At 48.1% G+C, this 143,613-nt stretch overlaps 1 protein-coding gene across 3 annotated transcripts; it reads left to right on the top strand.

Moving 5' to 3' along the window:
• Positions 1-97,636: 97,636 nt before the first annotated feature.
• On the top strand, positions 97,637-142,936 carry ALX4 (ALX homeobox 4). 3 transcript variants are annotated; one of them, XM_065685727.1, is made up of 4 exons: positions 97,637-98,045; positions 126,572-126,882; positions 135,211-135,339; positions 137,836-142,936. In XM_065685727.1, the coding sequence occupies exons 1-4, from the start codon at positions 97,637-97,639 to the stop codon at positions 138,148-138,150; spliced, it is 1,164 nt and encodes a 387-aa protein (XP_065541799.1). In that variant the 3' UTR covers positions 138,151-142,936. The 3 variants fall into 3 exon arrangements, with proteins under 3 accessions (XP_065541799.1, XP_065541801.1, XP_065541800.1); XM_065685729.1 differs by lacking the exon at positions 97,637-98,045 and adding an exon at positions 101,552-101,702; XM_065685728.1 differs by lacking the exon at positions 97,637-98,045 and adding an exon at positions 102,171-102,242.
• Positions 142,937-143,613: the final 677 nt, after the last annotated feature.

The following is a 143,613-nucleotide window of genomic DNA, read 5'->3' as shown; positions in this document are numbered from 1 at the left end:
GCTCTCACTTCCAGAGGGAAATCCGAAGACCAAGACTCAGCGATTGCCATGTCACATTCCCACATGTGGTGTCCCTGCCCATGGCAAGGGGGTTGGAACTTGATGATCTTAAGATCCTTTCCAACCCTAACTGTTCTACGATTCTACGTCTCCTTTGCAGATTCCTTCCAGACATTTAATGGGGCTGGAATCACAGCAGATCCTTGGGGCCAGTCTTTGAGGGACTGAGTAACAGCTCAAGACCTTCTCTAAGGGGTTGCCCACATAGCAAAGAGCCTGCTTGCACCAAAATCAACGCTGCCTGAGTCCCCCCAAAAGGGACAATTCCTTCCTGACGCACAGAGGGAACAGGACTCAAGGCATCTTTCTCATTCTTCATGTTACTGCTAAGCATTGCAGATGGGTGACCGCAGCATGCCAGGTTTTCTCCCAGACTTTGTTCCTGCTGTGTGATTCAGTCAGGCATATTGCCTGTTTAATGTAAATTATGCTTGGAGTTTATTTGTGTTCAGGAGCTTGGAGGCCTTTGGGCAAGAGACTCCAGTAGATGAAAGTCTATTATTAACATTTGTAATATTGAATAACACCTGTAAGCATTATGTAGTGTCAGCACATTTGTCCCTGCAGGGAAAGGAGACTTGGTTGTTGCATCCCCGAGCCAGTGCCATCTGGTTTGGTACTTACTCAGCGCAGAAAACACAAAGACAGCAAGTTTTCCATTAGAGGGCTTACTGACACTAGACTCCATTTAGGAGTCAGTCTTGGTAAATTGAATTTATTCGGAAACATACACGGCCTCTGAATCAGCTCAAACTGCCTTTCAACTGTGTGTGCCTGCGCTGTGAATGTTGATGGGAACATTTAACCCATTTAGCTTGGAGTGTTTTCTCCAAAGCTTGCTGAAATTGCAGACCCAAACGTCTGTTCATCAGGGAGGATACACCATGCCCGGGGCTGGGAGCCAGCCTTTCCCTGAGGAAGCTGCTTCTGAAATCAAACTTGGGCTGAGAAAAACAATGTTTGCTGAGATCAAGAAACATATCGGACTAGATAAGTTCTCCAGTTGTCAAAGAACATTGAAACCTTTGCAACATATCATTGCAAAAGAGCACAAGCTTTGCATATCCTGAATAGAAGTACTTGCCAGGGAATCCCAACCAGTTCTTACAGCATTAAAGTTTCTACCTTTTTATTTTATCGAGGGTGGTTTATCATGACTTGAAGACGTGCTTTTTAAGCCCAACTTGCGAAGAATTTACACACAACTACTCAATACCACTGTTCTGAAGTTCAGTATCCAGCATTCCTGCCCGTGGCAGGGGGTTGGAACTGGATGATCTTAAGGTCCTTTCCAACCCAAACTATTCTGTGATTCTATGAGCATCATCACCTCTATCTTACCACTACTTCATCAGATCATCCAAGGCCTGATGGTTAGTATATGACAGAGCCCAGAATAAATCAGTAATGTCCTCATTTTCAGACCTGTTTATGACTTAGAAATGGCTTTATAGTTAATGCACCCACCGCACTCTTAGTACAACCAAGAGATTGCTGCAGAGTTATGTGGTTGGGTGGATTTCTATTTGGCTCTTGGCAATACAAACAGTTATTTAAGACTGTGCTGCAGTGGGAAATGTTTCTGGTTTCAGTTACCTGTCAAGCTCTAACTCGAGCTTTGGAGTTTCTAATTTTTCTCCTGGATCCACTGGTGGAATCGTAAGCTGCTCCAGTAGACTTAAATAATGCCTTCTAATGCCATCCTTATGCAAGGCGTTTGCAGGAGAAATGGAGGCTGTCAGTCTTGGCAGGTCTAAAACCAAACCAGGATTTGATTCACATGGAAAATGTTGTCGTCAATAACTTTCCTTCATCCCTACGGCAACCCTTGCCTTTAAGGCATAAACCAAGCTCAGCCACAGTGTATGACTGCTGAAATCAATTCATGTCAAGGAATTCACACCTATTTGCAAAATCACTGACATGGTTTTGTCTACTTAGTGGTTCCCACTGTGAAAAAGGCAAATCATCTGACAGCCCATCAGTCCTAAGGGATTGGGCAACATGATCCATCTTGTAGCTATTTGCTGAGACAGAGCAAGGACTTCCCTTGCTTCACAATACAGTCTCCTTCAATGGGTTGCTGAGACACAGTACTGGTCAAGTTGAGGAAGTTAATGTGTCTTCTTGTGGGCATGTAGTTGGCTAGAAAGTGCAGAGTTAGTAGTCCTAAATGAACTAATGAACCTGCTTAACTACGATCTAACACATCACATTGTATGTCCGGCTAAATCTGTTTCAAAACATGGTATTTCTCAATCAAGCTGTTATTGTGGTACATGTTATTGAAGCAGCTCACTGTTCAAACACCAGTGTTGCTATGCAGTTGTCTCTGTTGCGATTTTTATATTCTTTCTGGTGAAGATTTGACTTGTACTGGAAGCAGAAATGAATGACATGAACCGGTTTGCGTGCCATGACTTGAATGGGATACTGTGACCTCTTGGCTGTAACTCCAACCCTGCAAAAATCATAGAATCACAGAATGGTTTGGGTTGGAAGGGACCTCAAAGCTCATCCAGTTCCAACCCCCTGCCATGTGCAAAGACACCTTCCACTAGAGCAGGTTGCTCCAAGCACCATCCGACCTGGCCTTAAATGCATCCTTGTTGATCTGTATGTGCTTGGTAGCACTGGTAGCCTCACTTCCAGCCATGTTACAGAGACCAAAGTTTTGGTCTAAAACACTTGTATGTCTTCTTGTAATCTGATTTACCCACCAGGTTGGCTTGAAGGTTGGAATAAATCACATTTTTAAAACTAGTCTTAAGACAAACAGCTGCCTTGTTTTGCTGCCTTGAAAATGAGCATTCCCATCTGTTTTGGTGAGGCATTGGAATGGGTTGCCCAGGGAAGCTGTGAATGCTCCATCCCTGGCAGTGTTCAAGGCCAGGTTGGACAGAGCCTTGGGTGGCACGGTTTAGTGTGAGGTGTCCCTGCCCATGGCAGGGGGGTTGGAACTGGATGATCTTAAGGTCCCTTCCAACCCAAACCATTCTATAATTCTATGATTTGAGTGGACTAACACATGGCCTTCATTTTCATTAATGGTGTTTCTTATTTACGTCCATTTTCTGTCTTTTGCCTTATAGAGATAAACTCCCAAGGAAAGAAAGAGCTGTTCTTTTATGGGCCTTTCTTAGCAGACAGTTGCAGGAGAGAAGGAATGAATGCAGTGCCAGATCAGACCACTGGTGCTCATTACCAGACTCCATGAGAACCACTACCTTTTCCTTCCTAAGGAATCACAGAAAGGTTTGGGTTGGAAGGGACCTTAAAACTCAACCAGTTCCAACCCCCTGGCACACGGCAGGGACGCCTTCCACTAGACCAGGTTGCTCCAAGCCTAAACATCACATAAAGCACCTGTGTAATTGTGCAGTAAGTACTGAAATGGTGGCAATTTCTTCCTGACCCTCACTTGGTTGGCTTTATGCCACAGAAGCATCAGATTTGCTTATCCTAAATATAACCAAATGCTAGTTATGTATTTATTTCTTACTTTTTTTTTTAAAAGAAGCATTTACCACATTTGCCTTGTAACTTTCTGTGGTTGGGATTTCCACAGTCTGACTGTAAATGGTGGGTTTTGGAAACCTCAGTTTGGATATAGAATTTATCAACTGAAGATGCTTTGGGATGAGGAATCATGTTTGGCGGTGGAAAGCGAAGAAAAATGCTGAGTGTAAGAGAAACTTGCATCAAGATACTCCGTTTGAATACTTGTCTGAACATTTCTTAAGTGAGTTGGTTCAAAGAACCAAGTCACATTTTGGATAAAAAAACCACAGTTTTCTCTAAAAAACCCACCCAAACTACAAAATGTATTGTAATATCATCAGAGAATCATTAGTCTGGGGGATGTTTGCTGAAGAAGTGTGTGCACCACTGCACATGATGGACCAAAGAAGCTTGTGATCTGTTCAGATGCAAGCCATACACAGCACCATGTGGTATCAGGAGCCATGTGCCTGTAGCTGACCACCTCTGCCTAGCAGATAGCTTTTAGACCTACACAGAAACCATGATGCTGCTGTGATAGGAATGCTGAATATAGCATTCTGGAAGGGGGAATGGGAGGTGGATCAGGGTAGATGTGAGCTTCTGGTGGTCTTCCCCATCTTAGAATCATAGAATAGTTAGGGTTGGAAAGGACCTTAAGATCATCCAGTTCCAACCCCCCTGCCATGGGCAGGGACACCTCACACTAAACCATCCAACACAAGGCTTCATCCAACCTGGCCTTGAACACTGCCAGGGATGGAGCACTCACAACCTCCCTGGGCAACCCATTCCAGTGCCTCACCACCCTAACAGGAAAGAATTTCCTCCTTATATCCAATCTGAACTTCCCCTGTTTAAGTTTTAACCCGTTACCCCTTGTCCTGTCACTACAGTCCCTGATGAAGAGTCCCTCCCCAGCATCCCTACAGGCCCCCTTCAGGTACTGGAAGGCTGCTCTGAGGTCTCCACGCAGCCTTCTCTTCTCCAGGCTGAACAGCCCCAACTTCCTCAGCCTGTCTTCATACGGGAGGTGCTCCAGTCCCCTGATCATCCTCGTGGCCTCCTCTGGACTTGTTCCAACAGTTCCATGTCCTTTTTATGTTGAGGACACCAGAACTGCACACAATGCTCCAGGTGAGGTCTCACAAGAGCAGAGTAGAGGGGCAGGATCACCTCCTTCGCCCTGCTGGTCACGCTCCTTTTGATGCAGCCCCAAAATTTGCCCCTACCCAAGCAAGAAGCAGTTGAAAAACACCAACAGTGTATTTTTGCCTTGGACAACTTGTTCATCTCTATCTTAGATGTGCCATAGCTCCATCCCATTCTCTTCGCAGCACCATGGAAGGCCATATTTTCTAGGGGAAGAATCAGGACATGCCAGTAATTGGCACAGGGCAAGTGCCAGACGAGTGAGATGAGCATCAAGGTCATTCCATGTTCATGGAAGGCAAGCTGGTTTTCCTTCTGACTCCAGTTCATCAGAGAGGAAGGCGCTGTTGTGGAAAAAAAGACAAGATGTGTAATGCATTTACAAAGTATGATAGGAATGGCAGGGTTTCAGACCCTGGTCTACGATTTCAAGTTGACTTCAAACAACCTCGACATTTATGTATGCCTAAGTTGTCAGACAGAATTAATATGAGACATTTAGAAGCCAAATAGGTTGTAGAGCCTGCGCACATGTGTGTGTGGATTTACTTCTAATGGATAGAGGGGAATGTTGCATATTTCAACTCTGGAGAAAGCATGGGGCTAACCTTGGGCTCCCCTCTACGCCAGTGTGCTCCAAACAGCGGTGATCATGATGGGAGAGACATCCGAAAGCACCATCCCCATGGGTTCTTCTCCACCAGTCTCAGGAGCCACAGGCCAAGAACAGGGATATCCCCAAAGATGTCCTCCTGGGAACAATGCAGTCTTACACTTACTTGCAACAAGCTAAATTCAGCAAAATTAAGGCATTAGATAATTATATAATATTAGGCAATATATAGTTATATAAAAATATAATGGATGTGGTATGAGATGACAGTCTTGTTCGGAAACATCCTGAATGACCAAGCAGCCTTTTTTCCGACCGGATTTGCCTATCCTGCATTGCCCTTTCAGTCATCATCGTGCTTGTAGTAACCGTGGGTAAAGCCCTTCCCAAATCTTCGTTCGCGAAGCCAAGCCATCAATGGAGGTGGTATTATATATATATAATATAATGGAGGTGGATATGGTGGGAGGTATTATGTATATAATATACTATATGACTATTATATATACTATTTTATATATATATATAATGTATTCACTTGGTGGGAGAAGCTATCCCATTCCCTAAAGGGTACCCAAAACTACAGGTAGATGTGAACCAATGGAAGAATCTATGGCTTTGCGTGTAACTGCAGGGTGATACCAACATCACCCAGATGCTCCTCAGCAGTTGGTTTCCTTCTCTTCTTATCTCACTTACGGCAGGGCTATAGACAGCATCACCGCTGTATTTGTGAAGCCAGCCCTCTCCCTGCACTCAGCAAATGCTTTAAATAAGACTGAAAAACAGCTCTGTGGGAAGAGGGAAAGGGAACACTGTGTATCCTACTCCATTCCAGTACAGCCAGGAGAAAGCAGAGGGAAAGCCTGTAAGAAGTCATCTAGTCTGTCCTGCCCGAAGGCAGTGGGTACCATCTCTTAATTCAATACATGATGAACAGAAGCAAAATGGGCTGAAGGATTTTCTGTTTCCCACCAGGACGTACCCCCAGAAAATGTTAGTTTTCACTTCATGTGGTTTAAAACTGACTTAGGCTTCTTCATTGCAAATGGTTACTGTGTTTTGTTGATCCAAATCACCAGGCATTTTCGTTTTAATAGAATGGCATAACAAAAAAGCAATTTTTCATCCTCAAAAGACAAATTCAAAAGATCTTCATTCACTTTTATTGTTTTTAACTAATAAAGCACTGTTTTAACTAATAAAAGCTTTTAACTAATAAAGCGAAAAATAGTTACTCTGCCTTTTCCTGTATATTAGATCTAAGCTCAATCCTTTCCTGTTTCTGTTTACAATTGCCCTTAGCTGGGTTTTGGGAAAGATTTTCCTTTTTCTTGTATAAACTCACATCTTGTTATTTTACCCTTGTACATTGGTACTTTTCTATATAGTTCATTTGTACCTTTTATGTATCTCAGTTTCATTGCGTTTTCATGTCTCTCTTTTCTGTCTGTATTTAAACCAGTTTAAAGTTTCTGCCCTCTTTAATTCCGTAACTTGTGCCATTTTATTGCCATGATTAAGTAGCTGTCCCTAGGCAGCAGCAATGAAAACGCGAGCTTTCCCATCACATTCACTTATCTGCTCCTTGCCGGAATTAAGATTAATTATAGTTGTCAGCGCATAACTAAAATCACAAATGTCAATTTCCCCTTTTCACGTGTTTCGCTGTCAGAATAAATTGCATAATCATCACTTAATACCAAGCTCTTGTTTCCCTAATAATACACTCAAGCCAAAGGTTTACCAAAGGGAGCCCAAGGAAAACACAGGAAACCTGAGAGGGTAAACACGACATGGGAAAGCACGGCTGTGATAAGGCTGGTCCCACAGCTGGAGCGAAACCTTCACTGGGACCCCAGAGCTCAGCCTGCACCAGCAGTGCCTCAATAGGCCACAGCAATGGGCTTTGGAGGATGAACGTGCTGGGACTTGGCCTGTGGGATTCCTTTCCCTGGAAGGATGTCCAGCATTCAGGGCCAGAACGTTATCCAGGGGTTGATCAAGTCTGTGCTGGGGAAGGATCCTGCAGGTCCAAGAAGAGAGCCACACTAGACATGACTGACAGCAGCCCACCATGTATGCGATGAGTAGTTTGTGGGACACCCCCTTTGGATGCTTGCTGTCCATCGTCTTCCCAGTATCTTGGTGTCCCTGACACCAGATTTGGTCTCCTGCAGGATTGTGTCGCTTTGGATTTGACCAAGCCAAAACATATCTGTAACAGACTCCCCTATCAACCTATCCTGTTCATATGGCTTATTTCCTTGCTATATAAATTCACCTCCTTAAGCACGCAGCAAGCTCATGCCCCAAGGATATAAGGGGAGAAGTTAGGATCTGAGAAATGACATCAACATACAATCCACTTTGTTGCCTTAAACCCCTTCACGATCTCCTCTTACGTATGGATGTCAGCCCTGGAAATCACATACTAGCTGTCCCCACAAACAGTATTTGTGCTGGTTTTTAGAAGATGCTGCTTCTCTGCGTTTTCTGTCTTAGCAACATTGGACAAAATCTCTGTGTACATATGGCCCTTAATAGAGGGCGGCCGGTGAGGCAACTACACCTTCTGCCTTTGCTGCACAGCCTTCTCAGATACCAACTCCCTGTCTGAGGAGTTTCTATCTGATTTTCCAGTAGGGGCACTCAGTACTCTCCTTTTATGTCCCTTCTTCTTTAAAACTTAAAAAAAATCTACCATTAATATATTTTTTTTAACTATTTCAAAGACAAAACACTGAATTTCTTTCAGGCACAGTCAGTATTTCAGCTTCCAGCTCTGAAGCTGCAGTGTATGCTCAAAACTCGGCTCATATTTGTCAGTCCTTTCATTCTCCTAAAGGTATCTAAGCAAATCTACCATTTGCCCACAGATAAATTAAAACCAATCTCAATTCTAATACCAAATTCAGAGTTGAGCTCTACAAAATGATAGAAATGCATGACTTCTGACCTAGTGTATCAATTGCAGGCTTGTGTGCAAACCACAATGAAAATGTGAAGGCACTTTGTTAAAGTTACAGTTTCCTTTCCTTTTCACTCATTTGAAGGTCTTTTTTTTAATCAATTGCTATTTCCCTGTCACTTTTTTTAGTTTTCTTTAGTTTTTGTTTCTATTGTTGCACACCGGCTCGAGGAGCTGTTTGCTCCGGGTGCCTCGTTTCAGGAACTATGTGCAGGGACATATACATGTGCTTACGGGTGCCTGCTGTTTGAGAAACTGGCCCTATAAAGCGACATTGCCCAGCTTCTGAAATTTGGGAAGCTCTTTTTGATCCGGAGAACGGAAACTCTCCAAAACTCGCTGTTGGAAGAAGAGCATCCGAAGCAGATATGCGGAGTGGAGGAACCGGAGTGGGACAGGAGATAGGGAACTAGGAGTTCTGGAGGTCATGCAGCAATGGGAACATGATACTTCAGACTCTTGAATGCAGTCCAGTATCGTGTTGGCTCCTACACGTATGACAGCTCTTCTTTAGAAACAAAAGACAACAGAGACCTTAGCAGAGGAAGCGGGTGCCAGATGCCCTGCTTTCTTTCTGAACTGGCTGCTCTGGCTTGTTCCCAGCCCCTTGTGAAGTGTTTGGGAAGCTGGTATGTGGAAGGAGGGAGGGAGAAGAGCTAGGATGACATTTTGCAGTGCACGTGCTAGCTCTGAGTGCCAGCTCTCTGCTCTCCCACAGGCAGCGCTCTCCCAAAGCCTTTCTCCCCATTCCTAATCCTCCAGCCCAGTCTGAGGGCTGTGGCGTAGCAGCGGCACCAGCAGCGGTAAGGCTGGGGAGCCAAGTGTTTCCATCCCTCTCTCCAGCAAGCTAAACTGCTTCCCTCCCAGCCCCCCGTCTGCCCCACAGCTCCATTAATGGGAATGGTCAGAGATAAATGACTGACTCCAGCGTCAGAGGAGCAGATCATGGAATCATTTGAATAGAGGCAGCAAATCAAACAGCGTAACTCTATTTGGCTTGACGTCTTTCCTATGGCTTCACTTCATAGGAGGCTCTACACATGCTTTTGGGCACATGCCTACTGGCTGCAGTGCCAAAACAGAGAAGGAACCCAGAAAGGACACGCTTTCTCTTTTGCATTGTGTCACAAGTACTGAGCCACTGAGATGAAAAAGGGCTATGTGAGGGTTACCTTGTGCTGCTCCTCTCTGAGGTTTGGCTGGGGCTCAGGGGCAACAAAAGCCCAATGTTACTTCTCCCCTTTAAAAAGGCAAAGTGGTTTTGGGATGGGAGAGGGACGGTGAAGGGAGTAAGCAGCAAAAGTTGGGTTATTTATACTCTCGTAGTGAGCCACTTCCACAGGCAGGCTTGTCTATGGGAATGATGGGTTACTAAAGACAAACCTCCCTCCCACCATTCCCTTACTTGGGTCACATACTTGAATAATGTAATACTTGGTTGGATTTCTTTTCTTTTAGTTCTTTTAAAAAGCTTTTCTTTCTTAATGCTGTCGATTTACAGCCTTGCCCAAGCCTTCCATAACGATGAATCCATCAATAGCCTCCCGATCTTCTCACACTTCCCACTTTAAACATTTGTGATATGTGGAATTGGGATAATTAGTGTTTTGCCCCTTCTTGGATGATGTCATGTTCACTGACTGATGCAGTAAGAGCTGCTCTGCAGGATAGCTCTCCCAATAGTGAGGAATAGTTTTCTATCTATAGGAAGCACAATCTGTATTATCATCCTCCGCACTGAGAGACAGATCAAGGCCAGGGGCAGAGCTGCTGTTCTCTGGCTGGAGACCTTCCCTTTGTAGCAAGAGGGTAACCACTAGCCAAGAAATGAAGCGACTTCTGGTACTAATTTATCAGTGTTCCATGTATGCTGTTACAATCCGTGAAGTGCTGGAGACTTGCGTGTTTCCTTGTGTATCTCAACCCAATCTGAACTTTCTCAACAAGTGAGCAAATACAACATGAATCACAACAGAGAAAATCAGCACTTTAATTCCCAAAATTACTTGCAAACCAGTTCTAACGTTTGTGACGAGCTCCAATAATTAAAGAGACAACCCAGCATGAATCCTCTTTCTATGCAATACAGAAGTGGTTTGATTTCTTTCATGCAGCCCATCGATGGCCCTATGGAGGAGCTCTGATTCCTGAGTCTCAGCTTTAACCACTGGATAGATGGCCTTTGTAAGGCTGAGGGTAAGCAGTGAACAGCAAGGGTTACAGACACACAGCATGGTAGCAGCAAGAGCCAAGCTAGCAGGATGTGAGGCCTCCAGCACTGCCAGCTTGTGTGGACAGTTTTATATGCTGTTCCTCTGCCTCCTGCTTCATAGACAGGATAAACGACGTGTGAGAGGAGCCAAGAGCACATTTTATATGAACAGCATGTACTGTAGGAAATGTGTCTCTGCCATCTTCCAGCCCTGGTTTCTTTTATAGGAAATTAGCCACTCGAGAAAATTCCAGCTTCTCTCTTGTCTGTGTTTCCTAATTGTGTCAAGATCCGTATGAAGAGCTCATTAATGGACTACAGGAGCGCAGCGTCTGCAGCACATGCTCAGGAGGGAGGCCCATGGCTTCAGAGGGACATGGAGGGCTGTCAAGCACTGGAACAGACAGCCCAAGGAAATGGTTGTGTCACCATCCCTGGAAGTATTTAAAGGATGTGTAGAGGTGGCATGAGGGACATGGTTTAGTGGTGGCGGCAGTGTTAAAGGTTGGACTCAAAGATCTTAAGGGTCTTTTCCAACCTAAATGATTCTATGATGAGCTGATGCCACACCAGAAGAGCTTCCAGCCAATGGAGCATTAGGCTGGCATGCCATCCCATGGCCCTTCTTTTCTCCTTTCTAGGCATGTTCCTTCTTCCTCTGAAGCTGAGAGTTACTGTGTCTGGCTCTGTCCTTCCTAGGGCATTGAGACTACCCCAACCAGTTTGGGCTATACATTTTAGTGGCCAAAGATGCACGCTCATGCACTCCTCATCCTTTGCTTCCCCAGAACCAAACTTCCCCTTGCTCCTGGGCCTTCTCCTTATAATCATAAACCCCTTATACATGGAAAAGGACCTCCTAAGCTGACCACGTTTTTCTGAAATCAACAGACTTTTCTTGCATGCATGGGTTAAAAACGAGGGAAAAAATATATTCTTGTCATTTCAGAGTCACAGTTTCTGTTTAGGAGCGAGGGCTTTTACCTATATGGTTTGATATATACGGCTTCATTCAATGCAGGCACTAAAAAGAGACCTGTCCTGTTTTGTCTGAGGAGATACCAGCGAGATATTAAAGCTTGAATTAGCTTTTCTTTTGCCTGGAGTTAAATCAGTTCCAGACCTTATTAATTTGAGCAAGTGCCCTTGGTCCCATTGCCTGGCCATGCAGAGCTATTGTATAACAACTAATTGGTCTATACGTCCCCTTCAATAAGGGAAGGCAGCCGCAGATACAGAGCTTGTGGAGGCTGGGAGAGACGCCTGGCTCGGGGGAGCTGTGACACGAGGGGGGATCAAGAGCCGTGTTGTGTTAACCTCCGCGGGCAGGGGCCCAAGGGGAGACCTTCCAGGGATGCACATAGCTCCTCGGGAATGGGACCGGGGATGGAGGGAAACGGGAGGGTGAGCAGGGCAGGGATATTATGAGCCAAGAGATAAATAAACACCACCCCCCCACCCCGAGCTTGGAGACAGTGAAGGTTTAGCTGTGAGCATTGGGATGGCGGGTCCTGAGCAAGGGCGGGTGGGATAGAAGTGGCCTCATAGCCACAGCCCTGCTGCAGAGCATTTGCTGTCATACCCACAGAGGGAAGGAACCACTGTGGCTCTGATGGTGAGCCATCAGGACCTCTGCTCACACAGTGGTAGCACAGAAAACGTCTGTGCTGCCCCAGTGAGGGGAAGCATCCCCTCGAGAGGTGGTGGTGGGGAGGCAGCAGAAAGGGGTCTGTCCGGAATCACAGCATCATAGAACGGTTTGGGTTGGAGGGACCTTAAAGCTCATCCAGTTCCAATCCCCTGCTGCGGACAGGGACACCTTCCACTAGAGCATCTTGCTCCAAACCCTGTCCAGCCTGGCCTTGAACACTGCCAGGGATGAAGCATTCACGGCTTCTTTGGACAGTCTGTTCCAGTGCCTCACCACCCTCACAGTAAAGCACTGCTTCCTTGTATCTAACCTAAATCTCCCCTGTTTAAGTTTAAACCCATCACCCCTTATCCTGTTACTACAGCCCCTGATGAAGAGTCTCTCTCCAGCATCCTTGTAGCCCCCTTCAGACACTGGAAGCTGCTCTGAGGTCTCCACACAGCTTCCCTTCTCTAGGCTGAACAGCCCCAGGTTTGTGGTGATCCCTGTGCCTGGGCTGGGGCAAATGCATAGCAATGTTAGGCCTGGGTGGCAGCACAGCTTTATTATTACAGGAATCTGTTTATTATGAAGAGGATTATTTCTCATTTTGAGGATGAGATATATATGTAGTCTAACAGTTGTATTCATCTTGCTATTCATTATGTCCTGGTGACAGCTGTAGGTGCAGCCAAGAAATGTAAAGACTGGATTATTGAAACGTACCAAATAAAGGGTTTATTACCTAATAACAAATACATAATAATGTGGCTGCACCTTCCCTGGTAGTGTTCAAGACCAGGTTGGATGAGGATTGGAGCATCCTGCTCTAGTGGAAGATGTCCCTGCCCGTGGCAGGGGTTTGGAACTGAATGAACTTCCAACCCAAGCATTCTGTGATTCTATGAATAAACCGTCCTGTTCAGCTCATAACTCAAACAGGACTCAGTGTCAGAAGAGATTCTTGTGGAAGACCCTGTGACTATCTTGGCTACAGATAGAATCATAGAATAGTTTGGGTTGGAAAAGACCTTAAGATCATCCAGTTCCAACCCCCCTGCCATGGGCAGGGACACCTCACACTAAACCATCTCACACAAGGCTCTGTCCAGCCTGGCCTTGAACATCACCGGGGATGGAACATTCACCACTTCCCTGGGCAACCCATTCCAGTGCCTCACCACCCTTACAGTAAAGAACTTCTTTATATCTAACCTGAACTTCCCCTGTTTAAACCCATTTGCCCTTGTCCTATCTCCACAGTCCCTGATGAAGAGTCCCTCCCCAGCATCCCTATAGGCCCCCTTCAGATACTGAAAGGCTGCTCTGAGGTCTCCACACAGCCTTCTCTTCTCCAGGCTGAACAGCCCCAACTTCCTCAGCCTGTCTTCATACGGGAGGTGCTCCAGTCCCCTGATCATCCTCGTGGCCTCCTCTGGACTTGTTCCAGCAGTTCCATGTCCTTTTTATGTTGAGGACACCAGAACTGCACACAGTGCTCCAGGTGAGGTCTCACAAGAGCAGAGTAGAGGGGCAGGATCACCTCCTTCGACCTGCTGGTCACGCTCCTTTTGATGCAGCCCAGGATACGGTTGGCTTTCTGGGCTGCGAGCGCACACTGAAGCCGGCTCATGTTCATTTTCTCATTGACCAGCACCCCCAAGTCCTTCTCTGCAGGGCCGCTCTGAATCTCTTCTCTGCCCAACCTGTAGCTGTGCCTGGGGATGGGAGAGTCCTTCCTCTCCAGCAGGACTGTGCCCCATGAGATGTTCAGCCTTCCTCTCAAGGCATGCCCATGAGAGAGACGTGCCATGTGCTTCAGCTGCAGGAGGGTTCCTAGTGAGGAGCTGGTCCAGGAGCTGCCAGGCTTCAGCTCCAGGAGCATCACAGCACAGGAAGTGAGCATTAAATCAGCACAGAGGGATAATTTTGGCTTCCTCAAGGCTTCATTCCCCTGTAAACCTCCCTCCTCACCCTCCAGCACCTTGTGGACTTGGAACAAAGCTGGGAGCCCAGTGCTGGAGGTGTCCTCAGGAGCACGAAACCCTGGATGGGGCTTGCCGGTGAGCTTCTTGATGTGATATCCCTATGTCCTCGTGCCACAGCATGATAAGAAGATGATGGTGGGCTCACGCTTCACCCATCACGATGAAAGGAGGCACTACATTTGAGCCTAGCCTGCCCTGGATGCCCTCTATCATAAATCTGCAATTAATAAACATCATGCTGAGGAATGAAGATCTTATTTCTTGGCAAACAATAAACTCCCCCCCCCCCCCCATTATTAGCAAGGGGGAGAAGGAAGACAGAAGGGTGAGAGGGGAGGAAGAGAGAGGGCAGGAAGAAGAAGGAAGGAGGAGGGAGAGAGGGGACAGGCAGTGGGAACGGGAGAAGGAAAAGGCACGAAGGGGTGGTTATCAAGGATGACAAAGAGCGGGGTGGGGTAGACAGAGGGAACCGCATGAATGTGTTTGTCTGCAGAAGACTACACACTATTTCTTGGAATATGCCAGTCCCTTAAATCACTGCAGCGGAGCCCCATGTTCTCCGGGTGACAGGCCCATAGTGTTTCCTCAGCAAGAGACTGAGCAGAGGCGAGCGCTAGCATTTCTCTCTCCCTTCTTTCTTCCCTTTCTAGTCTTAAACTTGAGAAAAATCAAAAAGGAAAGCAAGTAAAACAAAAGCCCCTTTGCCTTAATTAAATTACTCAGCCGCCCTCTGGGGTTGACACTGGGGATACATGAGGCTTTTGTGTAATATCTGGAGGAATTCTCCCGCCTCCCCCTGCCCCGTCCCGGGGACAGGCAGGAGGATTTCAAAGGGGAAGGGAAAGGAAAGGGGGGGGTAAGCTAATAGGGATGGGAATTATTCTGCGATGGCTGGAGGGATAAGAGAAAAAAGGGAAGGAAAGTGGCTGCTGAAATTGAAAGCCGATTCCCCGCGCTGGCTCGAGGCAGTGCTCTGACCTGGGGTAGCTGCCCTTTTGCCAGAGACACAGGCAAAGTTCAGGGCACGGGGAAAGCTGCGTAAATATGAAGCCTTTACAAGGGGGGTCTGATCCTGCTGCTGCAGGACGTGCCTGCCTGCTCTGGGCGCAGCGTGACCGTGATAAAGCAAAGCGAGCTCCCCATGGCCACTAGCAGCAGTCCGGGCTCAGGGTAGTCTGTCCCTGTTGTGTTGCTATGGAGGGGAAGCTGCAGGGACATTGCCAAGCCAGGGCATCCTGCAGGCTCCTAACAGCCTGCCTGGGCAGCACTGTTCCATATCATAGAATCATAGAATCATCATAGAATCATAGAAGAGTTAGGGTTGGAAAGGACCTTAAGATCATCCAGTTCCAACCCCCTGCCATATGCCCTACAGAGAGCTCCCCAGGTCCAGCCGGAGGGTCACCAGTAGGATAAGCAGCTTCCACAAGCAGGGGCTTCACTCAGAGAAGTATTCCCCCCAACCCTGTGCAGAGCTCATCCAGGAGATGCTGTAGCAAACACATGGATGGTTATTGCTGTCCTGACAACAAGCTTGCTGCTGTCAGTGGGCTCATTTGAGAGACGAGGTTTTCCTCCCCAAACCTCCCACTGGGAAGATCCTGCATCTTACCCTCTGAAAACTGGGTGAAGTGAGGTTTGTTTTATACCCTCTGTTTGGCCTTGGGTCAAGAGAAACCCGTATCTGCTGCTTGAAAGGGGAAGGTAATCCACATTAGGCATAGTCTGCAAAGGGAGCCAAGCCCATGCAGGACTTGCTGGATCTTTTCCACTATCTCCCCCAGACAGCCCAGCATTGCACTGCCCATGGCCCAGAATCAGGCTTGATCGATGGCTTTTGGAGAGGTGCCTGTGCTCTCTGGGGCTGGGGTGTGTAACCCATAAACAAGCAATGCAAACAGGAGTGGAGACTGCATACCAGCACCAGCTCCCTTTTACTTACTGTTGGGAAGGAATATTTCTGGGAACAAAGAACATCTGGGCTGTAGGCTGAACTGGGCTTTATATGATGAAGCTTGTAATACTGTCCCATCTGGAGAGCAGCTCCAGTGAGCTCTGTGGGGAGATAAGAGACAGAGTCAACCATAAATCCACTCCTTTAAGCATGACAAGTGTGCGCCTCATATTCCAAAGAGAGGAGGGGGAAAAGTAAGTGGAAACATTTTTCTCTGCGCTGAACACACGCAGAGCTCAAAAAGAGCCCTGCTCACCATAGTGTGATGGGAGGCTGGTAAGCATGGAGCACCTCCAGGGTGCCAACAAGAACAGTCAAAGGCTTTTCCTGCAGTGACAGCTTCATTCCCCAGTGACAACCGGGCCTGATGGGGAAGCTTGGGAGCTGGGGAATGCTGCCACACACATAAAGCCCCTATGCAGTGGAGCTGGAGGGAGCAGCCACTGGAGCAGGAGAAAGACCCCAAACTTTGAGGCTTCCACCTCAGTGAAGAAATTGGCCTCCTGCTTGTCTGCTGTTTATTACTAACCTGTGATTTATGGCCTTAATAACAACAGATGTGGAATGCCAGGTGAGGAACTGGGCTGTGGGCATGGGGAAATAGCATCACTGTTAGGAGGGGGGGAAGAAAGAAGTGAGTTATTTCCCCAAGTGAGCTATCGAGGTTCAAATGAGCTCTTGCAGCTCGCACCCGATGGGCTGGCAGTGGGTTCCAAACATGCACCTTGCAGATGGTCCTGGCGATGCTCCCCAGGCTCAGGCCACCCAGGTAACTCGTGTCTGGTGAGCACCTGTGTATAAATACACCCTCATGTTGAGATAGGATTTCCCACTTACAGCCCTTGGTTTTCAGATAGGACACGCTCCAGCAAGCCAAACAGGCAGTGTCCTTGCTTATGTCCTCCTAACTTCTCCAATCCCTTTTTCCCTCTTGTTTCCCATGAGTTTCCAGCCTGTGTTGTCTGATTACAGTATTTGGAGGGCCTCTCTAGAAGCTCTTTTTTACTGCATTTGAAGAACTAGATGGTTTTAATTCACATCCAGATCTCTTGCAGACAGACTGCCACTGTTCATAAAGACGGATTCCATGATCCAATGATTCTATAATAATTCGCAGGGCTGAGAAACAGCACACGGCACAACACAGTGCCTAGCACAGAGCTGAAATGCCCTGCTCTAAGGAGCTTCCCGTCGGAAAACACTGACTGGGGTGCTGGAGGCCAAAACAAGGGGGAGAAGTGAAGGAGGAAGAGGAACGGCTGGGGCTGGGGTAGGCACCCGTGTGCTGCTCCTTTTACAGCCTGTGTCAGGAAGGGACCATCCCCTCTTATGTAGGGGGTGATTGGGGCACACAGGGAGTAAAATGGGTTGGCAGCATTTGAGAAGAAAACAGTGTAAGAAAATGGTTTCAAGGAAGGATTATCCTTGAGTTGGAGGCGGGAGCTGAAGCAGAGATAAGAAAGATGTTGTAAGGGATTGTATCGTGATGATGCTTTTTGTGCCGCTATCCACATTGTCTTTGTGCCATTTATTAAAGGGAAGTCGTCTCGGAATGCCTGACCCTGACAGGGAATGAAAACCTCTCAGCTTGCATGTCTGCCTGAAGTGAAATCCCTTATTTATTCATGTCCCAGGGTGTGCTGTCTGAATCTTGCACCCCAAGTTGACAGTAACTCACGCACCACTTATCTTGGCTTTTAGTTGCTAAACTGTAAGCAGGGATTAGTATAAAATGAGATTCATGCTGGCCCCTGGCAGGGCTGTGATTTTCATTCAATATTCCCTCAACTGTGTTTTCATATAGATAAAAAAAGTAAAGGGCAAAATGAGCAAACATACTTCTTCCCTCTAGAACATTGTCCTCATCTGATCCGTACCCCACCTCAACCCTTCTCTCTGCCATCTCTCCCCCAGCCTGTGGCAAAAACATCAAAGGTATTTGTTGGAGCTGGTGTGTGTGTGTGTGTGCGTAAAAGGCAGAGAGGGAGACTGGTTTAGACACAGGTTATTTATTAGAGGTTTAATATTGCTCCATATAGAAATTAAATGGAACAGCATTCAGACGTGCCATTAAAATTTACTGCTTCTTGCTATTTTAAAACCCACATAATCATTTCAAGTAACACTGATTAAGGTCTTGCGAGAAATGAAAAAAACCAACAACCACGTCAACTCAAGCATCACCACAGTGTCTCCACCTAATAGCTGCTTTATTAACACGAGTCTGGAAGCAGGAATGCCTCATGTTAAATTTGCTTCTTTTCCATTTACACATCGCTTTTCTGTTGGGTTTCTTTGTGAAACACTTGCTTGATGGCCAGTCCCTTCTCGACGGACTGGTTTGCTGTATGGAATTCAATGTTTCACTCCTATAAACACATTCATTTCCCCAAAGCTGTGATTTTTTTTTTCTTCCTTTATAAACTTGACTTCTGTATTTTCTTTTTAACTTTCTCTCTCTGGAGTGAATAGGCAAGAATGCATATATGTTCAAATGCATGCACATGAAGCACACACTCAGTCTCCCTCTTCCCTTCTGCTTGTATTTACATGTATGTACCTCATTCCAACACACCTTTATTTTACATGCACACTTATATATATGTTCATATATACATGGCGCATATGAAGAACTTGTAGTTTCTAAACTGAGCTGGACTCTTCCTATTGTTCACGCCTTTAAACCCAGAAAACCAGGATAATGTTTATAAACTTCTTCAGGTTACAGTATTGGGCTGTTTTGTCTTGCAGATGAATGGATAAGAAGGCAGTAAATCCATACTGGGCTACATGATAAACGTATATTTGTGTATACATGATAAACATGTATTTGCTACAATTATTGATCCTGGTGCTCAAAATATAATAGATTCCTTGGGATCAATGTTCAGCCTCCTGAGAACATATTCAGAATGTGCTGGGTTGGAGTCCTTTGGTAGGGTCAAGTGAGAAGACCTCGTTTATCTTGTAGGAAGCTATTGGAAGAATACAGACTTACTGCGGTCATTATAGTGTCCTAGTTGAGAAAGAAAACCATAGGAAGTGGTTTAGACTGCTGATTTTCAACACTGGAGAAGCCAGGTGAGCCCAATGCCTATGAAATGGAAGAAGAATTGTATTATTCTCCCTTTCTTGATTGCAAATTGCTATAAACCCTGTAGGAGACCTATGAAATTGTAAGGAGGTTGGAACTAGATGATCTTTAAGGTCCCTTCCAATCCAAACCATTCTATGCGATGGGATTAGCCGTGAAACTCAGGAAGAGGCAGAGATGGTGGTGGCTTTGAAAAACACTCTGAAGGCCAACTTTGTTATCCACATGACTAATAAGCCATGTGTGGGTCTTTATGAAGAGCTAATGGCAACCTGGCTATTGGAGGTTGGAAAGGTGGATGCATAGTGGCTGCATCTTACAATACATGGTTTATTGCCACTGCACCAGTCAGGAAAATGCTGTAATGTGGTCCTGCCAGACAAACAATGGGGTTTTTCCCATGCATTCTGTAAGTCTTAGGGCAAAACATTCCTGGATTCACTTCCATCACATGAGACGGGAACAAGAAAAAAGAGACTGCCCAGAATTGTAAACCATACAAAAGCAGCCTGGAAGAGGCTTTGGAGGATTATCCAATCTAACCACCTGTGCCAGAGGAAGGCAGGCTTCTCTGTGGCATTCCTGACGGACAGTTCATCTTCATCCATGAAAACTGCAGCAGTAGAAGTTCTGCAGCCTCCCCAGGCAGTCCATAGCTGCACTTTGCTCCCCTGCCTACTGGAAAGGTTTAATCCCAGCATCTGACTAAAAATCATCCCTGCAGTCTTTCTCTGTGGTAGTTTTGATCCTGTTGGATGGAAGAATGTTTGGAGACAGAAGGGGTTTGAGAGGGGAGAGAGCTTCGTCTTGGCTGAAGAATGAGTGTGAGATGTCCCTGCCCATGTCAGGGGGTTGGAACTGGATGATCTTAAGGTCCTTTCCAACCCTATTCTATGATTCTATGAGGGAGAAGATAGCCCTGAGGAGGTCTGCCCAGGGCAGGCTTTTCCTGCAGTCGGGATAGATGGGACATTGAACAACTCCCCTAAAATTAGCTGCGTCTTAACAACATGATGATTCAGTAACACAACTGAAACACCAGGTGATCGGGTGACTATCCCAATAAATGGCATTACCATGCAATGATGCTGCATTATGGCCCTGCCCAGTTTTAGCATTCAGCCTCCTCTACACACTCAGCTTCTTGGATATATGTCAGATGAAGCTCCATGGATGCTGGGATGATGACAGCATTGATGTAGAATTATCTGTTGGGCCAACAGTTTGCCAGCATCAAGAGTCTTTCCTTATGGAGAAGATCACCGCATCACTATAGTAGCAGATCTCCAGATACTTTGGCAACTGCCTTTCCTCTCACACACTTTTCCTAGATACCATTTTGTTTGATGAAGTAGCATTTTCGAACACGTATATTTTAAAATGCATATTCAGTAAATTTCACTCACACCTCTTCTTTTCCTCTGAAGTTTGACACGTGGGAACAGTGCATTGATCCATGGATTACACTTAGTTACCTTGGCAAGCAATAGTGCCTTGACTGCCAAGATAACCAGGTTAAAGAGGGAAAAGCATGAATATTAAGAAAAACAATGTTTGACTGACAAAAGCAATTTTGAAGAGATGTGCAGGGTAAGGGGAAGTGAAGAGGAGAGCCCTGGTTTATACTTAAAGGTCTGTTATACAACTTAAACATCGTAAATGTTGGTTTTGCTTCGCCACCCACTGTTTTGCCCAGATGGAATAGCCTGGAGAGAGTATTTAATACATAGAGTCATTGGAGAGATCTGGGACTAATGCTGGTGGGAGCAGATGTCTGGTCTGCTGCTGAGAGTCCCCATTGCCACCCTGCATGCAAGCCACAGGAGCTGGTGCCATGAGAGGACTGTTTTGCTCCCTAGGCAAAAAGAAAGACAGGAACAGCTCTTTCTTCCTCCTCTATCATCCTCAGCCTTCCTGCCTCCTCCTGACCTGCTTGCCTCCAGGGCCATGACAGCAGCAATGGAGCCAAAGGCAAATAGTGTTTGAGACGTGTTGGGCTCCGAGTGACAGGAGGTTCAGCTCAGGGGAGACAGGATGCCCTTGTTAAGGCGAATAGGGACCATTCTGGGGCACAGACCCTTTGGGCAGCTTTAGCTAACAGCTGCCCTCCCTGGGGGAGAGATCAGGGATCCTTTTCTGAACAAACTCATCCCCCTTGGAAAGCTCCAGTTTTGGCAGAACAATTTCAGTCACAAGAAAGGGCTAATTTCAAAGGTTCTTCTGGTCTGAAGACCAGAACTTCGAGGAGAAATAAAGTTCATCCTATCCTCTTTCAGCTGCTTCTCCCACAGTTAAGTGATATAAAACCAAAGTGAAGATCCAAGTGAAATGTTTGTATTGACCAAATCTGTGTTTGATTTTCCTGTGGATCATACAGAGATGTTAGAGAGCTTTCTCACCTGAGGACAGAAGGCCAGAGCCTGCCCATGGCCATTGTTTCCCTGACACCAGCATGCAAAGCCAAAGCTACTGCCAGACTAGAGTGGCTTATATTATTTGACCTCCAAGAATGCTTTAGCTTTTGCTGTGAGCCCTTCATTGATTTCCCTTTGAATTCTAGCACATATATACAAGGACCCACTGCAGAATCACAAGTCAAGGAAAGAAGGGTGATACTACCTTCAAGCAGTAAAAGGCCAGCCCATTGCTCTGTTCTGGATTGAAATAGGACTTAAATGATGCTTTGATTTTCCCTAAATTTAACCTTACAGACAGGGTGGACAAGACTGGAATATGGCATGGCTACCTGGCTGTACGTGTGGATATGTGTGCGTCTGTATCTATGTATATTTTGGGATTCCTAATTCTCTCTTGCAAGGGAGGAAAGAATTCTCCTCCTAGCTACTTGTTTGGTGTAGCACAAAGGTGTAACAACATTGAGGCAAAATATAAGACTAGAGAAGAAGATGCATGAGGATGAGTAATTATGGTGGCACATTTTAAGGAGCTAAGGTTTGCTTAATAGAGGTGTTGCTAGACTTGGTGTAGTGTGTTCAAGAAAAACACTGATTTGGCTTACTGGTTTTCCACATTCTACACATTTCTCAACACACCTTTGCATGTATTAAAATTATGGGGGGATTTTTCCTCTCTCTATACAGTAGTGGGACTTCTCAAGTAATGCTGGAACGGCATCAAGCCGTTTGCAGCTCCACCAATATCAGATCGTGACATCTGTCTTTTGCAAGACCATCAGCCAGCAACAAGGAACTTTTAAAGTCGTCATGCCGCAACACAAACAAGTCTTCAGATTAGTCACTCTATGGGCTCTGATCACTCCTTGGTGGTGCAGAAAGACCTCCAGACATTTCAGGACTGCAGTCTTTTGTACACTAAAATGAGGATTACCATAGAGCTTGACAATAAACTTGGCTGGATAACCCAGACCTCATTTCAACCCACAGATCTTGGATCTCCAAATGACAGCTTGCCAGATTTACATCTGTTTCCTCTATGGGGAATGTGGAGTCCTTTTCTAACCCTTTGAGCTGAGTTTTCCTTCTCCTCTTGGCTTAGCTGCCAGATGATAAAGGCTTAATTTGTTTATTACCATTACAATCCATCTGGTTCTGAGCACAGAAGCAAGCTGAGTTTTCAGAGTAGCTTCTGTTCCTAAGAGGAAATTAGTGTCTTCACCTACCCTACTCCTCTCTTGGGCACAAAATCACACTAGACAGTGGGGGTTATCCTTGCCCTGCCCATACCCTCCGTTCAGCCTGTACAGTAACACAGACTTGGAAATGCAAAAGAATAGCTCTTCCTCCCTCCATTCTTCAGTCCAGGGGACTCTGACATGGAAAGTTGTGTTTTACCTTCAGTCCTGACTGAGTTTATGCTTGGTGTGTTTTAAAGCAGTACAGGGGTGGAGTCAGCCTTGAGTATCACAGTTCAATTGATGCAAAGCAAGCACAGTGCTGCTATTCCCTTTGACAGCCCCAATTTCTTGCTAACCTCCTCTACAAACAACCTAGTGACATATTAACTCAAAGGCAAAACCTGTGCTCATGACAGATGTGATTGATTTTATTCATGGGAATGAGTGTATGAGTACTGTTAAATGCATCCACCAGATTGCATCCAGGATGATGCATATTCTTCAGTGCAAGCAAATCATAGGCTATTATTTACTCCCATTGTGTGCTGTTAGAAAAAAAACATTATACCCCAGAACAGGCTGCTTTCCACTGATGTCTGAAATACCCAAAGCATTCCCCTTGCCCTCCATTTCTAAGAGCTCTGTAATCTCTGGATGAAAGCTCCTAGATAAATGGCAGTTAATTATTCTTATCAAACCACATTCTTCAGTCATCCAAAAAGCTCTCAGTCAACGGTTGTGGCACCTCTCTGTGGAACATCAAACTTTCTCCACTTTCCAGTGCAGCTCCATGGGCAGTATTTCTCTAGAACAAGAGCATGCAGTGTTTTAAGGATTAACTGTGGGTTTTCTCTGGTATTTGTAACGTCTAATATTAGAGGTCTCTGTAACCAAAGCCAGACCTATCAGAGACTACAGTGAGATTATTCCATATTAATAGGCATAACTGAGATTTTGTTCCAGAAATTCTGATATTAGTATTGAGCCAAGGGTATGGAAAAAGCTATAGTCAGAGGTTCCTGGTGAGATACCAGCACTTCACAAACACAGCCAAGCAGTGTGTGTTTTTACCTTTCAATGTGCCCATTTCAACCATAGCTATTGAACAGAGTTGATACTGGGGGTTAAAGTTCACAACCAACAACCCAGGCACTTCTCTGACCAGGCTGCAAAAGCAATAAATAAGAGTCAAAACCTTTTCAGCTCATAGCTTACCTGCTCCACGGGTTTGCTAGAGTTGGATTGAGGGGATAAAAGAGAGTGGGAGAGACCCAGGACTGGGGCTCGGGGCTGGAAAAAGAAACAACAGTGAAAAGGTCAACGTTCAGATGATGGTATCACATCCTCCTTTCATCCCTGCAGTTCACACGAAGGCCGGGATCCTTGCTTTGCTTTACTTTGGGGAAAACTCTTGCTTTATTTGTTCATGTTGAACTGCTATCGGAGCTCAATGTCTCAGTGTTGTGTTTTAATAACATCAGTTTCCCTGGACCAGATACATATGAAGTCAGTTAGAAGATTCTATAAACAATGGATCCAAGTCACGCAACGCAACATTGCTGATTGCAAGATAACCTTTCCGAGGGCGAAGTTAGCGAGGTGAGGGGTTGGATTCCTCAACCAGGCACGGAGGGAAACCTTCAGCATTCAGAGCTGCTCCACTGGGACGAGGTTCGTCTCCTCTTGTTTTGGGGGAATGGCTCCCTGGTTTGTTTTTCTACTCTCCAGTCAGCACACTGGGTGACTTGACTGAATTCTGGCTGCCCGGAGCACACTTTGTTGACAGTTCATTTAAGAAGATCTGTGTGGAATATTTTCCTTTGAAATCAGTTGAGAAGAGGAGTTTTAGTGAGTCCTCCAGCTCTTCTTTTGTGTTTTGGAGTTTAAAAAGAGCCACACATCTGGGAAGATGGTTCCAAACCAAGAGATGGGAAGGTTCACTTAGCATAGTATGAAAAAGGTCAGGAAGGAAGGGAGAAGGATGGAATCAGCCAGATGGAGTTTTTGGGAAACACTTCTATTAATTTCTTGCATTTATAGTTATTTGTTAATGAAGATATTAGTCTCTAATATCCATCTTAAGGTAAATGGGATGGTTTAGTGTGAGGTGTCCCTGCCCATGGCAGGGGGTTGGAACTGGATGATCTTAAGGTCCTTTCCAACCCAAACCATTCTATGATTCTAAATATTCCAGTTCCAGTATGATTTTTTTATGAAGTTTGATTTTTCTTCATTACCTAATACAAGGGGAAACCTCAAATCATCAGTGTGCAGCTTTACCTTCACACAGCTGATGAATATGGTTACTGCCACATATGAAGAGGTCTTGCCCTCACATTTATAACCACCTACAAGTACTCTAATTTTAGGTTCCAACAGGAAGACCATTCCTACACGTTGCTTAGGAAGATTATGCTCTGGAGATTTTGAGTACTTGTTAGTGTATGGCCACGCATGAGCTGAGTACGGAGACATGCAGGCTTTTCATAGCTGTAGCGAAGTTTATGTGCAAAGCTACAGAGATCATAGGAAGCTGATGTGGTTTTGCTCATAGTTCAAGTTGTAGAGTGATGGTGTTAACTTCAGTTGCATTTATTGAGTGTAAATCACAGTGAAAACAAGCCTTCACTGAACAGCTAGCAATTCCCAAAGTGAACGTGGACATTCTTCTTTAGGTGCCAGGAGAAGTCTTGCCATCATGGCATAAGGCTTCATGATTCCAGGGGGCTGATTAACTCTCTCTGAATCACTTTGAGGAAACCAGATAGGGGGATTTGCTTCAGCTCATAAAATCTATAAGGATTTAGGTCTTCAGCTCAATCCTAAAGCAGAGTGTAGATGCTCAGACCAGAGATTATAGTTCTCAGCCATTTTTTTTAATTAGATATAACCCATAAATAATTTTAGTAGACCTTTAACACAACCAGCATCTCCATAACTCTCATCATTGGTATCCAAGTTTTGTTCAGAGAGAGCAGCTAAAAGAGTGGGACATCAAGTGGAGGCCAGACAGCAAATTCAAGTTCTTAGTCTTTCCCACCATCCTCTACAATAGTTACTCACTTCCGCGAGAAGACCTTGAAACAGACCCTTGCAATGGCTTGCCCATTCAAGGGATGGCCTGGAGCTGGTTTACAGCTGTGGAGGTTTCCAGACCCTGAACTGACCACCAGCTCCATGCTTGTCTGCAGATCTGGCCCCAGAGCAACCAGCTGATTCTGCTAGGCATGGTGACAACTGCAGGATTCCTCTGCAGACAACACATAAAGCCTACATTGACTGCAAGTGGCACATGGCTGCAAGCGGTTGCCTGCTGCATTTTATCAGCTTCTACTTCATGCGGTAAAGAAACAAGTTCATATTGCTCATGACAATCAGGATCTCAAAGAGCTACCCTGGCTGCATTAGATTATCCAGCTGTTCCGTTCATAGAGGGTCAAAACTGAGCACAGTTCTAGCTGTGCAGACTGCCCTTGCAAACTGGGCTGCTGTATTTTGGGTTAATGAATGTGCTACTAAAGTTAATTACCAGCCCATCCCTCTATGCTTATAGCTGTCTTCTACGCAGAAAGGGAGCTAACATCTCACATATGTTTGCAAAAGATTTGTTTAATTAAGCAAAAATTAATTGACATAATGAGAGTTCACTTAGAGTTTCCAGTGGCTTACACATACACATATAAAGCTGGGGTTTGGAAAAGGCTCTGGCTGAGCATCCCAAGGATCTGGATTCAATTCTCAGCTTTGCCATAGGTTTCCTGTTTAACCCTAGGCAAATCATGCAAGGCCAGATCTGTAAGGTATTGAGGTATTTGATTCCTAAATGCTTATTGATTTCTTCTTTAATTGGGCCCAAGGTGGCTTTCTGCCTCACTTTATCCACCTGGAAAAGGGAGATAACTGAGTGTCTCCTCATACCCTCTGTCTGGAGCAGTATTTCAAGCAAAGGCTACTCTGGCTGTGTACAGCAGTGAGAGAAACCGGGTTTTGGTCTCGTATGATCTTCTGGGCACTACTGTGCTATGAATAAAAGCACCCCGTAGTGCAGAGACAGTGACGTGCACAGTAAGTCTTAGCACACACTCTATTTATTTGTTTGTTACTTAACTCTGTGAGTGGATTATTTTTCTCTTGGAATACTCGCTGTATATTCCCTCTAGCTACGATGCTGTGCTCCAACTGCAGTGTTTAACAACGGGAAGATCCCTGACCTTTTGTCCTGACCTGATATTAACTGAATGGATGACTTTATTTTAACAAGAGGAAAAGTGATTTTTTCCCACTTCCCCCTCAGTCTCAGCCTTGTGCAAGAGTCACTGTCTCTCTGCTGAACTCTTCTTTTGGCCTCTCCCTTTTTGCTCCTCCCTGCTTTCGGCTGAGCCAAATAGTCTTTTCCATGTGACATTATGCTCCACTGGTTTACGGCTTTGTGTTTAAAACCAGTATCCAGCATTCCCAGTAAGCATTAATTATTGCCTCAATTATGACACACAATGTTTTTGGGGGCGAAATGAAAGCCACCATCGTCAAGATTCATGGCCAGCCCTCTCAGCAAGGAACAGTAATCTATGGGGTAAACATTTTGGAAAGATGCTTCACTCCATAAGTCCTTGTATTGATTAAAAGCAAGAGGGGGTTGGATGTGTTAAAGACAAAACATTCTGTAGCCTTTCCAAGTTAATTATTCAACCACAGAGACATTTTACACCCAGGAATTGAACTCACTTTCTTCTTGAATTCTAAAGGAAATGGCTTTTCAGTCCCTTTGCATTGGCTGTCTCCTGGGCCAGGGTGGCTAAAGTGAACTACAAAAGCTCAACACAAAAGGCATAGCCCAGATGCAGCCTAGGAGGACCTTCATTACCACTTGTTTCCCCCCTTCTTTGCAAGGGCATTTGGGGTGATCCACTGTTCCCAGTACTCAGCACATCCATCATGATGTGGGGTTTCCCGGGTTGCTTCCCCGTGTTGGGAAATGCCTCTGTATCCTATTTTGCATCGATGTGCTGCATACGGCAGTGACCAGGCTGACACGATCGCCTCTGTTTCATCCCTGACTGCCTCCAGCCTCTAGGCAGAATTAAAAGGCAGGTGCCACAGCAGGTTACAGCTTTCCTTCCTACGTCTTTTATCCCCAAAGGGTTTCAAAGGACTGGCTGAGCTGTTCACCAGCAGGGACCTGGCCTGCTGTTCAGTCCCACTGAAGCTCTTCTTGCCAGGCTGCCCTGGTGCTGATTCAAACACATGTCATCACATGCAATATGGACACAATACCCTCATTCCGACGGGCTCCGGGACCCAGCAGAAGAAAGCGCAGGCAGAAGATCAAACATGGAAGGAACAGAAGACAGAGGAGCTGCTGTTGCTGTCTGTGTCTGGAACAGAAAAATGAACACAAGGGAAGAGACAGGGCAGAAGGATAATTACTTTCATCCCAATTTTATTCCCACAATTCCCAACCACTTTTGAAGCCAATTTTCCTTTAATAAAATACACTATTAATGACTCAAGTAGAAGCCTTTTGTGCAAGACAATACCCAACTCTCCAGCTGGAATTATTTTGTGTTCTGCACAATATACATGTATGTATATTTATATACATAAACTGAGCTGTGAGCATGGCCTCTATTACCCTATTTTGCAAATCGAGGAAGTTATTTCAAAATATGTTTAACATACTTTATTTCTTTGAAACTAATTCTTTCATAGCTCTCCCCCCTTCCAGCTCTCCTTACCCCCTAAAGAGAAACACAAGCCAAACACCAACAAGAACTATTTCCCATCGTTTCTGGAAGCCATTCATTTGCTATTTCTGTTCATCAGAGCTTTAGAGTGAAGGAATTTAAAGAGCTACTGATGCCTTTTTGCTACTTGGCATATATATCCAATATTGTCTTTCAAGCCGTTTAGACACATCCTTCTTCTCTTTCTTCTTTAACAGCCTGTCAGAGAAATAGGCCTAATGAGTTTATTGTGGGTTTGTGTGTGAAGAAGTTATTGAGGGAGCGCCAAGTCAAAAAGTCAAACACAAACTGATTAATTTTCACAATGCACCCCTCTGAGGTGGGGAAGTTCTGACAAATCCACTGGGTGTTCACAGTTATCCTGTGCTCTGCGCACAGAGGCTGGGAGCCATATGGAGACCAGAGCACTGGTGCTGTGCTCCCCCATTCCCAAAGCTCATGTTCCCTGCGCTGGGGCTGATGCTGAGCCTCGGGAGCTCGATCCATCAGACCTGTGTCATCCCAATGGTTTTCTCTTCTCCACCTACCAATGGAGAAACATGGTAAGAGCCCCTCGTTGGTGTCAGCTTTTGGGCACAACAGAATAGACACAGTTTTGGAGCATGACACAATAGCTTATTGGGCCACAGGGAAGATAGATGGGGTTTAATAAGCCATTAGGCTAAGCATCTGTGTGCCCACCACCTTATCATAGGCTCATAGAACAGTATGGGTTGGAAGGGACCTTAAAGCTGCTTCTTACAATGAGCAGGGACATCTTCAACTAGATCAGGCTGCGCAGAACCACATCCAGCCTGGCTTTAAATGTCTCCAGGGACGGAGCATCCACCACCTCTCTAGGAAACCTGTACCAGTATTTGACTACCACAAAGGGACCCTGCAATTCCTCACAAGCATCTGTGGGGTTTTGTTGGCTGTTGGTTTTGTTTTCATTGTGTTGCTTTGGGGTTTATGTTTCATGGTGGCTCTTTTCCTATTGAAGCCCTGAGATATGCATGAACCCATCCCAACAGTGCTACCTTTGCCAGTAATTTGACTTTCCTTATCTCCATACAGACTTTCTCACAGCTCTTCCTCAGCAATCTGAGTCAAGGTTATGCAGCTGTGTCATATCAGAGCAGGGCTTTGCTCCTTGGTGCACAGGCAGCTCAACCGAGAGGAGCTCTACAAAGGGCAGCTACAGCAGTTACTTGGGAAGGTCAATGGAAATGACTGGTCGAGCTGGGGTTACAGTCTGGCAGAGATCCGGGCTTGATTGGTGCCTTTTAGCTCCATGAAACTTCCAGAAGAGAGCTCATGAGCCACAGTGGTTCCCATTTCCAACCAAATAGAAATTAGGCTGACCTTTAAGAGTTTGCTTAGCATTTTGTAATGCTGCCCATTGCATTTGCTTGCTTTCTCAGATGCCAAAGAATATCAGGAGGGAGGAAGGTTTATTTCCCCCAATGGTTTTGTGAAACGCTTTGTAATGCCTTTCAGATTAGTTGTTTCCCTGACCCTAAGCTGAGAAACACTGTCCCAAATGTTCTCCAAAGGCCCTTTCCAGCACTGTTTTCTTCAGTTCTAGAAGCTCAGAATGTATTGAGTTTCTGTCACTCTTCCACCAGCTACATGTCTTCAGGCTCCCGGGACTATCTTTTGTCCCCTATTGTGCTAGCTGTATAGTTGCAGTAAAGCTGAGTATTCATCCAGAAGGGAATTCTTCCTCCTGCCACAAGAGGTTATTTGAAGCCACAGTGGCACAGGGATGAGTGCGACGGCACTGCAGCCTTCAAAGGCACTTGGGTTTTTCTCACTCAAGGCTGTTTCCAGGTTACAAGTTCCAGGAACTTGTGACTAGTGGAGTTCCTCAGGGGTCGGTACTGGGACCGGTGCTGTTTAATATTTTCATCAATGACCTGGATGAGGGAACTGAGTGCACCCTCAGCAAGTTTGCTGATGACACAAAACTGGGAGGAGTGGCTGACACACCAGAGGACTGTGCTGCCATTCAGCGAGACCTGGACAGGCTGGAGAGTTGGGCGGGGAGAACCTTGATGAAATTTAACAAGGGCAAGTGTAGAGTCTTGCATCTGGGGAAGAACAACCCCATGTACCAGTACAGGTTGGGGGTTGACCTGCTGGAAAGTAGTGAAGGGGAAAGGGACCTGGGGGTCCTGGTGGATAGGAGGATGACCATGAGCCAGCAATGTGCTCTTGTGGCCAAGAAGGCAAATGGCATCTTAGGGTGCATTAGAAAGGGAGTGGTTAGTAGGTCAAGAGAGGTTCTCCTCCCCCTCTACTCAGCCTTGGTGAGGCCGCATCTGGAATATTGCGTCCAGTTCTGGGCCCCTCTGTTCAAGAAGGACAGGGAATTGCTTGAAGGAGTCCAGCGCAGAGCCACAAAGATGATTAAGGGAGTGGAACATCTCCCTTATGAGGAGAGGCTGAGGGAGCTGGGTCTCTTTAGCTTGCAAAAGAGGAGACTGAGGGGTGACCTCATCAATGTTTACAAATATGTGAAGGGTAGGTGTCAGGATGATGGAGCTAGGCTTTTTTCAGTGATATCCAGTGATAGGACAAGGGGCAATGGGTGTAAACTGGAGCATAGGAAGTTCCACGTTAACATCAGGAAGAACTTCTTTACTGTAAGAGTGACAGAGCACTGGAACAGGTTGCCCAGGGGGGTTGTGGAGTCTCCTACACTGGAGATATTCAAGGCCCGCCTGGACAAGTTCCTGTGTGATGTACTGTAGGTTACCCTGCTCTTGCAGGGGGGTTGGACTAGATGATCTTTTTAGGTCCCTTCCAACCCTTGGGATTCTGTGATTCTGTGAAGGATGCAAGACCGGATCTGTTGACACCAGCGACAAGCGATGTTCCTCTGGGGTCAATATTGAGATGGGCGCTGTTTAACATCTTCATCACTGACACAGACAGTGGGATTGAGTGCGCCCTCAGCAAGTTTGCCGATGACACCAAGCTGTGTGGTCCGGTTGATACGCTGGAGGGAAGGGATGCCATCCAGAGGGACCTTGACACGCTTATGAGGTGGGCTGATGCCAACCTTATGAAGTTCAACCACGACAAGTGCAAGGTCCTACAGCTGGGTTGGAGCAATCCCAGGCACAGCTACAGGTTGGGCAAAGAAGAGATTCAGAGCGGCCCTGCAGAGAAGGACTTGGGGGTGCTGGTCGATGAGAAAATGAACATGAGCCGGCTTCAGTGTGCGCTCGCAGCCCAGAAAGCCAACCGTATCCTGGGCTGCATCAAAAGGAGCGTGACCAGCAGGTCATGGGAGGGGATTCTCCCCCTCCACTGTTGACCCCCTGCAGTCCTGCACCCAGATCTGAGGCAGCAGCACAAGAGGGACATGGAGCTGTTGGAGCAAGGCCAAAGGAGACCATGGAGATGCTGCAAGTGCTGAAGCAGCTCTGCTCTGGAGACAGGCTTTTGTTGAGGCGCTGGCACAGGGTGCCCAGAGAAGCTGTGGCTGCCCCATCCCTGGCAGTGCTCAAGGCCAGGTTGGACAGGGCTTGGAGCAAGCTGCTCTAGTGGAAGGTGTCCCTGACAGGGGGTTGAAACTGGATGAGCTTTAAACCTTTCAACCCAAACCATTCTATGACTCTATGATCTCCCCCCAAGCAAAAAAACCCCCAACAAAACAACCAGAAAACACCACAAACCCTGTTCATATGCACTTCAGATCATGTTTCGATAGCTATCCACCTCTCTGTCTCTATCTTTGACATTTTTCTCCAATCCAGCATTTTTTACAATTGTGTGCTTCAAATAGCATCAAAACAGACACTGAAGCAATATTAAAGCCATCACAACACCCCTGCTTCTTCTAACAGCTTCTCTGAGCTGGTCTCGCCTTTCTTCAGTGTATAATATGCACATATATATCAGAACAAGTGAGCAGGAGGCGAGAGGAGGAGTTATTTGTATATAGAATCATAGAATCATAGAATAGTTAGGGTTGGAAAGGACCTCAAGATCATCCAGTTCCAACCCCTCTGCCATGGGCAGGGACACCTCACACTAAACCATCTCACCCAAGGCTTCATCCGACCTGGCCTTGAACACTGCCAGGGATGGAGCACTCACAACCTCCCTGGGCAACCCATTCCAGTGCCTCACCACCCTCACAGGAAAGAATTTCCTCCTTAGATCCAATCTAAACTTCCCCTGTTTAAGTTTGAACCCATTACCCCTTGTCCTGCCACTACAGTCCCTGACGAAGAGTCCAGCTCCAGCATCCCTATAGGCCCCCTTCAGGTACTGGAAGGCTGCTCTGAGGTCTCCCCTGATCCTTCTCTTCTCCAGGCTGAACAGCCCCAACTTCCTCAGCCTGTCTTCATACGGGAGGTGCTCCAGTCCCCTGATCATCCTCGTGGCCTCCTCTGGACTTGTTCCAGCAGTTCCATGTCCTTTTCATCTTGAGGACACCAGAACTGCACACAATGCTCCAGGTGAGGTCTCACAAGAGCAGAGTAGAGGGGCAGGATCACCTCCTTCAGAACTGACAGCCCTAGCCTTCAGGTCACCTACCTGAAGCTCTAGACCCCAGCTCATGTTTCCATAGGGGGCCCATCAACACGCTGGTCTGGCAGTGACCACAGGATCATTCAAGCCTTTGCACCAGTTTAGCTTGAAACCCCTATGAACTGGGTCAGATTTGCAAGAGTTGTTTTTTGTGGTAGGGCACTGTGCCGCGGCCATCAGCCTCATTCGGATCCAAACAACATTATGAGACTCGAGGGGTTGATCTGAAATATGAAAACACCATAAATACTTATTCTGAGAAAATCCTGCTCAGACAGGGAGCACGGAGCAGACTGATTTGTATCCTGCTAATACCATCCGGCTGCGAGTGGGCAGGGGGACCCCAATACTGCCTGTTTGTCAGACCCATATCAGATCCATGTGGCTGGCTTGACGTCCTCCTGCTGTCAGCAATCTCAGCATCCCCTGGGGAGCTGTGGGCTTGCACACACCGAGCAGCTCCATGGTGACTTGCCATTCAGCTTACAGCAAGAAAACCCCGTTCCCATGCGTTTCACGTATGCGGACTGAAATGTGTTGCACATGGGCACGAGGCAGGCAGGATAGAGATATATAACATTGGACTGATTTAGTGGAAATGAAAATAACTAGACATGTGTTAAGCACATTAAAAGTACTGATGCAAATTGTGCCCCTGCTTACTGTAATTATCTCCTTTTTTTTTTGTTTAGGAAGACATCTGTGTCACTAGAAAGACCAATCTGTAGCAGACCTTCCCTCCATGCCCACATGTAACTTCATGGAGGAGAAGGGCAGATTTAAGAAGATAATACAAATCTACTCCATGGTCAAGATAATGACGCGGACATTTAGAAACCATGTCCTAAGTTAGAGGGGAACATTTGCTGGAGCTTCCATTGAGTACAGCACTGGACCCAATCCCCTTTTGTCTGTGCCCCAGCATCAGCGACCCACAGCCCCTCACCAGTTCCAGCCATCTTCAGAGGAAAAGGACAGGCAGCAGCCACCTTAATCCAATTTCATCTAAGTATGTAATTAGGGCTGTACATCTGGGATCACTTTTTCTCCCCTTCAAAAGTTAAAAGCTTTATGAACTAGAGGCAGGAAGGAGGGTTTGATCCAGCTTTGGGTGTTGAAAAATTCCTCTCATCTCAGCTCAGCCGTACAAGGCTCCAGAGGTTTGCACTCGTCATTTGATGGCCCTGGGGGAAGCCAGAAACTTGTGCAGCCGTCCCAGGTCTGTCTCATTCAAACCATAACACTGTTGTCTGTGCACTGCATTTGTGTTTCTCCCCGGTATGCTCTCCCGGCCTTCTTTTGCCACAATGGCACACGGAACTGGTAAGGAGCTGCTCACCTGAGCATCCTACCAGGCTCTGGGGGTTTGCGTTTGGAGACACATGCTTTATGTGAGTCATTCCCTTGCAATGTTTTCCACACAAAGGGACATCTTTTCGATCTACACGTGTCCCTGTTGGCTGTCACAAATGGAAAGTTTTGAAAGAGGGTGGATAATTTCAGAGATAGCAGAATTATTCAAAACTGCTTCTGTTGGAGCAAGTCCAGAGGAGGCCACGAGGATGATCAGGGACTGGAGCACCTCCCGTATGAAGACAGGCTGAGGAAGTTGGGGCTGTTCAGCCTGGAGAAGAGAAGGCTGCGTGGAGACCTCATAGCAGCCTTCCAGTACCTGAAGGGGGCCTATAGGGATGCTGGGGAGGGACTCTTCATCAGGGACTGTAGTGACAGGACAAGGGGTAACGGGTTAAAACTTAAACAGGGGAAGTTCAGGTTGGATAAAAGGAAGAAGTTCTTTACTGTGAGAGTGCTGAGGCACTGGAACGGGTTGCCCAAAGAAATGGTAAATGCTCCATCCCTGGCAATGTTCAAGGCCAGGTTGGACAGAGCCTTGGTAACATGGTTTAGTGTGAGGTGTCCCTGCCCATGGCAGGGGGGTTGGAACTGGATGATCTTAAGGTCCTTTCCAACCCAAACCATTCTATGATTCCATGATTTTCTACCAGTAAGTAGGTGAGCACCAACAGAAGTCAGAGGTTATCCTGTGCCTGATCAAAGGTGTCTCCTCCTCAACAGCACAGAGGCTGCTCAGGGCATACCAAGGCTGTGTGTGAGAGCTGGGATGCTGTGCTGTGGTTGCTCTTGCACTGAGACCTTGGCATTCTCTAGACTCTCATATGGATGTTAGTGTGACCACTGGCCCACCACCTCCACCACCATTGTCTCATCATCAATTCACCATTAGCTCCAAATGGTAATAGGACAAGAGGAAATAGCCTCAAGCTGCACCAGGGCAGGTTTAGATGGAGCTGAGGAACAATTCCTTCCCCAAAGGGTGCTCAGGCATTGGAACAGGCTGCCCAGGGCAGGGCTGGAGTCACCGTCCCTGCAAGTGTTCACACACCGTGGAGACGAGGCCTCAGTGCCATGGGTCAGTGGTGGCCTTGTGGGGTAAAGGTTGGACTGGATGATCTTGAAGGGCTTTTCCAACCTGGCTGATTCAGTGATTCTAAATAAGCTGGAAAGATGAGAACACACTTGATTTTAGAAGAGTACCCCTCTTAGGCCTTGCTTCACCAAACTGTCCAGGCCAATTTCAGCCCTTATGGAGGCAAGAATACACTCCTTTAACTGCAGCTATTGAGCCAAACCCACAACTGGTCTGACACTGTGTTTTCAATGGAGATGTGCTAATTTACAGTAGTCTTAGTTCTGACCTTCTTCTGGGGAGCAATTCAATGAGAAGAGAATAAGGATCATAGGGGAGTAACCTCAGCCTTTCTTATAATATAAATCACAGAACAGAAAAGCTAGCATCTGGCACTGGTCAGAGAAAGCTGATGAAATTGCACCCTGCAATAGTATGTCCTTCCATCAAGATAAAGCTGAAACTGCTGTTATTATATGAAGAAGAAAACAGGGGAAGGGGAGGAATTTCAACAATGCCAATAAAAAAACACAAAATATTTGAACATTTTGGAACAGAAATATCCCACTTTTCCTTTTTTGAAACAATGTTTTGCTGAGCTTTTTGTAATTCATGCTACAGTTTGTATTAGAAATCAGCTAAAAAATGAGAGATCAAAAATCAATGAATCTCAAATATATTTTTCTGCAGCATTTCGTCCATAGGGAGCTTAACCTGGGAACAGTTGCACAGATTTGGAGCAGAACCAAATTCCCAAATTTTGAACTCTTTCATAGAATCATAGAATCATAAAATAGTTAGGGTTGAAAAGGACCTCAAGATCATCCAGTTCCAACCCCCCTGCCATGGGCAGGGACACCTCACACTAAACCATCCCACCCAAGGCTTCATCCGACCTGGCCCTGAACACTGACAGGGATGGAGCACTCACAGCCCCCCTGGGCAACCCATTCCAGTGCCTCACCACCCTAACAGGAAAGAATTTCCTCCTTAGATCCAATCTAAACTTCCCCTGTTTAAGTTTGAACCCGTTACCCCTTGTCCTGCCACTACAGTCCCTGACGAAGAGTCCATCCCCAGCATCCCTATAGGCCCCCTTCAGGTACTGGAAGGCTGCTCTGAGGTCCCCACGCAGCCTTCTCTTCTCCAGGCTGAACAGCCCCAACTTCCTCAGCCTGTCTTCATACGGGAGGTGCTCCAGTCCCCTGATCATCCTCGTGGCCTCCTCTGGACTTGTTCCAGCAGTTCCATGTCCTTTTTATGTTGAGGACACCAGAACTGCACACAATGCTCCAGGTGAGGTCTCACAAGAGCGGAGTAGAGGGGCAGGATCACCTCTTTCATGAATCATTCCATCTCCTCCACTGACCTTTTAGTTAGAAAGCTTGGATTTCTTGTAGGAAAAGGGTGAATGCTGCTTGCTGCTTGCTCATTGCTTCGTGTACTAAAGATGTCTGCTTTAGTTTTCGCTTGAGACCCGACAAACTCAGTCCCAAAGACAAACTTGCCTGAGCAACTTACAGTTACTCACTCAAAAAATAACTAAATTCAAATGCACTAAGCAGAGGATTACAAAATCAGATTTAGAGATAGACCCTGGAGAAACTTACTTGCAGATGGGCTTAAACTGTGGGTAATAAACTTGACTCACCATTATGAACTGCTTTGAGGTCTAGGGATAAAAGGCTTTATGTTCGTACGAGGTATTATTACATTTTAATGTTAATTTCAAAAGCTAGAAAATGAATAACAAGCAGCAAAAGAGAAATATCTTTCAGTAAAATAAAGGACTTACTTAACCTGATAAAAGAGCCCCAATGTCAACACTGTGGCATCGTAACTGCTTCTCCAGCCGTTCTTACCTTGCTGGCCCTTTTTAAACCTCTTCAGTGTGGAATGGGTCCAAACTCTGCAGGCACTTGGACCTGAAAATTCATAGGGATTTTCATAACCTATTTCCTCTGCTGTAGGTGCTGTCATCTATGACTTTGTTGCTTGTCACGTTGTCAGAGGGAGCCCCTACACACACTCTCACACACACGCTTTTCCTCCCGTACATGCTCTTTCCTTAACAGGTAGCACATACAGCACAAAAGGGAGGGAGAAGAAGTACTGGGAAACCAACATCTGGATCAAATAATTCCTCCTATTTAATTTTTTACTTAGAGAACTCCCCTTGGTACCAAATAATTGAACTCAGTTATTCACAGCTAAAAATCCTGGTAGCACCACTCCTCTCTGGTTTCATGCGGTGGATCATCGCACCTAGGCTCCTACAGCCTCACAGAGGATTTACGTTGTGGGTACTCCACAGTGAATGGCAGCTCCCTGCTCCTCTCTGCCCCCTCCTCCTATGGGAGAACACATGGAGGACAATGCTCCTATGGGCAGGCACGTAAAGATGCTGCTTTGCCTTCTCGCCCTCCTCTCCTTCATTAGGAGACACTGGGTTTGTAACAAATACACTTCGCTGTGCAAAAAAGCAGTGTAATTAGCCTTGCTTTTTTTGGCTTGCATGTGTGTGGTAAAATGTCTAGTAAAAGCTGGCAAGACTTCTGCAGGGAATGAGATTCCCATGGTTAGATCTAAAGCCCAAATACTTGGAACAAATTAACACCAGCCAAGAAAGTGAGGTTAATTACTTGGAAGAGGAGGTCTCCTTAGCCTGGAAAAATGCAATACACTATCTGCATGTATGGTATGCGGCCAAGCAGGATCTCTCCATCTCTTTCTCACTTGATCTCTTTCCTTCTTTTGTGTCCCGACTATAGACAAACGTCAGAGCTGCTGAGTGCAAAGACTTTTCCTCCTCTGACCTGTTCTTGCATCAGGCCGGTGCCACCTGGAAACTACTCGAAACTGAGAAACACGGCCATCGGCGGCTGGCTCTCCTTCTGTCTATGTTTTCTCATTAGTGGTTTTACGTTGTTGAAAGGCATCTTCATTGGAGGCCCACTATTCCAGCAACATGCTGCTTTAATCTGGGGTGGGCACTGAGGCTTTCAAAAACACAGCGTACAACCCAACAGGAGAACAGTCATCTTCCCTAATACGCTCTTTGGAGAGCAAATCTGTAAATCCTGTAGGCCCCTAAACATCTGCCTTTGGTAACGTTTTAATGGGGAAAATTTGCCTAGTAACCACATTGCCGTTGACCTTTGATGCGTGAGGAATGTATACATGCACATGTCTGGGGAGGCAGGGCTGCTCATGTGTGAAAACCTGTGAAACGAAGGTTGCCAAAGCACGTAGGTGGAAGCTCCGTCCTCCGCTTCTACCTGTGCACCTTTAGGAGGGCTCCCTCATGTGTTTGCATTATTCATGACACAGCCCTCCGTGGCATGAGGACACGGCTTTGTTTTTAGCATGGGATGGCTGCCTCGCTCTGTGCTCAGGATGGATGCTGTTCTCTACGGGATTTTGTTTTCTCTTCATTGTTCAGTTTGTGACCTCAAGCCTTACAGACTGCGCGCTATTCAAACCCTGCTCTGAAAACAACATCGTTTTGTTTTCTCATGGGCTTTTCTATAGCACTCATGACAATAGTATCAAAGTGCCTCATAAAGATTAATTCATCTATTTTTGCTACAGCCCCAGGAGGCAAGTTGGTATTTTCTTCCTTCTCCAAATGTTAAACTGAAAGCTTAAGCCCTGTCTATGGAATCATAGATGCAGTTTATGGAGCAGCTAAAGCCATCGTGTCCTCTGTGGCCCCATGGCTGCTTCAAGCAATGCCTGCATGGTCTCTCAGGCTACATCTGGCTTCAGCATGTGCACTGCCTGACCCCCTGGCCACGCTTGCAAACGTACAAAATTGAATCTAGTCTTGAAGGCAGCCTCGGGGCCTTTGCCAGTATAGACATAACCATATGGTCAACAGCGTGCCTGCAAGATCCGTGGTAGGCACTGATTTTAAATCCTGTCATTGAGATGCAAAGGTCTTGATTTTTCCTCTTGCTTGTCATTAGCCAGCATTGCAGGTGTTCAGAGCAGAGCTCCTGCCAACCTCAGTCCCAGCTGAGACCCCATGGTTCCACGCTGGGTCCCCAGAAAGTGACAACCTACTATCAGGAGGCCTCTGTGTGAAGGTCACTGTAGGCAGCATGGCTTAGCATCTGCAAGGGCAAAATCCCTGCTCCTCACTCACAGTACCGCTAGCTCAGGCAGGTACAACCCATCCTTCCCATTGCTCATCCGCCTTCCCCCACCTACCTTTTGCCATCACTTGAAATAAATACAGCAGGGCTCCAGGGCCTGATAGCCTCCTCCTTTGGGGGAGAACAGCAGAAAATCTGTGGGAAAGAGGGTTTGAGGATATAACACGTTTTTGCACAAACGGATGGAATTAATACTGAACATGAAGACCTAATCCTGATTTTGGAGTGATCCAGTTGGAAAACCTTGGTAATGTTGACTGCACACAAGGGATGCTTGATTTCCTGTGTTTCAAAGTAAGCAAGGAGGTAGCATAGGCATGCCAATAGACATCTACAGGGTTTGCCGTCAAGACAGTAACTTTCTACTGCATGCTGCTGTGCCAGGAGTTAAGCTTACAAAAGTAATAGATCCCCTCCACTTGGTTTTTCTAAGTCTTAGAACTTGGCCAAATGTGGGTAGTTTTTCAAAGGGACAGACAAGACCCATCCCTAACACAAAAGCCACCTCTTCTGCCAAGTGTCCAATTGCACTTCCAAAGCACAGGGGTTCTAGGGCTTTCCAAAGAAAAGGTTGCAAAAAAGAAAAAGGAAGGAAAAAACCAAGGCAAACAATGTATTTTTCCAGGCTTCTTCTCAAAAACACTGTGTCATTTTGGCTGAAATTTCCGTAAATAATTTGGTTTGAGGCAAACACCCTGTACATAAAATTGAAGCCCGAACAGTTGAAGCTGTTGAAGTTATAAACAAGTGAAAGAAGGACCCATATAACAGAAGATGTAGGTTAATGCTTATTAAGAAGCAGTTTCTTAGCTATGTGTGTTGCTATATGTGTGCGTTTGCACGTACTCAGTAGGGGCTGATACATCAGGCTGACTCTGAAAGCCACCCTGGGAGTCCTGCGCTGGGAAATAGACCCACACTGGCTGCTTACTGTGCCACTTAGAAAAGAATATTGGAAAAGGAACAGGGAGAGGAGGCAAAATACACTGTAGTGACAACAAATCAATCAGTGCGGTCTCTATAGCCTGGAGGAGCTTCCTTCTTCTGCCAACCCAGGCTTCAGGGCTCCCCAGCTAAGGGGTCAAGCAGAACATAGCAATGCAGGGCTGAAAGCAAAGAATTCGTCTAACCCAAGTCTTACATCTAAGCCAGGATTAAACTGACCTATTCCTGACCAATCACTATCTAAGTATTCTCATAACTCTTCAAGAAGGGGATCCCACATCCCTGCAGCCTCTCCCAGTGCTTAACTGGAAGTGCTTAGACAGCTTCACTCAATTTCGAACAGCCTTCTTGCTGCAGACTGAACATGTTGGGGCTTGGAATTAGATGAACTTAAGGTCCTTTCCAACCCTAACTGTTCTATGATTCTATGTTATTTCTACCTCTGCCCAGAGCATCAGGGAGTATAAAAGATCAGTGCCCTTTCAGAAGTTTTACATATCAAAGGTCTTCTGCATTGTCCTCATTTTCCCTCTCTTCTGGAGGACACACATGGAATTCCTTGACTCTTTCCCAGCAGTTGTGTTTTCTAACTCATTATTCTGGGCTCTCCTCACTACATTTTACCTGAAGTGCAATACCAGAAACTGGAGAATCTTCCAAAGGGGTGTAAATCAAAACCCATATCTAAGCAACTCATCTGCCTGCAGCACATCAATGTCTCTCAGCTAATGCTGCGCAAAGAAACTGCTTGACTTCTGTTAAAGAAAGAACCCCAATTCAAACAGAGTAAGGAGCCTAATTTGTAGCTAAGTTTATATAGCCTAGCATTTAGGAAGATGGCAGAATAAGGTGAGACTTTATGTCTATAAGCCTTACACGACTTCCCCAGTAGTCTGGCCACAAAAGCAGAGTAAAACAGGGTAATTACCTTGCATAAAACATTCTTTTTGCTACATTGCAAAATCCGTTTGGTGGGGGATTTTTTGTTGTGCAACTGCATCATGTTGTTGACTCATGATCCTGGGGTTTTTTAACCAGTTTCGTGCTGTGTTCAACCTGGTCATACATTTTTGTTCGCGTAAAAGGGTGTCTGGAAGCTTTCTTGAAGCCAAGGTATATCATAGACAGAGTTGTTATCTGTACCCACCAGACCAGTGGAAAATTAGGATTTAATGTGTGTCTCAAACCAATGTATCATGGAGTATGAGCCTTAGTTGTCAGAAACATGTCCATAGAGGGGTCTGGATACCTGACATTCCTGTTCTGTGAAGGAGATATAAAGCAAACTACTACAGCTCACGAAGTACCTGTGCAAGAAACGGCTGACTAGTAATGACATGTACTACTTCACACTTCAGTTTAGCCAGCCTCCTAGGTGGAGAGGCAGCTACCTCTGCTCAGCAAAACACATATTCAGCATTAAATCCAAGCTTGCTGTGCTAGAACCTTTAATCATTTCCCTGCCAAGATCTGTCTATGTGTCCTCTTTACACTTCTGACTACTTTAAAACCACATTTATCTTGTTAACATTTGCAAACCACATGAGCACAGTCATATATCCAGGGGATGCTCTGTGCCCTCTGTGATATCCAGCATCTCCTATCCCTACTGACATGCATGTAGACATATGTCCCTGCAGTCTTCTGTTAAAGACTAAACCCTGTTGGGTTTAGTGAATCCATGTTGAGGATGTACAGGAGTACATCAGTACAGTACAAAAGGTTTGCAAGATCCCAGATCAGCAAAGCTCAGTCTGTGTCATCTGTGGAAAAGGTGGTGTTAATGTAAATGTGGTCATTCACCAGCTTGTTTTCCATCTTTTTCATACCTCTGTAATGAGGTGGTGGGAAAGGTGCTGTTCTCACAACAGAAACCAGCATCCTCATGTGCCCTTTGCATTATCATCTCCCTTGTGTTAAGGTTGTATACCTCTGGAAAGAGTACAGTGGTACAACCGTGCCCAGACCTGCAGTTGGTACCCATGGAGGCAGCAATGCCAGGGTCTGAGCACACTCAGGGATGCAGCTTTGGGCACATCCCTGCAAGAGGGGAGAAAAATGCTTCCTTCCTAGCCTTTTAACAGTGAATCAGCAGTCATCACACATGACCTGTGTAGTTTTTGTGTGCTCCTGGATTGTCCTGCATTAGGGAAAGATGAGAAGCCCTCTGGCCAAGCCATAAATGCCATCTCCCATTGGCAAAGTGAGGGCAGAAACAGGGCTGCAGGGCTATAGAGGTAAGCTTACCAGGCACACAGAGGTCCTCCAGCGGAAAGCACTGTAAGAGTGCAAAGCACTCTGATACTAGTATTACTCCACACCACTTAGTAGAAGGTAGTGTGTACAATAAATACATATTGCAAAATAGGTTTTATTTCCTTAAAAAATCATTTCAATCCATTCTCCAAGGTGTTGCTCAAAGCAAGTATAGTTTTACTGCTGACAGTTTAGAGGAGCTGAGGCTGTTATTGCAAAGCTGGTGTGAGGCAGCTGTGCTTGGCTCCTTTCATCACTTGCATATGGAGAAAATCTTGTTATTAGACTCTAATCTTTAAGTCCAGCTCTATTTCCCTGAACCCCAGCTTCCAGCTTTGAGAAACAGAGATTTCCGGTGCTTGTAGCATATGAGGACTAGAACACCTATCCTTAGTTCAAGCACATGAATGTCCTGACAGCCATTCTTAGGTTGAATTTGTGTCTTCCTGCATAAAAAGACATAAACTGTCTCTTGGTTGAGCTCCCTTTGTGTAAGATAGGAAATGCCCACTGCATTCCCAGAGACACCACACTGAATTATTTGGCTTGGGCCCTGGCTCTGTTTGGAATCTATTGTCCAGATGTTGCTCCCATCATAAAATCTGGCAAACTGAAGAAAACAAAGCTTAACTTTGCCTTTGGTATGCCTGTGAGTGACCCTTGATTTTCCCTGGGACAACCCTTCTGCGAGCCTGCAAACATCTTTTCTTAATAATTGCATTACATAGGCATTAGTACCAATTTGCTCCTCATCTGAGACGTCAGACATAGCTTTTCAAAGACGCTTTAGTTAAGCCCCATAATCTCTCTGGCAGGCTGGCTGGTGCTGTTATCCTGGGAAGATGAGGGACCCAAGGTGCAGAAAGGTGGAGTAACTTGCCCACAGCCACACAATATATCAGTCACATTGCTGCAGAGTCCACCAGCTCCCAATCTTAAGTGTTAACCACTAGACTATGATCTGTACAATACCAGAAGGAGCAGGAAGGACCAAGAGGCAGCTATATAACATGAGGAACCAATTCCAGTGGATGGATATGGGAAAGGCAGAGGAGCAAAGTCCTAGGTAGCACGGACTCTGCAATGATTGCTGCTCACTGTTCATGGGCAGCACAGTGTGTCTCCCATTCTTACATGGGCGCTGGATCTCACTGATCTTCCCTATTACAGCTTTCCTGTCTCCCCTTGTCTTCCCACAGATGTTTGTCTTTTCACAGCTTTAAAAAGGGAAACTTGCCTTTTTCCCTGTTATTTCTTGTATCTCTGAGTTTTAGGGAAAAGCCCTAAACTGCCTGTGGCTCCCTAGCTGCTTAGGGCAACACAGCTCATCTGAGACATCACCAGAGGTTGGGAAGCCAAGCTCTTAACCACTGTGGATTTAAATGCCAGCATAAACACCCGTTGAATTTATAATGTAGTACAGCATAATTGAACTGCACAGTATCTTGGAGTATTGTGTGCAGTTCTGTTGTCCTCAACATAAAAAGGACATGGAACTGTTGGAACAAGTCCAGAGGAGGCCACGAGGATGATCAGGGGACTGGAGCACCTCCCGTATGAAGACAGGCTGAGGAAGTTGGGGCTGTTCAGCCTGGAGAAGAGAAGGCTGCGTGGAGACCTCATAGCAGCCTTCCAGTATCTGAAGGGGGCCTATAGGGATGCTGGGGAGGGACTCTTCGTCAGGGACTGTAGTGACAGGACAAGGGGTAACGGGTTAAAACTTAAACAGGGGAAGTTTAGATTGGATATAAGGAGGAAGTTCTTTCCTGTTAGGGTGGTGAGGCACTGGAATGGGTTGCCCAGGGAGGCTGTGAGTGCTTCATCCCTGGCAGTGTTCAAGGCCAGGTTGGACAGAGCCTTGTGTGGGATGGTTTAGTGTGAGGTGTCCCTGCCCATGGCAGGGGGTTGGAACTGGATGATCTTGAGGTCCTTTCCAACCCAAACTATTCTATGATTCTATGATTCTACTTTGTACAAAGTATTTGCATCACAAATTAATTTCTCTTTAGTTTCCTAGTCCCACGAAATCAGTTTTTCCACTGTGCAGGAATCTCAGGAGGCTTTTCAGAAGCCACATATCATTGTGTATTTACATGCTTCTGGAAATCCATGGTGAGCCATACGGCAAAGGGGAGAAACCTGTATGATTTGGCACCAGGAGAAGGGCACAAGCTTTTCATGAGAAGCCTCCTCAATGCATTTCCAGGACTCACAGCCAGGCTGTCACTAAGCAAGTGAAATCTGAATGCTAGAAGTGGTCAATAAAAGTGGAAAATGGTTATAAACTGTCAGTGAATGACCAGATCTCCACAGCCTTGCATGAGCTGACCTTCAGAATCAAAATCCTTTCTGAGTGAGGCACTACTGCTTCTTCAGGTAGCAGAAGGCTCAGAATGGTTTTTATTCCATATTTTAAGTGAAAAATACTATGCTGGATTTGCCAACCTTATTTTTAACCAACATCCTGACATAAAGCCTTAAGAAAACTTAACGCAAATAGGACTTTTTAAAGTGATAAGAAGAGTCTCTCTTTGCACAAAACAACCATATATTGCCAGAAAAAAAACCTCAACAAACAACTTAATCTTATTACAAGTAACACTAATTATAGTAAACTATGCTGTAACAGATAGAATCATAGAATGGTTTGGGTTGGAAAGGACCTTAAGATCATCCAGTTCCAACTCCCCTGCCATAGGCAGTGACACCTCGCACTAGACCATATCACCGAAGGCTCTGTCCAACCTGGCCTTGAACGCTGCCAGGGATGGAGCATTTACCACTTCTTTGGGCACCCTGTGCCAGTGCCTCACCACCCTAACAGTAAAGAACTTCTTCCTTATATCCTATCTAAACTTCCGCTGTTTCCATTTGCAGTGCATAGAACTCATAGATGATGTTTCTCCCGTAAAACACGACTATCAACAGCATACAGAATGATGACAGTTTGACAAAAAATATGGACTAATACATTTATTTCCCTTATTGGTCCTACAGTGGTGAGTTTAGCAGCCACCCCTCCAAGCACTGGTGACCCCATGGAGCGTCAGTTCCTGGTTCATTGCTTACAGAGGGAACTCTCACAGCAAAGCAAAATGGGCCAGCAATTAGAGAGTTAACAGACAGTGGTGTCTCCAGTGACTCCAGGATGCTTAGCAGAATGAGTTCCAGGACTGAGTACTTTTGATGGTGCAGTTTCTAATGGAGATATTGCAATGACGCCATTTATCAACGGATTGTATTTCCCAAGGGTGGGGTGTATAAACTGTATATGGCTACAAACGGCCCCTACACTGCCATACAGTGTCAGGTGGTCAGAGATCCTGCTGCCTGCTGAGTTAAATGGAGTCTTCAATAATAGGAAAGTGAAGTTTGGCCACCTGGTATTCATCAGTCCTCTTGCCATTTCACGAGTGTCCATTAGGAACCTGTATGCATGATCCCTGTGTTTCAATTGTTAGAAAAATTAGCTGTTAACCATCAGGAAATGACCTGTTTCCCCAGCACAGTCACTCAGACCCATTACAGGCCCTTTTCGAAGTCCTCTTCTTATTGAACACAGTTTACAAGAGGTTCACCATAATCCCTTTAAAATTAGATTTTTGGTCTTATTTTTAAGCCATTCAGATTGTTGCTCGAACCACATCTTTCTGTCTGTTTGCAGAGAGAATGAGAAGCCAACACCAGGGTTAGTGATGGATACATGGCCGCAGAAGGGTTAGCTGGAAATTCGGGGTGCAAAACAGGTTTTCATCAGAAATGACTGATTTACAAAGAGCATTTCTCACACGCAAGTTGGCATTTTTGGTGTCGGTCACTAAGAGATTAAAGTTCAAAGAGAACAGCCCCATAACCCCAACCGTAGCAATCCTTTAGACCCTTTTTGGCCTCCTTTGGACAGAGAGTGATGTGGCCCCTCTCCGTATTCCTGGGGCACTTGGCTGTTGCCCCTATTTCCAGCATTCCAGCAGTTTCTCCTGCCAAAGGTGTTAGACGTCAAAGAAATACTCATTGAAAGAGATGGAATCACTGCCCCATAGCTAAGCAGGGTTTTAAATCCACAGTACATGGGCGCTTTGCCACCAGGCTTACTGAAAGTCTTTGGCTGGTTTTCTCTGTTTCTGAAGGGGAGAGCAAAAGGGGAAAGGTAGAAAAGGGTATTGGAAATAATATTTTTGTGGCCTATTTTGCTGGCTGCGTAACAGCAAAGCCCATTTTTCAAGCCCTGAAACATTCTGATTTCAGGAAATGCTCGAGATTAAAATGTTTGGTTCCTGCCTGGTTCTCAACAACAGCACCTAAGGGAGATTTGGTCCTTGAGTATCACTGTACAAAACTGCGTGCACCCTTCACCCTGGGGAAACTGGAGACTACATCTGTCCCATTATGGGATATAGTGATAGGACAAAGGGTGATGGGTTTAAACTGAAACAGGGGAAGTTCAGGATAGATATAAGGAAGAAGTTCTCCCCTGTGAGGGTGGTGAGGAGCTGGAATGGGTTGCCCAAAGAAGTGGTTAATGCTCCATGCCTGGCAGTGTTCAAGGCCAGGTTGGACAGAGCCTTAGGTGCCATGGTTTAATGTGAGTTGTCCCTGCCTATGGCAGGGGGCTGGAACTGGATGATCTTAAGGTCCTTCCAACCCAAACCATCCTATGATTCTGTGATACACCCCAAACACAGCTGCTTGCCTTCAGTCTTAACAAACCACTCATTGAGTGGTCTTGAGGCCCTTCTCAAACACTGTGGCAAAAGCAGATTTAGGGGTGTCAAGAGGTTGAGTCTGACCTCTACATAGAGGCTGGGATTACATCTAGGCAGTGTGTATACAGGGGGAGGAATAGGGCAACCAGAAAATAGGCACTTCAGGGGTGTCAGAGAGATACAGTTGTCATCCAAGACACATGTAGACACAGCACTCCAGTCCTCATGCTTGTTCATAACCCAGGACAAAAGCCTGATGCCTGTGAGACTCCACAGCAGAGGCAGTGCTTGCATTTTGAAGGGAACACAGGAAAATCCCAAGCTGAAAAGTGTTTGTTCAGAGCAGGAGCTGGGTCTGCCACCCTCCTCTATCTACTCATTGCCCTTCTGAAACTCATTTGCTTGTGAATGACTCCAGAAAACATCATCGCAGCGGCAGAGCCGCAGAAGCCAGGGTGGAAAAAAATAGCTTAATTTCAAGCTATAATTAGAGGATGCTGAAGGCAACACTTCAACAGTCAGATGTATCAAGCACTAGAAAGTCTCTCAGGAGAAGCAGTGGAAAGAATATTGCTTCAATCATAGCGACAAAGCGCTAAGAAATGCACACTAGGCAGAAACTCTGCCTTAGCTAGTGTTGGTTATCAAAAGGCAGGAAGCTGGCTCTCACGCCAGCCAAAGCAGGCAGATTGTGGCAGGGGAAACCCTTTTCCCACAGCAATCCATGCCTCCATTTACTTCCAGAGGAGATAAGGGCTCACCATGGTATTCAGGGTGATGGTGGCACGATGCTGGGCTGCCCTGATGCTCAGCACCCACCTCTGCTCAGCCCATGCTCTCACACAAGGCTGGCCTCTCGCCTTCAGCTGTGCTTTCTCTTTTTTTCCCCAAGTAAATTCAATCAGGAGTTTGCTCTCATCCCTAACTCACTTCATGTGAACTTAATTTCCAGCTCTGATAGTTATTTTTAAAAAGGGATTTTTTCCCTTTTTTTTTCCCCCTTAAATGCAATAGGGGTTTGAGGATGAAGGAAGGAGGAGGGAAAATTCAATTAACTTCCCTTCCAGTGTTTCCATATTTCTCGGGTGTATGAGCAAAGCCATTTCAGGCATTAGAGAAGTTGTTTAGATTTGGACCGTACCTTGCCTGTCAGATCATGTAGCCAGGCGTTCGGATTTTTGGATGGGATCCAGGAGGAAGGATGGTTTCTGCACTCCACCATTCCTGAGCAATGCCCATGGGACCCCCTGACTGCATTGCCATGGCTCACATGCATGGGAAGGTGTTACAGCCTGAGATTGTTAGTAGGCATTTAAGAAAACACAGGAATGAGGAGGGATGGACTCAAGTTTTGCAGCCTAAGAATAGGAAATAGCTACAGAAAATGAGGGGATCTTATGGAATATGAGCTTTTCTCCCTTAGTCTCCAGGGCAAAGTTGCCCTTCAAGGGTTTGGGGGTGGGTTTTTTCTGTTTATTAATATCAGAAAGCGCAGCTACTCTGAATCTCCCTGTTCAGGGGGAAGGAAGAGGAAGAGTCAGTAGGAACAAAAGGATTCTTTAAAAAAAACAACATATAGCTTAAATTTTTTGGTCTAATTTGGAAGGTTTTTTGGTTTTAAAAAGTCAGAGTTGAATTAAATGAAGTAGTTTAGAAACAAAGCGGCTCTTTTCTGATTTGAATCAAAAGTTCCAGTTGAAATTTGCAGCAACATAAAAATGATTCATTTTGTAGCCTTCCTCTTTTTAAAAAGGAGAAACAAAAAAAAAGGGAAATAAATGTTTTTATAATGTTCCTGGAAAAGAATACTAATTTGCATCTGATTACTTAGCTGACCAAGGGCATGGATTTCTAATGAATGTTTTATGTGATCACCAATTTAACCATCTCTTCCCCGGCAGAGATAAACTTCTCTGGGTATGGTCCAGGAGGGAGAAATAGGAGAATGACCTATTCCATTGCATTTGCTTAACTAATCCTGAGTGGTTTTCTGATGTTTTCCATTCATCAACATGTCTGAATCTTTCCCCTACCATAAAATCAAAACTGAAAATGTGATGAAAGCCAAACTGATAAATCACACTAATGTGATCTGCCTCAGTATTCCTGGTGGCCATCCCCAGAAGATCCATGCAACTCCCCATTACTATGTACTTTATACATTATAGTCCAATGTGCGCTTTTTATACATTTTTTTTCTACCTTTCTCTCAGAAAAGATGCTCAGTACTCCCCGATGATCCAAACTTCATCCCTTGAGAAACAGCATAGTTGTTTCACTGCTAATTTCAAACCCTTGGCTCTTTCCAGCACTAATTGCTAAGGACAAGGAGACCACATGCACCTTCCCAGAACCATGCAGAAGAGACTCATTTTGTGTATTTCTGCTTCTGGACTTTAAATCCATTAATTCTTTTTCCCATTCTTTGCTTTTTATTTCAGGCTGTGAATGCCCTAGGGAAACAGGAGATTACTTTTCTCTCCATGTCTGGAGATCTGCTAGAGATCTGGCTGGAGCTCCCTGAGCTGAGCTGGGTTTAGATGTAATTTGCAAGCTGATCCTAAGCGTTTCTGGCCTCCAGTAGCAGAGGGCTATAAGGAACAACAGGTTTTGGGTGGATGGCTATAGACGGTGCATTCCCCAGTAGTGCTACTTGTCATAGTATGAAACATCCTAATGGCATGATGTGACAGCAATGTGGTCTTCCAGACCCTCTCTACATTAGCAGAGGTCTTCCCAACCCTGTCTATAGTCTCCTTTTCACCCTCTCCCTAGTAGTGCCTTGCTGGTTCTTTCCCTGGTACCTTTTTCACTCACTCCTCAAGGCATGTCATGTCATAATGATTGTGGTTACTGTTATTGAAACTTCTCCCATTAAGTCATCATCATCACCACCATCACATCATCACCATTAATCACCAGTTTTTACCCTCTATCCCTCACTAACTTGCCTCTCTACTTGGCTACTCCAGCAATGCTGTCCTTGGTTTTCACTCCCTATCACTGACCACCAGCACCTTCCTGCTCTGATCTGCAGCTGGGACAGTAACCTGATTCATGGAAGAGGCCCCCTGTACTTTGACATAAGACTTTTCCCTGCAAATCCTGAGTAAGAGACCTTTGCTCCTGCTGATGAATTAACAAACAACTTACCCAGATGAAGTACTTGCCTTGCAAGAATTACCCTAGCCCTCGGTAATTTCCAGTGTCTTCTGCTTAGGAATCTATTTACTGTGGAGTGATGACCACCAAGTTCCCCCAGCTAGAGCTGGATGAACAGTGTTACCCCTTTGCTTGTCTTCCTATGGTAGAAAGCTTTGCCACTACTCTAAGATACTCTTGGCAATGTGCGAAGATGAAGGGAAGAGCAGTGCAAATGCAGAAGCTGGCTCTGCAGAGTGGAAGATGGCTTAGCAGCATCTCACAGCACTGTTATCAGTATCAGGTCTTGCCTTGGACGCTTCCACGGGGCATGGTGATGCAAAGCACTTTACAAATAGTGGTAATTAACCTTCATAGCTTTGGTCCAAGATTTATCCCCATAGTACATGTGGAAAAACTGAGACATCCAGCAGCAAAATAACTTTGTCGAGCAATCCTGTGGTAAATTACAAAGGAAAAAGAAAGAATATGAAAAACTTCACTCTCAACCTCATAATCCAGCCATGAGCTATCATCTTCCATTGCTCAAGGAAAATAGAGGCGTTGTCCTGGATGACATCTCTACTGGCCTCCAAGCTTTGTTTTGCTGTCCTCTTTGTCTCCTAAGCTTCACCAAAGCCAAAGAGTCCCAATGGACATTTTGAGAAAGCATGGGGCGGGAGGGGGACAGAGCAGGGTGGCATTAAGTTTTATCACCCCCTAAACCGTAATACTTTCCTTTGCGTGCTCTGTTTCTTATTCACACGGCTATAAAATTCGCCACATCCGGGCGAGAACATCCCTCCAGTCAACCAGGCGGTGTTTATGGACTGGAAAAGGCGTTCTCTTGCTCCTCACCATAGGGGTGAGACAGGAACGTTAACAAGTCACTCGTGGTTTTCTCTTTCCAGTTTGGGCATCAGACCTCTCTTAACACCGCAGGGGGTGAGGTAGCAATTTCGGGCCGTTTTATACCTCTGAAGATTTGCAATCAGCAAATTGCCTGGAACGTGTTTGATTTTCCCACCCGCCTCCCCTCCGCAGTGTCCCACCATGGAGCCTCTTGCTAGGGACATCTTGATGTTTGTGGTCTCGCAGATTCCTTGCTTAAGCCAAGCGCGTTTCTCGCAGTGCTGGTTCTCAGCCCAGTTTTGCTTTACATCGTCAATGTAAAAATGTTTCTTTTATGAAAATAAAAAGAAAGAAATTAAAACAAAAAAAGAAAGAAGAAGAAGAAGAAACACACCACCAACCTATAAACAGAACATAAAAGCTGTTTAATGGAGTGCATAATGAAGCAGAGAGGAAACAGACTTGCATTGATTTTTCCCTGACATTTCACCTATTAAATTATAAGCTTCTTAAGGAAGAGTCTGAAATTTTCCTTCTTTTTTCCTTTCAGTCAATTTAAGTCCTTTAATGAATAACAAAACTGGCGGTGTCCCCAGCAAGCTGAGGTTGCATGATAGGCAAGTATCAAGAAGAGACAAAGCTTAAGTACGAAGACCCCCAGGAAAACGTCCCTCCCTGTTTCAGACAGGCCAGTCTGGAGGCACTTCAGAAGACATGCTGAAAGAAAACCATATCTTCATGACCCAACGAGGAAGTGAGACCTCAGGCCTGCTAATAGAGCGTTGTGACTTCCTCCACTCCTTTGGACAAGCTACTTGGAGCCTTGACTACTTGCTGTTGCCCTCTGCACAGCAGGAGCAGTGGTGTTAACCCACCTACTGAGGTTACTGGAAAGATTAATTAATCTTGCAGGCGCTTTTGAAGGCAGCAATTCACTCTGAGAACTCATCTGGAAGTCCTCACGCAGTAGTTGAGAAGAACTATAAAGCACACCACGTAGCTGGAAACTGGGGAGTAAAGAGCTGCCCGCGCTGCGGCAGGGAGATGCTTAACGAGGAACTAGATGAAAAAAAATAGCAGCACAGCAGGAAAGTGAAAAAACAATGTGGGATTCATTCCTTCGGGCACAAAAATGACTTCTTTTAACCTAAACTCAGCCTCACAAGGCAGTGTTTGCTGTGGCAAAGCCTCTCGCACGCAGGCGGGAGCAGAGCCAGGGTGCTCCTGGCTGAGCGCAGGGATGCTCAGGGAGGTCGGAGCGAGGGTGGGGGTCCCATGCAGTGATAATGACAGTGCCACTGCCACCCTGGAGGAGGACAAGGGGATGCTGCTGGTTGTAGAACCCCAGTACGGCACAGCCTGGCCAGCCAGCAAATTCCTTATCTGGACAGCGGACTGGAGCACCTCCCCTATGAAGACAGGCTGAGGAACTTGGGGCTGCTCAGCCTGGAGAAGAGAAGGATCAGGGGAGACCTCAGAGCAGCCTTCCAGTACCTGAAGGGGGCCTATAGGGATGCTGGGGAGGGACTCTTCATTAGGGACTGTAGTGACAGGACAAGGGGTAACGGGTTGAAACTTAAACAGGGAAGTTCAGATTGGATATAAGGAGGAAATTCTTTCCTGTGAGGGTGGTGAGGCACTGGAATGGGCTGCCCAGGGAGGTTGTGAATGCTCCATCCCTGGCAGTGTTCAAGGCCAGTTTGGACAGAGCCTTGGGTGGCATGGTTTAGTGTGAGGTATCCCTGCCCATGGCATGGGACTTGGAACTGGATGATCTTAAGGTCCTTTCCAACCCCAACCAGTCTGTGATTCTATGATTCTATGACATGGGCAGACCCACCAGCCGTATTAGGACCCATTTCTTTAAAGGATGCTCAGCACTCCAAAATGAGGGAAGATTCTTGAGAGGCCCTTGGTTTCCATATAAACACCAAACCCAGGGCAGTCCAATGTGCTCATGGTCCGCACCTACTCTGCAGTCACTAGACACTGTCTCCTATGTGACTCCTCAAGGACAGCGGGACTGTGCTAAAATTGAAGCTTTGATTTAATAGCGTGTCATAGCAGTCAGGGCAAGGCCTTGAACATCAGCGCTATTGTGTCAAGGAAAAACAGCTTCTCCAAAAATGTGGGTTTGAAAAAAGTGAGTGTTAAAAAAACCCCAATGAAACAACAAACAAAGACTCTTCAATCATAATCCTGCTAAAAAGAGCACAGTGCCATGTCCTTGATGTGTGAACTTGCATTGGGAGCTGCATTTCTAACCCTGCAGAGATGCTCAAGTTTGAGGCAATGACTGTGCCCCCCATCTCCTTGGGTGTGTTGCTCACGCAGGTGATAGAGCAGAGTGCAATGAGTTCCTCTTGCGAGATCTGTGATCTTTAGGCTCCGGAAGCTCCACACAAAGTCTGCATGAAACTCTTTCCTTCACACTGGTACAAGTTCTCCTCCAAGCCACACACAGAGGAAACCGAGGCATATAATACTGATGGGAACACCAGCTGAAGTAACTCTACCTTAACTGTGTTGTGGTGGCTTACACAATTGTAAGGAAACATCCGCATGCTTCAAAAACCCATCCAGTGGAGTAATACTGCTCTTCTGGTTTGCCATGTACAAGCGTCTCATTTGAGTCCTTCTGTCTAAATAACATCAGAGTGCCGTAAACCAGGCAAACTTCATGGAAAAACAAAGCAAAGAATTGTTCTGGAAAGTTCATTGTGTCACCAGACAACACCATCCTTCCTCAAGGATGTGTTTCAGCACTTTAACCTCAGTGGTGGCCCGTCAGTGCACATGGGCTATGCCGCTGCTCCTCTATACCATGCATGCCACCCTGCGGGTGGGTTTCACTGCCAGACCCCACATGTGCCACCGTATCCATCACATCCCACGGGTTGGCAAAGGCATCACCAGCCCTGGCAGCACAGCACAGTGCAGGAGCCGGAGCTGGAGCACTCAGCTATGTGACCAGGCCACCGCTTTTGTTTGTTTTCACATAGCTTCTTGAACTTATTAGGAGGCCGGGGAAAGGAGCCATTGTTTTGCTTTGGCTGTGAGGTCCTAGATGCTTCTCTTCCAGGCCTCTGTCCCAGTGATCCCAGCGATGAGGACAGATCGAGGGAAGATTAAGTCAATGCCTTAGGAAATTTACAGTTGAGGCCTGGAAGAGAAGACCGTCTTCTCGGGAGAAGAAAAGAAAAGTGATAGTAATGCAAATCAGAACATGCATACATGGGTGTATATACACACACACACATACAAACACTGGTTTTTCTGCGTTGTAGTTATGTCTGTGTCCATTTATTCCTGTATTTCTTTAAGTTTCAGGTAGAGTCAACTGAAGAGATTTCCTCCCACACAAACCCCGCCAGCTATAATGAGGGAATCACACCGCCGTAATTAAAGCCCAAATCCGCTGTTTTCCAGACAGTTTTTCCCTAAGTGCTTCAAAAATCCACGTGCTTACTCAGGCTTTCTTGAAAATTGCTGCCTTGAGGGCTCTTGGGGAAGAGCTGCCGTGCACCCTCCTCTGGCTTTGGGTAAGCAGACAATGCAGCAACAGCATTGTGCCCTCTCACATGGAGGTTTCTGCATCGCTGTGGCTGGTCCTTACCACCATCTCCCTCTTTTAGTGCCTGATCCTTTCCAGTGCCCCTTTTGGTTTAAAAGGCTGTATTTTAAGAGCTCTTTGAGGATTAAATTGAACAACCAGACCTGGCTTGTGAGTGCAGGCAAACAGGGAAGCTGCCTTCCACAGCTGGGTCGGGCTAGTGCAGATGATGGAGAAGGGCTGGCTTATGCATTGTGGCTGCTGCTTCCCAGGAACCTATAGAGATCACCATTGCAGGCTCTCCACAGTACTCTGTCTCCCTTCTTCCCTTTCTTATGGCAGGAGAAACTCAGCCCATTACTCCTTGGGCTGCAAAACCCAGGTTTGCCCATGCCGAGGTGAGTCTGGGGGGTCCCATGCCAAACCAGCTAGCCCAAGCAGGCCCTCAGTGCATCTGCTGGAGCCTGGGGCTCTCCTGCTCTTCAGCACATTGCAGAGCCCCAAGTGGCAGAGCAAGTTCTAAAGTACCATGCTGTGGGGAGCAGATTCAGGTATCTCTCTGCCTAGTGATGTTGAGGCTTTCTTTTTATGCCCTTCACAATTAGGGGAGCTGTCTGCACTACTGTAATCACTCAGGGAACCTTGTAGAGGCTTTGCTTTAAAAGCAACATTTCTTCTTCTATGGCTAAAATTCAGAAGCCTGCTAAAACATACATCCTCACTCAGATTTCACATGCTCAGTATCAGAGGAAAATCATTAAGCAGAGTTTAGAGCAATAGAACAGTGCCTCATGCCCTTTATCTGCTCCTGGACAAGGGGAATGAGTGTCCTATTAAAACAGAAGTAAATGGTCTATCTGCAAGAACTCAGCCAGACAACATGAAGCAAAGGTTCACAGGAGGCAGGTCAACCACAAAATACCATCGTTTGGGGGAACAGGAAAAATGAGGCCAAACCTATCACGTGGCCATTCTTAGAGTGGTTGTAATAAACTTCAAATGATATTTAAGGGCGTACAGGAAAAAAAATGAGTGGAATGCAGACAAGAATAAACACCAGCAGTATGTTTAACCTGCAGCACTGAGGTCTGGCAGGCCCTTCTCGTTTTCACTGGAGAGAAAATCCCCAAATAAACACGGTGGTGGTGCCATCACATAGTTCTCTTTCTACTCCTGTGCCCCATGATCACAATGGGTTTGCCTTTTCTCTTTGTCTCGTGGCTTGCTGGGGTTGGGTTTAAACGAATTTATCCTAACAGTAAGCGTACACTAAACGTCTTGTACCACTACTGTAATCACAGCGATGTATTAAAAACAGGGGCCTTGTTCGGTGGTGTTTTGGGGGCAAAGTAAAATTTGTTATTTAATGGAATTAACATTAAAGTAATGAATTAAAAATAATAAAAAAATCTTAAAAAAAAATTTAAAAAATTAAATTGATAAAGTTGGACTTAATCTATTAAAATATTAAAAATAGAGTGGAAGGAAGGGGAAATCCTCATTTCTTTTTATGCTGCTACATGTTTGTTTCACAAGAAGCCCAGTCCTTGTTCTTTGATTTATATTGGTATCCTTCTTTCCTTCATGCCGTAAACTTCTATGTCCCAAGAGACATAGCTGCATTTTCCATCCATTTCAGAGGCATGTGAGAATCTCATCATGCTGCCAGTGATGCATTAAGTGCATCTGGCAGTTCATAGTTGAACAGGTACCATTTCTAAAGCCCAGCACTAGATTTTGTGCCAAGAGACAGGCTTATTACTTGTATTATTTGCTATCATCAGCTTCCTTGCAATGGTGCATACATATACTGTAGCATTCCCAAATGCCTTTTGGGGAGCTAGATTGTACCCATGGGCTGCTTAGGAGGTGAAGGCTGCTCGGATGGTTAAGGTGAGAGACAGTTCAGGACTGCTGCCTTTCTCCTGAAAGCATCTGAGCTGAATGCTGAGGCACTGCAAGCACAGGGGGAAGGAGGTATCCTGAAATAGCATCAGACAGCAAAACCCAGTTTGAAACAATAGGTGTCTTTGACCTGACACAGAACTGAACCTTTAACCATTAAATTGGGTGAGTTGGTCCAGGGCTAAAGGTGAAGCTGAGGCACTTGAGACCTTCATGGTTTGGGAAATTATCTAATTAGGGCTTCTCCGCAGTGACGTCAAAAGCAGATGCTGATTCCACAGCTGGTTTGTAACTGGCGAGGTTTTGGTGAAGGTCTGAAAGGTCAGCGGGTCCCTGAAAGCTGGTCTGTTCTCGTCCCTATTGCGTCCTGTGCCCCCCGCTTCAGGACCCCTAAGATGCCAGCAGCAACTAAAACAAACCACAAAAATGGTTTATTTATCTTTTTTTTTTTTGCCTGGTGCACTGCTAGGAAGAAACATTTCCAGACTATGGCATTGTCAATTGTGGAAGAGGAAGCTCAAACATAATCAAAACCACTGGTGCATCCCAAACTCCCAGGTCACAGCTGTTGGCTGAATGGGGTAGCTGCTGGCCTCAGAGGCATGAAGCTGGCTGGTGTCACAGCACTGACCACAGTCCCCTTTGTGATGGCCCAGAGATGCTCAGCCAGTGGAGAGGTTATTAGCCCTGAAGTGGTTTGCAGGAATAAGCATGGACAAAAGAATGATAAATGATATGATAAAATCCATATGTCCAACATAAAATTAATGATAAACCCACTTCCCCAGTGTTTTAGCCATGGTTATTAAGTGTTGGATTGGTTTCATTTTGATGCACCAAGGAGCAAGCTGTAAATGTAAATGCAGAACTAGGGACACGGCTTGGTGATGGGCTTGGCAGTGCTGGGTTAACGGTTGGACTCGATCTCAAAGGTCTTCTCCAACCTTGATGATTCTATGATTCTATGCTTCTATTTAAGCTCTGTCACACCAGATAGTAGCTTTCTTAGCACTGTTATCATCCATCCATCCTCCTCTGCCCCCAGTGTTAACTGGCTTTTCACAGCCTCTCTCCGGCATCTGTCTCATGCAGACCCACACAACCATACTGTAGTGTGTAGGTCCCTATATCACAGCATCTCATTGCCAGCATTGCTTTTTCCGATCTCTACTAAAAGAAAGACTCTTCTGTGTCTTGTCCTCTCTCTCATACTCCTAAGTCTCTTTCTTGAAGTGCATATTCTTCACCCAACCTGACAATTTACAAAGTGTTAGGAGGCTGCAAAGAAACAGTATGTGGCAACTCATCACAGGTAACTTGTAATTACAACAAGCTGTAATTGGAAAGGCCATTTGAGTTGCTATTTGGAAGCCTGAAAAGCTGAGGGACAATGGCCATCCAAGCAGAACGCCCCGTCAGAGAGCCCTTAAACCTAAAACCTTTGGACATAGGATGGAAGTTGGTTTTAGGAATCTCATTTCCCCTTGCTTGTCTTCTCATTTGGCCTGTTCCCTGTATTTGATGCTCTCCCTTCACCTCTCTCTTTTTTAGTGCCTTTGCTGCATTGGAGGCAAATCTAGAGTAAATGTTTCTTTGTATGTTCTGCAGAGAAGGACTACTTTGTTCGTTCTCTGCCTTAACAGGCCCTGGGATCTCTGGGTAGCATGCTGCCTGCTCCCCATGACTAACACAGTTTGGAAGGAACAACACGCCATCTCAAGTAACTTTTTCCACAGTGGAAATGACTGGATCTGTAACCCTGGAACATGAAAACAGGCAGCTTGAGTATCCTTGTGAGGCCAGACCCAGTGCTCAGTGAAGCAAGTTTCTATTAAGGGTGCAAATTGCTCTCTGAAATTCAGCCAGTTGAGAGAAGAGGCATCCAAGGCTGTGGCTTTCATGTGCAGCAGAGTGGGACACAGAGACCTCCAACCTGCCCCAGTCCCTGGCATGGTGCACAAATGCACAATGCAGCATGGGACCAGAACAGAGAAGAAGAGCAGTGTCTCTGCAGTGATGCCCCCAGACCAGTGTGGGCATGGTACTACCACATTCAACACTCATTTGTTCAGAGACCTCTCTCTCCATGTGCAAATGCATGCTTCCTGTCCTGTTACCCAAACACCATCCACAAGAGTGGCAAAATCATGTTAATGACCATCAGCTTCGGGAATAAATGCAAACAAACCCCGAATTCCTCTAACCCATCACACCTGCCCAGCTGGAGACCAGTCTGCCTTGGTCACATGTGTGAAAGGTTGGGATCATCAAAGCTTCCCACCGGCTTCAGCGCAGGCAAGAGTTGCCTTTAAGATGTCACCTTTTGGGGAATGCATTCCTGGAGGTCTTTCTTCCTAATTTCTCCTGCTTATATAGGAATACTACCCCTTCTTGCTCCTTGTAATTGGGTTAGATGGCTCTAGGGCTAAGAATAGAAAATTACATCAATATCAAAACTAGGTTCCAAGGTGCAAAAGGAAATAGCAAGGCATTGCCTTCTGGTTGTGAGTCTGAATTAGCACCTGGGCACTAGGTTTCAGTTTCGCATAGACTGTCATCATAGCCATCAATCTCAAGCCATCAGTTCTGAAGGGGACTTGGAGAAAGGGCCCAGAGGTGAAGGCACAGTATGAAGGTGAGTGTGATCTTACTCTGTTGGTTTTTCTTTGTGGATGGGAATTTGGCTTCTGGCGACATCAGAGGGGAACCTTTGGCCAATACTTAATTCAAGAATGAGAAAACCACCTATTTGCTCAAAATCTGCAAAATTAATCTTTCAGATCTCAAGACGCAAAATCATAAAATGAAATAAAATGAAATAGAATGAAATAAAATAAAATAAAATAAAATAAAATAAAATAAAATAAAATAAAATAATAAAATAAAATAAAACAGCTGAAGGGCACTCTTTCTGAAAAGGGTACTTATACTGTAGTAGTGACTGATAGCACTAAGCTTCTTTGTTGGTAAACCTTCCTTGGCTTTTGTACTCCTGTGTTAGCTCTGGCTGCTCTGCCTCGGGCAATGGTGTTGGGGAGACTCATGAGAGTGAATTTATAGCACATGGCCATGGGCAGAAGGTGATACTTACCCAGATGAGGATTTTTCTGATGCGTTGATTTCCAAGATATTCCAAAAATGAGGTGAGTGAGGAGAGGCAGGAATTCTATAATTCTGGACACCATCCATCAGTTGCGATCTTCTCCACCCTTGAGCAAAGAGATTTCCCAGTTGCCACCAGGCCAAAGTTACATGCTTGTGTGTACGGAGGGAGGTGGAAGGACAAGTAGCATCTTCCACCATGGATTGAACTCCGGTCATGCCCAGTTTGGAAGGAACTGAGCATCCTTCATATTCTTTTGACAGCACTGAAAAGCCAGTAATACAGGGCCCATATTGCATCAGATGATGTTACTCATCTGATCCAGTACCGCTGTTTGAGCTGATGGTTGTGCACTGCTTAGCAAGCGTGCAGTACAGATCAGGGATATGGAAAGAGCTGCAAATGAGGTCCTAAGTGCTATTAGGGAGGCTGTTGAATCTCCCACTGGATATTTTGTTGGAAAAGGACATTCCTTGGAAGCAAATTCTCAGCAGCGTTTGCAGCCAAGCCAAGACAAGGGTGGGTTTGTGAGTGGTCTCTGGGTTAGAAACTCAAGCAAGAAAAGAAGTGTTGTTAGAGTATCAGCAGAATGGTACTTCACCCTCACTAGTTTTTGGGAAAGACCTCTGCAGTTTCCTAGGGTGAAAAGGAGAAAGAAAAAAGCTTGAAACCCATCCACCCCCATTTACATGCCTGGTGCATTGTATGCTCTATGTTTCAGGAGGCATTTGCAGGCCCTTGGGTATGGATCCCCATTTTTCCATGTGGCAAGGGAAAGCAGGGAAAATGACATGCCCAAGAGCAACCCCCTTCTTTTCCAAAAGGAACAGCTCTGTGACCGTTCAGACAACAGTCGAAGAGATGTGTATGTGTGCATCTATGCACATTGCTCACATGAACACCGCCACCAGACCAGTTACCCTCATCCCATCAAGTACCTAATTCCCAGCCAAACTGGGGAAGCAAATTGTAGTCAGCTTACATGAACTGTTGAAAGGCTTTGCTCAGGGAAGTCTCGTTCCAGCCAGATTCATACTGTCAGGTTATGTCCTTGCTGCATGCCCTAAGCTGCATAGCCACATCTTTACTCCTGCGTGCTGTACCCTTATTACCTCCAGAGTCCTCATCCAGAATACTCAAAGATCAGCAAAGCGGTGATATACTTGTCACAGCACTAAATATTGATCATACCGGGTCAGAAAGTGAATGAAACCTGGGGAAAACTGGTTTACACCTCCCTTCTATTCCCCTTCCTTTCTCTCTTTTCATCTCTTCTATCCCCAAAATGTCAGCCCCCACTTTCCAACCCAAAAGCAATCTAGCTGGAGCAAGGTAGCAGGGTGCAGAGGGTGATCTTAATCAATCCCCTTTACATCAATTTCAGTTTCTGCTGGGCACTCTTATGACATTTCAAAAGACTGCGATCCTAATGAAAACCACACAAGCTCCTGAAATTAAGTTAACTCCTTTTGTAAAAATGCTGGGGGCAGGGGAAGGAGAAGAAAGAGAAAGGAAAAGAGAAAGAACGAGAGAAAGAAAGGGAAAGTAAGGGGAAAATCCCTTTCAGGTTGTATTGGTGCATATAAGAACCATATTGGCTATCAAGCAACATTCTGCCTTATAAACAAACGTTGTAGTTACTGCAAAGCAGAAAAGCTACAAAGATTTCCTGTTTGATCCTTTTTTTGTCTGAAGAAAATAATTCAGGGAGCTTTTTGGTGCATAAAGTCACTGTTTGGTTTTTTCATATCCCTCTTCATATTCTTTTGTCTGTTCCTGGATCAGCATGTTGAAACATCCCTTTTCCTAATGGTAGGGTTTCCTAACCAGCACAAATCCAGTATCTTTTCTGAATGTTACTCACTTAGACTATGAATTCTTCCAGTGTGTCTATACAGAGCTGAGCACAAAAGAACTCTAAATCTTGCTGTGCTACTGATCATTGGGTAATAACTAACACAAATTGAAGTAATAAAAAATACACACAGTTCTAAAAGGAAGGTCCCAAAATCTAGAGGTGAAAAATAAGTATATAGAGAGACAGTGAAAAGAGTCTGTAGATTCCCTGGCAAGCCCCTGATGGAAAGAGGCACATGCTGTTTAGATCCCAAGGAAAAGGTTGTGTGGCATTATTGATGACTCCTGAGTTGAAAGGAGCACATCCACCAACAAGCTACATAGCTAAGCCATTGCCTGTCAGAGTTCAAGGAGAATCTGGATGGCACTCTTAGTCATATGGTTTAGTGTTAGGTAGTCCTGTGAGGAGCAGGGAGCTGAACTTGGTTTTTATGGGCACTTCCAACTTGAGATATTCAATGATTTCATGACTGTGATATTTCTTGGGTTAGTTTCAAACTAAATGTTCTTCAACGATCTTCTGTAGTCATTGAGTGTGTGTGAAGTGAACATCCAAAGCAGCAAGGTCCATGTGTCACCAGATTCGTCTTATCAGAGAGGTGTTGTGAGATCCCCATGAGCCCAGCAAACGCCTAACAGTTCAGCGCTACCCATTTCAGCAACCCAGCTGGCCAGATGTCAGCCCATCAGTTGAAGTTGGGATTGGCAACTACTTAGTCACTTGAGTAAGCAGCTCCCTTAATGCAAACTAGTGCATTCACCCTAAAAGTATGAAAATTTCACTCCTGAATCTTGTTGCTAGGTCTTTTGATAGTGGGGACACATTCTAGGAACAGGAAGTTTGGTGGTCAACCCTTTCAAGCCTGCTGAGGAACCAAGCTAGAACCAAGTTTGTCTGGTTTTGATCCTGATCAGGGGAGAGAAACCAGAATCAATACTCACCTCAACCCTCAGCTTTCATTGCCTCTCTGTTAGGTAAGCCTTTGTATGACCACTCCAAAGAAACCTTTTGCTTTAAGTCTGGCATTTTGAGCCCTCATCAGATTTTCCATCCTCTGACTCTCCAAGTACTCATCCCTCAGATCCCTGTTGCGTAAAGCTTAAACTTTGTGGAGCACAGGTCAGTCTGGAAGCCCCCACCCTAAAGGAGGTTTGGATACAGAAAATGGTTTCAGACATAGAATGTGCTCAGTAAATCCATTGGTGTCAATGAATTTGCTTAGACTACAGAGCCATGGCCTGGCCCTTTCTGAGTCACCTTATGGTTCAGAGAACCATTGACAAAAGAATTGGAAAAGCCTCATCGTGTTCTTGTTTTCTACCCAACTAGAAGACAGCAGAAGATGCTAACTACTAGAGACCTCTAGCAGGGTTTTGCTTGCATTCCTCACAATTCCTAGTGTATACAACAGGAAATAACCTTTCGTTCCTTGTTGTGATGGGCTCCATAGATTGTGAAATCCTCCAGAGTTTCAACATGAGAATGTGGCAACTGCTAGCAGTACAGAACCCAGACTCCTGGGCCTGAACCATAATGTCAAGAAAGCTGAGACTTGAAGTTGTCCCTAATTGTAGGGGAGTCATTACATCCATTTTCTTCTAGTCAGTGTTATCCACTCCAAAGCCAAGAAAAACAGGGAAAGCAAGGTCATAAAAAAGAATCAAAGGTAAACAAAGTTCCCCAGAAGCAACTTCAGACTATGGATCTCACCCAGAACCCAAGATGAAGAAACCATGGGTGGATGTGCTCTCAAGAGGGTTTTATAGAACAAATAAGTTGAAAGAAAACATGTCACCTTGAGGATGGAAACTTCAAACCAGACATTTTCTCTCTTTCCATCCCTCCTTCCTTCTGTCTTCACCAATATCCTCAGGCAGCTGGAAGAACCACCAGGGTGATCTCAGTGGTAAACAACGTCCAACATGTTTTTCCCCGCTTTTGATAATGAGTTGGGTTTCATCAAAGCTTGGCCTATTTGGAGAGGCTCATGGGGAGTTCAGACCCACGAGGCTTCCTCCTTTGCAATGTGCTTTCAAAAGTTTCCAGGACAATGACATCATGAGAAAAATGCCTGTCTCGTGTTGCCTAGACAAGTTCTGGGAGAGGTGTGCCTCATCCCACTGCTCTGCTTGGCTTCAGGTAGGCAAGCCGGACACAGTAAGCTCCGTTCTTCAGCTGTCCAGAGGTGCAGTCACAGCCCTTCAAGAAGTGGACTGGTTTACAGACGCGCCAGACGGCTCACAGCATTTGCACCTATTTTTACTAACCTGATGATGAAGTGGAAGGTCTTGGGTGCTCAAGCATTTTCATTAACATGACCTGTGGTTATGTGAGCTACACCTTCACTAGGCAGCAACCCAGGATTGCAGGAGGTATTGACACTGCCTGGAGTGGCTCATGGGATCCTGGCCATACAATTTCTACAGGAGCCCCTCCATATGAATTAGCTGTTACCTACTTGTTCCCCATTTGACTGTGCTGTTACCAAGACTGCAGCTCATAGAATCACAAACTGGTTTGGGTTGAAAGGGACCTTAAAGCTCATCCAGTTCCAACCACCTGCCATGGGCAGGGACACCTTCCACTAGACCAGGATGCTTAAGGCCCTGTTTAGTTGCAATAGTGTGGGATGCAGAGGAAGCCTGGGAAGGAGAGTGTGAGTGGGTAGCCCACATTGAGCTCAGCAATGCTGCAGCTTGCCCCCTTTGCAGCAGTGGGCCTCCTGGCTGTAATAGAGGAGCTCAAGAATTTGTGGAGGTATAGTCCAAAGTGCGCGTTCCTGCCCCACAGATCTGGGGCTGAAGCTAAGCATGGCTTTTCTGTTGGTGAAATAGTGGAGCTGGGGTGGATGTGCTTTGGAGAGTAGGGCTTGCTGCTTCTGCTGCCACAGGAAGGGGAGAAGTGAGGGATTAGGCTGGGATCAATATCGCTCCTATAATAAACACATAATACAGCTCCTTCAGTAAGTGAAGGCAAAGGATAAGGCAGCCAAAGTGTGTTGCAGGCAGCTGCCAGATTTGCCTAAGCCCAGAGACCACCCTCTGCACAACAGTCCACAAGTTACTAGCACTACATGTGGATAGGACTCTTGTTTAGATGAAAGATGCCACTTCTGACCTGGCGAAAGCAGATGTCACAGCAATGGAGATCAGTAGGGTTTATACATAAATTAGAATTACCAGTTTCTCCTCTCGTGGCTGCAGTCACACAGCCAGGGCACAGCTCACAGGACTTGTGGACATAGAGCAGAAAACACGGCTCTCCCTCCAGATCTCAGAACTATGCAGGAGTTTCGGGACTGGAAATGTAATGCTCACCCCATAAGGGGGTAGGTAGTCAGCAATAACTGTTTCTACAGCCCTGCTGCATGTGCTCAACTGAATCAGATACAGCAGTAGCTGGAGCACAAAATCCAGTAAATAAGACCTCTGGAAAGGAAAAATGTGCCTGCTTTGTACAGCATCTCCTCCTATTTCATCCCCTCTTCCCAGGCAAGTGGGGACTGTTTCCCCCAAAGCATAGGCTGCAGATCCCCTATACAGTGATCCATGCAGTAGTCCTGGGTTTTCCTGACTGCCACTGTTGTTTTCAGGTAGCTACCACATCTATCTGCGGTGGTCCTAAGCCAGTTGCAGCCTGCCATTGGGTCCATCTGGTCAGGACTGGCTTTGTTTCACATATATTACTTTTGCAACATTGAATTTCCTATTTTATAGCTAGTCATTTGTAGTCGTGTTGCAAGCCTTCTCATTTAGTTTTTGGTTTGACTACCCAGATCGGTTCTGCATCGTCTGTATTTTATCACCTCCCTGTTCATGCCTTTTTCTGAAGGATCATTTCTGAATACTCTGAACCGTGGTCCCAGAAGGATTCTCGCAGGACCCTGCGGGTAACCTCCCTCTATTGTGAAAGACAACGATCTGAGCCTATTCTTTTTCCCTGATTCCTTTAACTTGCTATTAATCTCCGAGAGGAGCTTCCCTCTCCTTGCCCCAAGAGAGTTTTTCTTTTCATTAGCTGGCCTTTAGTAAGTGCTCATTTGGAAATTCAAGTAACTTAGGTCTGCTGGATTATCTTCTTCCACGTGCTTACTGGCTTTTTAAAGAACTCTTAGACCTGTAGGACTTCTTTCCTGCAAAAGCTGCATGGTTCATTATATTCTTAGGCATATTAATTTCCATTGATTTTTATGGAACTTAGTGAAATCTACCTAGAACCTTTCCTAAAAGCTGATGTTTGCAATATTCAGTGTTGGGGCACCCCTCAGATCAGCGCCCCATTTGAGTTCATCTCAGGCTGTGACATCAATGCCAGCTCTTCTGCATCCTCCTCCTCACTTCTGGCTCCTGTTCTGATGCTCCCACTTGAACAAGTCTCTCCACTTCATGCAATGTAAAAGCTGGGTCTGGCATGGGAACTGCCCACAGCTGAACACATGGATCCTGCTGCACCAAGAAACGGCTACCCATGGGGTCTGACAGTGATAACATCCCCAAGACACCCTCTTAAAGCATCTGTCCCACCAACATGGGGATGCACAAAATATCTTATAATAGAACTTTATTCCTTTGCAGCTTCTTTAATTCCCCTTATCATTTCTACGGACACCACCAAAATTTGATGGGCTGATCCATACCACATTATAGCCTCACTAGTATTAGTTGTCCCTAATGAGCCCCCCACCTCTCTGGAGCGCCAGTAAATAGAGGCTCTGTGGTAGGTGTTGATGTGCTTAGCTTGTTTCCCTCATTTGACGTTACGCTTTTTGTAATACAGAGGGCCACCCCCCCACAAGCACTATCAGATTTGTCTTCCCAACCCCTGGGTGGTAAATTAATGTTGTCATTCACATTTACCCATGAGTAAGTACTCTGCAATGCAGACAGATGAGGGGCTCTGAATGTCAGCCTAGACCGTAAGCTCCCTGGGGCAGAGATGGCATCTTTACTGCATATGTAACCAAGCTGTGCAACTCTGAGGCTTCACCGTTTCACTTGGTGAAGGGATTTGGCTGAACCACAATGTTTAAAGATGAAGTTGTGTAAATTCTTTCCAGTTCTCCAGGTTTTACTCAGCCAGCTTCAACAAAAAGGCTCATGAACCCCTGGGAGTCCAGTTTGCGGATGGTCACTAAAACATAACTCCACGTGTATTTAACAGAGCTTATGGGTTTGCAGCTGAAGTTTGAATGTGAGTTCTTTCATCAGAGACCCTCTTAAATCAACCTGGGGTCTCTTAAAACATTGTGTTTTAGTGATGATTCTGATCCACATGTGAATTCTGCCATTCAGGTCAATACTCTGTCAAGAGCAGATACGAACATATGCGGTTCTGCATCCACCTCCCGCAACGCAGGGCTACACTTTGCTAACTTTCTCCAGACCCGGAAAGACCTTCCTTTGCTTGGAGACAGCCACAGCACAGAGTGGCCGGATCGCTTTCAAGTGACTCCTTTATCTTTCACAATTGTTTTTTCCTAACATCTCTTTTCCTCTGGATGAATCTGCTTATACAGAGTCAAAGCTTTCAACATGTTGTATTAGTTAACGGAAAAATTCAACATAGTTAAACTATGCCGTAAGCTGCTTGTCTACCCTGCTCTGCTGTGGAGGGAGAACAAAGCCCCAGGAAAGCAGGAGGTGGAGGAGGAAGAGGGACTGGTGGGGCTGGATGTGAGGCTGCAGTCCTGCTCTTCCTGTGGATGATGGAGGAGAGATGGAAGAAAGGGTAAGGAAAGGAAAGGGAAAAGAAGAAGGAAATAAAAAGGGGAAAAAAAAAAAAGAAAGAAGGAAAGGGAAGGGAAAAAAGAAGGAATGGAAAGGAAAAAAAAAAGAAGGAAAGGAAAAGACAGGTTGGAAACAAGAAGGGGGGGAAATGGAAGGGAAAAAAAGAAGGAATGGGAAGGAAAAAAAAGAAGTAAAGAGAAGGAAGGAAAGGAAGGGCAGAAAGGAAATGAATGGGGAAAAGAAGGGGAAGGAAAGGAAGAGAAAGAAAGGAAAGGAAGGAAGGAAGGGAAGAAGGGAAGGAAATAATATCATGCTAGCTGTTACTGTCGTAACAGGAAGGAATATGCCTGTGAAATTTCTTCATGAAACCCCAGATTTAATGGTACAGAAAGACAAAATGCAAACATCATTTAGATATAAAGCGAGCATTAAACAGACCATTCACCCTGGCGTCAACTGCTATCATTCACAGGCATTCATCTCATTTTCAGAAGGTCCAGGGTGCTTAGAAGAAAAGGCAGAAACTCTCAGTCACACAGAGGCTGTGTGTCTTTCCTATGATATTTGGGAGAAAATGTTACCCCATTTAGATTCTGTGTATGGAGGCTGGTAGAGGGCAGGAAAAAGGAGATAGGTATCTTGTAAGAAGAGAAAATAATCCCCTGTGTTTATTTCTGCTGAACATAGGAGCATTGACCGTTGTCTGGGTTTCTAAGCCATTGGGTTAGGAGGGGCTGAAAGCAGTTTGGTGGTTAAGTGGCAGAACAAACATCCCAATTCACAGTTCATGCCACAGTGTGTTAAACAGCTCTAAGTAGCTTGAGGACTGCCTGAAACACAGCCCACAGCTGCCTGTCTCGTAACAGTTCATCTTTTATGGCAATTGCCTACTATGAAACAGAACTTTTATGGCACGGCCCAAATAAAGAGGCAAGTGATTCATCCACGTTCAAGGTTTTAAAAGACGGGGTTGAGGAACTGGTTAGGTTTTATATTATAAAGAAGTGAAGAATGAAAAGATCAGGTGGTAGGTTTTGATCGATAGTAAAGGCTGAATTCAACAGTAGAAGACATACAATCAATACGCCAGTACTTGTCTCATATTCGACTTCTTTCCTTCCCACTGTGCTTTTCCCCCCGCCATCTCAAGAGTCACAAAACTGCCCTGCTCATCTCTTAAGCAACACAGCCAATGTCACATGAAAAGGTGTAAAAGTCAGCAGGAGACCAGTGTAATACCTAAGTCTTATCTCATCCCTCAGGAAAACACGGGTGCCATTTAAAATGTACAAAACCTTCCACCATCCAGGACAGAAACTGTTGTGAAGTGGAGGTTGTTGAGATTGCAAATGATGTTACTGCCCCCTCCTCCAGACACAGAATCATGGGGAAGACCTTTAAGATCATCAAGTCAAACCACTACCTCAGGATTGCCAAGACCATCACTAAACCATGTCACTGAGAGCCTCATCTGCATGGTTTGTGAATGCTTAGAGAGTGTACGGATAGAGCAATAATGTTTCTTCTAAGAGCAAAATGGTCACAAAGCACCGCTAAACATATAAAAGCTCTCGAAAGACCAACAAAGTTATTTCAGTATGCAGTCTACAAGCTGGAGTTGCACCTCTTCCAGATGTTCCCCTTCATCTGGCTGCTGCCTCCCCATTGTGCACCTGCCTTTCGCCTTACCCTGTAAACAAATTATCTTCCACAAGCCAGGGCATATTTTCCTCCTGCTTTAACCCATGACCTAAAAGCTTGTGATGGAGCTGTAAAAGCTTTTTAATGAAATGATCAGAGGCAGAATAACACGGTAATAATATGCTCATCCTACACGATGTGTCTTATCTGAAAAACAATCACCCACATCTTAAGGAAGCTCAAACTGCCGAAAATCCAGCAGATGATAGAAGGTCTGCCCAAAGATGCTGGGCTAAGGTCTGCAGAGACATCAGCGTGGGAGGGAGGCCCAAAAGTAAGTGAAAAAAGGCATGACTGTCTCATAGATATGAGACATACAAATACCGGCAGCTTCTGCCTTTTCCCCTGGCATCTTCTCCAAAGACCTACAAAGGAGAAGGTCATCCCGTGTCAGTGGTGTGTTGGCTGGATGCAAAGAGCTTCCAGTCGCCAAGTTGGGCAGCTTCAGCACTACTTGTCTCATCCTCAGCTGGTTTTTGCTCTGCTGTTCAAGGCTACCAACCAGTGCACATGTTATATACATGGCATACCTCAGTATGGTAGCGTATCTGTTTATTTCCTAGGCACGTGCAGGGAAGTAGCTCTGTTAGAGATGGACTCGTGACTGCTGGCAGTGCTATAGGTACAGAACCCACAACTGAAACAAGAAGCTTTGCTGCCGGTCAGAGATGTCCATGTTCAGAATGGAAAGGAACAGTCAAGGTTACTCATTTTCAAGTGCTGGCTCCTGCCCATGTGTAGAAATTCATTGCAGCCACAATGCAGGGCAGAAAACACAAGTGTGGAAATCGATGCAGTGTTTTTGAGAGCAAAATGTTCCAGTGTGTTTGGCTTGTGATCCCTTACGCTGCAGTCTGACTTTGTGGCTTTCTTCAGTCAACCGAGGCTGTAAAAAGTACATCTGTGTTCTCCCACTAAAGGGTAAAGAGGCTGCTTCTCCAGCTTAAAAGGAAGGAACTTATGAAATGCCAACATTAAGCAATGTCCCCGTTTGGAACCATACAAGGCTTGAACTTCAAGTACCATGTAGATATATTAATCAGATCTTATTTAAAACTATCATGGCTCCTATTTTGACTTCTTCTTAGGTCTTCTCTGCAGATAAGTGTGATTTGGTGGGTATTTTGGTGGGAACCTTCCCACCCATTCCAATGCAATAGCATTATCTTCCGTCTTCTAAAGGGGAGATTTAATATTCATAATAAGAATATCCAGATGGCACTAAGGTAATTAACAAAAAGGGACAGCATGCTTCAAGACAGGCCAAATTCCAGTTGCCTGAGGTCTAGAGAAAAAAAACCTCTTCAGAAATTTAGCCCAAAAGTTGTCCATAAATTATTTTTTCACAGTTTCTTCTGAAGCAGTAGGCATTGGCCACCACCCAGTCTGCTCATCCAGCTCGTTCATCAGATCTAACACCAGGATTTCTCCAGTCAGAAACCAGGCAAACAAGTAGAAGCACCTCAGGACCCAAGGAAAAACCAAAGGCTGGCACCCTAGTTCACTCTGATGCTTATCTTTGCCTCTGGGAGGCACTGAGTGCCAGCTCCAGGACTTTCACTGCAGGAGGAATTCAAGATCAGATCTTTGGAATGGTGCAGGAAGGAAAATTAATGTCCCCTGAATTTATTAAGAAACATTCAGAAGGATAAAAGGCACAGAAATCAAAACTGCATCTGAGTTGCAGTTAAACCTTTCCACCTTCTGCTCTGTGTCCCATACCCCAGCCTTCCTCCCAATTCACTTTCGTTATTATATCTATCAGCTTTGCTCCCCAGCCAACAGATTCTTTACTTTCCAGCCAACAATTCTTTGCTACAAGGGTGGTGAGGCACTGCACAGGGTGCCCAGAGAAGCTGTGGCTGCCCCATCCCTGGCAGTGATCAAGGCCAGGTTGAACACAGGGGCTTGGAGCAAGCTGCTCCAGTGGAAGGTGTCCCTGCCCATGGCAGGGGGTTGGAACTGGATGAGCTTTAAGGTCTCTTCCAGCACAAACCAGTCAGGGATTACATGATTCCTCTCCAGGGAAGATATGCTGGCCTCTGTTCCCACACCCTAGTCCCATGTTCTTCCTGGATCACCTTCCCCATGTTCTCACACCCTGTGCTGAACACAGACATCTCAGAGCCATCATCAGTGCAGGTGACAGCATTGCCCTGGACCTACACCACGTGCAGGAGATGCCAGCGTGGCTTCTGAAGCCTGGCAGCACATCACAGCCCCGTCTGCTGCCAGCCATGGAGAAGCAGAGGTGGCCGCACACAGTGTTCCTTCAGCTGGCTGCTTCCTGTGATGCTTTTAATTCCTTTTTCCAGTGGAGGGGATATGAACAGAAGGTGCTTGATCCATTGAGCTTTGCAGTAATATGCTGCATCTTTGTCCATTAACTTCCTTGAATAGCTATCAATATAGCTATAATATCTATATAATTTTGAAATTATTATTTCAAAAACATGTGGTTTATTATTCTTTTGCCAGCTTTTATAATTTATAATTCTGGTTGCTTTATGTATGTATATTAATATAAAATATGTCTATTTTATTTGGTTTCAATGAGGAAAGTTGGCTGTCACAAAGAAATATATTTTCACCAAAATACGTCATTATCTTACATTTTGAATGTTTTCGTAGGAATTCAGGAATTGCCATCTTGGAGCATCCTGAACTCTTGGCACCCTCTTGTCCTGGCTCCATAAATGACAGGTACTTCAGAAGAAGATGTAGCAATTGACATTTCAGATGTAATCCTCAAGTCTTCAGATAAAGAAATTGTCCCAGGTTCCAAAGCACAGAACAAAGATCAGTACTGATTATCATGATCATGCGTTTCCTTGGTGTCACTTTAATGTATCACAAGAAAAGGAACCACCACCATGATTTATTTATCTGAAGAACCGAGGGTTATATCTGCTCCTCTCTGAGAGAACTGTACACGGCTTCAAAATGCTCTAGCAAGATCGAGGATTTCATAGCCTCTTTGGATGATGGCTATCAGTTTTGGGGGCCCTTTTAAGGGGAAAAGGCATCAATTTCATGTGGATTCGGGCAAGAAGATTAATTTCACAGCTCTTCTTCCCAAGAGGAGTGAAACCCATTAGTCACAAAAAACAGAGCCCTCCGAAGAGGCAATTTGTTCGGGCTGGAAATGACACATAACTTGTAGGACACAAACTGCAGCCTCTATTGAAGCAGACAGAAATTTAGCCCCTGGTGAGCATCCCTTTCATATTCAAGACTTCACCCTCTTCAGTATTCACACAGATCCTGAGTATTTGCTCAGATATGTCTTTACATCCCTTCCCTTCAGTCACATCAGCAGGGAGTCACCTCACCTGACATAAAGGGTCGAAGGCTTGGGAGCCTCTGGTGCAGAGACTGGAGAGAAGCAGTCACCCCTTCCCTATGTCCCCCTGTACCCATGGGGCACATTCCTCAGGAGTAGGTGGGTTACTGCTAGGGGTACCAGTCTCTGCACCATCTGGTTCTGGTCAGGCTCTTGGCTCAGCAGCAAGTATTGTTATAGGTAGGTGAGATGGAGGTAAGGATGCAGTTAAGCAAAGACTTTACAATTCTCAGACCTGAGGGCTCCAACTAGTAGTAGCCCCCACCAGTTTTTATTCTGCTCTTCATCTCCATAAAACACTCAATTTTGCCCTGGACTACAGATAGAACAGTCATCAAAGCAGTAAAGACCGAAACATTGCACTGAAGTCTCTGGCCTGTCTACTTCCCCTAGGTCTCTAGGAAGGCCACATGCATGAGTAGAAGACCAGAGAAATAATGTGCTTTTCATGGATGATCATTTGTTCTCTCTGTTGAAACATACTAGTGCTTTCTATCATGCTAGGGCACTCCAATTATACCCCCATGTACCATTTCCACCCATGGAACAAGGATCTTCAGCCTTGCCCCACTGTGGCAAATATGCAGAAGTCAAAGCAGAAGCTGGATTAGCAGAGGACTCTTCTTTACCAGCATGAAGAATAAGTAAAATTGGGTAAAACCTTAGGAAGAGGTTTGTTTAGAGAAGTGAATCCTCTCTAAACTGAGAGTACAGTAGGACTCTACTCAATAGGCCTGAGTAGGTCTGAGCAGACCATGTAGCTCAGCACTAGCACTGCACAAGTGAGGGCGTTTTTTAGTTCAAATGCCAAAGTGGAATTTAGGCTCAGTTAAAATTGATGACTTGGCATCAAGCTAAAAATGTTTCAGTTTTGAAGGAACAACAGAATATCTGCCCGTCTTTTGTTTCACTCCAGTTCCAAATGTTTCCTCCAACTCAAAGCAGTTGGGAGCTATTTAATTTTACTCCCACTTTCATTTTTTAACTTGTGCCTTTTTTGTTAAACTTCATTACAGTTTACACTTCTAGATGATTCATACTACTGAAAAAAAAAACAAACCTTTTTTAAAAGTCCTATTTTGATATTTTGGGGCTTTTTCCCATCTGTATTTTTCAGATGAAACAATTTTGGTCCTTATACAAAACTCCTTTTTCTCTGTAGTTTACCATTTGAAGAGACAGTCCAGGTTCACGTCACTCAAAACAATGCATGCCATTTTGTCTGAGATAGTAATCTCATCTGTCAAACGGTTTCTGTCTGGCAGCAGAGACTTCCAGCGGCTGGTTTGGAAGAGCAGGATGCCCTTCTGGTGTAAGGCACGTCTGACCTGATACCTCCATCGAAGCAGCATCAAAGCAACCCCATCAGGAGTAAGCAGGTGATGTAAAGGAGCCAACCTGTTGCATCACTTTAATTCATGGCTGCCTACAAGGATGGGCACAAGGCAGCTAGGAAGAATGGGTGTAAGATAAAGATGATGTGTAAATAGCAACCTAGACCTGTTGGAAATAATCAGGTTTCTTTCTCTGTTGGATTATACCCACTATGTGCCTCTGTTTGCCCCAGCCTTTTCCTGAGCTGAAGCCGAGGGATTTTTCCATGTCCCCAAGGAGTGTGTTAGCAAAGCAGTGTTTATGTTAAGGGACTTCATTAACATTACGAGTCAGGCTGTAGTACCCAGAGACTATCACAGCCTGAGCAAGGACGGCGCAAACGAGCCCTTGTTCCTTTGCGTCATTGGCCCAAGCAGCCACCAGGCTGAAACCTAACCCTGGCTGCTTGCCTTCAGGGGAAGAAATAAGGAGGGTAAAGTAAACAAGGCCCCTGTTCAGCTTTCCTGACCTAGATGGGAATTGCTTGCAATTAGACATCAAAACTCGGAGCTGACTCTGAGCAGGCTCAGCTCTGCTCCTCTGTGGCTGGGACCATGCTAACAAAACCCATGCCCACAGCTTGCAACCACCCTGGCCATCCACCTCCATGAATCCAGGAAACTCTTTAAGTACATGCTTAAATCTGCCGTTCCTCAGGACAGCACTGATTTGACACCAGCGGGGCTTAAAAGCAAGCATGAGGTTATAAGCTTTCCTGACCACGCTTGCTTTACCGAGCCTGGGTCTCAGCCATTCATTACTTTATCCCGATGACAGCTGAGGTTTGGGGTTTTCTGCCTGCAGAACAAAATCCCCCCGCTCCACTCTCCATCACTGCAGGCTCAGCCCTGCCGTCCCCCTCTATGCGCCTGCCCCTGCCAATTCATCCTCATCTCCCGCTCCCACAGCCACGCTGATCCCACTGCAGCTGCCTCCGCTCCGGTGGCAATGCCTGTGGGAGTCAAACGGCCACTTATTGCAGCTAAACCCCCCCCCAGGCATGCAGCTGGGGCTGTGTCCCCTCCTCTGCATGTCCCAGCATCAGTGCGAGGAGCCACAGACAGGAGGAAGGCATCTTCGCTTGTTTGGCCATAGCTTGAGGGATGATGAATGGTTCCACATGGGTCCTGTCTTGGCTTCACTTTGCTTCTCTCCTCTGCCTCTCCTTATCCCTCTCTATCTCCCTTTCCCTCTCCATCTTCTCTCCTTTCCTTTCCTCTCTCTCCTTTCTCCTTTCTTCTCTCTCCTGTATTCTCTCCTCACCCTTTCCTATCCCTTCCCTTTCCCTTCCTTTCCCTTTTCCCTCACTTTCACAGTTCATAATGATGCATTTAATTAATAGTAAATGTGTGTGGAAGTTTTCTGGACGGTCGTGTGATGGCCACATTAACACCAGATGAGCCTCAAATTGCTTATTGTTATTACAGTGAATACCAAAGTGAATGAAGAGTGATTGATCAGGTACTTATTGTGACTTGACCAAATATATACCTATTTAATAATAGGATGTTTCAAAAGGAGAAAGAGAAACAATTCAAATGTATTTGCCTCTTTATTTGTTGTTTATAAAAAGAGTTAATTAGCTGAATTATGTAGCCAGAATTTGAAAGGAACAGAAGTATTTGCTATGTTTAATACCATTGCGCTAACCCAAGGTGACACCTACAGAAATAACTTGGAAGTGTCACTAGACAATCAATCAATTCCTTATGGTCACAAACCTGTTTAAAGGAAAACCCGATGTAACACCAAAGGTATTAATAAAAGTAATAGAGCATTTAAGATCCTGCTGAAAGACAGAACTGTGTCAGGCTTGGAGGGAGGATGGAGCCGAAGTGCCCTTGGTATCCCCCAATGCTGCCGTGCTTTGGCACATCTGAGGAGTGCCCCTGCACCGCACTCACCCAGGGAAACACAAGAAAGCAGGAACCCTTATTGAAAAGATTATCTTCCCCATCAATAATCCCCCTCTAAGAGTTCTTTATTAGTAAACCCCGTGGCAAAACCTGACATATTTACAGCTCGCAGTAAACTTTATGTATCTGCAACAATATTCATAATAAAGAGCCGGTGACCACAGCAAATCATTCTGGCCTTCCAAATGATCAAGTGAAAGCTTAATTGTACTGAAAAGAGAGAGCCCTGACAAGTTGGAAATCCTTCCCACACACCCTTCCCAAAAAAAAAGAGAACTTTTCCAAGATGAGAAAAGTGTGTTGGAGGATTGGAAACATAAGAATACATATTTAAGGGGGGGGGAAGAAAAAGCCCAAGTCTGATATCACAGGCTGAGCTGAGACAGAAACCTGATCTTTTACATGGAATGGGCAACATTTGGGTCTGTTTTATGTGAATTGCTCCAAGCTGTTTTGGTTAGAAATGTATAGATTTTAAGGTAAGGCGTACCGTATAGGCAGTGCAGGTCATTCCCACTTTTGGAAGACGTTCCCCATTACTTTTCAGCTGACAAAGGTAGGGTCTGAACTTTACTTTCTTTTGCTGAGTAACTTCTTTGCTTTAACGCTGAGCTGGATTTGGCAAGAGAGACACTTGCGTTTTGCTGCCTGATTGTGCTTTTCAACACTCTCTCATTCCCTCTCGCCCTCCTTCTTCAGAATTATCTCATTTTAGTCACCAACCTGCAGATATTTTTATTCTCCTTATTTCTTCTGCTCTTACCAAAAAAACCCCAAAATGTTATTTCCCAATAATCCAAACTCTGCTGGGAAAAATGGGGAAAATTATGCTATTTAGAATAAGGATTCTGGAGAGGATAAATCTGAAGAGCTCCAATTGGTTTTATTTGCCTTTTATTTTAAACAGAACAAGAGTCAAGTAGGCTTTGTTTCTTATTAGACAGCGCTCACATCGATGCATTCTTATTATCATTTCTTTGCTTAAAAATAACGGAACAATATCTGCCTGGTTTGGCAGTCAAAAAAAAAAAAGAAGTATTTTAATATATTTCATTGTCTTTATTTTATTTGTCACTATAATTTGTGAATATCTTTATATTGACTGAAAAAGAGAAATATTCATGGTTGGGAGAAAGGCAATTGAAAACGCCAAACAGAGCATAAAATACTTTTATGAGAATCGTAACATCTTCCAGGATGTTTTCTAAAGAGTCTGTTTCTGCTATAAAAAATATCAAACTTAGCTCCACTTTCGTTGTTTTAATTATTTAAAACTATATTTTGACAGCATCGTATTTCTTACAGATGCATGTTAAAGCAAAGGGGGAGAAATACTGCGATTTATTTTTGAATGGCTGAGAGGTCCCATTTGTTGATTCAAAAATTACCGCTGAGAAACACAACAAGCAAGCTATAAAACTCTCTTGGATATGTTACGTATTTATGCTGTGCTTACTTGTCACATTTTGCCTAATAATTATGTAGCCTTTTCAAATGAAAACAAAATGCCTTGGCCATGATGTTGTAATTACGCGCAGCGCGTTCGTTCCCGTTCCAGAATGACTCCCTGCTTTTTTCCTGCTCTGATAATCACACAGCGATGCCTTTGCTACGCGGTAATTTATCTCTTTGCCTTCAGAGGATTTCTCCTTTAATGAGAGTTTGCATTTGCACGGTAGCATATATACAGACAAAGAGCTACAAACAAGCATCGCTCAGTCCCCGTGTACGTATGGACATAGAAAGATCGATGGGCAGCAGGTATAGCTAAGTTTTACAAGGAGAAAATCCTTCAGGAGCCCACTCCAGTAATTCCCTGCGTTCGATTTGTACTGTTTTACCATCAGGGCTTGTGTGTTCAGCACAATCTGAGTTCATCCCTTCAGATTTTAATCTGTTTTAAACATGGCTTTTCTTTCCCTCCGAGCACAGGATCAGACCTTATTTGTTTGTTAGTTTTGTGTCATCATTTGTCACAACCCCTGTTTTCACTAAACCCATTTTGCTGCTCTACAATATAGTTTTAAACGCGTGTGTATGTGGTGGAGGGGGGTGGCTGCTGGGTGACTTGCTTTTTGCTCTCCACTATCTTCATACAAATAGAGATTTCGTAAGAAGGAGGAGGGAATCATTCTGTTTGAAACAAAAATAATGCAACGGCAGAGATTTGCTGCCTCCTGCCCCCAAGAAATTACTAGAAGAGACTTGAGAATAAGCATCAGCTATTTTTGCCTTGTGATTCGCTTCCATTTATTTTTATTGTCTATTATTATGGAGAGATACATCTGTCCATAAATAGATTGCATTACTTACTTTCCTAATATAACTCTGCTAATTGAATCAACCTCAAAAAAGAAATCTTTTCTCATCACTTCTTCAGCTTCATTGCCTCAAACTGAGGATTTAAAATTGTTTGAATCTCAGCACACTGGGGAAACTCCTATTTTGCAAAATAAAGTAGGATTTTCTAAACTTATCATAGTTTTCCTTTAGCCCCTTTAGCTTTCTAATAATCCTGAATTGCCCATTTGGCAGTTTTTAAAGACGACACCACTATAAACACAGCTCTTTCTGTATATGCATGCACATATATATAAGTATATATATTCCAAAGGCAGGTTATAAACTGCACCAAGTTGGCAGCTGTCAGGAAGGTTATTTGTGGAGCGAGCACTTTAGCCTAGGGACGTAGTGGGCTCTTAATAATAAGCGAGAAGGGGGAAAAATCCATGTTTTCTTTAAATTAAGACTCAACCAGAACTGTTTTAATGAAGATCTCGAGCTCGCAGAGGAACTCACGGGCTTCAGTTTGCTCCTACTCCAACAATATTTCCTTTGTGGTTTTCACTGTAAGATCAAAAGGACTCGATTAACTTTCCTATAAGGTAAACAAACAGGAAACTAGAAATATCCCCGTGAATGATCCATTCGGCGCGCTCCGGCCTTTTGTTTTATTCCGGGGTGGGGGGTTTGGTGCTATTTCCCCCATTGCCAGGGCACGGAGATGAGGGTGCCCCAGGCACTGGGGTCCATGGGGTCCGAGCAGAGGCTGTGCAGGCTGGTGCCTGCTTCCATCTCCCTCCAGGCTCACGGCACCAGCTTGGAGAAGCCCAGGGCAGGACAACATGTCGCCTACATCAGGCTCATCCCATCTTTTTAGATGCAAGATGCTCCTTAACACTACAAGGAGGATAATACAAACTGATCCAGCTGCATAATTGGGGAATGAGAGTATTTCTTCACCCATATGAGCTGCGGTCTGTCCCCTACCCGCTCGCTTCAGAAGCCTACTAAAGCCTGTGAAGTTCCACTTAAGCATAGGAGCCCAGGCAGGTTGAGTGACCGGGGCAGAGCTTGTCCACGTGCGTGAGAGGGCACACACTGGGGGTGCTCCAGGGAAATCTGGGGTGGGTGAGAAGCAGCGGGTTCAATGGCAGACCCAGAAACACAGGGGCAGGGGTGAGGGAATCATCCTAGAAGAGTTAGGGTTGGAAAGGACCTTAAGGAGAAACAGAAAAGCACGAGAGCAAAAATTCTCTTCAGTTTTCTTCACACATTGTAAAAAAACCCAGCAAAACAACACAGAAATATGCAGATCCTGGCCCCCACCTTGCAGGTAACCAGGAAACCTGCTCTCTTTAATTCTTTTCTTGCAGGGTTGTTTGCTTTGCTCCCTAACGCTGCCTTGCTTGTTCAGGGAGCCACAGAGCAGCTGCGCTGCTATCCCGAGCTCAGGATTGTGCCGCTCGATAGGGAGCACCACGCTGATCCCCCAGACCAGCTCTGGGGAGCAGCCACTGCTCCCACTATGCCACCATCCCTGCGCTTCAACAAAGTCACTCTGCTCCGAGGCAGCACCAGCTGTACTAATAAATACAAAGAGCGGAATAAAATCACATCTCCCGGGAACGGAGTGAGCTCGGCAGTGACTTTCGACTGAAGTGGCCATTTTGTCTTTGAAAGAGCCACCAAACCGGAATGTCCCACGGACGGGACAGAAGGATGCTCGGTTTTGATAGGACTACAGAAAGGCAGATTCTTCAGGAAGGCAGCAAGCTGTGCTGGTGCAAACACTTTGCTCCTGAGGCGTCAGAGTTAGCTGAGATACCTCTAATCCCCACCACCTTGTGATGTGGGGCTATGGGTGCTGGTTTGGAAACAGCAAGGCTACGAATCCAGCCCTCCTAGCCCCAATAGTATTGCTGCATGGGAGAGCAGCTTCAACATCAAGCATCAAAATATCGGGGTGTAGAAGCCCCCAAAAGTCCCAGTGAGCACAATGTGTTGCCTTTGATCATAGGGTCAGAGGGTCTGGTTTTGCAAGGCAAGTAGGTCTTGGGCATCCCTGCAATCTGATATTCATTGCCTTGCAGTGTCAGGGCTAGAGATAGGAGTAAACTCCTCATAGCAGTGACACTGAGCTCCTCAGCTCTCAGGATAGATTGGGTTGGATGGGGCTTGGAGCAACCTGGTCTAGTGGAAGGTGTCCCTGCCCATGGCAAGGCATTGGAACTGGATGAGCTTTAAGGTCCCTCCCGACCCAAACCATTCTGTGATTCCATGCTGCAGTCGCCAGCACCATGGAAATACAGCAGATGATAGACAGGCTGAAAGATGCCAGAACACAGATGTGACTCACATACTTTATCACTGTATAAATATCTCAAAATACTTCCAAACCTCTGAATAACACAAAAACACAACCAGCTCTGGGATGGGGGCAGCAGGCAGCAAACTGGAGCATTACAAAGCAATGGCAGAAAGGAAGGATTCGGCAGGCTCCTGCTTGCACCAGAAAGCATCTGTGGTGCTTGGTGTCTGTGCAAAGCTTCTCCTGCCTTCTGGTAGCACCAAAAAACTGCAGAGCCATCCCCATCTGTGTGCCAGCCTTCAGCAGTGCCTCCTCTGGGATCTTACAGAGTAGTTTGGGTTGGAATGGCCCTTCAAAGCTCATCCAGTTCCAACTGCCTGCAAGGAGCAGGGACATCTTCAATCAGACCAATTTGCCCAGAACCACATCCAGGCCTTGAATGTCGCCGGGGTGGTGCATCCATCACCTCCCTGGGCAACTTTGCTGGCTTTCATTTCAGTGCAACAGCCCCAGTGAACAAATGCAGAGAGGAAGGAGAAGGTTCTCCTCTTGGACACACGGTTCAGGAGCACGCACAAGGCTGGGTCCATCAAAATGAGCAGTGCTCTGGGGAGAGGGCGAAGCAGGGTGATGACTGCATCCGAGTGAATAGATTGCTATTTTAACCCCCAAATGGGTTTCATTACTAGCTTTTTCTTTCTTTATTCCCCCTATTCCAAGGGGCAGCTAATGGTTTCTTGGGTTTTTTAGAACAGCCTTTCCTGATCGTGTCACCAATAAGTGAAATTAAGAGTTTCTCTACCCCCAACCCCCACATCTTCCTGCCAGATCCCTTTGGTAGGGAAGGAGAGTTAGCAATATTCACAGATCCCAGTCATTAGGCCTTTCCTGCATAAGAAAGGGGTAGGGAAGGGGGGGGTAAAGAAAAACCCCTTTATTGTGCTGAAGCTCATAAATTCACTGCAGGATGATTTATAGCAGCAGAGCGTAGCACCTAACTCAAGTCAATGCAAGAGGTTAATATGAAAGGTTAAGGAACTCGGTTCTGGCTGATTTATGGTTGGTCTGTCGGCTTTTATCCTGACCACAGCTCTGCAACTGTAGCTTGGGACTCTACAAAGCACAAGAGGGGGTGGTGGTGTTAAAAAAATAATGTGTATTTAGACATTATCCCTGCCTATAAAATAAAGACCCCAAAATGCTTAAATGACCAAGGAGCTTTCGGATCACCACATGCCACTGCAAAAGCAAAGCACCTCCACTCTTTTATTCCCAGCCTTCCAGACCAGAAGGGACTGCTGCGAACATCTTGCTTGCTTCCCATATTACACGGGCAATAGGTTTTCCCCAGAAGCTGGGTTAAAGTGTCTCTTTCCAAAAGCTGCCCAAGCTTACAGCCTCCATGTGCCAGGAAACCCCTCTACCCCCACAGCAGGCAGAGATGCCTTTAGTGGCAATAACACGATACGGGTTATTGTATACCCATACAGCCCTAAGGGTGAATTTGTTTGACTCCAGCATCCAACCGTTGCATCTGATGCTCCATTTTTACTTGCAGGGTGGAAAAGCCCTGTGTACGCAGAGAATTCTGTTTGCAAGTATGCACAGGCGGTGATCTCCCAACCTTTTCTTTCCAATAAGATGACTGGATCATGTTCTGCACAGCCTCCAGCTAAGAGATTCATTTGCTTACCTTGCCAAAAGTCTTTTCCACATCCTCCACCACTTGTACAGTGAGAGTGGGTGCAACAGTTGAGTAGCAGCCTTACCAAGCACTGCACAACCTCTCCTCCCAGAAACACGCATTAGTAACAGTGACACAACGGGTAGTATTTCCACTAAAATCCACAAAGAAATTTCCTTTCACTTCAAAGTGTTCCATCCTAACTCGACACACTGCAAGTTTTTAATCTGGCAGTATTAAAACAGGCATCATCAAGAAATACGAGTAGGCAGATTTAATGTAAGTTAACTTTACCAAGTCAGGCTGTATTCTTGTCGGAAAAAGACAAGCAGTTCCTCTTACAAGACCCATTCCTGTGAAGCTGTGTACTGGCAAAAGACTTTTGTCCATGCTGTTTACCATAACGGTTGCTCTATTTCATCCATGACCGATATCAGACTACCCTGTCTATAGCTGCCTGAATCTTCTCTTTCAGTCCCAGACTTTGTATTGTTTATTCTTGGAGCCTTGTGGATTTGCCCTAGATTTACCTCTGTGTAACTGAGAGCCCAGTCTGGGCAACTGGGAGCAGTTCTGTCTAACCGTACGTGCTGGAGAAGGGACATAGGCAGGATACTTTCGCAGTAATACTTGGCAGTATCCAAACCCACAAGAAATTCCTGTGCCTGTAAATCTATTACTTTGTTAGAGAAAATTGGGTTTGTCCTTCGATTTTTCTTTATAAGAGCATCTGTCTGTCAGGTTTTGGGAGCTGGGTTGTGTTAGGCTCCAGCTCTGTACTGGCAAAGAGGTTTTCCCACTTGGAATGACTGGGAGCCTCAGGCACTGGTTCTTCCTTTCCCTGCCGTGCAGGGCTGGGGGTAACTCAGCTGCCCCAACCAAGGCACAGTGTCCTCACAACGAATGCCAGAGCCTTTGGCCATCCTGATCTTCACCCTCTCCCACGGTTGCCATTCCCAAGCTGCTTTTCCAGCTGCTGCCTCCCAGCACGGCACTGAAGGGATGTTCATGTACCAGCCGGGCAGCAGCGCAGAGGGGAGAGCGTCACTCTCTGTTTGCAAATGCTCCAAGGATACGCTCCCGGTCAAAAATAGCCTTTGGGTTTACATGCTTTGGCTAAACAAATCATAAAGCTTTTAACCCCACTTGAAACCTAAATCTCCCGAGGATCTCAAATCAGAGAGAGAGAAAGGTACCCTTATGTGCTTGGGAAAGGCGTTATTTGTTTCTTTGCTGGGTAACTAAGCTTTTTGTTTTCACTTCATTTTCTTTTTGGTCAATTATGGTTGAATGAGCTCAAATCTCAATATCTGAGTGTTTATGCTACTAGCCACTGCTCCTGCTGCTTCTGAAGAATAGAGGGATATTGGTTTATGGCTCATATGAGGCACAGAGAGAGAGAGATTGAGGAAAGATAGTTAGCTTTAACTTTAGACTATTCTTTACTCATTTTTTTAAGAGCAACTCATGGGCATATTCCTGCTTTTGGCTTTTAAATGTTTTGCATAATACTCAAAGGTCTGAAGATGTACAAATATCTTTAAGAGCTATCGTCAAAGGTGAAGTACGGAGTAACTTTGCCAAGTTATTCTAATGTGGGAAGGTAGATTGCACAAAGAACTGTAAGTTTTGTAACCCAACTGGCTCAAGATGCTTAAATATATAATATTCCAAGTAAAAAATGTCATCTCTCCGTCTTCTCTCACCTTCCCTATCGTCAGTTGACATCAGTGTTTAAAGGCCTTGGCAGAAGAACTAAATCACAGATAGAAAAGTAATACAAACAGGAAGTCTAATCCTGCTGCCATGGAGCTGAATGGCAACATTTTATTGACTTTAGCACAGGCCACATTAGGCCCAGACACACAGAAATTAGGGCAAGTCACTATCTAGCTTTTATGAGCCAACATAATGCAGTCTCGGGACATGAGGGAGAAGATTTCCCTTTGGAAACAAATGTTTGAAATGCTGGAGTTTCATATGACTAAGAGAAGGAGATAGTTCCCAAAATCAACTTCCTTCATAGGCATGGACATATGTTTCCTGGACAGCTCCAAAAACTACATATATTTCCCTTTTTAGCAGGTAGAAAAACAAACTTTAAAGTCCACATACCTGTACCTCTTGCACATCCATGCATTTCTACCTCATCGAGGAAGATGCACTGGAGAAAGGAGGCTTTTGAACTCTTGTCAGAACTGTTGCATGCTCTTGCACGCCTGTCCTGAGTTTAGCAGTAGCAGTCAGTTTTTCTCCTTGGAGTGAACGAGCTGTGTGGCTCGGTTTAAACCACGACAACCCCTCAGCTCAGGTATCTCTTTAAAGTCACTGGTTTAATACCGTGAGCAGCCACACTGCTGTGCGTGGTCCTTCATGCTCCCACCATAGGAATCTCTCAAGAGTTTTACAAATCAGTACAAAGAGCTAAGAGTTGTCCTCTGGTTCTGTAAGGAGACAACACAAGAAGTGCATCCTCAAGCAGACCTAAATAGCAACATCACTGCACTGAGCTTTAATGGAGGGTTTTTTTCTTCCTCCAGGAGACTAATAGAATTTCTAATAAATTCAGTTCCCCATGACCAGATTTGTAACTCAAATAGGGCACAATCTTGCAGCCCTGGTCAAAACCACACCACCTTTCTTTGGCTGCTGTAGTTATCTAGGAATTACAAAGGAAGACAATCTTCCAGACCCATTGTAAGGGTGTTGGACTAGATGAACTTTGATGGTTCCTTCCAACGCAAACTATTCTATGACTCTAAAAGGATCAGCTTAGCAAACTCAGGGTAGCTTCTGGTGACAAACCAGCAGAGTGCCTGGCAGTCTGTCATGTGCAGGTATGAAACAGAGGTCAGGGACAAGCATCCAAAAGGACACCACCAAGTCACCCCTGCTGCTCCTGAAGCAGGTTTCCTGGGCAGTTGCCAAAGCCAAGGCACCAGCTCAGCCTGGTTTGCACCTCAGGTAACACAGAAATGGTGTCCTTGGGGATGGGGAGCTGGACACAATGCAATGTATAGAGTTTCATTTCATCCTCGACCGTGGAAGTAACCAGACTCTTGTTTCCGTGGTATCTGTGAGGTCTCTGTTCATCTGTGCAGCTCAGTGATCTCATCCTTGCTGCTTGTCCCGAGGTAAAATAGATTTATGGGTTGAAGGCAACTGAAGGTTTTTAAAACAAATCTCTTCTCGTCCCTCAAGAAATCTAACAAAAAAAAGTCATATTTCAGCTTTCTGTTTTGTTTAAATGGCATCACACAACTCCTTTGCCCTCCCGGAAATATCACCCAAGAGCTGCCTCAAATATGAGCTGGAAGAGTGCTGATGCAGTAGAAGTAAATCACGCCGGTCATCCAGAGTGAACTGTTATTCCCATTCTCCTTATAAAAAGAATATTAACCTAGTAAAGGAAAAATAATAATAATAATCCAGAATAAAATGCTGAGTTTCTTGGAACTGGCGATCGGTCCACTGGGTCAATTTAAGGTTTTTAGTGTATGTATTTCCTTTGTGCTGCTTGAGGCCTTGAAGAGGAATTACTATATACCTCCTCCAATATTCTGCAGTGCCATGTGTCATATAAAAGAAGAAGTCAGATGGACACATCCCTGGACTCTCTCCTCTTGGCTATGCTGGCTGGGAAGCTTGCTGATTCTGTCTGTTGGAATGAAATCAACCCAGACCCATGCAGCCCTCCTTCGGAACAGTATTATCCTTTTTAAGCATCATTAGATTTCCTCTTTTTGGAATAGAAACAAATACCAAGGAGTTAAATGTTTTGTGTGGAATAGCCTGGATATCCAATGTGCCAGGCTTTAGAGAATTCTGCTGGGAAGGAAGATGTGAAAAACACAAAACAGATAAAAAGATGTATCTTAACCCCTTAGAAACAGCAGGTTCCTATTTCAGACCCATCGGGTCACAGACTGATGCATTTCTTCAAATGAGTCAAAAAGTCCCAGGTACTATTCACTGAGCAGATGTTCTCCGGTTAATAGCAAAGACATGTTTGATTAATGCCATTTTGCCAGCATATTTAACACAGAGCTGTAGGCTGCTCAACTAAATTTCTGTTCAAGAGAAGAGTGGAGAGAAAGCAAAGCACCGATTTCTGGGTGTAAAACTGGTTATCGTTATTGAAACCACTCATCGTCGCTGAAGTCAATAGAGCAAAAAACCTGAAGTAAGGAGAAAATTACATTTTCTAACTTTCATCTGGCTGTAAATATGGTTTTAGCCATCACTGCCAAGGAGCTAAGAGCTGTTCCTGTGAGCAGAGAGCTTGCTGGTGGGCAGCTCACCATCACCATGAGCCTATTGCTTCCAGTACAGTAGTGTGAGTTCATATACACCTTATGCATGCCTTGTGTGACACGTGTGTGACGAGGACTAATTCAAATGGAAACGATCTCATTAGCTCAAAAATGGCCATCAGAAAGCCTTATGAGCAGTGATACCTGCACTCTAATCAGTGTGCTCAGAACCAAGTCCTGAAACTTGTTCCATACCACTGGAAACAACAGAGGCCCACTGGAAGACACTGTGAGCATGAGCTATATATTCTGCCTCTCTGTGATTTGAATTTGGGGGTTTCTGCCTTCAGTTGTGTGACATTGTAGAGATAGGACAAGGGGTAACAGGTTAAAACTTAAACAGGGGAAGTTTAGATTGGATATAAGGAGGAAGTTCTTTCCTGTGAGGGTGGTGAGGCACTGGAATGGGTTGCCCAGGGAAGCTGTGAATGCTCCATCCCTGGCAGTGTTCAAGGCCAGGTTGGACAGAGCCTTGGGTGCCATGGCTTAGTGTGAGGTGTCCCTGCCCATGGCAGGGGGGTTGGAACTGGATGATCTTAAGGTCCTTTCCAGCCCTAACTATTCTCTGATTCTATGACATGACAAGATACTATACATATGTCCCCTCAGATGTCATGGAAATTTGAGCAAGTCACAGACGGCACAAAATGCCCTTTAGGAGAATCAGGATTCATTCCTCTGAAGGTCCTGTGGACACTTCTTCACAAATTTGTCATTTACATCAAAATATAATAATGAGTATGAGATAATAGATCACTCCACTTCTGGAAGCCGTGACCGTATCATCTACCTTGGTACCACCTGCCCAATGAACCAAATGTCACAATGGAGGTTGAATCTACAGACTAATTTTGTCTATAGAAACTCAATGTCAGACACGAACTCAAGAGTGAGGTTGGTCTGACCACAAGAAGGGATTGAAATGACTTTTATACCACCATAGCAGAACATGTTAGTGACAATTCAGCATCTTTGACCCAGGGCAGTTATTCTTCTGGATTTCCCTGCTGAAAAATGGGGAGATGTGAATACCACGCATAAGTACTCAGAGACCAGCTCCTGGTCTGCTGCACAAAGATGGGTTTCACATACCCTGAATATGCAGTTCTCCAAGCTTAGCCCATGCAGACTCCATATACACTCCTCGCTGCAAGCCTAGGACACATCTCTCACTACTTAGCAACCTGGTTACGTAGTGCTGCTGCTCTCAGCACATTTTTGTTAACCACATCTGAATCAAGTCGAACTCAAGAGTTTCTACTTCTGGGTAAGCAATCAGGACTTTGCATCACATCTGGGTAAATATTCACCATTGGATGAGGGTTTAAGCTGCTCTCACTGGAGTCACGGTCATCTCTCGGAGCTTGCGCACTGGTTAGGACATTGGCTTGTCTGGGTGTACTGCTATTGGTGTCCATGGTTTCACCCTTCTTCAGTAGCAAGTACGGGCTTAGTGCTAGTGCATGTGAAAGCCTGGTGGCTTCATAGAGAAGCAGGTGATCTGAAAGCTTTAAATAGCTCTGCCATGTACTTTAGACATGACTGGCAGCACTCCTCGTGTTCTGCCCTGCATTATTTGGCCAAGAAGACTCAGTCTTTTACTTCCAGACTTGGCTGTTTCAACCTTGGGCCTCCATATGTCTCCAACCTTGGGAGCATCCCACCACTGAGCCTTGCTTAAAACAGGTACAGCTCCCTGGGGTGCTGTTCAAACATGCCAAGGGAGGAGGCCGTAATGAGAACCCATGGCAGGACATCTGTAATTTAAGCCAGGATTTGAACCCAGGCTTTGGCAGATGTCTAGGAGAATTTTGCCCAAGTGTGCTTGTTTTCCTCCTTTCTTTTTTCCAAGTGTTTGTTTCCCAGTTTGCACTAAATTTTATTGAAAACATCAGGCTAATAGCAATGGGGAGAGCGGCTGAGTCGATTTTTGCCTCTTTTTTCCCTTTTCTTTCTGGAATGCAGCCATCAAAATAAACATTAAATACAAAATGCTGGGGCTTGAGTTATTACTTGTGAGGGTGCTGGGAGGGAAATTTATAGCAACATTACTGTGTTTTGCTAGAAATCTCTTAATGCACCAAAGTGGAGAGGTGTGTGTGTTTTTTATTAAAATGTGACACCCTATAAATCTCAGCAGCAGGGAGGACACAGGTGGCCCTGGGGCTCAGCTGACCGCACTGTCACTGCTAACTTGGGCAAGGTCTGCCTGACTGTCCTCCTGCCCCATCCCAGCATCAGCGCAGCCGCAGGCTGTCTGCGTCCCAGACTGCTCCGCGCTGATTTCATTATAGCAGCCTAAAGGGGGTCTGCACTAAAGAGGGAGAGGGGATTCGTAAAGGGCATGTAGTGATAGGACAAGGGGGATGGCTTTAAGCTGAAAAAGGGGACATTTAGATTAGATATTGAAGAAATTCTTCACCATGAGGGTGGTGAAGCACTGGAACAGACTCCCAAGAGACGCTGTAGCTGCCCCATCCCTGGCAGTGTTCAAGGCCAGGTTGGACGGGGCTTGGAGCAACCTGCTCTAGTGGAAGGTGTCCCTGCCCATGGCAGGGGGTTGGAACTAGACGAGTTTCAAGGTCCCTTCCAACACAAACCATTCTATGATTCTATTGTTCCATGATGAGAAAATGAACATGAGCTGGCTTCAGTGTGCGCTCGCAGCCCAGAAAGCCAACCGTATCCTGGGCTGCATCAAAAGGAGCGTGACCAGCAGGTCCAAGGAGGTGATCCTGCCCCTCTACTCTGCTCTTGTGAGACCTCACCTGGGGCATTGTGTGCAGTTCTGGTGTCCTCAACATAAAAAGGACATGGAACTGTTGGAACAAGTCCAGAGGAGGGCCACGAGGATAATCAGGGGACTGGAGCACCTCCCGTATGAAGACAGGCTGAGGAAGTTGGGGCTATTCAGCCTGGAGAAGAGAAGGCTGCGTGGAGACCTCACAGCAGCCTTCCAGTACCTGAAGGGGGGATACAGGGATGCCGGGGAGGGACTCTTCGTCAGGGACTGTAGTGACAGGACAAGGGGTAATGGGTTCAAACTTAAACAGGGGAAGTTTAGATTGGATATAAGAAGGAAATTCTTTCCTGTTAGGGTGGTGAGGCACTGGAATGGGTTGCCCAGGGAGGTTGTGAGTGCTCCATCCCTGGCGGTGTTCAAGGCCAGGTTGGATGAAGCCTTGTGTGAGATGGTTTAGTGTGAGGTGTCCCTGCCTATGGCAGGGGGGTTGGAACTGGATGATCTTGAGGTCCTTTCCAACCCAAACCATTCTGTGATTCTATGATTCTATGCTATTATTGTTATTGCATTTACTCCCTTTTGTTGCCCTACCAATCTTTAAACCACAAAAGATAACAAGTCACATTGAGTCGTTGCTTCTGCCTTAGTTTCTTAATGATGTCCTTTTCAGACTTTCTCAGTGACTTTCTCTCATGTCCTGGCTGTGCCCTGATGAGAAGGTTTAATGGGTAGATGAACCCTAAAAGCTGAGGCTGGCTGATGGCCAGAGAGAGGTCTCTCGCTGTGGCTGTTCAAGATTGTTGACCATACAGTTTGGAGCCGGGGGGCACATCCCCAGGTATTCTGACTCGGTTTAAATCACAGTGGCCTGATTTCTGTGCCTCAGTATTTTAAATCACAGTGATCTGACTTGTGTCTCTGCTGCTGCAGTTTTCACCGGCTCCAGGGGAAGCCAAAGAACCTCAAGACCTGGGGAAATCCCAGCCACTTCTGTCTGTCAGTGGGTAAGGTCCTTCTGCCCGAACCCTGGGAGCTGGCTGAGCCACTCACTGGCGACTCTGGGCTCTTTCCCAGCTCCCAGTAAACGGCAGACTGTGTGTCCTAGTGTGACTTTGGGCAAATCACTTCTTTGAGACTGTTTCTGTGCCTTTAAACAAAGGTGCTTCCCTTTAAATAAGCAGCATCCTCATGGGTTGTACACCCAGGCAACCCCTCAGCCTGCTCCATTGCTTGCAAAATTGCTTTCTGTAAGAGCCATGCTGCTGCTGCAGAGGGAATCTGCGATCCCTGTGAACTGATTCCCCCCTTAATTATACACGGCTCTGACACAAAAAGGCTCGATAGGATTTTTTGTGGGAGCTCAATAAAAATATCCCGAAATAACGAAAAGCAGCATTTCTGGGAGGCTTAAAAACACAACAAGCAACCGGGTAACAGGAAAGGTCGCAGCTATGGTCCAGGAGACCCGAAGAGCCTTATTGAGCCCCTGATAGGGATCACATCTGCTGCGAGTGCTGCGAGTCCAGCGGGAGCTGGGAAACGGAGCCCGGTGGGGAGCCCCGGTGGGGCCGGGCAGCCTGAAAGCCGGGCAGGGGGCGGCGGGGGTGCTGCGGAGCGTCCCGAGGGGAGAAACCGTTCGGAGAGTTACTTACAAACCCCCCTTGTCCTGCTTTTCCCCTTCTTCGGGACATTTCTGGAAGGGGCTTTTCCACATCCATAAAAAACCCCAAACCCTGTTATACCCCTCCCGGAATAAACCTGCTAAAGCAAAGGGGGGTTCCTCTGGTTCCTCTGCACTGGGGACCGGCTCTTGGAGCAGCGGGATGTGGGAAAAGCCGCTGCCGTGGCCCCCGAAGCGCTCCCTGTCCGGGCAGGAGACCCGAACCACGGGGCTGAGCGCTTCGGCCGTGGTGGGTCAGTAGATATTGGGGCAAATCGCACGGAAAATCGGCTTGTGCGTGGTACAGTGAGCGCCTAACGCTGCTGTGATAACTGTAATTGGGACGCGATTCTAATCAGGGAAAAAAAGAAATCCCAGCGGTTATTACTCTCAGCAGAGCACCAGGTGTTGCTTTATGAGGAGATCAGCTCTTGTTCGGTTTAGGGGTGGCTTTGGCGATTCCAACGGGTATTTTGCAAAAGACCCAGCGTGGAAATATCTGTCCGAGCATCAGGCAAGGAAAGGAACAAACGAAATCCAGCGGCCGGGCGGCCCGAGGGCGCTGAACCGGGCACCACGGGGCGCGGAATGGGGCGCGGGTCTCGGTCCTCTTCTCCGAGTGCCTGAGATTAGGAATTAAAAATACCCACGGTCCCTCCCTGGGAGCGCTTTTCATCGCTCCCGGCAGCAGGCACCAGCTGCTCCTCTTTCCCGAGGGATGCTGGAGGTGGGTTGCGGGGCTGCGGCACAGGCGGCCCAGGGGAGGATTCTGCCCTTCGCTCGGCCTCCCCGCCTGCCCCACTGTGTCCACCTCCCCCCCCCCCCCCCCCCCCCCCCGTTCTGTCCCGGCTCGAAAAGGTCAGGGGGAGCCGCTGACAGGTGCACCAGCTGCCGTCGGATGCCTTCGGCTCGGACCCCATCCTCCGCCCCGACCTCTTTGTTTCATGCTTAGGGCGAAAAGGACATTCCCAGGCCGGCGCTCCCCACGGGGAAATGCTTCCCCAGAGGAGCATTGCGGCCCCGGCCCTGAAAGGTCACTGTGGGTGCCCTAGTCCTACCCCCAGGACCAGAGCCTGGAGCTGGGTCATCCTGATGGTACCCAGAGAGCAGCGCCGCACCCCTCGGGATCCGCTGCCCCGACGAGCCGCCGCTTCCCGCAGCTCCCCCGTACACCCTCCGGTGAGCCCGGGGGACCCCCACATTCCCTGAGTCAGAGCCGCTCTGCCTTCCCCACCCCAGGGACTTCTGATTCCAACAAAAAATAGCCCCTGACCTCAGAGCGAGGTCTGGCAAGGTCACACGCCCGCGGGAAGGATAGAGGAAATTAATAGCAAGTGGATTTTTTAACCCCCGCAAGAAGGGGTTTATAGATAGCCACTAAAAGATGCGGTCCTGGGGTGGCATTTTAGATACAGAGACACCCCCAGCCCCTAAATCACATTCAGGCGTGCTTGGAAGTGGGACGAGATGCGGAGCGGGGCTTCCACCCAGCTGGGCCGGGGTCCGAGAGGGCTGCCGGCCTGAGCATCCCCCGCCGGGCTCCGGGGCGACCCGGGGTGCGGAGAGGGAAGCGGGGTGCGAAAGGGGTGCGGGGGGAGCGGGGGCCGCCCCTTCTCCGCCTCCCCATTGGCTCCCATGCGGTGGCGTCACCGAGCCCCCCCAGCGCGGTGCCGAAAGCAGTGATTTTTTCCACTGGGTTTTGGGGCACGGGAAAGCTGGGATAATGGGGCCGAGGGGGTCGGGATGCTCCAGGGATCCCGGGCTCGGCAGCCCCTCACCGTGCCGCGCCGCAGCGGGCCCAGCTCCGGACACGGAGGCTTCTGGGGCTGCGTGAAGGAGCGAGTGGGTAAATGCCCTTTGCTGCCTGCAGAGAGAAGCGAGTGCGGCATTTTCTGGACAAGGAAACAAAATTGAAAGGGAAAAATAAAATAAGAAATTAAAGAGAAAAACAAAATAAAACGAAGAAGAAAAAAAAAAAAAAACAAATTAAAAGAAAGCAAAATTAAAGGGAGCTTTGCTGGAAACCCTGACCGGACCCCCTGCGGCCCTCGGCGGTTCTCCGAGCCCGACGGCTGCCCGGGGCCGCTTTCGGTGTAAACCCGTAGCTACACAGACACAAGCATCCACGGAGCAAACCGTGCCCAGGGCAGGCGAGGGGAACGCCAGCGGAACGCGGGTAGCAGAGCCCTGGAGCAGACTTCCATGCCTCGGTGAAGCGGGGGAACCTCGGAGGACGTGGGGATAAGAGCTTTGCCCGCACAAGCAACGCAGGGGCCACCCCGGCCCGACTCCGAGCCTGCTCCTTTGCTTTGCCCAAGGAGAGGAGCGGGTCAGCTCCAGTTCTCTGCAAGCCCCTTCGTGACACGAGGAGCGTGGTTATGTGTATTTGTATATAATGACAATATAAGATATATACTGTATATAACGACGACATTACATATATATTGTATATAGTGACGATACTATATATATATTGTATATACACGATCCCCAAGGCAAGGCGTCCAGGGCAGGAGAGCAAAGAGCCCAGTCCAGGGGATGAGCCACAGCACAGGTACCAGCGGCACTGTCACAAGGCAAACTCTGTTCACTAAATAAAGATGCAACCTTCGTCCTGCTAGGAAAAACAAATAAATAGGTAATAATAAATTAAATAAAATAAGAATTTGGGGAGATCAGCACGATTACTTTTTCCCCTCTTTCCTTTTTCCCCCTTTCTCCCCCCTAGCAGGGATGTTATAAATAGGTCCCCTTCAGATCTCTCTACAAAAGCAGCTCTGAAGTGACCACACAAACCAACCCAAGGGGGAAACACGCTGGAGGCAGTTTCCAAAAGCAGGGCTCTGCCAAAAAGCCAGGGGGGGACGGTGTGAGAGATATCCCCCCCCCCCCCCCCCCATCTCCGTTCCCCTCCCCAGTAAATGACCCCACTCCCTGAACCGAGATATTTGCTCGGAGGGAAGAGGAGGACCTGGGGTGCTGGACCCGCCGCCCCTCTGTGCCTCGTCGCAGCCACCCCGCCGGTGTGCGGGGACCAGCGGGCACCTCTGCCTTATCCCGGGATGTGCCACAAGCCTCAGTGTTTCAACCGCACAGGAATAGCTGGGGGTGTGGGGGGGGTAGAATCTTGCAGAGATCGAGGTGCAGGATCCACCCGCTATCGCCTGCGCCCCGCACCGGGTCCTCATCGGGGAGCGGTGCCTGCTCCTGCCCCTGTGGAAAGGGAAAGAAGCCAGGCAGGGCTGCCCTGGACTGCTCCCTTCTCCAGGGGGTATTCCGGAGCTGGAGACCCGGGCGATTCCCGCAGCAGGGACTCGCTGGGTGGGAGCTGCCGTCCCTAAACGAGGGACCGGTTGGGTCTCACCTGGGCTCCCGCCGCTCTGTATGGGAAGGGACCCCCGGGGGTGAGTCCTTCCCAAACCAACAGCGACCGGATCTGGAAAGCAGTCTCGATATAAAGCACACACACGTACTGAACTGGCAGCGGGGTGCTGCGGAGCGCAGACCTTTCGGCCGCTCTTTCCCCCCTTCCCTTTCGGCCGCATTTGGGGCAGGTTTGGGGTGACCCGGAGCTCGTGTTTCAAGAGGTGCGTGTCCCTTCCGACCCCGACTCTGCCGATCCCCGCTCCCGCAAACGGGGGCGTTCCTCTCTCCCCGGAGGTGCGGCAGGACTGAGCGGGCAGAGCCCCATCGCCGGCCGCGGCAGCGCCGGGACACGCAGCCCCATCGCCTCGTTGAATGGGGAGGGCGGCCGCAGGCTCCGTCTGCTTTTATGTTCACGAAGCTCCGCTCCCAGCTAACGGGGGCTGGGGGATGCCCCATCAAGATGCTGAGAGGACTTCGTACAAAACCCAACCCATCCATAACGAAAACCGTCAGGAAATGCGCTTTCCCCCTTATCCCCCCCTCCAGATCGCCAGGTATTTGCGAGCACCCTTTCCCCCGGTAACGATTCCTGAATTAACCTCCCGCTTCCAGGGACACAAATTGGCCATTAGAGAGTGGGGTTTATTGCGGTCCTTTCCGCGGGGCTGCGGATTAGTCCTGATTGGGAGCTAATGGACTTTTCGTTACAGCTTAATACCGGGAAGGGCTGGCGGAGCGCTCCGGCCGAGGCAGACAGGGGCAGCCCTTCTTCGGCTCGGCCAAGCCGGAGAGACCCGGAAAGCCCGGCTCCTAGGAAAGGAAAAAAGATCTCTCTATATAAATAATAATAAATAATAAATAATAATGAATATAATAGCATTCATCTAAAAAATCATCTCTTGCCCTATCCCGGAATCTCCCCCTTCAGCTTTCATTCTTGCTGTGATTTAACGTTGCCGAAAAGAACTCTCGAGGCCGAGTATAACGCCCCAGCATCGAGGACTGCCCTCACATCGTTTCTCTCGGGTTTCTTCTTCGTTCGCAGAGTAATGGCTGAGGAAGTAACTGGCTGGAAGAGCCGTATTTAACGTGGTTACCCCCTCCACACACAAATGCTTTCCCCATCAGAGCGGCTGCGAGCTGAGCCGGGAATGCGGGAACGGAGGATGCGGGAGCCGGGGATGCTCCCCGCGGAGGAGCCGCTCCGGGCTCCGGGTACAGGCAGCGCCTGGTCTGCCCCTGTCCGCCCCGAAGTTGGTGTTTAGAAAGACTCCTATACATTGGGTTTGCTTTTTATTAAGTCGTGGACAAGGGAGAGAGAGGGGGCTGCGACGGGGTGGGGGAGTTTGGGAGGGGAGAGCGAAACGATGGGGAAAGTATTAAGCAAGGTAATAAAGAGAATAAGGAAGGCAAATCCGCTGAAAGCTTTCTTGGACCAGAAAGCTGAGTGAGCCCAGCGCTGCTCGGAGGGAGACTCGCAAAACGGTTTGAAATCTAGTAAATTAATCCGTCTCTGGCTGTTTTTAACGACGACCTCGCTTAGAAATGCCTTCTGCATCTGGGGGGTGAGGGGCAGGGGGGGTTGTTCTTGTCAGATCCGAGCTAATGGAAACAGCGGTGCTGGTCTTGCTCTTGAGGGCAAAACCCGAGGGGCTGCGGCTGCCACGGCACCCCCGAGCCGTGGCCCCCGAGCCGCATCCCGCTCCCACCCGCATCCAGATACACACACACAGATGAAAGCCACTGGTCTCCCCCCTCTCTCTGCGCAGGGAGGGGAGAAGGGAGGACACACGGTCCGGGCCCCGGGGGGAGCCCGTTGGGGGCCCAGAGCCGCCGCCGGTGCCCCACTCCCTGCCCGCTGCCGGCTCCACCGCGGCCCGCGATCCCTAAGGGGTTAAGGGCCTTCTTTTCTTCACTTCCCTTTCTTTGTCGCTTTTTCCTTTTCTTTCCTTTTTTTATCTTATTTTCCTTTTATTTTTCCTTCTTTTTTTTTTTTTTTTTTCCGTTTGACTGGAGGACTGTGGATGTAGTTTGCGTAATATCTTTATTACTGAAAACTTCAAGGTAAGCGAGCAATAGAAACCAGATGTGGGGATGGGAGGCAGGCAGGGTAAGAGTCAGTGTAAGGGGTAGCATGAGTTAACCGAGGGAGGAGGGGAATCAGGTTGAATGGCGGGATGGGGTGGGGGGGGGTGACGGAAGGTGAGCATTGATTTATTTTTAAGCCCTTTTTGGGTTGCAATTGACCCCTCCAAACCAAAAAGGGCTCCTGCCGTCCTCTGTCCCTTTGCAAGTTCACCCTCGGCAGTCCCCGAAGGTCCAATTCTGTGCGCTTGAGACCCTGTTAAAATCCCTCTCCCTGCCGCCCTCCCGTTTCGGCCCAGTTGTTTTACACCTGGAGAGAGCACGTTTGTGGAGGTAAATAAATAATGACGGTCGTAAAACGTGCGGCGGGAGGCCGGGGAGTTACTTCTGCCTGGCGATGTGCTGGGCGAGCGAGGCACCGCAGTGCCAAGGGGATGCGCTGGTCCCGAAGGGGTTAAAGGCGGAGAAGGGGGGGGCGAAGCAAGCTTAAAGGCATCTAGTGCGGGGGAAATCCGTATTGCCTTTAATAAGGAGGAGGGGGCCGTGGGGGTCGTGAGGAGCGAAACGAGTGTGTCCCGACCATTAAATCGTCCCCGGTGCTTCCCCCGCGTCCGTCCCTTCGCAGCGTTCCCGTTATCCGTTTGATTTGCTATACTTTTAATCAGAAAACCTTTCTTTTGCTACTTTTTAAATGCAAAAGATGTGACCTTCACTCCCCCCCCCCCCCCCCTTGCTCCCACACCCTCCATACACACAGAGCCCCCCCTTCCTGGGCCCCCTCCCCTCTAGTGTCATCATCTACATATTAATTGGGGGAGAGGTCTCTCCTCTCTCTTTCCCCCCCCCCCCCCTTTTCTCTTTTTTTTGCCTCCTATGTGTGTGTGTGGGGGGGGGGGGGAAGCGCGGAGAAGAGCCTCTTTGGAGCGTAGATAGATTGGAGGGAGAGACGAAGGGCAAGTGTGTGTGTGTGAGAGAGAGAGAGGGAGGGAGGGAGGGAATGAAAAAGACCCCTTTTACTGTGCGAGATCTTAAGGGGGTTTGGAGATCTGGTCAGCTTTCAAGAACATCTGAATCCTCTTAGAGCTCCCTGGCCCAGCTGTGAGTGTGTGTCTATGCGAGAGGGGGAGAGAAAGAGAGGTTCCTGGTGCCCCTCCAAGCGCATTAAGGACACTCGGGCCTTTTAATTTTAGGAATGAATGCTGATACTTGTGTTTCTTATTGTGATCCGGCTGCCATGGATTCCTACTACAACGCAGCCTCCCAGGGCACAGAAGGCTCCTCGCCTTTTAGGGCATTTCAAGCAAGTGACAAGTTCAGCCCTACTTTCCTGGCCAGCAAAGGACAAGGCTTTGGTGACAGCAGCTCTAAGTGCCGGAGCCGCTACAGCCAGCAGGAATGTCAGTCCCTGGATGGCAGCGTGCAGGCTCCCGGCTCCACCGCGGCTCCGGCCTCCTTTAACAAATACCCACAACAACAGCAGCAGCAGCAGCAGCCGCCGCATCTCTACATGCAGCGAGGCCCCTGCAAAACCCCCCCGGAGAACAACCTCAAGCTGCAGGAGAGCAGCGGCCACAACGGAGCTCTGCAGGTCTCCTGTTACGGTGAGTCCTTGGCGTGTGGCAAGGAGGGGGGGTAAGGAAAAAGAAACACCCGGGGCTGGAACGGGCCTCCCGAGGGTGAATGGCGGGGGGTGCCCGGCGGGACAAGTCCTCCCAGGGTCAAGGAGACCTTGGCCGGTGGCACCGCGCCCGCCCCGTCCCGCCGGGCCCCAGGAAGCCGCGTTCCCTTCGGGAAGCCGCGTTCCCCCCTTCCCGGCTTTGCGGAGGCTTCTTCCATGGTCATTTCTGAGCGGGGCCGATGCGCTCCCGGAAAGCGTTAGCAACCCCGAGAAACCCGCTGTAAACCGGGACAGAAACAGAAAGAGAAAGGAAGAGCGCCGGGCTGCGCCAAGTATATCCACCGGGATCCTCTTTCACAGGGAATGTTGCTGGAAAAGTTCACTCGAACCTTCATTTTCCATTGTAATGGCCTCTCTCAAGGTCCCGTCTCTCACTTTCTCCTCTAATTGCCACTCCCCTGATTGATTTCTGCCCGACTGCAGATAACCCACCGCATCCTCTCCGCGGGCCATTAGCGGCAATTAAGGCACTCCCTTGCGCTGGAGCTCGGCTTGGAACGGGGTCGCTCCTCAAGTCGTGTCCGAGCGCGGGTTTAAAAGGCTTCTTCGGGAGGTTTCTGCTCTATAGAGGCCATTAGGATAAAATGAAACAAAACCAAAACCAAAATCCAACGTAACACCCCCAAAATAACCAGAACAAACAAGCCCACAAACAGCACACACACCGCCGCCCCCCCCCCCCCCCCCAAGTGATTTTTCTGAAGAGAAAGTGGAAGTGAAATCTGTTCCTCTGGCTCCGGTGATCTCTGTGGGGGCAAAGAGGGGCTGCCCCGGCCTGGATTCAGCGCATCGCCTCTGATAAAGGTGGCCATGTCCCCTTCTCGGTGTACCGGCCTAACGGGATCCCGTCGGGCAGGGACAGCGGAGTGGGACCGTGAGGCGCCCTCCGGGGGGGCCCTAAAGCGGGCGATGGGGATGCTGGGCCCGCGATTCCACCTTTAGGCTCCCACCGCCGTTTTGGGCACCCTTTGCCCTCTTTATGTTCCCTTTCCCCCGTCTCTAGATCTCAGAAGGAAGCAAAGAGGCCGCGTTCGGGCGCCGTCCATCACCCCTGCGAGCAGCCGAGGTGTCTCTGGCCTCGGATACAGGTCCACAAACCTGGTCCCCCCTCCAAGGTGACTGCCTCCCAGGGAAAGGGCATCAAGCCGTCTCCAGGCCGCCGTACCCGGGCACCGCAGGCAGAGCCCGGCTGCCCTGCCCGCTCCTCGCCGGGCCAGGATCCATCCCATCCCGCTAGCTCGGGCCGTGCTCTGCTCCTGTTCGCTCCCGGTGGCACAAGCCGCTTCCAGGGCTTTTTTCGCCGCCGGGCCCTGGAATGCTGGGGAGCTCTGGCCAAGACTTAGGCCGTGGTTCGCTCCCTCTTTTCCCCATCCCCATGAGTGGACAACCCCACAGCGGCCCCAAGGCCCGCTCCGCATCCTCGGAGGACTTTGAGGTCCAGGCTGGGCCCACCGGGAAGGGCATAGTGGGGCTGAGGGGCCCCACGGGCACCAGCTCCAAGGGGGGAAATTGGGAGCGTAGGGAAGCCCCCGGTTCCTTCCCATCCCGGCCACCCTCTCCCCGCTAACCGGCTGTCTTGGTTTTATAGGTTGCGAGGGCCATGGCGCCGGTTTAGCCTGTGATGACACATTACACCCCCCGATAGTGCCACACGAGTTTATCACCCTCCTTAATACCGCCGACGTGTGTCCCCCCCGATTTATTTCTAAGCGGGGCTCCAGGGTTGACTTCAGTGGGCGCTCAGACCCGCTCCCATTGCGAGCCCTCTGTGATGTGGCTAGGGACGGTGGCCTCTAATAAGAGACACATGAATCCGCGAGGATAATTAATAGCAATAATAATAATGGTTAATGATTGAAAAGAAAGACTCGCTAATAGTAGCCAGACCGGGGTTTCCGCAGAGCGGCTGTAGCACCCGCAGGCTCCTCTCCACCTTCTCCCGAGTGAGCGGCTGAACCCACCGCGCCGGGCTAAAGGGGATCGGGGACATCACCGAGCCCGGGTAAATACCCTCGGCGTGGGGAACGGAGCTCCGACCTCGTTCTCTGCAGCGGGTGTAAATGCGATCAAACAACATGCAGGCTGCTGGGGAGAGCTACAGAAAGGGGTTTTTGATGGGGAAGCCGGAGAGCAAACGCTGCCCCGCTGCTCCCCGCTGCCCACCGAGCCCCCGCCGTTATTCAGAAGGGGAAGGAGCGCGGCCGCAGTGGGGGATGCTGGACTCCTGGTTACCCGGGAGGGATGCGGGAGCAGTGGGGCGATTTAAAGTGCTTTAATTTTAACCCCAGCAAATCACACAGCCCCCACCCCGAATAATGTAAATAGAGGAAAATTAAAACTCCAACCCCCCCAAAAAACAGCTAAACCCCGAGGCCGACCAAACAGACCCATGGCAGTGCCCGGGGCCGCTGTTCCACGCAGCCTGTTCTTGGTTGTGGAGCCTCAGGTACAGTGGGCACCCCGAGAGCCGGCAGGAAAAGATGTGACCCCCCTTTATTTTGTGTTTAATTTTATTCTAAATCTTTAATAAACCAGTCCTTTCGAGTTATAAAAAGCCTGTGCCTGCCATCTATTGCTCTCGGCTTCTATTTCTAGATCTAAGCCCTTCCATTGCACCGTATGGGTAAATATAGGCCAGGGAGAGCTGCGGCCGCAACACACCGAGAACAGGAGCGGCGGTCGCCGAAGCACTTCTCCCAGTTTTCCCTGCCGTACATGCGGGGTACGGCTTATCCCTCAGGCAATTAAAAGCCGAACTCTTCAATAAAAGCCTTTAGAGCAGGTTATATATCTTTTTCCCTTTGGAGGAGGAAAACCCTTGCAATGATTTATGTGCTGTAGTAATCTGACTTGCAATTTCTACCGCGTGGAGCTGGAGTAAGTTACATGTCTTGAAACATATGTGTGCATATACCCGTATGCACACACAGAAATATGTACTTATATTGCTGCATAGAAATACTGGCTGGAAAGAAAAAAAGAAATCCTTTGGGGAGTGAAGGCGAATGCGATGGGGAAGTTTGCTCAAAGGAAACAGGAGGAAGGAAACGGGCTTTCTCTAACGGAGGAAATTCTTTAAGTGCCGGGTTATGAAAATAACGAGACCGTTTCTTTTATTTAGCGAGCAAATAAAAAGCGCAGCCTAAAGAGCGTTATTAATAGAAGTGCAGAAAGCAACTGCCGTAGGAATCGGAGGCTCGCTGCGTGCTTCTTTAAATTGACACTTTTAATGCATTTCTCCTCCTCCTCCTCCCTCTAATGTAATGTAAACTGCAGGCACGGCAGGAACGAGCGCGCTGGCGGTCCCCCCTCCGCCTCCCGTGAGACGCCGCTGGCTGCCAGGCTCGGGGCTCCCCGCCGAGCAGATCCCCCCCTCTCCTCGGTGTTCAAGGGCTTTGCGGAGCTCCTCTTGCGCCGGGGCTCACCGGCGGCATCAGCTCCCTTGCCCCGGCTGCCCGGGATCCTTGCGGGGCTCCTCCACACCGGGTGATGCCGTGTCCCCGTACCGGGGACTGCGGGCATTAACCCCTATGCGCATCCCGCAGTGATCGCTCCAACACCGGCCCGTCCGCGATGTGAGGTGGGCTCTGGGAGGGGGTCCCGCTCCTGCCTCCCCTTCCCTCTCCCCGCAGCTTTGGTCTCGTCTCTCGGTTCCTTCCCCGGCGCCGTCGGGGAGTGCGCGGGCCGCCTCGCACCCGTCGGACAGGGATGCGGGATAGGGGGGATGCCGATGCCCGGATCCCCGCGGGGTCAACGGGAGAGTGCAAAGGGGAGAAGTGTGCGGTGGGAGGCGCGACTGGGGCCGCGGGGGAAAGGGAGGGGGACGGGCACCGTGGCGAGGAAGCGGGCGAGCGGGGCCGGCCCTTCCCGGTGCTGCGGGACCCCGGCGAGGCTCGGCCGCCGGCCTCCGGCGCGCTGCTGACGCCGCCCTGGCAATCGCCCTCTCTTTTCCACAATAGGGCCACCAGATCTGCCATTCAAGGGCTCCGGCACCCTCCCAGGGAGGGGAGGGAGCTCTCGCCAGGAGTTTGGCTAAGCCTCTGTTTGAGCAGACACTCGGAGGTGCGGGATCTCCTCCGCGGAAAACCTGCGGGATTTCCTCAGGGAGCAGGACGCGAAGGTAGGGCTCACGCCTCTTCCCCCGGCTGCGCAGGAAGAGTTGGGTCGCGGCTCTCTTAGGATCATTCCCAAAGATGTTTTTGCTCTTCCCTAGACTTGGACGGTAGATCTGGCTGGAGGCTCCTCTAGGATTCCCGACCCGAGCTGTTTATAACACTCAAGTGTCAAAGAACCGGGAGCCTCCCTCCCCCTGTATTCCTGCCGCTCCCTCCTTGCAGGAAGGTTTCTTTTCGCACTAGAGCTGTTTATTTTCGACTTGTCCCGCTGCTGATTGGGATTAACTCCTCTTTAGCCCCACGCTTCTGCAGCGCACGTTTGTAACCCCAGCAGGACGTTACCGGCAGGGAGAAGGGAGCGCAAAGAGGGAGAAAGAGCCTTAAAACTTCTACTAGTCCGAACTGTTTTGAAAGCAACAGAGCGCGATGCAGACGAGAAAAATACTGATGGGGAAAGAGATTTGGAGATGCTTACTGGCGTCTTTTCCTAAGGGTTCGGTGTAGGAGTCCTATTAACAATATACGCTGATGCCAGATAGGGCAAATGAGCTCTATGTGTGTTATCTGGAGCTGCAGGCTGTTTATTTTGCGCAGCCTTTTGAGTGTACATTCAGTGTGGTTGCATGACTAACTGGCTGGAGTGATTCACTGGCTGCTTTATGGGTGACTGCTCAAAACAAGTTGTGAATCAAAAGAGATTTCTTTGGCTGTGGTTTCTAACCTCCCAAGTTAAATGCGCTCAGGGTTTAAGGGGAGCTAATGTGCAGGCTTCAATCCTTCAGATCTTGAAGATTTATTCCTTTTCCAAGCCCTGCGTTCAAAGCGGTGATGAGTTTCCCTCGTAAGAGAGAGGTGGTGTCTGGGAGGCTCGCAGCCAAGGTCTGCTGCTGAGGGACATCTCCAGCCACAGCCCTGTCCATTCCGTCACCCTAGTTCCCGGCTCTTTGGCTAGTTTTGCTCCTTGCAGTCCTTAAGTTGCTCTGTTATCTTGTTCAGGGCATTGGGTAGCTGTAGCAATTCGCATGCAAGAAGGGTGATGAGTACTGCAGCAGTAACAGACTTCTCTTCCCGTTCTGCAGTCAGAAAAGCTGAGACTCAAACCGGTGGCCTGTGCAAAGTGAAGCTGTCGCTGTTCCATAGCATCAGCGTGACCTTCCCTGAGCTATGGCTCCAGGAAAAGGAAGCCCTTAGCGGCTAGGGAAGGAGCCCAATGCCAGAGTTGGAAAACTCACGGAGTAGAGGCCCTGTGTATGATTTGGAAGGGGGCTGAGCTCACGTTGCCTGACAGCCAGGTCCTTACTCGGTGCAAGAAGCTGGAGCAATTGATTTGTTCTTGTATGCTTGGGTTACTGCTTTTCAGAAAAGGCTGAGAAATCCCTGCCCCTAAAGCCCTATGTTTCCAAGATATTCCTCCTACACATTTGGAGGAAAAACCAAATCCCGTCTCCATTGTTAATCCGCTTGGAAAGCATGGGTCTAATGTCTTCATGTAGATACATTTTCAAAAGGAAAAGAGAAATAGGCTAGGAGAAGCCTGAGCAGTAGCACAGCTAATACAGGACCCCTGTGACTTGAGAAACGGTTAGTAAGAGGTGGATGGGAGCGTTTCATATGACTAAAGCATTAGAGTAATTTACCATAGTTACATGTCTCTCAGCTGCCTCAACTTGTAAATGAAAGTTCGTAAGTAAAGGAGGAAAGCTGCTTACCTATGTTAAATAAATGACCTCCACTTTGTTTCCTGCACAAGTTCAGGTGAATCAATGTTATTACACACGCTGGTGAATCTGCTTTTCATTCGTGCTTGCAAATCGTATTTGGAGTGTCACATAAGTAGGCGTGATGTGAAAGAGCAATTGTGATCAGCGCAATACCTCTAGGGCCACTTTTTGACCAGAAAGATGGGTCAGTGAGGCATGGGGTAGAGGGATTGTCCTGGTTTCAGTGTGAGCAAGCGGTTGCGTGGTATTTAGTTGCTGACTAAGGTTAAACAACGATAAGGGTGGAGGGAGGAAGGAACAGAGATGAATGAGGCAGAGGAAGAAAAAGAGATATCCTGGAGGGGTGATAAGCTGTGGCAAACTCAGCACTAATATGGAAAGTGGTCTGCAACTGATTTTATGGACGATGTAAGTATGAATCCTCCAGCATCATGTATTTTATCTCTGATGAGAATAGCTGTGATTCAACATTTAGTAGCTGCTATCTTTAGGTCCCAGCAGGATTTAGCTATGACAAGCTGATATGTCATGAGCTATGGTCACTCCTTATCTGCACTGATCAAAGGCCATTGCATCGCCTAACTCAGCAGTTAAATGCCTATTTATCTCTGATACTTTATTTTCTTAGTGAAGACGCAGTTTAAGGGTTTATCCTGTTGTGGTTAATGTTTGCTGGAAACAGATAGTTGAATCAGTATTAGTTCTAAGTATATTCTCTATTTTCAATAGCTCTGTTCATTAGCTGTAAGGTAAGTGGCTTTTCAGCTGGTGATGGAGCCTGAAAGGTAAACTGGTTTAGTCCCTGGTAGACATGCTGTATGCTGAGGCTGGGTGAAAACTCTGCAAGGTTTATGAGGACAGCAACCACCTTTATTCAGTAGAAGTCTGAAGACACTACAGAACCAAAGGGGGCAGTCAACAGAAAATCAAGGCCCATCAGAGAAATGTTATCAATGGGAAATGAGGAACCTGAGGAAAAGAAGGAGCAAATATGTGGGGCAGGCTTCTGGCGGGGGGAAAGAAAGGAAACTTGTAATGACTCAAAATAACTCCTGTCTGGCTGCTGTTGTGTTTAGGGAGATGGTGTGCAAGCACCCTGCATGGAATAAATCAGGTCTCCTCAGTTCCTCCGTGTAGTAGGAGCTGCCCCCTTGGGTTTTGGGATGGCTTCAGTCAGGAGTAGTAACAGTGCTGCGGTTTCCAAAGAGATAAAGAGGGAACTGTATTAATTCTTTTGATGCAAGAGGGATCAGATAACAAAGGTGCTTGTTATCTGCATCCAGCCTATTTGGGAGCAGTGGAAAGTGAAAGGAATTAATACCAGAATCAAAGCAAAGCAAAACAAAACAAAGTTGTAAATTGTGCGCAGGGAGAGGGCAATGTTGGGAATTCTCCCAGAAAGGGTCAAAAGCTATCAACGAATGACTGTGCTGAGACAGTACCCAGAGAGAAGGCTGAGCTGCAAGACCTGAACCCTGCGAGGTGCTGGGGTATATGTGTGACACCAGCTAGAAGATGCTTCACAAAACAGGGGGAAAAGGAAAATGCTATTCAGCCTGAAACTGAATAGGAGTCCTGAGCCACAGCAAAGGTTGTGGAAGAACAGAAAATCATCTCATAGAAAACCATCTCTAAAGTGAAACTAAAGGCTCACTAGGGTACCAGCCTGCTGGGCCTGGAGCTGGTCTCAGGCTGTTGGGTCTGCCAGGCAGGGTTTGGGTTGCCTGTAGGATCGGTCATTCCCATCATGTGTGCTCTGGAATGCAAGCAGAGGGAGGCCCCACAGCATCAGGTTTTTCCAGCCCCAGTGATGCCACTCAAGAAAGGACCCCATGGGAGGCTGATGTATATCCATTCCTACCACATGGCTGGCTGGAAAAAGGAATTGGACTGAGCCTTGTTCTGCAGTGCTTGTTCAGAGAAGAGCCTGAGGCCAAGTGCTGGGGCAGGATACACTCTGTAGCCTGGACCGTGGTGCTGGTCTGTCGTTCAGGAGGCTGCAAGATCTTCTGGAGCACCATATGGTTCTTTCCCAGCCTTTCCTGGGATGCTGCATGCCCAGGCCTCATCCTGGAATGGAGTCAGGAGCACAGCTGTGGCCAGGACCCATACCTGAGAGCTGAGAAGCACTGCATCATAGACATAACCAGGCTTATCAAGATTTGGTCTGAACCTTCGTAAGCAGATTGGAGCCAGATATCAGCCTGAGCTAGACAGGACACAGCCAAATGCTAGAAGGCAAGAGGAAGAAGAGACCCACCTAAATTGGCAGAGGACCTGCAGACACTTTGTATTCCTCATGTCTCCAGATGCCAGCGAGGACTTCCAAGATAAATAGCCGATGGACCAATTGCTAGACACTTAGGCATATTGTGCAGGAGGCCAGGAACACTCCATGGAGCTGTGGGATTTATGGCAGAGCTTGAATATTGCATTTCAGCCCTTGAACAGGAGTCAGAAAGCTGCTACTGGAAGAAGGGAGCTGGTTGCTTTATATAGCTATAAGATCTTTTGCTAGAGAGAAGAGTACTTCCATCCCGTTCATACCACTTCTAAGCTATTAGAAAAAGGGACTCATGCAGGATAGAAAGCAAAGGGAGATTGGTTACAACATCAAACATGCGTGCAGTGGCTCGGTTTAAGTGTGGGGAAATATCCACAGAGAGGGTTGTTATAAATACATGGCTATTCAGGACAGAGCCTTATAAAAATCCACCAAAAGGCCCAAATTTAACTCAGGAAACAGGGGGACCTGAAGCTGCACATGCAAAGCTGGGTGATGCTGCTTTCAAGTTAGAGTTGAAGCTGTAACAAGGCTTTGTGGTGCCCAGGGCTGTGTATTAAGTTGGTGTTCAGAGAACCCCACTCTTCCCTTGTAGCCTTTAATTAGTTTGCTTTTGGGAAGGGTTGGTTGTGCTGTAAATCCCCTTTTCCTTGGCTTTGGTGACAAATATTGCAGTTCTTGGTTTAATGACATATTTGCCTCCATTTGGCAGCGGTCCACTTCAGAGGGAGGGCTACAGGGGAAGCCAAGCAACAAGAGAGGGGTTTATCACCTGTGTAATTTATAGGCATCACAGATGCTCATTCAGGTACTGGAGCTGGTAATTGAAACTAGGCAGAGAGGGAGATGATGGGACAACCCAAAATGCAGGGAAGGCAAGGAGTGGGGAAAGCATCCATGCAGGAGACCGGCTCACTGGGATCCATGAAAATGCTCCGCATAGCCAAGGTGGGGGATAAACTAACCCTCATCGTGTGCATTACTGTGGCTGGGACCTGGTCAGTGAGCACCAGGGCTTTCAGCCTGGGGTGTTTTCCTTTAAAGACATGGCTCATGTGAAACCAAGAGGTTTGGGCAATCTGCTTGTGCTGCCTGCCTCCCTGGGCAGGCCCCTGAGCTGTCTCTTTGAGCTCGTAGCCAGTTCTTGGGCCTCCTTTGTTGTCCTGGTTAGAAAAAGAGGCCAGCAAGAGCTTCGCTGTGCAATACATGAATCAAAGGGTGCTTGCGCCTTGCCATTAATAGATAATATCTGGGATGTGCCTTACTAGGTTCATTTTACTTTCCACAGCGGATATCGGGAGGTGAAAATGGCTTTCGTGTTAGTACATGTCCATAGCATGGGTCTTCCATCACATGTTTAAGGCAGCCCTCACTTAAAAGACCAACACAGCAGGTACTGCCTGACTAGCCACAAGTCACTGCATTATAGATGAGGCATATGGTGTCTTGTTTAAGTGTCTTTTGGGGGGAAGACAGCAAGAAACGATTGAGACTGCATCCTTTCTTATCTCCTTTCTTTCACAGTCTGCAGGAATGAAAACTGCATCCCGTAGATGTAGGTTTATGAAAGCAGAGTTCAAGGAGCTAGAAGTGTCACTCAGAAAGGCAGCATTGAAGGAAGGTGTGATTGAAAAACACTCTAATTTGGCAACCGCTTTGAGTATAGGTTGTCTTCAGAGTAGCAGGGTAAAAGCTCTCTGTCCATGGTGGGATTTAGAGATGAAACGTTGTATAGGAGATGGGGAAACAAAACGATGGGTGATGAGTATTCATGAGAGCTCATTATACCCGTAACACTCAAAAAGGAGCTTCTGAAGTTTCATTCTGATGTCAAAACCATCGGCCATCTTGAGGCTGCAAAACCTTAAGTCAAGCCAATTGAGAACTGGTTTTGAGGAAAATGCAGACAGACGATGGAAAATCACTACAGGAAATTTGGTGCATTTCTTGCATGTGTTCTGTTTCAAAAGTGGGTCCCCAAAGATTGGGAGAAGCCCTACTGAGCAGCGTCTCCTGGGGACCTTATTGCAGTTCATTGCTGTTGATGCTGTTGGGCCTTTGCCTGAGATGGAATTTGCCAGACAATATTTGTTGGTAGCTATGGATTTCTTTAGAAAATGACCCGAAGCTTACCCAAAAAGGAGCCAAGAGGCTGTGATTGCAACCAGGCTTCTAAGGGATGAATTCTTCACCATATTTGGGGACCTAGACATGAAGAGTGTGCAACAAGGCAGCAGCCAAAGTATTTCGGCAGGTTTGTCAGACGCTGGTAAACGCAATAGGAGGTACTACCAAACGTCTTACGGATGGTGGAGAGGGGAGGAGGCATTGAGCCAACTGCATGACACTTGGCCTAGATGCCCCCATTTACATTGCCCGGTGTCCCAGGGCTGCTCCTCAAGGTGCCTGCCTGCCCCATGTCAGCATCTCAGAGACCTTGGTGTGTCTTGCACCAGAAACCAACTGAATTACCCCCCAGATCATAGAATCATAGAACCATACAATAGTTAGGGTTGGAAAGGACCTTAAGATCATCCAGTTCCAACCCCCCTGCCATGGGCAGGGACACCTCACACTAAACCATCTCACCCAAGGCTCTGTCCAACCTGGCCTTGAACACCACCAAGGATGGAGCATTCACAACTTTCCTGGGCAACCTATTCCAGCGCTTCACCACCCTTATAGTAAAGAACTTCTTCCTTATATCCAATCTAAACTTCCCATTTCATTTACAAGATCATTTACAATAGAAAGACAAAAGGACCAGGGTTAACCCAGCCAGGAAACAGCATACTCCTTGCAATAGATCCATAAATGTTGGCCATTAGGTATCCATTGTTCTGGCCTACCTGGAGTCCATGAAAAATTAGGTGGAATGGTTAGGGTTTTTCTGGAGAAAAACAAATGAGAGCATTGCCTCCCATTTTAGGCTTATGTATGGGAACCTGACTGAGCCCATATCCCATGGAGATGGAGAGATTTGGGGCCTATAGGGATGCTGGGGAGGGACCCTTCATCAGGGACTGTAGTGACAGGACAAGGGGTAACGGGTTAAAACTTAAACAGGGGAAGTTTAGATTGGATATAAGGAGGAAATTCTTTCCTGTTAGGGTGGTGAGGCACTGGAATGGGTTGCCCAGGGAGGTTGTGAATGCTCCATCCCTGGGGGTGTTCAAGGCCAGGTTGGATGAAGCCTTGTGTGGGAAGGTTTAGTGTGAGGTGTCCCTGCCCATGGCAGGGGGGTTGGAACTGGATGATCTTAAGGTCCTTTCCAACCCTAACTATTCTATGATTCTATGATTAGGAACTCAAAGCAGATAAACCATGTTGTGTGACAGTGACCACATATGTGCATTAACACATAAAGGGCCATTGTGTCCTGGCCCAGGAGGAGTTATGAGGGGAACTGAGTGAGTCCCGAAGGCCAAGAATATGGCTGTGGTTGTTGAATCTGACAGAAATTAGTTCCCTCTTGGGAAAAATAGAGAATGGCCTGGTTTAACCCATAGATTTCATTAAACCCAAACCACTGCTGAGAACTCCACCTCAGGGGGTCAAAAGGAAAGGGAGCAGCTGCTGAAAGCCTGCAGTAGCATCCCAGTGGTAGCAGAATCAATCCAAGCTGGCTCTATGAAAATGGCCTGATGGGGAACACAATTTGAGTATGTAAATAGCTAAATTGGTTGCTCTGACAATCATCTTCCACCTATGTCTGAGATGAAGCAGGTCAATGGGACTGGCAAGAGGCTGAGCAAGGGGTGGTTTTGCCTGGTGGTGGTGAGTAAAACAGATCCCTTTTGCTCAGCCCTGTGCCAGAAGTACTGCCACAGTTGTGTGAGCATGGGCAAACTGATGATGTCATAGAATCATAGAGCCATACAATAGTTAGGGTTGGAAAGGGCCTTAAGATCATCCAGTTCCAAGTCCCGTGCCATGGGCAGGGACACCTCGCACTAAACCATCCCACACAAGGCTCTGTCCAGCCTGGCCTTGAACACTGCCAGGGATGGAGCACTCACAACCTCCCTGGGCAACCCATTCCAGTGCCTCACCACCCTAACAGGAAAGAACTTCTTCCTTATATCCAATCTAAACTTCCCTGTTTAAGTTTGAACCCATTACCCCTTGTCCTGTCACTACAGTCCCTAATGAAGAGTCCATCCCCAGCATCCCTATAGGCCCCCTTCAGGTACTGGAAGGCTGCTGTGAGGTCCCCACGCAGCCTTCTCTTCTCCAGGCTGAACAGCCCCAACTTCCTCAGCCTGTCTTCATACGGGAGGTGCTCCAGTCCCTGATCATCCTCGTGGCCTCCTCTGGACTTGTTCCAACAGTTCCATGTCTTTTATATGCTGAGGACACCAGAAGTCAGCAGATGAAAACACCTTGAAGCCCATACCAGAGCAGGTTAGGTACATCCAGAGCAATGGGTAAAGCTGTCCCTGCCTGCTCTTTGCCCTGTTGTGTCCCGCACAAAGGGGCATTGGCCATGCCACCCCTTCCCCAGGCAGGTAGCTCTGCTCCACTGCTCCCTGCTCTCCTCACAGAGCTGTCTCCTGGGGCTAAACCCATTAAATAGAGAGATATAATGAACAATTCCTTCCCCAAAGGGTGCGCAGGCATTGGAACAGGCTGTCCAGGGCAGGGCTGCAGGCACCGTCCCTGCAAGTGTTCACACAGTGTGTAGACGAGGCCTCAGTGCCATGGGTTAGTGGTGGCCTTGGCAATGCTGGGGAACGGTTGGACTGGATGAGCTTAAAGGTCTTTTGCAACCCGATAGATTCTATAATCACTGCATTCTGCTCCGTCCCCAGCTGGTAATAATCTACACAGCTTCTTACTGTAGCATCTCAACATCAATCTGTCTGTTGACAGGAGATGGGGCACCAGAGTTTTCTGTTTATGTCAGATCATGTTGTTGACAAAGTTACCCACACACATCACCCATCCCTCTCAGCTGGGAGTTATTTTGCAGAGGAGTTACTTACAGGAGAAGGTTATTTGGACTTGATGTCTTTTCCAACCTAGCTGATTCTATGATTCTGTGATTCAGTCCAATATGTATTACAGTTTGAAGCAAATTGGACTGTATAGCAGTTGTGCTATCCCTGTTTGCCACCCTCAAGTTCATCAGCTGCAGGGGGTGTCAGTGAGAAAGAATGGTGTGATTTAAGCCAATTCTGCTTTCCAAAGCATCTTTGCTTTGGAAAACAGAGAAACTGACCTACAAATAGAGAGTTCCCAATTCCAGGCAAGACCCTTGGTACCAGCAGGCACAGCACAAGGTCTATTTGACCCCTTCTTTGGGATGGAGAGCTTCCACAGCTTGCTGTAGCACTAAAACCTTGGCTCTAAACCCCAGCTTGTTGGAAGCTACAGCCTCATCACTGTGTTCACTGAAGGAGTTTTGCAGTTTGGAGCCCCATTATTTATGTGTGACTGTATATCTTCTCCTGCGAGCCTTCTGAACAGAATGGATTGCAGCAGAACTCACACATTCCCACACAGGCATGTTTGTCTCTCATGAAGTCTGCAAAAACATGACCCAAATGTATGGTGAGATAGTAAATCTGAGAAGACAGTGTGCAGGAAGCTAGGAGAGGAGGAGTAAAGTAAGGAGGAAGGAGAAAGCAACCCATTGCAGCCCGTCTGCAAGCTTTCCTGGCAGATGCTCTGAGCCCATGAGCTGGGAATGCTTTGGGAAGCAGAGGCCAGCTGGTGCCTAGTGGCCCTGTTGATGCCAAGAGTCTTCAGACGCTGAAAACTGAAGTTTTTATCTGTTCTTCCCAAATTTCATTCTTTCCAGACAAGCTTATTTCTAAAGAGTAGAGGAAGATGGAAGAGTTGAAAAGGGATCTTGCTTACTAGGAAACTCTGAAATAGTATGTACTCTTCAGACCAGTGCTTTGACTTGTATTGATTCATATATTCTTAGCATGGTTTGGGTTGGAAAGGATCTTAAGCTCATCCAGTTCCAACCCCCTGACATGGGCAGGGACACCTTCCACTAGACCAGGTTGCCCCAAGCCCCTTCCAACCTGGCCTTGAACACTGCCAGGGATGGGGCAGCCACAGCTTCTCTGGGCACCCTGTGCCAGCGCCTCAGCACCCTCACAGGGAAGAGCTTCTGCCTTATCTCCAACCTGAACTTCCCCTGTTTCAGTTTAAATCCATCACCCCTTGTCCTATCACTACAGCCCCTAATGAAGCTTCCCTCTCCAGCATCCTTAAAGCCCCCCTTCAGACACCAGAAGCTGCTCTGAGGTCTCCACGCAGCCTTCTCTTCTCCAGGCGGAACAGCCCCAACTTTCTCAGCCTGTCTTTGTATGGGAGCGATTCCAGCCCATGTTTTATGCCTGTGTATTTTATTCTCCTCTCCAGGCCATCCTGCCTGCAGTCACTTCCCATGTGCTGTTGAGGCCTCCTACTGCTTCCCACCCTGATAGAAAAGGTGACTTAAACCCTGAAGCTCTGGCTGTGGCACTGGTGTAGGGATGGCGTCTTCTTTAGGCAGATCCCTTCTGAGCTGGGGGCTCAGCACACAGATGCCCACACGTAGATCAGAAACCTCCCAAAACAGCCGCTTCCCTAAGGGAATATTTTGGGAGACAACATTTGCATCCTATTTACAACTTGTGATCAAGGTATGATTTTCCAAGGTGTGTTTGGGACCCAGGTTTGTTGTTGGGATGATGTTTGTGAGCTCTCTTTGGTCAGTACATTGCGTGTATCAACCAGTGCAAGGAATAGCGGCTGAATGGCGATCTGGGGTGGTGAGTGGGAGGTAGGTACACGGTGAACACATGAGATAAGAGGCTTCTGTTTCCTGGTTGGATGAGCATCGCTGGCAGAAATAGGTTTTTCTGGGGCAAATACTTCATTTTCACGACTTCCTAAAGATGATTTCTGTAAATATTTGCTAATGTTTGCTTGACATTTGCAGTCACTCATGTCAATACGATCCCATCCTGGAATGTTAACTGGAAACAAACACAAAAGTGGGCATGAGCTCAGCTGATGTGGATGCAGTTTTTAATTTAGGCTGATTTTCATGGTCATCATCTTTCACATAATCACCCAGTTCTGCTGAGAATTAGTGGTGCTCCAGGAGCCTCACTCTTTCCAAGAGCCACGATTTTTTGTTCTCTGTTAGGAAGTGCATTACCAGAGTCCCTGTTGTTTGTGTCTACTGTCTGACTCTTCCTCCCAGAATCCTGCCTCCAGTTGCTTCTAGCATCATCAAAACGGAGCAATTTGGCCTAAAAGCTCCCACAGCAGTTGTTTGGCTGGTTTTATAGTACTATTATTTTTTAAAGTTCATCAGAATCAATGGAGCTGTTTCCAAGAACGCAGCTAAAACTGAAGCACATTTTTGTGCTCTCCATGTGAGGGGGATAAAAATCTGACAGCGTTTTATTTCATAACTTCTGGTGCTCTGTGCTGTGGAGCTGGGCTTTGGGGGGGAAATGCGCTCCGTGCCTTTCCTCTGAACAATTATCTAAGAACAAGGAGATGTGGTTCCTACTCTGTAGCAACAGCTTTGATTTTCACACCTAAACACACTGCAATGTTCCCCTGTCCTGGGCATGGCTCCAGCCAGGTCTGAACTCACTCTTCTTGCACCAGCCACTTACCCCAATTGATGGTCCAGCCTTGCTTGGACCCAAGCAAAGCAAACTGCTTGATGTAACTGAAGACACAGGAAAAGCTGTATCTGGGAAGCAACAGAGGGCTGGAATACGAAATGGTGATGCGGCAGAAACCTGATCTGAAGACTGGGGAGTGTGTCAGATTGAATGGGGGCTTAGGACTGAGTGACTGAGATACAAAGGTATTGCATGATTCAGGGCATCTGAGGGCCATAACTAAGGCCAACAGGACCTTCACCTGCACACTACAAAGATAGTGGACAATGCAAAGTACTCTTTAAAGCTTAGGCTTAGATATCTCAGTGGCTGTTGTGAGCTTGGTGGCTCTCTGACTGGGTTTACCATCCATACAACATGAGCAATAGCAGTGCCTTATCTCACCGAAATCATCGTGGTTCAGGCATCAATGTGTAACCTTCTGATATGCCCAGTGAATGGTGTGTGAAGCCCAGAGGACATAAGTAAGGATTGCTTTCACACTCTGGGCAATGAAAAGAATATGAAGAACTGCTCTCTGGGGGTGGAGGTCCAGTATATATGATCTAAAGACCCTGGAAGAAAGAAGTATAAAACAGGCTGAGTTGGGGTTGCTCAGCTTGGAGAAGAGAAGGCTCCAGGGAGGCCTTATTGTGGCCTTTAAATACTGTAATTTGGTCTACAAGAAATGTGGAGAGGGACTTTTTATAAGGGCGTGTATGGACAGGACAAGGGTGAACAGCTTTAACCTGACAGAGGGGAGATTGAGATTGGATATATGGAAAAAGTTCTTCCCCGTGAGGGTGCTGAGGCGCTGGCACAGGGTGCCCAGAGAAGCTGTGGCTGCCCCATCCCTGGCAGTGTTCAAGGCCAGGTTGGATGGGGCTTAGAGCAACCTGCTCTAGTGGAAGGTGTCCCTGCTCATGGCAGGGGTTGGAACTGGATGAGCTTTAAGGTCCCTTGCCCCCCAAACCTGTCTGGGATTCCATGAAAAGAGATAAGAAGAAAAGCCCTTCACACAGTGCTCTTGCTGCTCATCCTCCTGTGTCCAACAGATATGTTTGGTCCATTGTTATTCAATCATGGTGCTGAGCAGCCAGGGGCCAGCCCCAGCTGGCAGAATCAGTTCTTCAGTGCTGATGTAGCCACACTGCTCTGGGTGCCATCTGTAGCCACAGCAGCACAAAGGCCAAACATCCCCCCACCAAAAATCTGCTCCTACAGCAGATTTTAAAAGGAATTTGGTGCCTCAGGAGATGCTGAGATGCACATCTTGGCCTGGTTCAGTCACCACCAAGTGCAGGCAGTGGCCAGATGCTGGTAACTTCAGTGGTCAAGTGGCTGGAGGGTAGGATGCTGTGAGAGTGCAGCTCACCAGGTACGGGCAGTCTGGGGGGAGAAGGGAACCCCAGAGGTGGAGAAGAAAGTAAAGGTCAGATCCTTTTGGCTCATGTAAACCTATCTGTTAGGTTGGTTTGGGGTTTTTTTTCCCTTTTCTTTCCCCTGGTGACAATTAAATGTGTTGCAAGTTGAAGTAGCCCTCAAATGAAACGAAATCCCTTTTCCTTCCCTGACCCCAGAGTGCTCTGAATTACTTGACAAGCACAATTTACCCTTGGAGCAATTCACAACCCCCCTTTCCTAAGTAAGAGCACTCTTCTGTAGGTGTTTTCCTTGCTCAGTACTACCTAACGTATTTTTTCCCCTTAATAACTGTCATTTGCCCTGCATCTTGCTATTCTCAACTCAAGATGAAAAATGGAAGTTGCTGGCTGTGAATACCATTTATTATTCATTTACCAGAGGAACCTTAGGCACATTCATCCCATTTCCTCTTAGTGCCTCATTATCAATAAACCTTTGCCTCGCTGCTTCCGTAAATCATTTTCATCCCTTTCCTTTGTGAGCCATGTGGTTGGGCTCTTGCACAAAGGTCTCACGAGAGTAATTGGCCAAGCCAAGAAGTATTGTTTTTACTTCTTGATAAGATGGCAAAACTTCATCAAGAGATTACAGAACTACACATATACATACATATACATCAATTAAGAAAGCACTGTATTTAAACCATGAAGTGTTTCCTAGTATTTGCCCTTTTGCACAGCAGCTATTGGTGTCATTCAAAAGGCTTAGATTACCCTGGCTCCCACAGGGAATGTGCACCTTCTCCCTGCTGTGATACGAAGGATGTGGAGCTAAATCTCCAGAGTTAGGAGTGCACTAAGTTGTGGGTTAGATTTCAGGGCTGAGGAGAGAAGGGAGACAGCTTCAAACATCCCTTCCCTCCTCATTGCCCCAGCATGGCAATGAGAGAGTAGCACCCATGACTGATGGTGGGCTTCCATCAGGGGCTGGGGCAGCACTGGTGGCTCCCTGCCTTGGTGAAATATCAGTGGATAGAGCCAGACTGGGCTTGGGGGATCCTATAGAGGATAAGAGTTTATTAAACTTAGGTTTAACTGGAGCTGAAATATGTGCCTCTAAGCGGGGCAGCAAAGGTTAACGGAGCTCTTTCTGTAGACGTTTTATGACGCTCTTTGGGGATACATATAAGAGGACTGGGGCGTTCTGAGTAATTTAAATCACTGTTTGTTTAGACTGTGTAAGGGGCAGCTGGAATTCCCAGGGTAGTCAGTCTGGGACAGGTTTCCCTTTCTTTGCTGTTTCTCTCCATGTCTATAGTATAGACATGCTGCAGTTCATGGCCAGGAGATGCAGTGCATCTATATCCCCCCAGCACCTCAAAACAGCTCTTGTGCATCCCCCGGTACTGCATGGGGGGCTTATGGGGACCAAAGACATCAGCTCCTGTCTAGCAGGGGTGGTCACTGCCCTTGGACCCTGTTGGGAGTCCATCGCTCCCCCCTCTCCCTTGGTACCAGCATCTCCTCAGCAGGAAAACCCCACAAGGATGCAGCACTGTTCCAATCTGGTGACCCCACATCAGGGAGATCTTTTTGTAGCGGGTGACCTGAGCAATGGGATGTAGTAGGGGGGATATGGATATGGGGGAAACAACCTGCCATTGTCAGGCCTGTGTTAGTTGTTTTGTCTTCCTCCTTGGCTGGCAGGTTCCCAGTTTGGTTGTGCAGCTTCTTGCTCCAGTTTGTGATTGTGCTGCCCTCCTTCTCCCCACCAGTAAAAGCTGATGCCAGGCTGTTGCCCAGCGGCAGTGTCTGTGAATGGGTGGATTTGATAGCCAGGAACCTCGTTTCTTTCTGCAATGCTTCTAAAAGCCCAGTGCTCCTAAGAACATGAGCAATACCCAGACCTGGCTGGCCTTGAGCTTTGCAATATGCAGTCAGAATGGGAATAAGCTTTAGCTGTGCTTCCAAGAACAGGCAGGTTTGGGGAAGGGTGAGTGGTTTTCTTCCCTTGTCTGGGCCCTTCTGTTTTAGTCAGCTGTATAAAACTAGAGAAGGACAGGACTATTTTGTTAAAGGACCTGGCTCAAACTTTGACCTAATGCTTAAACTCAGCCCGTTCTGTGGTTCAGTGACGTTCAGCCAGTTTTGGGTGTTAGTCCAGTTTTCCCATCACTCCTGCTTTCTAGTTTCCAAATGAAAACAGTAGCACCCAAATCCCCCTGAGATGCATTGTGCATTGTAACGTGGCTGCTGTAGCATCTCACCCAGACTCAGAGCTCTTCTCCACAGGGGCATCTGGGGACCCAAATTGGGAAGCACAAGGAGCTGTGCTGCTAGGAGTTGTTGGGGCTTGTCTGCCTGCCTGTCTGAAGTGCATAATGCTTCTCTTTAAGCATAAAGGTAGTCCAGGGACACACATTTGCTGGATTAGGGCCGCGGGCTGGGCGCTGTAGCGAGGCAGAGCCCGCTCAGACGCCTCTCCATGCAGTGCCTGCAGCTCTTTTGAAGTTGGTCTGGCACTAATTTGAACCAGGACTCCACAATGCAGAAGCAGCTGAGTTCTTGCTCAGCTCCCGACAAACCGGCTCTAAACCCCCCCTGTCCCCTCTGTGCCGTGCTGGTTATTTCATGTTGCAGCCCCAGCCCTGCTGCCAGCGGCACGAACCAGGCAACTTGGAAGTCACCTCTGGGAGGCAGCTGAACTTCAGCAATGCATCGCTGCCTCTGCTGCCAAGGGGTTGCTTCTGCAAAGCAGACAGGAGAATGCAGAGAGAGACAGACTGACCAACAGACTGATGGCGTGAGCGCTGTCCGGGCAGGCACAGGCACACAGGATGGGGTGAATCACTCTCCAAGCCGGCAGCAGGGAATTACTGTGCTATAGTCAGACATCAGAGCACAACTCAACTCCCTACAGGCAGTTTTGCCTCTCCAGCCTTCCCCATCAGCTTGAAGGAGCGTCTCCCTGCTCTCCTCTAACTAGATGGTTGAATTACACCTTCTGTGGTTTGCAATGGCTGGTGCTGCCTTGCTTCATGTGCAGTGAATGGGGAAGGTGACACTCGTTCAGACCATGGAAGGTTGCACCGGTGCCTTGTGACTCCCCCTGTCCCCAGTGGAGAGGATGCTCTACTCATCCAGTGCCTCATATGCAAATTATAGGGAAAACATCCATGGTGTGTTGAGGGCAAGAGGGAGCGCTGACTGGTTCCAGGGAAAGCTGTGGAGGCGATGACAACTTGCAGAGCCCCCTTTTGTCTTGCGGTACTCAGACAAGGGGTCTGTTCAAATCCTTGCAATGGACAAAGGGCATGGGTGAGGTTAAGATGAATACATAAATCTATAGCTCGTGGGAGGTTTATGCTCTTCCTTTCAGAGAGCTTAGCCCTAAGCCCTGTATCACCTTCATTTGTCACTCACAATCATAGAGAATCATAGAATGGTTTGTGTTGGAAGGGACCTTAAAGCTCATCCAGTTCCAACCGCCTGCCACAGGCAGGGACCCCTTCCACTAGAGCAGGTTGCTCCAAGCCCCTGTGTCCAACCTGGCCTTGAACACTGCCAGGGATGGGGCAGCCACAGCTTCTCTGGGTACCCTGTGCCAGCGCCTCAGCACCCTCACATTAAAGAACTTCTTCCTTGTATCTAACCTGAACTTCCCCTGTTTCAGTTTAAACCCATCACCCCTTGTTCTATCACTACAGTCCCTGAGGACATCTGAACAACCCTCAGTGTTCACACAGGCACTGAATGGCACTGCCTGACATCAGCTCCAGGGCTCCCCAATGCTTACAGCATTCCCTGCTGCAGGTACAGGGCTGACTTCACAGTGCCTTGGAGGAGAGATGGGGGCTGAATCTTGGCTACCTTAAGCACTGTTGTCATATTGCTCAGGTGGACGTTACTTCCAAACTGGGGAGGAGCAACTTTGCTTTATCTAGAGTTTTCTCAAGGAAACGCAGCCCTCAAGCCTAGGAACTGGATGATCCTGAAGTAAGGCAGCCAGGCGGATGGGGAAGATGCTCCCCCAGAAGATGAGAGCCAGGTAGCAACTCTCAGCTCAGATGGGAGCGGGACAGAAGCCTCACGTTGGGTCAGTGCATCGAGGTGTGCAAATTGTGTATGGAGCATTGTGTGCAGTTCTGGTGTCCTCAACTTAAAAAGGACATGGAACTGTTGGAACAAGTCCAGAGGAGGCCACGAGGATGATCAGGGACTGGAGCACCTCCCGTATGAAGACAGGTTGAGGAAGTTGGGGCTGTTCAGCCTGGAGAAGAGAAGGCTGCGTGGAGACCTCAGAGCAGCCTTCCAGTATCTGAAGGGGGCCTATAGGGATGCTGGGGAGGGACTCTTCATTAGGGACTGTAGTGACAGGACAAGGGGTAACGGGTTCAAACTTAAACAGGGGAAGTTTAGATTGGATATAAGGAGGAAGTTCTTTCCTGTGAGGGTGGTGAGGCACTGGAATGGGTTGCCCAGGGAAGTTGTGAGTGCTCCATCCCTGGCAGTGTTCAAGGCCAGGTTGGACAGAGCCTTGGGTGGGATGGTTTAGTGTGAGGTGTCCCTGCCCATGGCAGGGGGTTGGAACTGGATGATCTTGAGCTCCTTTCCAACCCTAACTATTCTACGATTCTAAACCATATAGTGCAGAATGAAAGTCTTCAGCAAACAGCATGGGACCTGCCTGTTCTGCCTTTCGTTTACCCAAGGGTCTGTGGATAAACAGCTGCTGGTCAGTGTGTAAGTGCAAGTCTACAACTGAGACAATCCCATTCAATATTTGTCCTGTATTAGTGATTGGGGGGGGGGGGTGAACTTTTTTAATTTGTCCTCTTTATGAGCTCCCGTATTTTGTCCTATTCAGCATTGAACCCAGTCTTCAGAGCAGTTAGATCCTTATATTTGGTTCTGAGGAGCTTGAGTAAAGCCAACACCACCAGGCAACAACAGCCATGGCAAAGCAATGCAGGGTTGCTTTGGAAAGTGAAGACTGCTTATCCCAAAGGTACCAGATTCAGAGCCAAAAGGAAACTGAAAGCCCTTTCGGTCCTCCTTCTGCTCCTTCCCTGCCTTGTTCGTCTTTCTTGGCAGGCAAGCACTGGGGATATACCAGTTCAGAGGTACTAGTTGGCTTTTGGTCCACAGGCACTCCTTTAGGGAGAGATACAAGTAGGACATAGCAGAAACCCAGAATTATTTCCTAGCTGTTTGTGACATGCCTACATCTTTACTGCTATAATTTCAAGCAGGGCTTTGCACGAAGCCTGGTGTGCTGAAAACCCAAAGATGACCACCCTTGGCTTGAAGACCTTCAGGTGTCAGAGAGAAGAACAAAGTCACTAAGAAATGGTTCATCAGAGAGTCAAGATGTTGGAGTAAACAAGAATCATAGAATCACAGAATAGTTTGGTTGGAAGGGACCTTAAAGCTCATCCAGTTCCAATCCCCTTTAACAGGCAGGGACACCTTCCACTAGAGCAGCTTGCTCCAAGCCCCGTCCAACCTGGCCTTGAATCTCCTTTCACATTCAGTAGTGAGGAACCGAGCAGTTTCATTTTCTCCCCATGGAGACAACGGCAGTGCATTTTCTTGCTCTTTCTCTTTCCCTATATCATGTTTTGGGAGCCAGAAAGTCAGCTGCAATTACAGCAAGTTGCTAGAAGCATTTTTTGTGCCTTCAAATTTCACTAGTCAGCTCTTTCCTGCCGTTCAAATGAATATGCCACATGAAGAAGGACTTGGGGCATAAACCGTGCCTTTTTACTCTAGCCACAGCTTCTATATGGCGTTTTCAGAACTGATTTGTTTATGTAAAAGCCAGTTTTGTTAGTGCCCTTTAAATAACATGAAAGAGGAGCAAGCAGCACATGTTGCGTTTGTACAGACGATGCTGAGCTCTCCCCAAGTAGCCACAGGGTGTGTGAATTCAGCTAATCAGACAATAAAGCAATATGTGCCCTTGAAAGCAGATGTTTGTATTGGAAAAAGAAAGCTCGTTCAGGGGGGAAAAAGCAAGAGGAACAGCAACTTCCACAAACAAATAACACACACGTGGGCACCCACAGCGTTCCCCAGGCTTGCTGTGATGTAAACCTCTCAGCAGCGCTAGAGTTAATGTTTATCAAGCTGTCTGTCCCCAGACCCATGCAGTGATTTACTCCAGCAGGATGTAACCAGCCGGGCACAAAAGGCTCTAAGTGCAGCCAGGGCTGAGGTGGTTTTGTCTCCCAGAGAAGCATCTCCAAGGCACGGAGTGGAAATGGAGCCAGTGACTTGAGTTGCATGCTGGTTGCAGAGCCATTGAAAGCCTATGGACCTACCGGTGCTGTGTGGAGCCTTTAGCACTGTCCCCAGGCTGCCTTTCAGGAATAGAAGGAGGTTCTGAGACCTTTTTGCTCCAGGCCTTAGCATTGCTCCTGCTGTATAATCTGCTCAGGAAAATAAGTCTCTGCTTGAAGAGAGGAGCCTTAGGTATGATCAGGAGGAGCGCAGTAGAAAGAAATTGTCTTCTCCCTAGTTTCATCCTTTTAAACCCAGGCTTTTCTGTAGGAATTTGCTGTGTCTGTCACTAACTCCCCAGGGTGGCCAGGTATTCCATGGCTATTTTTATGGCTATCTTCATGGCTATGTTAGCAGCAGCAGCAGCTTTGGGCAGGCTCGGCAGAGATTCCTGGTGTCCATGGAAGTGAGCACCTTCATGCAGTGGTCTCTCCTTTGCACAAAGGGAAGTCAGTGCATGCTGTGCCATGGAAAGGGGCTGCCTCAGCCATGTTCCAGCCTTCCTTCAGGTTCTGTGGGATCAACCAAATGAGCTCCCTGGCTGGGTTAGATGGACAGATGTGCTTTCATATAGGAACCAGCTCTGATTTATGCAAACTTAATGGAACCGCTAGTACGCTGGACACAAGGTGCTGTACTCATCCTCATCCAGATTGGAAATAGAGATGCTCCAACCAGTTTCTGCACAGCAGCAAATAAATGCAGCTTCCAGAACCGTGCCAATGGCTTTTGTCTTATGTGGACTCCTACCACTTGCATTTAAGAGGCGAATGCTGCACAGTTTTACCAGTTGGGCTCAATAGGGAAACTATGGTTAGGTATCTGATCATTGCTAATAAAATCAGTGATGCCGCATTCAGCTAAAAAAAGTGGGTCTTTTCTCCCTCTTTAAACCCTTCTTCATATCTGCAGACTGCGAGAGCACTCGCTCCTTGAACAGAAATAAACCTAAAGAGTTGTCCCATTCTATATCTCAAATCCAGCTGCTCCATTTTATCCTGCATATCCCAAAATGTGGTTGTTTTCTTAAACGACAGCCTTGTGCTGACTTCTAAACTACAATGACAGACAGGAGGCAGAAGGCTGCAACAGACAGCTTGGGAACAAGTATAATGGCTTCAGCATGTGTTAAGGCACGATCACAGGGACTGGATAAGGTTACTACTGCCAGCCAAGTGCTGGAGGTGTGCTGGCTGGGCTGTGGTGTAAATCTTCCTTGTAGGATACACCGCCCAAACCCTACCTAGGCAACATTTTAGCACTGGTATTTAAGCAAGAGTTGAAAGAATGACACGAAGAGCCAGAACTGGGTTTTTTAAGTGTTTTAAAACATCTGCATTATAGATTTGGTGGGGTTTTTCTTTTTAAAGCATTGTTGCTGTGAAAAGTAAGAGTCAGAGCATGGCAGGGAGAGGCACCATGAAATGAGCCATAGGGATCTGGGGACGGGCAGGGAGAAAACCCCTGGGCAGGAAGGCAGAAGCTCCCTATGTTATTTACTGTGGGAGCAGAGAGGCAGCCTGGTGCCCCCCAAGGCTGGGGTAGCATGGGGTTCCTCACAGAGACCTTAATAGCTTGGATGAGATGCTACCAGAGCAGAACATTGGCAATGCCAAGATCCTGCAGGCTTCTTTGGAGCCCGAAGGAAACACCTCTGTGCTGCTGGTGTCTCTGGGTTTTGCTGGCTACGTAGATGTCTTGCAACCTTGTAGGATCACAGGATCTATGCGAAGGAGTCTATCTGTGGTTTGCCACATATGTGCTGTGTAAAGGAGACCCATCGTTTCACATTGGGCCCAAAGCTGTGTATTTGACATGTCCTACTGTCTATTCCCATGTGGATGCACGAAGATGACTTTACTCTGATTGTATTTCATACTGCTATAAAGGCAAGGGCAGAGTTGTAAGCAGTGAAGAAGGCACCAAGTGGTCCTGTTGGGCTTGTAAGTGTGCAGTGATGCTCACATTACCTCCTTGTCATGGAGATCTTCACAATATGTAACTCCAGGTCTCCTTAGGTTTGATTAGAAACAGACACCCCAAACTTTGCACTGAAACTTTGAGGCCATCTCCAGTTACAGGAAGTCTGAGCATATCCATATGCAGATGTATGCAATTTGTTTCACTTCTGCAGTTAGCATGACTGGTTTTGAGGTCAGGGAGCCTTTTACTAGGGAATGAGTTACATCTTGGGATGCTCAGCCAAGGGTGGATGCACGCCATCCCCTCCATACACTGCCTTCCATGCTCCCTGCCTCCTGCCTTCCAGTGACAGCTCATCCCCATTGGCGCCCATAGGGACTGGAGGTAAAGAAGCCCTTATCTGCTCCATGGCTGAGTGGCAAGGAGGGCTCTGAGCTGGTGGCAGGGATGGGTGGTCGCTTGCTCCTTGGGGCTGATGGCTTGTGACAGCGATAACCATCACTGCTGAAAGCCCAGCTCCCAGCTGCAGTTTGAGCTGCACAGTCAATGAAATCAAATCAGAACCAGAGCTTTCCTCTGTGTGTGTGTTTTGCAGACCCTTCTCCAGCTACTTAGGCTGCTTGAGTAGACAGGAAACAGCAGAGAAGTTCCCAAGGAAAGGCCTCAGGTCTTGTGTTTGCTGCTTGTCTGATCGCAGGGGAGCTGGGAGGTAGGGTGAAGCAGCACAAAGGCAGGGGGAGAATGCGCTGAGCTTCCTGACACCATAAATAATAAAAGAAGAAAGGAAGAAAGGAGGAAAAAAATTCCTGGAATACTTTCATTTATTTATTACTCCATCCCTATTGATGCTCATAGGCAGCAGTCCATTGCTGCAGGCTTTCTGGAACTGTTTTATCATCATTAGGTTTGAAAACTATAAATATCATGGCCATAGCATATGATTTACCCAGGTTGTGGTGCAGGGCATGGTCCCAGCCTGTTTTGGATGGGCCTGTCCACCTGCAGCCCCCAGGAGGGATGGAAGAAGTCAGCCAGTTGGGAAGCGAAGGTGCCAAGAGGAGGCAGAGTGCGTCAATGGCCTGGATGCTGGTCCCAGTACCAGGGAGCATAAAGCTTGGCCGAATGTTCCCAAGGATCAAAGCAGAGAGAGTGGAAATATACATCAGGTTTTGCTGAGCTTTATGGGGAGCTCTTCAAAAGCCTGAGGGAAGAGTATTAGAGAAAGCAATAAATCTGAAAGCACAGTGGGGTGGCAGTGGCAGACAGCTCCTGCACCTCTGGTGCCTTCATCCCACATCTGCCTTTGGCTCCTCTGCAATAACTGGGCATTCTTCCTACAAGTCACTTTCATAGCTCATCCTCACAAGCTTAAACCTGGGCCCTCCTTGCCCTCATGCCTGAGGGTGACAGCTACATCTCAGCCTGTTTGTATCCCAATCACTCTTTCAACTGCAGGAGTGAGAAAAGGAGAAGGGTACATACACCCTTTCACAAGCCTGTTTATTTGGCTGTGAATCCATGACAGAGCTGATCTCAGAAGGGCTAAGCCACGAATATACAGTGAATTAGGTGGAAGGATGCTGTAACAAGGCATGAGTGACGGAAGGAATGGGGATTTCCAAAGACACAGGCTAAGATGCCTGAACCAGCATTAATGACACTGCTGGGAGAAAGCTCCCAGTGGGAACATCATTAGATGGTGGAGCCACTTCCCAGAAAGACCGATCCTGGGCTGAGAACATTTAAACATAGGCTAATGTGAAACTGACTGAAAAGGTTCCCCCTTGGCGTGGTCTTGGCTTGGTAAGGAGAGCACGGGTAGGGAGTTCCACTGCACCCTTTCCTTCCTGGATCTGCAGGAGCTCAGTGTCATGGCTCAAGGTCAAACCTTGCAGTCAGGCTACCATGGCTTTTGTCCAGAGATGTGGGCAGGTATGGCATGGGTTGTGCAGCACAGGCTGGGTGGACCAGTCCCAATAGGCAAGGTCATTGCCATGGGTCCCATCCAGCATCCTGCTGGTGGGCAGCACTCTTGTTAATGAAGGGCACACCACTGGCACTGTAGGCAGGAGGTGGGCAGGAGAGGATGCCCCATCACAGCACCTTTGCGTGAGGATACATATGCTCCATTACAGAAGCTCAAAGGTGGATTTGCTTGTATCTACTAAGCTTTAGAGAGGAACGAGCTCACTGCAGTGGTTGAAATGTCCTTCCCCTGCTTCGTCCTATTGGTCTTGTATGTCATGGCCCGTTGGGTATTAATTACTCAGGGAAGTTGGGCAGGAACAGCCTCCCAGGCTGCTGTCAGACTCCTCTCACCTCTCTCTGCGTGTTTCTGTAGGGGTCTCACACCAGCCTTTTCTATGGCACTAAGTGCCATTCACAGCCTCTTTGCTGGAAGACGTCCAAGTCCTCACAACAGGCTGTGGGGTGACTGCGTGGTGCAGAAACACCTCTGCTGACAACCCCCCATTGCATGGGGATGCATGAGTAGGAAGCAAATCCCAGCAAGCACCAAGCGTGGCTGCTCTGTGCCCCTGGGTTTCAACCCTGTGTTATTCAGTAGGGGAGCACAGATGGGTTGTGGCCATCCTCTGAGCCCTGGGTTTGGGTCCCTCTGTCTTCAGAGACCTCTCCCATGGCCAGGACCAAGGAATGCGGTGTTCCATGGGGTTCAGTCCTACTGTGGGTGATGGGAGAGCGAAGCAGGATGTGCATGCATGGAGTGTACACACACGAGTGTGCTGGGCTCATCCTTCCACCCAGCTCCTGGAGGGGCAATGAGAATAGGTAGCAGAGCTCATCACAACCTCCCCATGCCATGCTGGCATCCATGGGCTGGGACCAGCCCCTTTGCCATAACAACCACCTCCTCCCTTAAAAGCAGCACATCCTGGTGAGCTCCATCACCCTCAGATGCCAAGGCTTTCCTGTACCTAGGGCAACTTTTTGCCTCACCTCCCTCCTCTGCCCATGGTGGTGTCAACTCCTCTACCTGCATTCGGTGCCCAAGTGCCGTGGCTGTAGCTTTAATGGGTTGGACCAAATAACGAGTCGATTTACATCTATTGCCTTCTCTCTTTCCCCCTTCCCCACCCTGCTCAAACCTGCCCTTCCCCATGCTCCCAACCCAAATAGGTAAGGAGAGCAATTTGGGAGAAGCCGACCTGCAGCCGAGCTCCGATCCTTCGGGAATGGACAGCAGCTACCTCAGCGTGAAGGAGGCCGGGGTGAAAGTGCCCCAGGACAGGGCCAGCACGGACCTGCCCAGCCCCATGGACAAGGCTGACTCGGAGAGCAACAAGGGCAAGAAGCGGAGGAACCGCACCACCTTCACCAGCTACCAGCTGGAGGAGCTGGAGAAGGTCTTCCAGAAGACCCATTATCCAGACGTCTATGCCAGGGAGCAGCTGGCCATGAGGACGGACCTCACCGAGGCTCGTGTACAGGTAATGGGGAACGGGATGATGCTGGGCAAAGGGAGGGAGAATGGAACCATGAGCCTTGCTTGTCCTTGCAACCCCATCCCAGCCTGCAGGCAGACAAGCCCTATCCAGAGCCCTGACACAGCCTCTCCAGCTGTGGATGGGGATGGTACATCCATGTCTGACACTAGTGTCAGCGCCTTTATTTGGGTTGGTGGCTCCAGTGTTCATACAGATGCCTCTTGTCATGGAGCTCATGGGGATGGTAAAACCTCAGTCACCCTAAACAAAGCTATTACAAGATACAGATGATCTTAAGGTCCTTTCCAAGCCTAACTATTCTATGATTCTATGATTCTATACTTTCTTCAGGAGGTTCAGCAGGGGACACTGGTTTGTTAGTCTGAGGGGGACCAAGGTCTGGGCTATTTCTGGCTAGATGGGGATACAGAGGTGACCAGGATGTTCTGTATCAGAGAGCAGCAAGTGATACAGGAGAGGCAGCTCTTGCCTGCTTGGCTACACAGGCACTGAGACTGCACAACACCTGGTGATCTAAAGCCTAAAGATGCTCCCACCAGCTTGGGATGAGCAGGAGTCAAACAGCCACACTGTGGTCTCAACCACCTCCATCACACTGGTCCCAGGTCCCATGAACTAGAGCCCCACACTAACCTGGGGAGCCAAACTCACATTGAGAGTCAATGATTCCCTGAGTGCTGCTCTTTCCTCTGAGGCAGGGTTAAACTGATGGCCTGGCAGAGCTCAGAAGCATGTGCAAGAAGGAGCACCATCACTTGAAGCATCCGCGGCTCACTCTGTGATGGCCATCAGAGCTCCCACTGAAGCTTAGGCTCTCATATCCAGCCTATTTAGTCCTGTGACTCCTGTCTGCAGTCATTTATCAGCTCACCATCCCCAGAACCTTCATTAGCATCAAGAATAGCTGGCCTGTGGACACGTGGTTGCGTCTCTTACATCAGGAAGACTCTCAGACTGGTTTCCCCTCTGCACTAACCTTTACCAGTGGTTGCAAACAGTCAAAGCAGTCAGGCCAGCATCTTGCTAAAGTCCCTTTTAGTCTGTAAAGTTTACTTGCAAGCAGCTGCAGGATCTTTCTTGTCTGCTTGCCTGAGCTGGTTTGCAAGGCTGGTGTCCTCTTCTTCCCCACAGCAGCTTCTCTTCAGGCTGGGCTCAGCTGTGTTTCAATAGAAAGCATCACAATTCCTGTCAGACCCACACCTGGCGTGCTGGGCACTGCGGGATGGGCAGGGAAAGGCAGTGTTACAAACATCAGCTCTCTTCTTCTCCCACTGGATGCAGGCTGTGATTTCCCATGGACACATCACAAGCGCTGATGGGGTCTCCCGGGAGGCCAGGCGCAGCATTGGATTACCGGCTGCACAGGGCATGAAATTCCTTTTGCTTAGGAATGAGAATGAGGTGCTGGAGGGTGGCAAGCTCCTCCTGCCTGCCTCAGAGCCAGATAACGCATCCCAGCTAGCGCGCAGGGCTGGCTAACAGAGGCAGGATGCGATCCGCAAGTTCATTCTATATGACCCATGATCCCAGGGGTTTATTCCCTACTTTACCACTGGATAACACTGCGGCCAAGGGCAGAAGCGTTTCCCCAGAGGAAATCAGGCCCAGCCTGGGGTTAGAGGTTTCACCCTGCTCTGAGATAAGCACCCCCAGAAGCCCAAGAACAGTCTCTTGCAGCCTCTCACATGCACCTCACACTTGGGATGGTGATGACAGGGCTCATGTAATGGAGCAGCTGAAGAGCTTGTCTAAGTGGCCGGGCCTCTTATAAGCACTTACCCCAGGGTGAGAGGGGTGAGAACCTGCATTTCAGTCATTCCCCCAGCCCCACCAAGTAGGACCCGCTCCCTTGTGCTGCGGGCTGGCACCCAGCCACTGCCTTGTGATGAAGGGCTGCTGTGCCCCCAGGAGAAATGGGACACAGCCTGGGGTGGCACAGGGTCTGTTGCTGATGGAGAGGGAAGCTTTTGGTGTTGGGGACTCAGTGAATCACCCCAGCGCCCGTTTTCAGCTCTGGGTTCTGTTATAGCTTGTTTAGGGTTGGCTTTGGCCTCCCACCCCTTTGGGCAGCACTGCAGTACTGAGAGCCATCAGCTCACAGCCGGAGATGGAGCACGGGGCAGCAGGAGACTGATGGCAAAGCAAATTCCCACTGCAAGGACCAAGGGTCAAAGAAGAGGGTGCAAATCACAAATAAACCACCAGCCCCTTGCTTGTTACCTCCTGCAGGCCAAATAACCACTTATGTACTCAGACAGCAGGGACTCTGGGTGTTGGGGGGCGTCCAGGCACGCACCTACTGCAGCCCCATGGGCTTTGAGGGGAGCTCAACTGTCCCTCTCCCAGGGGAAGGAATTGTCCTCAGAGGAATGGTGAGTGTCCTGGGAGGCCAGGTTCGGCAAAGCAGAGCAGGGAGACAAGGCACCATCAGGTCTGAGGTGTGATGCTCCCTCCCATGGCTGAGCCAGCTTTGGCTGGAGGTCATCCATCCCCTTTGGCCAGGCTCAGCTCCCTGGGGAGCAAGACCAGCCATGGCACTGCAGGAGGAGCAGATGTGGAGCCGAGGCAGGGAAGTGGCAGCTCTGGTTTATTCCATCCCTTTCCTAAGCTCATGCTTCATTAGTGAAATAGCTGCTGGAGATCCCTATGCTTGGAGATGTGCTCATGCCAGCAGCGGTGGCATCCTGCAGCCTGGCTCCATTGCTCTCCCTGCCTTGGTTTCCAGCCTTCGCTGTTAGTGTCTGACAATATCAAAGCTAATTCCCACTGTGATGCAATGCAATATTTCCCTTCCTGCCTCCCACAACCCAGCCCTTTATTGCCAAGTGATACTAAGCTACCGCACATCCCTGTTTTGAGAAGTGGGAGCCATGCGTAAGCCATTCCATGTATCCCATTTTTTTTCTCCTCCTTTTCCATGTCTGGGGCTGCAGAAAGAGCTCCTGCTTGATACCAGCAACAAGCTTCTTCCAGTCCATCCATGCTGCTGCAGATGGCTTGAGACATGGTACACACATGTATTCACACGTGGCTCCTTGCATGCACTCACACATGCACATCACAAGCCTGGCCCTGGCTGCTCATCTCTCTTGTCCTCTATCTATTAGGCTGAGAAAGTTGGGGCTGTTCAGCCTGGAGAAGAGAAGGCTGCGTGGAGACTTCAGAGCAGCCTTCCAGTACCTGAAGGGGGCCTATAGGGATGCTGGGGAGGGACTCTTCATTAGGGACTGTAGTGACAGGACAAGGGGTAACGGGTTAAAACTTAAACAGGGGAAGTTTAGATTGGATATAAGGAGGAAATTCTTTCCTGTTAGGGTGGTGAGACACTGGAATGGGTTGCCCAGGGAGGCTGTGAATGCTCCATCCCTGGCGGTGTTCAAGGCCAGGTTGGACAGAGCCTTTGGTGAGATGGTTTAGTGTGAGGTGTCCCTGCCCATGGCAGGGGGTTGGAACCGGATGGTCTTAAGGTCCTTTCCAACCCAAACCATTCTATGATTCTATGAGTCTATCTCTTCCTCCTGGCCAGCCCTGTGGCAGAAGAGAAGCAGAAGGAGGATTCGCAGCCAGGGAATGTAACCCCTCATCCAGCTCCCCTCGGAGCCAGCCTTGTGATGATGGCTGGGACCGCTAATGAAATGTTTTCGGCGGTGACCCTGTGATGCTTGGAAGTGAGAGGGAAATGTCAACCTCTGCTGTAGCAAAATCACCGCCTTGGAGGGAAAAAAAAGGGCAACAAAAAAAGCAAAGCAAAGCAAGAAGTAATATATCTTGATCCCTTTTCCCCCATAAAACCCTGGGAGGCTGGTGGAAGGAGCGGAAAGACTGAGCTAAGCCTGCAGGAAATTAAACATGAAATGAAAACAAGGTCGAGTTATTCAATTCTCTCATCCCAGGCTCCAATTTCCCATTCCAGGCCACTGATAAAATGGTGTCCAGTTTCAGCGCTCAAGGATGAATTCTGGCTCTGTTCTTGCAGCCTGGAAAGCAAAGGGGCTGGTGGCCATCTCCAGGATGAGGAGAGACAGACTGGCCTTTCGCAGAGGGATGGGGTCCTGGAGACGGGGGGAGATGGAGCAGAGGGATGAGGACAGCAGGGATGGAGGACAGGGATGGGGAGAATAGATGTGGTGAGGCTGCCAGGGTCTTGAATGCAGCGAGGCATTGTCTGCATCAGGGCAGTGATGCAGCAAGTGGGGCTTCAGCACAGGGTGAGGGGGGCTCCAGGCTAGATCCAGCTCCATGGATGCCCCCAGCCCATCACCAGATGCGCAAGGACCATCCTCACCCTCCACCACCGCACTAGGGTGGATAAGAGAGGGGAAATCACCTTTTCCTTTAGCTTGGAGGAAGAACAAACTCAGGGATGCAGCTCCAACCATCCAGAGAGGCCTTGGTGAGGTACCAGCTTGGCCCATCCATCCATACCCAGTGTGGTGCACATGGGGCTTGGTGCCAGGGTAGCAGCAGCAAGATAGCGAGCTGGAGCCTCCTGCTTTCTTTGTCTGAGGCCATTCCCAGCCTCCTCACCCCCCACAGCACATCAGCTGTGTGTGCATATGGCTTTAGGTACCAGCATATGGCTGAATGTTTATGGAGACATGAAACATTTTGTGTTCTGTAGACTTTTATAGGGCTGATTTGGTACGTCAGGGCTTATCAAAGCGTTGTCTGCAGGAGCCAGATTCATGACATTACCCTCCACTCCCACTCTAATTGTTAACACTGAGATGCAGCCCACAGCAACTGCTTATCCCACAGAGTACCCCATCCTGTTCCCAAAGGACACGCTGCATCCACTGCTGCAACCTCCACTGTCACATTCCCCTTCTAGAGCATCCTCCCTTGATGGAAAGTGATAGGTAATAAAAGGATAAAGGACTTCTGTTATGTTTAGATTTGCTTTTTAAAAGCAAACTGATTGAGGGAACACTTGGGATGAGTTGGTTTTCTGCTGGCAGCTTCAGCATCATACATTGCCCTGCCTGCCCTGTTTTCCCTGGAGCACTTTGGTCTAGGGAAACCCTACAGCAAGACATCAAGCAGCCAAGAAGACCTGGACCAGAGGAGAAAGGAGAACATTAGGTAGTGGTCCAAGCCTTGTCACAAGTGTTTGGGAGCAGTGGCTCACTGCCAGCCCTCAAGTGTCTGCAGTGCCCCTGGCACCAGCATTTGTCTTCTTTGTTCAGCCTGGAGAAGGCGCCAGGGAGACCTTGTAACAGGCTTCCAACACGTAAGGGGGCCTATAGGAAATCTGGAGAGGAGCTTTTTACAAGGGACAGGACAAGGGGAATGGATTTAAACTGATGGAGGGGACATTTAGGTTGGATGTAAGGAAGTTCCTCCCTGTGAGGATGCTGAGGCACTGGCACAGGGTGCCCAGAGAAGCTGTGGCTGCCCCATCCCTGGCAGTGCTCAAGGCCAGGTTGGACACAGGGGCTTGGAGCACCCTGCTCTAGTGGAAGGTGTCCCTGCCTGTGGCAGGGGTTGGAACTGGGTGATCTTAAGGTCATTTCCAACCCAAACCATTCTCTGGTTCTGTGACTCCTTCCCAGCCTGATCTGATGCTTTGCCACAGCCTCGCAGCCCACCAACCACACGGGGATTGCAATTTGGGAATTGCCAGTTTAAACCGCTTCATTCTCCCGGTGCCAGTTCAAACCAATGCATATACGAGGAGAAAAACCTGCACTTTGGACCCCACTCCGCCTTGGAAAGCATCCCCATGGCCGCTTTTGCCATTGTGGGGGATCCAAGCACACAGAGCCCATGCTAATGGCTTGGAGGTCACACCGCAGAGCCCGGCACCGCTGCAGGACCCCGTGCTGGGGAACCCCGCTCCGATGGGATGCGCCATGCACGGCAGCGCAGGTGCGTGGGCAAACCGTGCAGGAGCAGCCGCATATGCCTGGCACATGTTCACGGCGGCCGGCGCTGAGCTCCCTACCTGCTCCGCACCCCCCCTGTGCACAGCAGGGCCTCCTCCGCCCGAGGAGGAACCGGGTCACCACCGCTAGCTTTGAATGCACAGATCAAAGAGGCATCATGTGGGCCAGCCCTGGGACTGGCCTGCAGCTGGGCTGCAGCGGCCGTGCCAAGAAGGAAAGCAGACGGATGCCTGGGGCACCAAACCTGCTCCAGTCGGATGCTCCTCATGCGCAGCGTGCGCGCCGATGGGATAACGTTAGGAGCTTTCTCATGGTGCTTTTTGCACCCGCTGTAAATCCTTGCAGGGGTTTGGATTCAGGGGTGGGGGGTTAATATCGGGTTGCTGCTTTGGGTATGGATAGACTGGTTGGCTTGGGGATGGCCCATGCCAGTGGCATTTGTGTGGCAAACACTAAGACCCTACACCATCCACTCCTGCACCATCCATCCTTACACCATCCACCCCATACCATCCACCCCTATACCATCCTTCCCTACACCACCCACCCCATACCATCCACTCCTACACCATCCATCCCATGCCATCCACTCCCACACCATCCATCCCTACACCATCCATCCCTACACCATCCACCCCATACCATCCACTCCTACACCATCCATCCCATACCATCCACTCCCACACCATCCATCCCTACACTATCCATTCTATGATCCACATAGGGAGGACACCACAGTGTCCCCCTCCCTGCACTGAGCAGACCGCAGACCTTCAGTTACCCACTCGCACCATGGGTCTGGAAGCAGTGGGGAGCTGTGAGAGACCAGCACAAGGCTGAGGAAGGGGAAACTGAAGCAGGAGAGGCTGAAACAGCTCCTCCAGCACACGAAGGTCAGCTCAGACCAGAAACCACGAACCCTCAGGCCTTTTTGTCCCTGTAGCAGCTTTTAGCTGCATTGATGCAGGCTGCTAATACCAGTGCTCTTTTATGCCCTAAAGCCAGCTTGCTGCCCCACTGCCCTCCTAAGACTACCCACTATCCTCCATGAGCTTCCCCAGCTGCCCTCCAAGCAGCAGAGCTGCCCCATGGCCAGGCACAGGCAGGACCAATCTGTTCATTAGTGATGCCCACCCCCCCCATCACCGTGTAAAACTCGAAGCAGAACCGAGCAGCTTTGGGGTTGCTCCTTTCATGCACTGGCGTGACCTGCACAACCCAGCCGCTGGTGATCGCCTGCATCCCTCAGTGCCTTCAAAGCGGCTCTTGATTGATGCGTTTCCCTGACTCACAAGCTTCAAGAGGCTTTGAAGACACTGGGTCCGGCTCTGATCTCTCTTAGGCTGATGCAAATCAGGAGCAGTGGTGCTGACAACAGTGCAATCATCCACACTGATGTCAAGCCAGTAAAAATAAGAGGAGAAGCAGGGTTTGGGTCCTTCCTCTGCCTTGAAGGGATCTGAGCAGCGCTGTGAAGCAGAGAGCTGCAAGCCCTGCAAAGCAAAGTCAGTGGAAAGCTAAGGACACGCAATGCTATAGAAGGGCACTCATCCTGCAGCTAAGGAGGGGAGCGGCGTTGTGCTGTGTATTTGGGTTTTCACAGTCAAGAAAATGAAGACTTCAAGGAGAAATGCAAGCTCCCAGCCAATGGCACTGTCACAGCCAGGATCAGGCTTAAGGAAAGGCCCGGTGCTGCTGGGTTCAGGCACGCATGGATGTGTTCGCACTTCTCACCTGAAACTGGCTGATGGCACGAGGGCTGCACCTGGGTAACACTGATTTAGGCGTGTGAGGAGCATGGGCTGCACCAGGCTGTGGGAGGCAAGAGATGTGGATGTGAGGGAAACAGGCTGAGAACGTTGGGGCTGTTCAGCCTGGAGAAGAGAAGGCTGCGTGGGGACCTCAGAACAGCCTTCCAGTGTGTGTGAAGGGGTCTACAAGGATGCTGGGGAGGGGCTCTTCGTCAGGGACTGTAGGGGTAGGACAAGGGGTGATGGGTTAAAACTTAAACGGGAAGTTTAGATTGGATATAAAGAAGCTCTTCCCTGTGAGGGTGCTGAGGCGCTGGCACAGGGCGCCCAGAGAAGCTGTGGCTGCCCCATCCCTGGCAGTGCTCAAGGCCAGGTCGGACACAGGGGCTTGGAGCAAGCTGCTCTAGTGGAAGGCGTCCCTGCCTGTGGCAGGGGTTGGAGCTGGATGAGCTTTAAGGGCCCTTCCAACCCAAACCATTCCATGCTTCCATGTGCCCAGACAGGCAGAAGATGGCCATCGCCTGTTGCCTGTGGTGCTCAGACCCCCCAGGGGTACCCGGCACGGCTCTTGCGCCATGCCATCACATGTCTGTGATGCTCTGCCTGCTCCCGGGGGCTCCCCGTCCACCACCAGCATCTCCCCCGTTCACAGCCCCCTGTTGCCCTCTCCCCAGGTCTGGTTCCAGAACAGAAGAGCCAAGTGGCGCAAGCGGGAGCGCTTTGGTCAGATGCAGCAGGTCCGGACCCACTTCTCCACTGCCTACGAGCTGCCCCTGCTCACCCGTGCTGAGAACTACGCCCAGGTGAGTGCATCCCCCTGCCCTGCTCCGGCTGTCCTGGCACCTCTGATCACAGGTACCCCCAGGCGATGCTTCGCTGCTTGGGTTCATCCATCTGCCCTCAAGAGTGCAGGGGCTGGGGCTGTATTGCCGAGCACTGGAGGAGTTATACAGCTGGGTGTCCTGCTCGGCTCCTTCATGCCCTGGCATGCCCCCCCACTTCTTGACATAGTGCAGCCACCCTTTGGGCACAGGTCACCCTGCTCAGCACGTCCTATTAGGGGGAGATTTAGGTTGGATATAAGGAAGAAGCTCTCCCCTGTGAGGGTGCTGAGGCACAGGGTGCCCAGAGAAGCTGTGGCTGCCCCATCCCTGGCAGTGTTCAAGGCCAGGTTGGACACAGGGGCTTAGAGCAACCTGCTCCAGTGGAAGGTGTCCCTGCCCCTGACAGGGGATGGAGCTGGATGAGCTTTAAGGTCCTTTCCAACTCAAACCAGCCTGGGATTCTATGATGACATTGCCCTTCCATTACATGTGCTGCTGCCCATTAATATCCCACTGGTCTGGAAAGGTCCAAAAGACTATTTCACACCTAAACCCCAGCACTTCCCAGCAAGGATTCCCATCTCCATGCCCAGTTTCCATGCCCCCTCTTTAGGCAGTTGGACAAAGCATTTTCCCCTGGTAAATCTCCGCAGCTGTCTCCCAGCAACAGGCTGTGGTACCCGCACTGTTCCTGATGACGTCTGGGGATGCTTCCCAAGGGATTTGTGGGTTTGTGCTCCAAAGGAGGGGTGGGAGCAGCCTTGCTGGGGTATCTGGGGCTGCTCCCAGGGCCTGATGAAACCATTCCTGCTGGCCCAGGAGGCAAGTGCCACCTTAGCTTCCTGCCCTGGGGAACCTGCCAACACAGCAGCCTCCTAAGCATTGATCCAGGCCCCGTTTCACAGCGCTGCCTTCAGCTGATGCCGGGGCACCATCAGCGTGTTCATTAGCTCGAGGGCTATGCTGTGCCCCACAGAGCATTCCCTCCGTCCTGCTGACTCCCCACCACCCGGAACCCCCTCAAGGATGCTCTGAACCCAACTTGTCCTCACAGATCCGCTTGGACTCCTTCCTGCCCCAACACCCTGGCTCCCAGCTACTCCAGCACCGCACCAAGAGCATTTGACCTCTCTCCTGCTTGGCGTCTCCTCCCAGCTGAACAAGAAGCCCTTATGAAACAGCTGAGAGGTGCCAAAGCAGCTTTTGAAGCAGGGGACACTCTCAGCCACCTTTTCAACGTGCCCTTTGTGACTTACACTGGCTCCCTCCCTCCTTGGTGCCCTCCTCTCCCTGCCCTGGGGACCAGAGAATGAAAGCAAGTTGCGGGAGGAAGGCGATCAGAGAGGGCCCAAGGGCGAGCAGTGCCACGAAGGGCCCTTTGCTCTCTCCAGACCCTTGCCTCCTCCCTGCTTTCATCCCGTGTGCCCACATTCCCCCACCACACACCTATTCCTGCTGGTGGATCCTGAGCCCCCTCCCTTCTTCTGCACTATCATTTAATGAGTGATGCTGCAGGAACCCGGATGCTGCTCAGTTGCTTCCTCAGTGGGCAATGAGCATCACTGGGGAGAGGGGAAGTGCCGGTGCTGGGGGCTGTGGGCAGCTCAGCTCTGTGTGATATAAACCGCCCCAATTTAGGCAAAGCTGCCCTGTGACGGGGCAGGAGGGTGGATTGGCAGCCTCACAGCGCCCCTTTCTGCCCGCTCCCTGTAGTGGGTAGGCCCAGGGAAACACGACGGAAACACCAGGTTTTCTATGGAAAGAGCAGCCCTGCTCCAAAGAGTGATGATGGTGTAAAGGACGGAAAGAAATGGCTGAAAAGGCAGCACAGAACAATCAGAACAGAATAGAATATGAATAAAATACGAACAGATGGAAAAGACCTTTAAGCTCATCCAGTCCAACCGTTCCCCAGCACTGCCAAGGCCACCACTGACCCATGGCACTGAGGCCTCGTCTCCACGGTGTGTGAGCACTTGCAGGGACGGTGCCTGCAGCCCTGCCCTGGGCAGCCTGTTCCAATGCCTGAGCACCCTCTGGGGCAGGAATTGTTCCTCAGCTCCATCTAAACCTGCCCTGGTGCAGCTTGAGGCCGGTTCCTCTTGTCCCATCCCTTGTTCCTTGGGAGCAGAGCCCAGCCCCTCCTGGCTCCATCCTCCTGTCAGGCACTTGTAGGGAGCGATCAGGTCCCCCCTGAGCCTTCTCTTCTCCATCTGACCCCCCCAGGTCCCTCAGCCGTTCCCCATCACCCCTGTGCTCCAGCCCCTGTGTCAGAGGAGGGCGAGTTCCTGCTCGCTGTGCGCTGCTCTCCCACCCTCCCTGCCCTTGTCCACACTGACACAGATTTTGGATGGGCTGCAGACCAGATGCTGGTGCCGACCAGCACCACATCCCATCCCACCGCCGCTCCTCCCGCCCAGCACTGCCCCGTGGGACGCTCTGTGACACCCCTGATGCTTCTTCTCCCATCCCCAGATCCAAAACCCCTCCTGGATCGGCAACAACGGAGCCGCCTCCCCGGTGCCCGCCTGCGTGGTCCCCTGCGAGACGGTGCCCTCCTGCATGTCCCCCCATGCTCATCCCCACGCGTCCGGCGGCGTCTCCGAGTTCCTCGGCCCCGGCAGCCACGTGGGACAGACTCACATGGGCGGCCTCTTCGGCACGGCCGGGATGAGCCCCGGCCTCAATGGCTACGAGCTGAACAGCGAGCCGGACCGCAAGACCTCCAGCATCGCTGCCCTGAGGATGAAGGCGAAGGAGCACAGCGCCGCGATCTCCTGGGCGACATGACAGCCCAGCGCCGCGCCAGGCACGTGGGGACAGCCGAGTACATCCACCCGCTTGGACTCCAGACAGCAGTTGCCTCCTCGGGGATTGGAATGCAGCACTTTTAGCTACCCTTATAGGCATATAAAGTACCTATGTTAACGTAAGTGGAGTGTTCCCAGCATGAACGCGGCGGCTCCCGGCTCCCTGGGATTGAGGCGCGTGGAGCATCACCAGTGAGATCTGGGTTGGGATGCGTCCCTTCTCACCTCCCCAATAACCTGGGCATTTTTGTTCTCCCTGCTCCTTTCTCTGACACCAGATCTGCCTTTCCAAAGAGGAGGAGCTCGCTGGCGTGTCAGCAGCTTCTCCCATCCCACACACACACCCAGACACATCTTCTCCTCCTATTGGCAGCGTTGCTCAGATCTGTTCTGCCTTGGGCAGGGGACTGGATGGGGACTCTGGCACCAGCAAAGAGACACTTCTGCTCCCATCCTTTTAGTGGGAGCCACAACTGGGAACAGGGTTGGGAAGATGCTAAAGGCTAGAAAGAAAGCAAATTAGCTCACCTTCTACCTTGCTTCCTTTCCATCCACAGCACAGAGCTACAGAGCTAGCTATAGAGCCATAGAGAGCTACAGGGGCCTGTGAAGGGGATGCCTCTCCTCCCAACACAGCACAGTGCCACCACGCTGAGAGCCTTTGCCTCTAGTTGCCCACCCCAGCACACAATAGCTCCCCAGCACAGCTCGCTGCCCCAGGGACCAACTGGGGTTTGCTTTGCCATGGTCACGGTCAATGCTGAGGCTCACACAGATGGTGGGGTAGGAAAATGCTTCCTCTGGCTTTCCCTGGGTCGAGAATTGCAATCCTCAATGGGAGGGGAGCACAGCTGCTGCGTGAACGCACAGCTCCCCAGTGAGACGGCTCCGAGGAGCACACACGCAGCCACGGGTGCGAGGCCATCGCGTTCCTCACGTCCTGGGGTCAGGCGCAGCAGCGGCAGCCGCTCCTGCAGCACACAGACACACAGGGAACGGGCAACGGCACAGGGAGCAGGCTGGGAAGGGACCCAAGGCTGGATCTGCTCCATCTCCAGCCACTTGGATCCACCCCGCGGTGCAGAGGGAGCAGGAGGCAGCAGAACTTGCCTGGTTTATCTGAGCCAATGTGCATCCCCACTTCCCCTCCCCAGTGCTGCCAAAGCTTTCCGATGACCTTGTAGTGCTAGCAATGATTTTGGAGCATCCTTTTCCCCGCTGAACCCTCACCAAGGAGAAGCTGAGGATCAGCTGAGCACCCACGCAGCATGGCTATACAGGCTGAGCTTGAGCCATCTCCGAGATTCATAAGGGAAACACAGGATTTTACTCCCATAAAGATCTGTGCATCAGCCTGCCCTATCTCCTCATGCTCAGTGTTAGGGGATCTTGTACTTCAAGACCCAGGAATATTTAGTGGTGTTGGAAAAGGCTCCAAATAAGCTACAACCAAATGGTTTCCGGTTAATATACAAGTATTTCGAGACTGCCACACACTACCTAAATGGCACACATTGCTAGATCAGATGTAATACGTATTTATTGGCATAAGACCAGGATTCTTGTCTCTTTTCTCTCCTCCGAAGTGCCAAGAGATGCCTTCCTTGGTACTCACAGGGCATCACATTTAACCACACCATGTGTACAACCAGGGCATCTCCCATCACAAGCAGCCAGGGCTTACGTCCCAGGCTAAACATTCATCTGAGCCATCGGACATAATGGTTTAGGTGCTAGAAGTGATGCTCATCACTGAACCAGGCAGGATCATGCTGAGCAGATGGAGGTGGACATCACCTCACCAAGCACCCATGGACCAGTGGCAGGAGGTGGATCTCCAGCAGATACTGTGCAGCCAGCTGATCACAGGGTCAGGAGCATTGTCCCAGGTACAATGTGATGCTTCCCATGGCCAGGAGGCAATCCCAGGAAGGGCTCCTGCCTGAACAGCCCAAGACAAGGCAAACTAGCAAGAGGCAGAGCTGAGGAGGGGCAGTGAGGCAGGCAGGAACATGAGGATGGGTTCCACATGGTCTGCAGCTCCAATGGGGGGATGTAGCCATTCAAGAACTTAGTTGTATTCCCTGATGAAGTTAAAGGGTAACTTTTCCTCATGGACTTACACAGGGCTATGGTTTCACCCGAGCTGTTTAACAGTCCAGAGGGATGTAGTGATAGGACAAGGGAATGGCTTTATACTGATAGAGGGGAGACTTACGTTGGATGTAAGGAAGTTCTTCCCTGTGAGGGTGCTGAGGCGCTGGCACAGGGTGCCCAGAGAAGCTGCGGCTGCCCCATCCCTGGCAGTGTTCAAGGCCAGGTTGGACACAGGGGCTTGGAGCAAGCTGCTCCAGTGGAAGGGCTCCCTGCCCATGGCAGGGGTTGGAATTGGATGAGCTTTATGGTCCCTTCCAACCCAAACCATTCTGTGACTCTATGATTAAGTGCTACATCCCTTGTCTTGCTAGAGACAGGAGAGCCTCCTGGCAGCAGATTGGCATTTACAGAGGCTTCCCCCTACTTTCTCTCACCTTAAAATCCATGTGCAAAGCACATGTTGGGCTCAATCTATTTTAATCACCACTCGTGTGCCCGGACCTGAGCCTGCCTGGAAGCATCACGATCCGAGGGGGGAATGCTGTTCCCTAGAGCCCACTGGCTCCAGGCTTCCTTCTTCCTCACTGCCTCTGCCTCGCACGGCCCCAGTGCCCCCGTCCATGGGTCAGGCTGCAAGGTGCTCCCTCAGCTGTATCTCCGAAAGCAGCTATTCTGGCAGGTTTTAAGCTACATGCATCTGTATTTACACACGTTTTTTTAATTAATTTAAAAGGTTTTTTTTAAACTAGCTATTAAATTAACAAGAAAAACTGTATAAATATATATATATACTTTTTATATATATATATATGTATCTTAATCTAAGCCAACCTGCAGCTACTGCATTTCTTAAGGGTCACAGGGTCAGTGCTGTCCTTGCAATCTCAAGTTACCATAACAATGCCTTTTTAACTATTATTATTATTATTTTAATACCTTTCAGCTCTATTTATGACTTTCTTCTCTATTTATTTCTTATTTAGTATTTTACTCCTGTCCATACATTGATTTACCTTTGAAGCTGCAAGCTTCGTCCCCAGCCATCGATACAACTCCCAAGCCACAGCTTGTCCTACAGACACCCTCCATGCCTGTGGTGGCATCCTCTGTGGGCACAGCACCCAGCGAGCTGGGTTCACCCTCTCCAGGTAGCAAAGCAGCCCTGGTCCTGGCTGTGTAGCAGGTACATTACGAGGAGGGTCTGCCTTATGTTGCCCATGGTTAGAAACACCAGAGATGTCCCAAAGTTTTGAGACTGGGAGGATGCGAACAGCAAGAGCAGTGTGGGTTAAAAGCGGTTGGGTACCACTCACTGCTGAGCGCTCGGAGGCACTTCTTGCTTATGAGCCGTAATTCGTGCTTTGGTAGCAACTGCAAACCAGTGGTGAATGAGGTTTGGGCTTGCTGGGCCTTGAAGAGTCCAAACTCTAAGGGCTGAACCTCTTGTGTCTGAACAAACTCATGGAGAAGAGCAAGATGGGACCTTTGGGCCATCACCCACCATCCAATCCCAGCTCCCAGCCAGCTCTCCAGCCTCCTCTCGGGTATGCTACTCAGCTCAGCTCAGGTCTAACTGCTGGAGCACCTACCTGGGTAGAGCCCACAGGGATGAGGAGCAAGACAAGGTGAAGGAGAACCAGCCTCCCTCTCCTATAGAGCCCATGGCAGCATATGTGCATGTGCATCCCTGCTGGAGCACATATCCCTGACATAGGATGCCTGGCTTATAGCATTAGCAAAGGCTATACATAGTGACAATGAGGTCGCAGAGCTGCAACACACATGGCTTCGCCTGCCCTATAGCAATGGGGACACCAGCCTGGACCATGTATCCGCAGCGCAAAGCAGGGATGCTGGCTGGGTTTCTCCATCAATGGATGTGTTTTTGGGGCAGGAAGACAGCGTTTCCCTGATTCCCAGCGCACATCCATGCCGGGCAGCACGTTGCAAACCCTGTCCAAACAAACCAAAGCAAAAAGAGGTAGTTTCCTGGGAAAAGGCCTGGAAAATAATCAAGCCGAGGCAGAGCCCCGTGTTTATTTTGCTGCTCTGACTGACACAGCAAAAAGCAAACAGACCCAGGGAGAAATTAAACCCAAATGGGAAGGGGGGGAATGGGATGGGATAGGATGGGAAGTCATTCAGCCCTTTGCAGCTTCCGAAGGGAGCTGGGAAGAGGCAACGCAGCAGCCTTGCACCCCCCCTTCACTCTTTGCTGGTAACACGGTTCCCCACTCCCCCCCACATAGCTAGGTAGGAAGGTAGAGCTAGGACTTTTATACTACTGATTTTGAAGGACAGTTTTCAATGTATAATAATATATCGGTTTAGGTGTGCAGTGATTGAAAGAGAGACCGGGAGAAAGGGAAGAAAACAAACCTCAATCAATACTATTGGGTTGGTTTTGTTGTAAAATATTGTAACCTTGTATAAACGCAACCTTTTATTGTGGGTTATATTTTTTCTCTCCTTTAGCTTAAGGGCCTGGGGTAGGACATGTTAATAATAAATACGTTGGAAAAAGTACTCAAAAAGATCAGGAAAATGACGAAAAAAGAACAAAAAAAAAGTATCATTAAAAATGTTGCCATGTGAGAGGTTTGTGCCATGCAATGTTATTGCCTATGCAACCATGTATTACCAGTTCATTACAGTGGAATATTAAAGAAGAAGAAACACTCTTGCAGCTTGGTTCTTTTTCACCTTTTCTGAAGTAACTTACTGCACTTGCAGGGGTTGTTTTTTGAGGGGAAAGGGTGGAATTCCAGGGCACCAGTTTTGATTTTCCCAGTTTTTAATGGAGCAGCCGCACTGGGAATAGCCCCAGCTTCCCATCGGGCCCCAGCCAAGAGCGGAGGACACAAAGGGTGTTGTTGTTGTTTTGGTTTGCAATAAACTCCTTCTCTCCTCCCCTCCCAAGTGCGATGTGGCTGGTTTGTTCCTGACTGCCGGAGATGAAACGCGATCAGAGGGGCCTCCAGAACCTCACGTTAATTGGAGCTGGCAAAGGATCCCAACAGTGCCCTTTTGAACCGCTGACGCGGCGCAGGGGGGGATTAGCTGGGGTAGATTAACAACAGGTGGCAGCTCACGGGCTGCTGCCTCTGCCCCGCGCAAAGACATGGGTCCCGGCACAGGAACAGCCTGCCCGGCAGGTCCCGGGAGCCACGGCTGATCCGGCAGCGCGTTCCGCATCCATACCTGGCACACAGCGCATTCCGCATCCATACCTGGCACACAGCGTGTTCCGCATCCATACCTGGCACACAGCGTGTTCCGCATCCATACCTGGCACACAGCGCCTTCTGCATCCATACCTGGCACACAGCGCATTCCGCATCCATAC

The sequence above is a fragment of the Lathamus discolor genome, chromosome 6 (genome assembly GCF_037157495.1).
Source record: "Lathamus discolor isolate bLatDis1 chromosome 6, bLatDis1.hap1, whole genome shotgun sequence".
Lineage (NCBI taxonomy): Eukaryota > Metazoa > Chordata > Aves > Psittaciformes > Psittacidae > Lathamus > Lathamus discolor.
Note: the sequence above shows the minus strand (reverse complement) of the source record. Positions and strands in the feature narration are given on the sequence as shown.

What these genes read in the sequence shown, in the direction of transcription:
- ALX4 (XM_065685727.1), top strand. Translation starts at nt 97,637, where the DNA reads ATGAATGCTGATACTTGTGTTTCTTATTGTGATCCGGCTGCCATGGAT. An exon ending in TCTGCAGGTCTCCTGTTACG is followed by an intron (nt 98,046 to 126,571) that starts GTGAGTCCTTGG and finishes CAACCCAAATAG; the next exon opens with GTAAGGAGAGCAATTTGGGA. An exon ending in TCACCGAGGCTCGTGTACAG is followed by an intron (nt 126,883 to 135,210) that starts GTAATGGGGAAC and finishes CCCTCTCCCCAG; the next exon opens with GTCTGGTTCCAGAACAGAAG.